This window comes from Pezoporus occidentalis, unplaced genomic scaffold (genome assembly GCF_034315485.1).
Source record: "Pezoporus occidentalis ecotype Australia unplaced genomic scaffold, CSIRO_AGI_Poc_V1 ctg77, whole genome shotgun sequence".
Lineage (NCBI taxonomy): Eukaryota > Metazoa > Chordata > Aves > Psittaciformes > Psittacidae > Pezoporus > Pezoporus occidentalis.
Genome location: NW_026916126.1, coordinates 2,892,806 through 3,005,218, shown reverse-complemented (window position 1 = coordinate 3,005,218; position 112,413 = coordinate 2,892,806). Strand labels below are relative to the sequence as shown.

Here is a 112,413-nt window from a genome sequence, read left to right as displayed (position 1 = left end):
TCCAGCCCTGTGCTCCTCTGCCCCTCCAGATGGGAGATTGGTAAGATCCTAAATAAGGATCTTGAGATCTTAAATGAGATGCTAAGATTATAAGTGAGAATGAAGCAATCCTTTCTTATGCTTTGAGGGAAGACAAAAGGGCAAAGGGCATTCTGGCACCAAAAGGAAGAGAAAAAAGAAACTTGCTTCCAAGGATTCAATGCTTAAGCACGGTGACGTAGAAAGAAGGAGATTCTGTTTATAGAGGAAGTGAGAAAGGAAATTAAGGGACAGGGGAAGAAGCAGCTGACCAATGAAAGCTTGTCCTTTGGGACAGAGCAGAGAGGTAGGTCTGTTCCTTGGGGAGCTTGCCTCTCAGGAGCAGAAACCACCGTCTGTGGCTTCATTGTCTGTGGCACTGGTGCACTGCTGTTCATGGGCCAGGCTCTGAGGATGCCCATGTGAGCACTCATTCGTGCTGCAGCACAGCCATACTTGGCTGCCTTCCCTCCCCTGGTGGGGTCAGGGCAGGATTTGGAATACCGAATCTTTCATTCCTGAAGAATTCAACTTCCTTGGAAAGTAAAAGATGTGGTCGGAGTGGGCAACCTAAGACTTTAAGCGTGTGTCCTGTGTGCTTTGTTCCTGCTGCTAGCAGCGGTCTAGAGAAGGTGTTTGGGTCTATGGCATCATTCTGACTGTGGATCAGCCCATTTCCCAGACTTTCAGCCAAGTGCAGCATGTGTCTGTGCTGCCCCTGCAGCCTTCATTTCCCTGTCAGGTCTCAAAAAGTTCTTTCCTTCATTTCACAACCTGCCCTTACTGCTGAGCCTGCTGGTAGCTTTGGACGATGTATCCAATAAGCTGACAGCAGGGTAGCTGCAGTGATGCTGTCCCTGAGGGGCTGCAGATCCTGTCTTAACCAAGCAGGCTGATATTTCAGCTTCTCTGCATCAGTGATGAGCATGGGATTGCTGCAGGGGATAAAGTGGAACTGAAAAGGGAAAACAGCAACAGCAGTGACCAGAGTGCTGTGTAAAGTTAACTGGCATGTCTTGAGCAGCAAAGCCAGGGCACCAGGAGCAGCCCTGCTGCAGCAGGTTGCCTTCTTCTGTCTGCTCCATGGCCACAGCCTGCAGAGAGAGGAAGGGAGGCAGAGAGTTAGGTGCTGCAACTTTCTGTTTATCCTGACCCTCTCCCAAGGGCTTGCTGTGGTTCCCTTCCTTCCTCTGCTCCGCAGGGGATGCTTTGTTTTTTTACTTTGAATCTCTCACTGTCCCTGAATTCAGAATAGCAGCCAAGGCCAAGGGTGCAACAACAGGGGTAGGGCAGAAGGTCTCCTAGGTGTCTGTGGCTGATGATAGGAATCTCTTTCCCATTTCTGGCCCTTTCCACTCCTTTCCACAAAGACAGGGATCTTCTCTTCTGTCCTTTTTCTTCTCCTGGGCATTTAGCACTAGGAAATGCATATGGGCCTGTGTATTGAAAAAGGCTGAAAACTGCAGTAGCAGGTGGGGTGTAGCTGTTTCTTGTCAGCAGTACTAGACCTGATGCTTGTCTGGTTTGGACTTATGTGAACAGGCGTGCAGGAAGCATCTTCAGTAACACGCAAATAATGCTATCAACCACAGGGCTCCAGGTGCCTGCACCACGGTGGCAGGGGACAAGGACAACATCAGCAACAACAGAGCGTTACATGAGCAGCACTTATTATGTGTTGTTTAACACATTTTCTTGCACAAGGCCAGAACTAATTTGCAGTTGAGCAGCAGAGGAGTTGTCTGCAGGCAGCTGGCTGAATTCAGGGTGACTCAGCTTGCCAAGCATGTGTTCTCTCACATCTAGTCATTTCCCGCCTCCCGCTTGACTTTTCTATCTTACAAAAATATTTGAAGAACTAACTGAAAGTATGTGCTCAACAGTATGATACAGGGCATGGGCTTCCATGGACATCCTGGGCTTCCTCTTGGGAAAAGCAGTACGGACAGTTAAACAAAAAAACAAACTTGGATTAGTTTTTATTCTTTCTGTCTATTTTCCTGTGTGGGGTAAGACATACTGTACAGAGCAAAAGCAACAGTACAGAGGGCCAGAAATGAGTTTGCCAGTAGAGAACTGAAGCAAAATGTAACCTCAGCATTGATGATGTTGTTTTTTTTCAGATGAGAAGCGCTGAAAGGCATTCCCAAGCCATTACAAATGTTCTGCTCTTTACCTACCATGTCTGCAGTGTCAACCCCATGTGTGAGCACTGCCAGGCAAATCTCTGCCTCCATTCTTGCAGTACCAATGTTTCTGCATTTGCCTCTGCATGCCTTAAGCATATCTCATGGCACTTTGGGCTGAGATGCTCTAGAGCTGCTTCCCAGGCGGTCAGAAGGAAGCTTGTCTGTCCTTCTAGGAAAAGATCAGGGGAAACAGCGGGAGATTTTGCGCACTGATCTCTTTCCACACCTTCTTTGTGCAGACAGGCAGCCGAGGACATACCCTTTGCCCTAGGCCACATCAGCTAGCAAAAGTTGCCTGGGCCAGAGTCCTTCCATGTGGAAAGGTAGTGGGGTAAGAATGAAACTTCTGTGACTTCATAGAATAGTTACCTATCATAAAACTACCTGCTGATGGCCAATGTAATATTTCACAAAAGCTGGCTCCTTCGAGTTTTTCATAGTAGGTAAAAATAGGTTCCTGTCCAATGAGTGCAGATGTGCTTCTTGCACCTGTCAGATGCCCTCTTCCTGCAGGTAAGGAAGAATTTGAGGGCTTCCATAGTATATATCAACATCTCAGTAGGGATGTTCTACTGATCTTTGATCCAGCAGAATTAATATTTGCTTCATCTGTGTTGAGATGAATAGGAAATTCCAGCAGCTGCTATCTCGAAGGAGTACTGCAGAAGGGTATGGTTAAAATCCAGCATTACATTGAACCCTTGGGACTGCCAGGCAAAGCATCTCTCTACTAATGATGACATTTTTAAAAACACTGTGAAGGTTTGATCTTAGTCCCATTGGGCATTTTGCCATGGATCTTAATGGCTCTGTGGCTGATCTCTTTAATGCACCTGCGCAAACTTGACAGTTTATTGCAATTTCATGCTATTTGGTAATCGTCTCACACTAATGCCATCAGAGACAGCAATTTTTAAGGTCATTAGCTCAGGACATAACAAATAAATAGTGAGAGAAAACAATCTGTAAATGTCATATTTGTTTAACATACAAAATAGCTCCTGAAGAGCAGTTATCCTTGTGTCTAGAGACAGCATGAAAATTACATTCTGTGGCTTGAAAATGCGGATCTGTTGGAAGTGAGAAGAGTATAATATGGTTGTTTGTCTTCTCTCCTCTGTTCCCTATTTCCCCGTTGTTCCCCATGCATCTGTTATTTAACTCACCAATATCCTTAAATTCTTGGATTACAGACTAGGACTCAAGGCATAACTAAAGAACTTAAGGTTCTGCTGCTGAGATCTGATAAAAGTGGGTTTTGCTGTAAGGATAAATAATATTTTTTAGCTCCTATTTCAAATAAAAGGAATTGGGGTGAGTGGAAAGTGTTATCCCTTCTCCACATCAGTAGAAAAGACACAGGGCCACTAATGTAACCTGATGTAAATGTTTTCTCAACAAAGAAAGGCAGAAAAAGGTGAAACCTTTATCACTTGAATCAAGTCTGTTCCATCAGTAATTACACTGAGAACTGACTTCCAAGTTTGACAGTGTTTTGTTCATGGGGGCAAGCCTGGATCCATGGCCACAAACAGGGCATAAAGATGGGAAAATCAATAAAAAGGCACATAGATACTCACTTTGCTAAGGATTAGACTGGGGGAACAAGAGAAGTGTGGGCAAGGGGACTGTAAGGCGCCTGCCCTCCTGTGTCACCACAGCAGCTCTGCCTCTTGAGATACATTTGCCATGCAGTATGATGGGGAGAGTCCACACAGCCCAAGTGCAGCTGGAACATCAGCATCTGGCTGGCTCTTTGCCCTGGGTATTTTGTGGTCACTGGTACATTTTAATTTGGTCTAGGAAAAGGTTTCCCTTTAGGTGTCTGTCCAGCTGCCCTAAAGAGGATCTCTGAAGGTCAGAGTAATTGTGTCACCACAACTTCAGTGCACAGCATGATTTCGTAAGTAAAACATTCTCCTATGGCTGTGTCTGCATTAGTCCGTTCCAACAAGGTGGGGTGTCCCTACCATGAAAGCAGCTGGGGGCACTGGCACACTTTTAATGGTCCATGGAGGTGGTCTTAAGACAAGATCTCTTCTGCTTTTCCCTGGGTGCATGGAAGCAGGGCATGGTATTGTGTTACAATTCCCCAAATAAGAGGCTTTGTCCTCTCTGTCATCATCTACCCTTTCACTCCCACATCCTCTGCTCAGAATGCACTTTCCATCAGTACTGGAACATCTGCCTGTGGGACAGCACAGATTCACAGATTTAGAAGAAAACCTGACTTCTTTCTGGGTAATTTTGGGAAGATTAGTGGGAAGTCACTGAGGGTGGCTTTCCCATTGGTGAAACCGTAAGTGAGGGACGAAGCCCTCAGCTCCTCAGATGGATATTTAGTAAAGACTCAGCCTGCCCTACCTTAGGCATCTGAGTTTATATATTTGTCAGATCTCCAAAGACTGACTGTAGCCCCAAGTGACTCATTCCAAGCACCCAAGTGCTTCTTGGTTTACACTGAGCATTCAGGCAGTATGGCCTTCTAAGGCAGTGGGTGGATTAAATACTCTTGGTGTCCAAGATAAATGAAGTGAAATACACATTTCTTTATGTGCTGCAGCAACACCAGGCTATCAGCAAGCCCAGATAAGCTTCAGTAATGGATAATTGCTGCAAGGTGTTGTGCCACACTTGGGATAAGCATGACAAGAATTTCCCCAGTGTAAGAAGATGTCAATATTTGCTGAAAGTATGTGTGTTTTTTGCTTGCTTAAAATATTTATTGGTTCATTCTGGAGAAAGTTAACATGGCAAATTTACATTTTACAATGTAAACAGCAGTCTGCTAGCTAGCTTTTATTTTTGGCCAGGATTCTTTAAATACTAGCAGCATGTTTAATAGTTGCTTCATTCATTACAGTTTTCTACATTCCTTTAATTAATCTTGTAACTCAGCAGGGCAGTAGAGGCTTGAAGCGGGGCTTCACTCCCATTACAATGACGTCTGTTTGCTTTTATCAAGCCTAGTGACTCAGTTTCAATTGATTTGTACATCCAGAGTTTCAGGCACGCGAGGGTGTAGATGCCATTTCAAATAGAGACAAACTACAGTGAATATAGAAATGCTGTCAGTGTTGTCAAGCTGGAGGATTTGGTGTCTTTGAAAATTCAGCTCCTGTAAAGGGCTTAAAGTTGTGTCTGGTGGAACTGTGAAATGCCAGGATTTGCTGTCCAAGTGGCAGGTGCAAGATGTCGAAACCTTCTGGATGCTTAAAGACCTGACACTGTGCCATAAGTCACATCAGCAGTAATCCAGACATTCCTACCCAAAACGTGCAGTTGATCAGCACTAAAGAAACAGCAAGAACTGTGTCTTCTGCAGGCAGGTTGTTTCCACTGTGGTGGGGAATGTGCAAAGACAGCAGCAACTGTACCAGGCAAAATCACAACCCTAAGCCAGTATCCTGTCTCCAGCAGGGAACACCACCAGGTGCTCTCAAAAAAAAATGCTTGAAGTCTGGGAATAGGTGCATTTCTTCGGAGGAGGATGGGGACAGGACACTGTCCTGAGCCCCATTGTTTGCTCTGATCTGTACTCTGAAGCATGAGCTGGTGCCCTGGCCTTCACCAAACATTGCTTGGCAACTACCTTGTGCTCTAGCAGGAGAAGGCACTGCGGTATCTCTCCTGCCCCATAGCAACCAATACCACTGTGCCCAGTGCAAGGGGTCAGCCTGACCCATGGTCTGTGCTGCATTGTCCTCAGCAGGGCTTTGCTGAGTCCTTCTAGGAGTCACACACTCCCTGCCTGGACTCTCCTCCATCACATGGCAGGCTGGTCCCATCTCATGATTTGGTGGTGGAGCAGCTTTTTTCCTTATGGGGATATTACAGATGCTAAGGAAGCTTGTGTGGATCCAGGAGGAAGTTTGAGAAGTTTGTGGAGGAAAATCCACTGAGCATCACCAGAAGGGTTATAGGCACTGCAGCTGGCTCAGGAAATCACAGGGGTCATAGGCTGGAAAGGCATTCAGGAAAGGCACCATGTGCAGTTACCCTGTTCATGGAAAGTCAGGAGACTCAGACAGGCTCTGCTTTTGCACTGCTGCACCTTTGACTGCACTACTGTCTTCAGTGGTGGGTGCCCTCAGCTCTTCGCCTTGCCTTACAGTGCCTGCCTTCTGTTGTGCTGCCCACCTGCTTTTTGCCCTTGCTGCCAAGCAGGTGGGACACCTGAGTTGGGTGAAAACCCAAAGATTCCAGGATTCCTTGTTCTGGGCTTTGTTGGGTTTTTAAAATTGCTTTTCTTCTGGATCCTTTCCCTAAGCCAGTTCAAAATACGGCCCACAGACAGCGGTGCTAGGTAGTGTGGGGGAATGACACGGGGGACAAGAAGGGAGGACAATGTTAATTGCCTGAGCCCTGTTGCTGCTGATGGCTTTGTATTGTGAAACCGTAGCCTGTTAGAGCTGGTGTTCCTGTGTCCACCGGAATCTTTGCAGCTGAAACCTCAGCTGATGGCAATAGCTTTCTGTTGAAGTAAGGAGAAGTGTGCTAATTTGCAGCAGCTAGTAATTTTAGGGAATATCCTGTGGCTCCAAATACTCCACATCAATCCTCCCAGCCTGTGAGCGTGTTGCTGTCCTGTGACAATGAGTTCTGCAGGCTGCTGGAGCTGTGCTACAGTCTTTGTAGCCTTACAGGTACAGATCTGAGAAAATATTTTCTCTTCTCACAGTTCATGTTAATAAAGTTAACAAAATTCTCCCCAGTGTATCCCACTGCTGGAATTCTTCCAGGTTTGAATCCAAGGTTTTTAAAATCCCTGTAGGGTTGTAATTTTTTTATATTACTCTGTTAGGAAAGAAGGAAAATACATACTTATGTGTGTATATGCATATAAGCATATGTGTATATATGTATAACTACTAAGAATAATAAGTCCCACTATCGTAACAATTTTAAGCAAAGAAAGGTTCCGTGGGAAGTGGGGAACACATCTGTCAAAGACACATTGGCATAAAATAATGGCACAGATTCCTCTGTGCTCTGATTGCTGTGTAGAATTCAGTGCAGCCATAAACCCAGTTTATGGATGGCAGCTTGTGGCTCAGAGCAGGGCCTCCAAGTCTGTAGTTGGATCAGTAAATTTGTCCCTGTGTAAAGCAGAGATTTTTCAAATGCAGAGTGCAGCCCTTGCTGCTTGTGAAGCCTTCCCCTCTGTCCTGTGAGGGCACAGCAATCAGTACCTGACACACGACTGCAATCATACATTGATTGTGTATCTATCTATTTTGTCTATTGTATATTGCATATATTGTCTATTGTAGATGTCCCCTTTTGCAGCCTGACATCCCACAATTCATTGACCCTAGGGGGCAAAATTTCCCTTTGGAAATGGAGCAGCCCCTTCCATGTCTCCAGAATCACCGGTCACTCTGGCACCTGAGAAGTATTGCACTGAAGAAAATATGAATGTAGGTCTGACGTATTTTTTACACCTGAAGACCTCAAACCAAGCTGCCACTTGCTGGCTTGCTGTAACATGGATGGGCCCAGCACTGAGGGACAGGGTGGAACTTACTTCCTGGCTGTACATTCCTTGCTGAATTACGGGCCGGCGGCAGGGACCTCATTTTCTCCAGATGACTCTCAGGAAATACCCTCCCCATCAGCTATTATTGCCTAAATAATAGGGAGGGAAGTGCAGCAGTCTTGAGCAATTTCTGAGGTACTTCATAGGGCACATCCCAAATCTGGTGTAGGGCAAGGCTGCTAAGACAACTGATTACAATGTCACTTGGTGGGTGTATACAGTTCTTTTTTTGCTTCAGAGTTATGAGATCATGTGGAAAAATATAGATACTTGTTTAGAAATAGGTAACCTGCTGAAAAGAAATACTACAAAACCTTTTCCTAAGCACGGGCCTGTCCTGTCAGCATTCGTGCATAGATCTGACTTCAGTAATGGGGCCTCTAGGTAGGAAAACATGTGTACGAATGTTTGCAGGATTAGAATCTTAAATGTTAAGTTTCCAGAAAGTCCAGTCCAGGAAGGGAAAAGCCTGTTGAGGGAGAGGTCTGCTGGGATTTGATTTATGAACAGGACATCCTGCCTAGTTCCGAGATCTCTCAGATAGGATTCTAGTGAGACTGCTGGGTTATTGTGATGGCAAAGAAAAGGAGCTCACCCTCTCCCTTGTCTGCCAAAGGCACTCAAACCTGTCTGGGCATCATATCAGTGCTAAACATTTGGCATTCTTTGTCACATTTCATCACCACTATTTATTAAGTGATGTTAAAAATGCATGGTATGTGTGCAGCTCCGTGCAAGCAGACTGACCTGTCTGTCATTAATTAGTGAGTTGCATGCTGTCATTTGTGCAGTTAAGCTCAGGGTTGATTCCATGACCTAGCCACAGAAGAAGACTGTCCGGAAGGTTGGGACAAAAGGCAGTGGAGAGGTAGAGCTCTTGGGGAGATATTTCCCAGTTCTAGATCACTGCAGCTGCATCTACACTTTATACAAAGCTGTGGCATGGGTCTAGCTCAGCTGGTGCACTCAAGTTCCCTTTGTGTGGGAGCTAGGGCACAATGGGGATGAGAGAAGGGATGTCTCACTCCCACATCATTCTCCAGTAGGAGATAAGAGGCACCCAAGACATGCTCTGGGGCAGTGATGTTGACACATCTGTTACTTGTGTGAGGCAGTCACAACAAGCTTTAGAAAGCTGCTTTGTTCTTTAGGCTTTAGAAAGCCTCGGAAGCTGGTGCTGAGTGCAGACTACTGAAGGAGTGGCTGCCACTGGCTGTCTGAAACTGTCCCCTCGTTTTGGCTGGAGTTGAAGTACTTCAGCACCTCAAGCTACTTCTCTGCTACCTAATTAAATGGTGCCAGGGTACATTCCCACACATTTAGTCCGAGTCATCTATGCTGTTAAATTGATAGGGTGTTTGAGCACATCTGTGGTACTTCAGATGTTTCCCAGGCATGGCTTGGAAGCCAGCAGGGCCTGGAGACCATTCTCAGGCGACATTTGAGATGAGACTACCTTGTTTTGGCAGATAAGAAAGTTCAATAGTCTGGAAGTGGAGTATCTCATGCTGGCTGGCACTAGTGCCAGAGGACAGGCTTGGATATGTGTGATACATACCCATTACGGACATAGCCTGGGTGTCTCCAGCTGCCTATCCTTAGGATAGAAGGCTCTTTTATTTACAGGGAGGGTTAGAAAGAGTTGTATAGTGCTTTAAAGGTCAGTGCTGGAGCTGGCTTTTCAACTAAATATAATACAGTGTAGCTTGGTGGGAGTTGGTAAGGAAGGAGGTAGGTAAACTCACTTGTCTGGCTGCTTCCTCATACGTGAAGGAAGGAAGTGTCTGAATTAGAAATGGTTAAACTGTGTTTACCTGTGTTTCCTTCTGGCTACACCACTGACAAAGCTAACCTTTTAAAGCTAACTGTCACGTCATTCCTTTACTTGGACCCATTTCCCCACCAACTAGTGCTGAATCTTTTACTTTCTTGGACATTGCAGAGAATCTCAAGCCCACCCTGTTGTCAGTGAACAATGTGTGCCTGTTATCAGGAGGAGTAATTTATCCAGCTGTGGATTAACAGAAGAGTCCTCCAGGCAATTTCCTCCCTACCTCATTCATTACTTTGTCACTGGCTGAATCCCTGCAGTTCATCTTGTCATTGTGCTTTCGCTTTGTCATTTTACTGGGAGTCGCAGCACTTCACTTCTACCTCCAGACAAAGGGAAAACAAACCAGAAGCCCCAGGCAGCAACTTGCAGCCACCTCATGAAGCTGTCTGTTTTCTGATGGCCAGTTGGGTTCGTCAGCTCAGAATGGAGCAGCTCTGGGTGGGTCTGGCTACCCATGGCTTTCACTTGGAAACCCCCATTTCTAACCTTGTAAGTAGCTCCAGAGGTATGTGGGGCTGCTAAAATTAAAGCAGTGTGACCCCAGGAATGGGATGGGTGATATGACAGCTGCGTGGCCTTTGAATCGGTTGTTAATCTAACAAGGGGTGACTTAGCTCTGCCAGTCACATGTATACATCGCAGCTGCAGCAGCACCTATGGGAGATGTGACCAGAGAGCCACCCTGCTGCACAGGGATCCCTTCTCCAGGGCTGACTCCAGCATGGGCACAGCTTCAGCTGCAGGGCCGTGCATCCTGGAGGTGGCAAATCTGGGTTTAGAGTGCTTTGTCCTGGGCAAAAGAGCTTTGTCCTGGGCAAAAGAATGCTTGCAGCCATGTGACCCAAAGTGTTTATGAGGAATGTTTCTTAGCTACACGAGAGGTGTGAAAATTTCAAGCCAGTGTGCTGCGCTGCTCTGTGCCTACATGGCTCTTGACTCCTCCCCAGGATTTTGCCCAGTTGTTCTATCTCCTTTCCCTTCGCAGTTCTCCAGAGCCATAGCCCCATGTGTGGCTTTAAGAAAGTTCGTGCTCTTACACACACCTTCCTTCACTCAGATGCTCCCAACTTAGATAATTCCTTGCTGCCAGCTGTCTTGTGCCAACCTCCTCCACAGCCAGCAACTCGATTTGTCAGAACGGAGTGGAGTCCCAGCACCCAGCCTGCTCTCCTGCCACTTGGCCTCATTGTACCCAAACTCTGGAATAGCATCTTGGTCTGAGGAAGTGAATGCAGGTGCAGATATGCAACCCACCTTTACTTTTTAAGCTCTGAATGGAGTTTCATATAGTGAAGTGGGATGTGGTGGGATGTACCGAGGGGGGCACATAGAAATCCTCTGTCCCCAAAAGCTGATGCACGAGACAGAGTGGTGTCTGTCCCTGTCCCATCCCTTTCTGATGGGATGGGATGCTGACAAGCTGTGGTGTCAGCATCGGAGGCAGGCCAGCTGAGAAACACAGGACTCAACCGCCTTCCCTAATCCCATGCAGGGAGTCTGTAGCAAATTCAAACAGTGACTTAAGACTTCCTGTGTCTGGGCCCCAGCCACATTAGAGCAGCTTTTGGTATGCTGAAAGAGGAGAAAACCCCAGCCCATGTGCCTTATCAGCTGTCTGGCTGGGACTGGGTGGTGAGGCCGGATCTGGCCCCGCACATGGTATCCCAGAGGAGTGTGGTTGGGGCTGGTATGGGCTGGGTGGGAGGCAGTGAGCAGTGGGAGGGATGCATGTGACTGGCAACAAGCAGAGAAGCTGCCCCGTTTTTGCTCACAAGCAATTTCAAGGTGACTTTGAAGTGGTCTGTAAGATTCCGGGCAGTTTTGGCCAGCTTTGGAGGGGAAACTCCGTGTCTGACAGTGGAGACTCCACAAGTGAAGTAACATGCCTGATAGCAAACCTCACAAGGCAGATACCCTTTGGGTGTAAATCAGCACCGCTCCCTTGGTCCCATTTAGAGCTGTGCTGGTTTACAGCCCATGCTCCCAGCCCTGCTCCCAGGTGGCAAGAGGCACTGCAACAAATGCAGGTGTAATTGCTTCTCACAGATAAAACTGCAAGGAAAGGCAGCTCGCATAGTGAGGGTAAATCTAGGTCTCATTGTTTTCTTTTCCTTGAAGTAAAGCAGAGTTGTGAAGCTGCAAAGGCAGAAAGACACGAATGCCATAAAACAAGCAAACAAGGGTGGGAAGGTTTGCCGTCTCATGGCCATTTTTTCCTACACCCTCCTGCCCCACGGCAGCTAGCAAAATGGACTTGAAGAAAACCTGAGGGAATGGCTGCATAAACAGCCCTTTTAAAGAGCCTGGGCTAGCTTTTGTCGTCATTGCATTATTTTTTTTTCACCAGTGCCACTCCATTGCTTTTCACTGCATTGACACAGGGGTAGAACAGGCTTAATGTAGTGGAGAATCAGACATTATGTGTCTAAATTTGTTTTTCAGAACTGTGCTGTTATTGCAGGGAAAAAGAAGTGCCTGGAGTTTAAAGGTAAGCTCTGAATCTTCACCACACCGTGAAGATTTGCAGATACGAATCCCATTTAGATGCCTTTATAAAACACTGAAGTACTCCAGAGCAGCAGGATTTAACCTTGGGATGTTCGCTGGCTGTAATGTGCTTAATGAGCCTTTCCCCATGCATAGCAGATATCTAAGCAATTTTTTTTTGTATAGAAGTGGAGCAATTGTCCGGCTTTACGCAAATGAGGAGCTACTTCAGTGTTTGCCCTGTGAAGAGACTTCAGTTTCAATGGGCTTTAAGATTGCACTTTTGTGTTAAGTGGAGCTGTGATCTTTTTCCAACGAGTGTTGCTATGCAGGGCCAATTTGTGACGTCCATTATTCTAAAATAAGCAACTTCTGCACAGCAGAAATGTGCTCCACTTGCACTGCTAATCTCTCACACAAAGGCGTTTGGAAGAAAAGTTATTTATTGCAAGTAATAAATGCAGGTTCTCAAAAACATTTATAACTTAATTTCCAGAGTCAGAGCACTCCGGTTTGAAATAATTTCCTTTCAATTTCCTATATTTCCAGTCCCTTTCCTGGCTGTTTTAGACCATATATTGCATACTTAATTATTCTCTGAAGGAGAATCTCAGCCACTGAAAATGGGATATACTTAGCAAAGTTCTTCATGCAAGAATCTGTTCTTCAGGTATCAGCTATTGCCTGTGACAGGAGTGGAAACCTGGCTGTCTGTTAAATAAGCATGTTATGTTGAAGTCTTCTGCCTCACCTGTGCAAACAGTTATAGATCTCTTCTGTGTAGTTCATGAGCTCGTCTCAGTCATTGGCAGAACAGTCCTTTGAATGTCCTCTGGTGGAAAATGGAAACTGTAGTTAATGCTTTCCCGGTTTCTCTGAAATGACAGAGGTGGGTCAGGGTGCAGTGGGATTTTAAACCAGCATATCTGTGTTTTTATTCGGTGTCTTTTCCTTTAGATAAGCTGCATCACTGTAAGAGCAGAGCAGTTTAAATTCTTCCCAAAAGGACCCAGAAACCTTAACTTCATTAGAAGCCACGTTAGTTACTAGCTACTGAGGACTCCGCTTACTTAAGGAGTTTGTATGGTTTTTTTGAGACTGTTCTCAAGAATGAAACATGCAAATATATCAATATTTGGAAGTATTTGTGGGATCAATTTGGCATTTTTTTTCTGTGGCTGGGAAGTTCAACTGAATAACTCCATGGCAGCAAAGGAATCTGTGGTTTGCACTCTTGCTTTACTCCTGTGTAAGTCTGGCTAAGAGATCTTGACCCTTTTTCCTCCCCAAGCAGCAGCTGGCTGTGGCTGTGCAGCTGCAGAGCTCTTGCAGCAGGACAAGGGCTGGTTCCATCCTTGTTGTGAGAAGAGTTTGCATACAGGAATACAGGATGAAGCACAGATGCATCCTTCTCTTGCTTAATAATCATGACCAAATTTATAGCTGGCCAAGTAGGTATGTGGATAATTAGCAAAGTGGAAAAGTATTTTTATAGCAAATAATTCATCTGCTTAAAATCCCTACCTGTCCAGTGTGCTAGACTTTCTGATACCCCCATAGACTGGGAGGAACCGCAGGTGTTCCTTTCATCTCTCTGCCTTTGGAGGAAGGGAGAAGTTATGGTTCAAAGGAGGGGTTAAACCACTGTTCCAAGGTCACACAAAATCTCTGTGGCAGTACTGGAAACACCCACATTTCCCTCTCATTTTCAAAAGTCCTCAAGGATTTGATCTTTTCTGGCAAAAGAGGTTTCTCCTGTTCTCTGACAGACCTTTTGCTTGACAGCTGTGTCCTCTGAGGAAGCATTTCTTCATAACAAGTTTGCCTTGAAGTGATTTGGCTTGATTTACATTTTTTCTTACAGCCCACAGCAAAACTTGTACCCCTGTGTAACCAGTTTCCACAAACTTCCCTATAAAATGCAGGGCAAGCTGTGTTGACTGCTCGCTCTGGGAGTGGGAAATGAAGGACAGTCAGTCCCGTAGAAAGGTGTAAAGCCTTGTAAGATTTACTAGTGACAACCGAGTTCACTGAGTGTAAAGAACACACACGCATCAGGTGCGGGGCTCTGTCAGTGCCTGGAACTATAGGTGGCAGATTGTGGAGTATGAATTTGCATGTGCTGCCATTTCTGAGGCATTGGCACATTGCTGTTTCAGCCCACTTTGACTGTGTGACATGTTGCATGGCTGGCACGTGTTATCACCAACAGTTATACATACAGTTATACACACATTGCTTATGGAGGCTGCTAAGTTCCTCTGAGCTTTCTGGAGATCTTTCCCACTTCAGCTGCTCTAATCACTGTTTAAAGGGAGACTGTAAAAAAGGTGTGAGATAATCTGTAAAGTCATGGCTTGCTTCTCTTTCACTTCCCTCCTCGGGACATGTTTCCAGTAAGAAGCTGATATTTATGTATATGTAATGCCTGTGCCCTGGGGGAGGCACTCCTCAGTGAGCCAGGAATTTGTTGTGCGCCCAATTAGCTCACTGCAGCCATGCCTGCTCAGCCCTGTCACCCTCAATTTCCATCTGTGCCACTGGGAAGAGAGAAGAAAGCTTTTCCCCTCGTGCTGTCACAACTAATACGCTGGCCAGATTGGCTGCATCCAAGAAGACAGGGGATACCACCGCTCCTCAGGGCTCGTGCCATCTCCTGGGGTGCCGGTCACTGCCTGTGCTGACGTGGACAGCTGGGAATGACACGGAGGACAAACCTCACTGGGATAACTGAAATAAACCCCAGCCACTTCAGGCATTATGCTGTGGTCACTGATTGTCCCAGGAGTGGTTTGAACCCAGTGGGAGGAGGCTCCATACTCCCCCAGGAATATCTGCAGAGCCGTTGAATTCTCTTACGCTTACAAAGTTTGTAGATAACTCACCGGAACTTTCTGGGGCTGGCAATCCAGCTATGCTTCCAGAAAGCTTGAGCTCTTGCTTTGGGATTGAGCTACCAAGTGTGAGTGAGGGTTCAAGTTAGTTTACAGATCCGTAGAAGAACTGCTTTTTTTTTTTTTACAGCTATATATGTATGTGTGTCTGTGCGTGCATGTGCACATATATATAAAAGAAGAAATATGGTCTGTTCCCTTGGCCTTATCCCACTTTCCACGAAGAGCAGTGTTCCCCTGGAAGCTGTAGCCATTCACATCTCGCAGTCTGCCTCCTGTCAAAGCAATTTAAGATTTACTAGTGACAACTGAGTGCTAACGTCTGCCATCCTTGCCCTGCAAATAACCAATGCATTCCAAGTCCCACGGCCCTTGGCCCTTATGTCAGCTCTCCTCCCCAAGATTAGTTCAAACTCAGCCAGTCACCCAGTGGCCATTTGGAGTGAATCACTCTTAGAAGTACATATCTTTGACACTCACTAAAACTTCAGGGGGAAAATGAGTCATTTCACATTATAGAAAGTCATATCTTGCCCTTGGTATTTCTATGTATAAGTGAGTGATAGGCATTTATTTTTAGGTAAGTTTCTCAGTATAAATGCTGCTTCTTTTGATAAAGGTTGTCTTGAGAGGCACATGCTAATATTCTCCTTATTGCACAAACACTATAGGAGATTATTTATTTATTCATGTGTTTGCAGCAGTGTAGTTGAATGACAGGGAGCTACAGCAGTATCTGATTGTTGGGAGTCAGCCTGCAGACAAGGATCCCTGTTGCTAGGCTTATCTGTCAAATATGTATTAAAAAATGCAGTGAAATCATCCCCTTTCTGGCATTTTCTTGCTGTTTGAATTACTCAGGTCGGCCTCCTAGACCATTCAGTGATGACTGTTTTCAGGATGCAGAAAATCCTGGCTTTTCAAGGGGAGCCATTAGACAAGGTGTTTATCATGGTGTCCTGGAAGAGATCTTGGCAGTGGCTAACCAAGACCAAGCAGATGGATAAAGCAAAGCCTCATTAAGTCTTTGTCACCATCCCAACAAACCAAACCATTCAACATGGCAGTTGTGGATGGATGTGGTTTTGGTCCAGGCATACTTCTGTGCCTGTGCTACCCACAGCAGGTCTCTGTTGGGACCTGTGGCAGGTCTGCAGTGTGCCAACCCTGATATTGCATGCAAGTACTTCAGCTGCAGCACCCTATGGATAACAGCCTCACTTTTTCTGTGCAGAATGTCTGGCCTGGCCTCACCCAGTTTCACTGGTGGCAGGTCCATTCCCTACTGAGCGTGTGTGGGGTGGGCAGCACAGGTCCCTCAGCAGTTCTTGAGGGGTTCTGGCTCTCCAGGAAGCACAAACCTCCACCACCACAAACCTACACCACCACCTTGAGACATCTGTGGAGAAAGGCAGGGAATATCATCTGGCCATGAGAGGCATTTCAGGGCCGGCCTGAAGGGAAGTGGGACAATTTTCTACTGCATTTAAATGTCTTTTTAAAAGTCTCTTGAATTTTATATACATACATATATATAAATATATATATTATAGATAACATGAAAATTCATATTTAAAAATCTAAATGCATATGCATATGAAAATCCAAGTGCAATCCCCTATGTGTGCCAGAGGGGAAGTTTGCAAATTGTTAAGATTTTGTTTGATGACCCCCCAAACAGAAGGTGATTTGGATCTGAACCAGATTTCAGTCCAGTCATTAGTGAATCCAAAATAACAACAACTTTTACATTAGGGTCTGTGTGTGGCTCAGTAAACAGATGCTGGACCCTTATGGGTGTCCAGTGCCCTCCATTCCCAGCTGGTCCCTCAGCAGCCTCTGTGGAAGCAGGGGTCAGTCCTGCCAGCTGCAGTGGCATGACCCTATTTCACAGCCTGCAGAAAGGGACATGTTCTCAGTTTCAAAGCTTGGCCCCAGGTTTTGGGCTGTATCCTTTGCAGAGGAGATGTGCAGTGTCCTTCGCTACAGAGTGAGGGAACAGGAGAGGACGCTGAGCAGTGCAGTGCAGCCTATGAAGCCATTCCCATATGGTTCTGGGGCAGCCACAGCAGTCAGACTGTCTCCTGTGCCAAGCTCGGTGTGTGCCTTTCTCATTTCAGCCTCCTGCCCTGTAGCATACATTTTTGGGGGAAATAAAAAGTGCCTTTGCCCTTCTGTATGGACATGTTTTTCCCTCCCCACTTCTCTTCTGCTTCTCCTCTGTCCTCTAAGGCCAGAGTTCACCCCCAGTCTGGAGCTGCTCTCCAGGTCTTGTTCCTCAGAGCAGGCGTCCAAGAGGCAGTTCCCAATTCACCCAATAAAACCTGGTCCAAACTGCGACTCTCCCTCCTTCCCATCCTCCAATAGTGAAATGTAGTTCTGGATATAAACTATCTAGATTAAAGAGATGTCTGAGATATTTTACTATTGTGCTGGCTCCTAAATTAATAAACACTATAAATCATGGGGCCAGATTCAGCCCTGACTGAACTTTCACATCAAGCTTTAGTTTGATGTTGAAATAAGGTGACATGCTGATTTCAAGAGTACTGACTTATCCCCTATTGGTGTTTATACAAAGAGAGTTCAGCTCATGGGCTTCTCCTTGTATTGTTGAGATACTGCCATTGTTACTCAAAGCAATATTTACCTGCTCTGTCTTGCATTGTTCACCAAAAGTTCAGAGAGAAAACAGGTCTCAGGCTGCATCAGTGTAGGTACTGTTTGCATATGGATGTTGTATCATTTTAGCTCAGGGTGACAGAACATAATTAGCAGAAAACATTTCTACATAACAGGATCATTGTCTGCTCTATTTAAAATCATCCCTGGCAAATGATTATATCACAGGCAAAAGACCAGCCATCTTCTTGTGGCAAAGCAGATCTAATAAATGTGCATGCTAAGAGGACCTGAGTGAGTATCAAGTCTGCAAGATGTCTGCCTATTTAGAATGAAGCTTTCTTGCTACCTCACAGAGAAAAGAAGGAAAACCAGCAGAAAAAACAGACAATATGTCATGAAAGATGTATGCCCCAAATTTCACATTCAGCAGTTGGACTGTTTTAACTGCAACAACAAAATATATTCTCAGCTGACTTAGCAGAGGAAGTAAGGCAAGTACTTTGCATGCCTCTATTAGGACATAGTTATGTGCTGTGTGACTGGATGACAGAAAACACTGGTTCTCATCTCTTTCTGTGGCTGTGAAAGCTGGCCACATTCATGCTTCTCTAGGCCTGCTGTGGTCAACACATCAGTGAAGATCTCTGTTGTTTGGCAACCATAGCCATAGAAATCACCAAACAGAGCAGGGGAGTGCTTCTTGGTATTTCCCTGCCTGCAGTCCAGCTGCGGAGCATACTCTCCCATTCTGCTTCTCTGCCATTTTTGTCAGAAACAAAAGCTTTTCAGACCTTTTAAATGGTTGCATTCACAGTCTTCAGTGGTTTTAAATCCTTTGTGGTCACCCTGCTTGACCTTTGTATGATGGAGGACTTCTTTGAATTTTATCCTTCAGTTCCTACAGTCAAGCACAACAGCTTTTGGTTGAGCAAAGTCTTTAATGAAACTTTCGCCAGGCATCAGGTAACAGGGATTTTGCAGCGTGCCTTGGAAATGAGTCCTTTGAATGATTGCTCTTAGTATTAGATGTCTGCTAGCATAATGTTTTCCTGAATTCATTTTCCAGCTGCTCATTTTACCTCTCCCTTGCCTGCTTTTGTAAGGAACCATCTCCATTTTATACTGCTTCCTTGGCAAGGTACCTAGGCACTTCCCTTTGGTGAACTGCATACAGATCCCAACCGAGCTCTCAGTTGATGATAACCTTTGATAGGGACCTATCCGTGATCAAGGGGTGCATCTGCAAGCTGGAAGTACACATAAGGCCCCATGGCCATGTGTAAGGCTTGTGCTTGCCCCTCTGAGGTGCTTACCATGTCTGTGTGAGGCTGAACACACTCACCTCACATCAAACTGTTTGCTGGTGGAGGATATTTGGCAGCTCTCAGGCAACCAGGACACCTTGTGTAAATGGAGTTTGCTGACACCTGGACTTCCCTGTCCCTGCCAAGCAAAGGGCTGTTGGAACAGCCGCACCAGGGGTTGCCTCTTAGTCAGCCAGCAGCCTGTTTGAAGGTAACTAGGGAATCCTGGTCATATTGCAGATGATTTGTTGGGGCTGTTGTAATGAAGTTATATGAGGAAATGGACGGAGGGTAAGAGGACAGTATGTACTTTGAAATTATTTGTGTTATTTATTTATTTATGGTTTGTTTGTTGGTTTGTTGTTCTGATTTTTCTTTTTTCCTTGAAGCAATCCCTGAGTCTTTCCTTTGCAAAGAAACATGCTGTACTTACCAAGAGTAGGAACACAGAACTGTTTGTTGAGCTGTAACATTTTTAGCTTCTGCTCCTTTGAGCTGCTGCTGAGACATTGAGAAATACTTATTTAGTGCCCTTAGAGTTGTGTAAATCATTTTAGTCAACAAACTTGGCTGTGCTTTCAAGTTAATGTGCCCTTAAAATGTAACATTAGACTATTTGTTTTTGCAATATTAATTTAAGTACTTTTGCTTATAAACAAAAAGCATCTGTAAAAAGGACTCCGCAAAATGATAGCCAGTTCAGAGTGTGCAATAGTGCCAGCCCTTTCCAGAGAATGAGCTAAATCACCATCCTGCTGAAGTGTTTCCATTCACTTCAACCTAATCAAGATTTGGCACAGTAAGAAAACAAACTCTGGGTGTCAACATACTCTACCTCTCCCGGATGCACAGGCCAGACGTGTATTTTGGCCCTCTGACAGTGTACGCTTTATAGTTAGGCACCAGTTTATTGATGTAAATCCCAAAGCATTCCTCAAGTCCATAAAGAGAAAACAAAGATGCAAACCCTAAAGCTCTCCCATTAGGTCAGAATCACCCTTTTCCCATCAATGGCGGTTGCCCGTGCTGTGGAATTATGTTGACAGCTTTCCTGCTGTATGGATTATATTCTGTATTTTGCGGTTTAAACTTCAGTCTTTTTTCCTATTAAAGCCCTGCTGGGAGTATTCAGTTGTATAGTCTTTTAAGTCAGTGGCAAGGATTCTGACTGACTTCAGTGGAGTTTGGATCAAGGCCATATAATTAAGCCACAGAAAAGGCTGTTTTGCTGTAGTATCTTTTTCTGGTTTAACAATGTTACCTGGATAGGATCATATAATCTCTGTTCCATATGGCTAATAAAAAGTGAACCAAAAGCTACTGAATAGCCAACAAGTTGCTGAAAGGTTGTTGCTGTTATTGGGTGAATTATTTGTTGCCACTTGAACCTATTTTTTCCTCCTTTTTATTTTTCTTGTTGGCAAAACCTCCTGTAACTTTCCCTTTTACTTGGGTGACTGAGCTTTGCCAGCCGATGTCCTGGCTATGCAGACTGTATTCATATACCTCTGAAAGAAAGGTCTCTGGATGAGCTGGAAGGGGAGCTCCCTGTCTGTCTTCTACCTCCATGTTGGACATTGGACTTCCTGAGTGACAAACACGAGGATGCTGGTATGGCACACTTTGTGGTGTGACAGCCTGTTTTGATGTGCTAATACACAGGGAGTCTCCCACTCCAGAGGCTTTGCCTGTACTGGAGGGCAGAGCTGCTGCTTGGATGAGAAGGGGTATGGTCTAGATAATCTCAGTCTTTCCCTGAGGACGTGGTCTGGAAGCTCCTGACCCTGGTGCAGCCTGCTGTGTTGTAGCTGTCAGCTGTCAGTCAGTGTCCCTGGCTGCATCCCACTCCTCTGAAGTGCATTTCATCTGTGATAATGACCTGCTTCTGATCTGGGGACTCAAACTCTTCAAAGGAGCCTCAGCTCCTTTCTGAAAGACACTTGGTATGACTCCCTCCTCCTGCGATGCTCACCCAGGTATTTCTGAGCTCCCAGACACCTGAGCAGAGGCAGCGTGAGGAACAAACCCTCTGGGTCCCCAGATCTACAGATGGGCTCCCAAGAAGAGAAAGAGGAGCAGGTGGGGAAGGACCTGGAGAACTGAAGGACTGTGATGTCATAGAATCATAGAATCATAGAATAGTTAGGGTTGGAAAGGACCTTAAGATCATCAAGTTCCAACCCCCCTGCCATGGGCAGGGACACCTCACACTAAACCATATCACCCAAGGCCTCGTCCAACCTGGTCTTGAACACTGCCAGGGATGGAGCATTCACAACCTCCCTGGGCAACCCATTCCAGTGCCTCACCACCCTAACAGGAAAGAATTTCCTCCTTATATCCAATCTAAACTTCCCCTGTTTAAGTTTTAACCCGTTACCCCTTGTCCTGTCACTACAGTCCCTAATGAACAGTCCCTCCCCAGCATCCCTATAGCCCCCTTCAGATACTGGAAGGCTGCTATGAGGTCTCCACGCAGCCTTCTCTTCTCCAGGCTGAACAGCCCCAACTTCCTCAGCCTGTCTTCATACGGGAAGCGCTCCAGTCCCCTGATCATGTCCTTTCCTTTCTTGGAGGGGTGGGAAAACCGAGGTTTTTGATTCAGTACAAGCAACCTGCCCATAGACTTGTGGCTAAATAGTGTGTGTAGTGTTACAAATAATGATTCTTTTGGTTACACTCTGGTGTGGGGAGCAGCAGTTTTTGTCCTACCCCAGGTGCCTTGTTGGAGAGAAGGGAAGCAGCTGCCCACAGACCCGAGCAGTGTGTCTGGGAGCACCAGGGAGGGAATGGTCTTCTCCTTTTGCCCTTCCTGCACCACAAACAGGAGCTTACAGCTTTCTTCTGAATCAGGCTCAACAGCACAAGGAGCAGAGAGGTTTTTGGAGAAGCTTTGACTTGGCATCACCAGCCTTCAAGAGTGGCCAGGCCTCCTTCCTCAGAGCTGCCTCTGAAGGAGGAGGGCAAGAACTAGGAGGAGGTCTCAGGACTGCAGTGGCTCGAGCAGAGAAACAAAAGCAAAAACAACCAGGGGAACCTATTTGCCATGGAAAATGATCAAAACGAAAGGTTGCCAAGCCCATCCTTGCTGCGTCCGCAGTGACTGTAAAGATGAGGATGAGGTAGATACTTCTGTAGCGGGAGGGGGGGGAAGAGAAGATGACTGGAAGCTTGGGAGGCTATCTGAGAAAGGCATTCAAATAAACAGCAGGGAGGCAAAAGGGGCAGGCACCACCTTCAATGATGCAGACTCCAGAGAAAGAAGAGAAAATTCAGAGGGGAGGAAACAGGAGTGACTGAAGGTGGAAATGCCCAAACCAGAGACCACTGGGGATGGATGTGAGGATGAAGAAGTGAATAACTCTTGTGAAGGAAACAGCAAGAGGTGGGTTAGCAAGAAGATGAGTGCAACAGGATGACTCAGTAGTGATGACTCCATTACGAGAGCAGCTTGAGGGGGAGTCTTCAAATGATAGTGCAGGGAAGAAGAGGCCAGTGCAAGAAAAGGAGGAGGAGAGAATAAGTGCAATAAGACCTTCCGATGAAAAAATAAATAATCTCCCTACACAAAGCTGTAACCAAATGAATTCAGAGCTATTCATGGCACTGACATCAATTCTTTGCTCCTGAAACAATAATGGGAATAAGGGGAGAAAGTGGGAGGAAAAAGAAGAAATGTAGGAAATTAATATTTGGCAGTAAAAATTATCAGGAGTACTTAATGTACTTCTGGAAATGTTACTCAAATTTCCCATCTAGTAGAGGCTGTAGCTCAATGAGGTAGTAAACCAACTTTTAGGGCACTTAGTGCTGACCCAAATCTACCACAACCATATATCACAAAACAGTGAGCTGCTATTTTGAATCTCCTTGATGCTTCTTATTCACCAGAAAACATGGTTTTGGAAGGGTTAATGTTATTACAGCAGCTTTCATGCTGGGTCAGGTGCTGCATGTCCTGCTGAAGCTGGCACAAGGCAAGGGTGACGGAGTAAGGCTGCACAGACCTTGGGCCATGTTTTGTGGCTAATTCAACAAACGTGAAACCTTGTGAGTGTGACTGCTCAGGCTCTGCTTTGTCCTGCCAAGGGACCAGCTAGTACGGAAAGCTGATGCTTTCCGTGGTGCAGAGCCGCAGCCTTCAGGACCGAAAGCCTGCTGGGTGAATGATACCAATGGCCCTTGAAGGCCAGACATGCAATGATCTCCGTGTGGCACAGGGAGCAGCAGGGCCTTGGTCCCCAGCTTCCATTGAGGTAAATTCACTGGGAGATGGGGATCTATTGAAAACCATGCTGGGGGGTGCCTCTAGCTGCCTAATTCCAACCAGAAGCCATTCACATTGTTAAGGTTCTCCGTCACTTCCGTAGGCTCGAACATCACCCTACCCTGTGGCCATGCTTCCCTGGGCTGGTCTGACCTGTGGTCCTCACCTCCCAGGGATGCCTTTGGCTAGCAGTTTGGAAGATGCCATCAAGAAAAATTATGACTTACCTAATTCACAAGGGCTCCCAGTGACCCTTCTCCTCTGAGGGTTTTCCTTGTGGAAGAGATGAGGAACCCAGGGAGGCTGCAGCAGCCACACAGTCTGAGCACCAGCCTCTCTGGCCTGGGGCCAGGGCTGTGATGTACAGGAAGGGCCTCATTGACAGAGGCTGAAATCAGATGTGACCCTTCAGCCCCAGAGAAGCACTTCAGGGCCTGATGGCTGCTGACAAAGGTAAAGGAATGCCTCTTTAATACCTAGCACGACATGGCAGCTTAAAGTTTTCCTTTGGCAATCCATAGATCTTGGAAACTGACAGTATGTTATTTGGGGTGCTCTGCAGAGCAATGGTATGATCAAAAGCACCTCAGAGTAGGAACTTGGTTGCCACAAGAATCTCCAAGGATAGTGCAGCATGGAGAGAAAGTACCTCCTTTTGAAGAACTTCCTATTATGAAGTGGAAACATTTTACGCTTCAACAAGCCAAGGACCTTGAAAGAAGAGTTTCAAGGCAGGGAGAGAAGGCCCCCGAAGGTGAGCTTAGGTCCATGAGAGACATAACTAGTGCTATGTCAACATGATAGTGATAAAAGGTCAGGTGAGGTTAGCTCTAATGTCACACAGCTAATAGGATGCCTGGGGATCCGACATGAAAAGTGCTCTCCAGGTTGCTAATGCCTTCATCTGGGTCAGCAAGTAATAGTCAGACACTGATTCACAGAACTTCCCTTCCCCGAGAGGTCCTGTAAACATATATTTTTTAAAGCAGTGAGGAAATGAATGGCCATGCTGAGGATTAAGTGCTCCTCATGTCTGACCTCAGCCATGCTGGCATTACCCCAGCCCGAGCTGCCTGCTGCTGAGGCGCTCCCGTCAGGCTTTCCCACATTTTCCCCTCACCCTTTACCCTGGTCCCTTCTTCTCCCTCCTCTCTCTGTGTTGGGACCATCCAAAATTGAGTTCCTTCTCTGGCATGGAGCAGGGAACAAGTGTTGAAATCGTTTTTTTTTTTGTTTGGTTTTGTTTTTTTTCCTTTTTCTGTGAAATGCAGTTCTTGCTCACTGATATCTTATTCTCAGTATATCCCCTGCTGGACCCCTTGCCCCTTTTCCCGACCCCAGCTCTGCACAGATGCACAAAAATGTCAGTGGTATTGCAAAACCTGCCTCCCCCAGGGTCTTGGTCTGGCCCTGGAGACACCTCACTGGTGCCAGCTCCTGTGCTCAGAGGATCTCTGCTTGCCACAACTCAAAGTGGCTGGCACAGAGGCTGGCTAGAGCCCACTCATGTCTGCCATTGAGGGCTGTAGCCAGCTCGTGCCCTGGAGTACACGTGTGCCCATTATAAATCTTCACAGGGCTTCTGGTAGAACCTTTCAATTGAAGAATTGCTATTACTCACTTCTGGGGGTTCCAGCTCAGACTTTTAAATACTGAAACAGATACCTCAACAATTTTTAGCAGGATCCTTTAATCAAAATCACAAATGGCTGAGTTTTTGATTCTTGGAGAAGTAAGGATGGGGTCAGCAGAACTGCTGCCTTGGATTTTTGGAGGGCAGTCTTTGGCCTGTTTAGGAGCCTGGTTGATGGAGTCCCTTGGGAGCCAGTACTGAAAGGAGTCCAGGAAGGCTGGACATGCTTCAAGTAGAAAACCTTAAAGGCACAGGAGCAGGCTGTCCTCATGTGCTGAAAAATGAGCTGAGTTGGTGGGGAAGAAGACCTAGGTTCTACAGGGGGATCTGGACAGGCTGGATCGATGGGCTGAAACCAATTGTATGAGGTTCACCAAGACTCTGTGCCAGGTTCTGCACTTGGATCACAATAACACCATGCAACCTTATGGGCTTGGGGAATAGCAGCTGGAAAGCTGCCTGGCAGAAAAGGACCTGGGGGTGTTGGTCAGCAGTGAGGTGAACATGAGACAGCAGTGGCCAAAAGCATCCTGGCTTGTAACAGAAATAATGTGGCCAGCAGGACAAGGGAAGTGATCATCCCCCTGTACTCGGCACTGGTGAGGCTTTGTTGAAGCGCCTCACTACAAGAAAGACATTGACATGCTAGAGCGGGTCCAGAGAAGGGCAACGAAGCTGATGCAGGGTGTAGAGCACAAGTCTTACGAGAAGCGGCTGAAAGGACTGGGGTTGTTAAAGAAAAGGAGACCCAGGGTGACCTTATCACTCTCTACAGCTACCTAAAAGGAAGCTCTAGCGATATGGACATTGGTTTGTTCTCCCATGTAACAAGGAATAGGATGACAGGAAATGGCCTCAAGATGTGCCAGGGGAGGTTTAGATTGGATATTTGGAAGAATTTCTTCAGTTGAAGTGTTGTCAAGCATTGGAACAGGCTGCCCAGGGAAGTGGTGGAGTCACCATCCCTAGAGGCATTTAAAAAGACATGTAGAGAGCCGCTTAAGGATGTGGTTTAGTGGTGGATTTGGCAGTGCTAGATTAAAGGTTGGACTCGATGATCTCAAGTCCAATCTAAACAATTCTGTGATTCTATGATCTAGGTCTCTCAGCTTCCTTCTCCTCTCCAATTCCTCTGCCCTCCAGAGCCTGGCCATTTCTTACAAAGATGTGTCCTTCAGGGCAACATTTTATGCCTTTCTTGATGTGTTTTGTTTGTCAGCTAATGTAAACTCTTTTTGTGACAGGCTTTCAGCATTACTCTTTCTGCGATATGCTGTTTAGCTCTTTTTCCTTTGTTTTTTGTCTGTAACAAAATATGGTTTACCACTGGGAAACATTTCCTTGCCTGTTTTTTATCCCAAACTTCCTGCTTCTTGTCATCTTTACATTTCATTTCTCCTAGGCAGCCCTCTTTATGTGTGTTTGCTGCTGCATCGGTCTCCTCAGTCAAGCTGGTGTTCTGAAGTTTTTATGGAGAAAAGAGATTATTTCCCAAACCAGGTTAGGTAGATTAGGAAAACCTGTCAAGTAAGCAGCAGAGCACGAATTATTTTATTCAGGAATGCCATTAAGATAAATCTTCCAAGTCACCCCCTTCCAAATACAAGCTTAGTCTGCTTTAGGAGATACTGCTGACATAAATCAGCCAGTTTAGCTGCTGGTAAAGGCTTTGTAGTGTAGACAAGTGCTCCTAAGTGAAGCTATCTGAAGTGCCAGTGGTTTGACTCAGTTGTCATGCAACACTTGGGTAAGGTCACCGCTTTATTCATGCAGCGTTTCTGCAGATTCATGTTAGACCCCGAGAGAGGGACACTCTGCAGCGAACGTTTTTACATTTGTTATTTTCACATCCTGGGTGTCTGGCAGTCATTGTATGCCTCACCGCTCCATTCCAGCCTCTTGTGCTCTCAAGTCTCCTTTACAAGCAGGGTGGGATCTGGCTTGTGGAGCTTGAGGTTGTCTGGGCTTGAGTGAAGTGAATCATCCTCACAGAGTAATCTCCCTTCTCCACCGATCCTGAACTGCAGCAGGCTGTTCCTATTCAGCAAAGCACGTACACCAATTTTTGGCTCCATTTCTATTCAGCACAGTGTTTAACCATGAGTTTAGTATTAAACACATGCTCAAATCCCATGTCTTATTATTGAGTTTTGGTGAATGTGCACACTACATCACTGAATGAGAAGGGGAGTAATTACAAGGAGAGGGGAGCTTTGCTGCCCCAAGGCTTCCCCCTCCACCAGCTGTGTATAGAATCATAGAATCAACTAGGTCGGAAAAGACCTTTAAGATCATCAAGTCCAGCCATTACCCCAGGGGACGGGTGCTGCTGGCTTCTTATAACACCTCCTTAGTGCCAGGTGTTCCCACTGTGTTCCCACTGTGACAGTTCTAACTCTGCTCAGCTTTCCACTGCCCCAGGAGAAGCTCCTGGGGTGAGGGCTCCATCCTGAGCTGCTAGCACATGGGGGATGTTGATCTCCGGAGATGCGGGGACTGCATGAGAATGCTGTCCTGTTTGCTATGCTCGTTACATTCCTTCCATGCTCCCTGCACCATTATAGCCACCCCTCCCAAAGTGGTCCCCAGCCAAAACCATCTGCATGGTTGCAAGAAGGCAGACACCCCCCATGAGAAACAAGTCCTTCTGTCATGCTGGTTACATACCTCTCGGGACCAACAGCACCAGCATAATTAAGAAGTTCTTCCCTGTGAGGGTGGTAAGGTGTTGGCACAGGTTACCCAGAGAAGCTGTGGCTGCCCCATCCCTGGCAGTATCCAAGGCCAGGTTGGACGGGGCTTGGAGCAACCTGGTCCAGTGGAAAGTGTCCTTGCCCATGGCAGGGGCTTGGAACTGGAGGAGCTTTAAAGTCCCTCTAACCCAAACCAGTCTGAGATTCTGTGATTCTATGATTCTATGAATTACACAACCAGGAGATTTACTCAATGCATCCACATGCCCCAAGCAGACTTGCTCATAGAGCCGACAGAATCCACCAAGAGAGCTGTGAGGGGGAAAATAGGGTGATGTGTGACATTGCTTGGAATGAAGGAGCATTAGTTTCTGGGGACAGGGTGCACTGATGGGGCTGGAGAGGCCACTTGGGTGCTCTGGGGCATGGTGCATGGCATTGCAGGGGAAGATGCAGGGAGAAAAGGGATACTCTAGGGGATGCTCCCCAGCTCGGGGCAGGTGTTGTGCAGACCTGCCCAACCCAGGGTGGTCAAGTGATACAGAAGTTGACCAGTGTTGCTTTCACCCCCAAGATCAACCCTTCAGCCTACCTGCCACCCACCCCCTCCCACTGCTCACAGCCAGGTTAATGGGGACGGCTCTGACAGGTCAGTACCTCCCCTTGACAGCTGCCAGCCACTCGTCCAGTGCTCAGCAATGAACCAGCCTCCTCTCACCGCCGCTGGACCCAAAAGTTGCAGCAGAAGCATCACTAATTAGAGAGCCAGGAGGACGTTCATGTATCATCTGGCTATTTATACAGTGCAGCTTTACATAAACTGTTCTGCAGAAGAAGTAATGAATCATACCTGCTGTGCTGTGGCTGCATGGAGGCAAACACAGCCTGGCACCAGCAGCCTGCTCTGCCCCACTCCCCTTGCCCCACCGAGACGCTGCTTGTGGGTCAGCTTCCCCCAGCTGCTCGTGCCAGAGCTACTCCACCCCACAGGATTGGGATGCTCCCAGGGCCAGGATGCTCTCACAGCTGAGCACTGAGCCTGTACTCAGTGGGTGGCAGCAGTGATTAGACACTAACATGGGTAGGGGGATGCTGTTGGGACCCTACTTTCACTGCCCAAGTGCTTTCCAAATGCATGTAGATGTTCCTGTCCCTTGAGAAAGAGCAACATTAGGGGTCATAAGGCAGAGACAGGGAAACTGAGGCACAGAGCGGCTGTGTGAGTCAGGCAGGTTCCCTATGGCTGTCAGCATCCATCCTCTTGTGCACTTCACTGGTGTGCGAGATTTTCATGCCTTCTCCCATCAGTACAAGCCCACTCAGCACCACAAGTGCCAATCTGGGGAGCAGGCAGCCCCAGAGAGCCACTGCCACCTTGACCCAGCTTCATCCCAGCCACAGGATGAGACAAGGCCAGCACAGCTCCCCAGTTCCAGCAGTTTACTCCCAGGACGCAGTGTTGATGTTTTTGTCTTGCTCATCAAGGGGCATTACTGTAGTGTCAGATTTGTCAGGTGAAGTGGTCTATGGGATTGCTCAAGGCCTTGCTGAGCATCTCAGCTTTGCTGCATGGGAAGTTGGTGGCAGCTGGATAATCCCATACAGTGTGCAGAGGACATCCCTCTACACACCCAGTTCTCATCACCACTTCAGATGGTGGAGATGGAGGAGGCACATGAAGCACAGCAGGCTGATCTGACTGCTTTTCCATAGCAGGTTTCACACAGCTCAAAAGGGTAGAAATTGAAGTATTCAGTTGCTGCAGCATGTTTTTAGAAGAGAGGAGGTAACAATTCTATTTGTATGCTGCACAAGAGCAATTTAGGCATGGTACCACACACCTGGTGGCCTCATGAAGGTCATGCTGTTTGGATCTGATCAGTTCAAACTGGAACCAAGGTAAAGCATCTCTTCTGTAAACTGTCTTGAACCCTGAGCAAAAGCTGGACACTGCATGAAGATTGATGCTGTCAATCCTTGAGTGCTGATGAAGAGCCCAACTCAATGGGTACAGGACAAGCGCTTTATTTTTGCACCTCATCTCAGCCTTCGCAATGCTAGTAATAACAGTTACTAGCCTCCCAGCAGTGTGGTATTGGCTGTGTTTGAACAGTGCTCTAAACAGAAAGTCTGAGCACGCTTGGTGAAGCTCCGTTTAATTGCTTATGAACTAAAATTTAGCAACTGTTTTTTACAGTGTTCTCATTGTATCCATTAGCCTGAGAAATCTGCACCCCCTATGACATGCAGTGGCAGCAGGGACTGATTTGTGACTTCCAAGTGAGGAGCCTTTCCTTCAGCTGAGCGGAGGTATGCCATTGCCGGGCTGTGATAAGCGAGAGGACGTTCACCGCAGACTGTTATGATTTGTAGAGAAAAAACATAGAGCTTAGTCATCAAAAAGAGGGGTTAGTCATCAAAAACAATCTACCTTCCTCTTAAAATATAGTAAGTCTTAAAAGTTTGGTAAGGTTTACAGGGCATTAAAAAAAACACTGCTATTACAATTGCCGGCATGAATTCTCATCAGGTAGTCTTCCTTCCCCATTCAATGCAGAGACTTACAGCTTCATGTCTGTTGCCAAATGCTTTGGCCCTGGTGCCCATAAAAGGTTTCTGCTGTAACTGTCTTGTTATCAGACCATCAATGTCCTGACACTTCCTAGTGATTAATCCTGTGTTGAAATGAAATTAAGTTTCCATATATTTGGCAGAATGACCCCAGGACTTCCTATTTGGGGAATACAAAGAATAAAGCATCTGCAGCCTACAGGAAGCCAGAGTCTCTGATTTCCTGCAGAGGCAGAACAAGAACAAACAGGGAACACATATTTCACAGTGGCAGTCGAAAGCGCACGTAAGAGCCCTGGCGGTCCCCATGATGAAAACAATTAGAAGGGGTAACATCCCTGGTCCCAAAATTGTTTGTGGGTGTTTTGTTACATGCACAATATGCCATTAGAAAGTGCATGTAACTCAGGTTAATGTTTTTTCCAGGTGACTATTAAACTTTCCCTTGGCATGTCTTTAGGTTTACATCAGCAAGATTGTACTTGTAAAACAAGTGAGTTTTACATTGCCATTTTCTATGCTAGGCTCTCTAAATCCATCTGTGCTTAGGAAAGCACAGTGATATTTTGTTTGGTGGCTTTATTTAAATGAACCAGGCCAGATTCAGACTGATATTAACTCCAGTGAAAGGGGCAAGAAGAGGCGATAAGGCAGCAAATCCTACTTGTGGACTAGCTCTGACTTTCATTGTAAGTAGATGGGCAGATGGGGAAGTGGAGGCATCAGCCTGCCTTCTAGGGCTGTGCAGCAGCCTAAGAGAAAGACACCGCTGACTCTACAATGCAATTTAGCAGCTCTACACCCACAAAAGGAAATGCTTCCAAGTGCTTCCAAATTGCTGGTTACTCCTTGCTCTAATGGGTATCATCAGCTTAAAATTAGATGTCTGGCTGAATAATGCTTCTACCTGAATATATATGCTTGCATGTGTGCATGTGTATATATAGATGCACATGTATATATGAATAGACAGAGAAAAACCTGTTCTGTTTACCTGCCACATTGCTGAGATTATCTTGGTTGTTGTAGTGTGTTTACTTAGCTTTGCCAGGTGTCTCTCACTCCTTCACCATGTCTGGTTTGGCCGGTGTCAGTGGTTCTGTTGCTGCTGGTTCTTGTCAAGAGAAGTTGCCTTATTTCTGTCCCGCAAAGGTACTACATTTCCATAACCACTCTGTCTAAGAATACCTTGTTTCCTACAGTTTTGTATCAGTAAAACCTCTTTCATTGCTTCCTAAATCAAACTGGAGTGAGGAGATGCTGCAGGTGTGCAGTGTTAGGCTTGGTGTGCTTCCATAGGGAAAAGTCTGACTGGTGACTGTTTTAGACAGCTGTCCTTCAGCAAGCAGAAATGGGGCTAGTGTGCTTCCCTGGAAAGCTGCTTGTCTTGGCATTTTTAACAAATGGGTGTCTAGAAACAAGATGCAGACTGTTTCTTCCCTTTAAACCATGACTCCATACAGGGAACTGTTTTTGAAGTTCCAGACCTGAGAGAAGACTCCAAGCATCCAACCACGATATTTTTCTGAAAGGGCATCTTTAACTTTTTCTTTGATATGTTAGCCTTAGAGTGGTATTTCTGTAGCTCTGAAAGGATCAAATGCATGAGGAACACAGGATGTGGCTCACAGGTCCTTACTGTGGTGGCATTGAGAAGATCATGTTATATCAAGCAAGTCCCAAGGGAACCACAGAGGACTGTGAGTAAGCTAAGGACATGTTTACACTGCAAAAAGCTGCTTGCCACTGAAATGCCAGCGGTAGTGGGAATCAGAGCTGGTCTGCCCACGAGGCACAGGGAGCATTTATTGGATGCAGCCTGGACACATCAACTTCGCAACTGCCTGGAGTTAATAAGCTCTTTTTCTTAATTCATGCTCTTGTCATATGGACTTTGCTTTCCCTGCAGTTTGGTTAAAGGCTCAAGGAGTACCTGCTTGTTCTGGAACCTGCAGGGATTTGGGAATGCAGCAGGGAACAAGGGCATTCATGCAGAGACTACATCCACAAGCCTCCTAATGCTGCAATTCTGTGTCTGCAGAGAGTTGGGCTGCGCTACCTTTTCACTTTGTTCTCTGCTCTGGATTTTACAAGGCACCATGTGTCCCTGTCTCTGCCAGTGAGCTGGTTAAGTTTCTCCCAGTTATTGTAGAATGAGTAACATACAGACCAATCTATGCAGTGCTGCCAGCTCTTGCGATTTTGTAAGTCGTGAAATACTTGCTTTTTGTTCTCTTGGCTTTTGCTCCCAGATTAATGCAATGGAATTCCTCTTCCCATCAGCAAGCAAGAGGAGGGGGTTTAAAAAAGCACTCTAGGTGTCTTGTCTGTCTGGCAGGAAAGGAAAGCTAGGTCCTGTGACACAGGAACCCCCTGGGTGTTAGAACTGGGCTCAAACACGTCACTCCCATGAAAGCTGCAGCTCCATCACTGTGTTGTGGATGTTGTTGTAAATAACCTCTGCTCAGTAAATCAGACTATCAAATGACTGCTTTCCTCTGTCACTGCCACCCACCCCTGTCCATGCATTAAATAATGAGATCATAGTTCTTTTCTCCCACAACAATTGCACTTTCCTGCCAAGAGCTGCTGATGGTTTTCCACTTTCCCAGGTGAAAGCCTTCAGGGACAGTACTCCCTTCCCTGGAGCCAGATGCAGCAGGGCCCAGGCTGAGCTTCCACAGCCAGGGGAGGAGACCAGCCAAGGCAGACCTCTTAAAACAGGTCGCTGATCTCCCTGGCAGGTCTGGCCTGAAGAAATCCCAGGGATACTCTGCAGCATCTTTCCTCAGCAAACGTGGGGTGCTGCCTGGGTGGTGGACAGGTTCTCCAGGGTGCTGTGGGTGGGAGCTGCTGCTGCATGGCCCATCCTGCACAGAACCACACACCTCTGCTGTTTTTAGCAAGGGGCACCCCTTGCCCAGCAGTCAGGGCTAAGCCTCACAGCCACCCCTTCCAACACAGCTCTCCTGTGTTATACTGTATGAGAAGCACATGAGACATAGCTTTTCTTGTATGCTTTTGCCATCTGGCCATTGCTTGCAGTGGAGGCTCTATCCACACATGTGATTTAGCAGTCCAGATGTCTCTTGTTCGCAAACCCTTCAGGCAGCCCCATGGCTGAGCATGCCGCCCTGGACTATGCTGAGCATGGTGCACTTTCTTCCACAGCCCCCAGGGTAATCCTTATCACAGCAACAGTTCAGTTCTGATCAAAGGGATCATTAAATCTCCTTGGGGCACCTTGATCTAAAGGCCTTGATCTAAAGATCTAAAGAAAGACCTTTCTTTAAGGAAAGGATAGCTGGATTGCAAAGGTTGTATTTCAGATTATCTTGTTCAGCAAGTTTGTATTTTTATTCTTCTACTTCCTGTTAAAGCCCACTCTCATGAGCGAATCAGTGAATTGTAGGAGTGATGCATATCTAGAGATGAATAAGTCATTCTGCTGCTGTGTCTGTTGGTCAAACCCTGTTCCTTCTGTGAGCACATCAGGTATGGGTATAAGCATCACCTTCCCTTTCTCACTGACACCAAAGTGTCCTGGCTGTGGCTCTGAGGCTTTACATGATGAGAAGTAGTAGTTACCTGTGGCACTCTGTGATTACCACTGTGCTTTGTAAGCTGTAATGTAGTAAAGCACCTCAAGATGCTGTTTCTGTGTGAGTGGAAGTAACTGTAAAGCTATGCGTTGCCCTGACAAAAATGCAGGCTTCTGAGCTCTACTGCTTCACTTCTACACAGGGATAACCCCATGGAAGTCATCACCACTGATATTTAATGTGCACTGCAGGCAGAAAATGCTGTAGTTTTTTTTCAGTGGTGTAACTCTCCTCATGTCATCGTTACCTAAGGATTTCATCAAAATCACAGTTGTGTTACAAAGGTGCCAGTTGTACAAGGAAGAACACAGGCTGCCAAAAGTTGTGATTTCTCCATCTCTGGCAATGTTCAAGGTCAGGTTGGACTGGGCTTTGAGCAACCTGGTCTAATGGAAGGTGTCCCTGCCTATGGCAGGGGTTTGAAAGTAGATGAAGGTCCTTTCCAACCCAAACCATTCTATGATTCTGTTCTGTGTCACAAGTGGTAATGTTTTCCTGATACAGCACATAAATTGCCAAGCAAGTGTTCTCTTCATTTACATCACTTTTACCCAAATGTAACTCCATTAATTTGACAGTTACAGGAGGGGTGTGGATCTCCTGGGAGGAAGCTCACCTTTATGGTTCTTGAAATTGATGACGTGTTGTTTTCCATCACCTTAGCTGCGATTGCTCAGCAAAAACAAGTTCTGCACAGAGCTGATGAAACTGCATGCACCGGGATCATTAACAGGCAACAGCCAACCAAGTCCTGTTTGCACCGTTTTGGATACTGTTTAGAGTTGGAAACCCAAATATGAATGATAAGATCCTTTGAGGAAAAAGAGTGTTAAACTTTCCATCTTTAGCCAGTCCCTGGCCTGAGTAGGGACTGCCATGGCAAGAAACCTTCTCCGGTCTGTCTTTGCTCGGTAGCAGAGAGGAGAGGAAGGTCTGACCCTGACCTCTCATCCTACACACCCTTGCAACACCATGCAAGGGACAATTTCGCCTTGCCTTTTGATGGTGTGACCCTATCTTGTGTATTCATTTTCATATCCCTTGAGTCTGAAAAGAAGTTGGGATTTTCTGCTTACAGCTAGAAATTTGTAGATATTTTTTTAATTCTAGATTTTATGCTAGAAAAACACTCTCAGAACAAAACCGTTGCTGGATCTTGTGTGAGGTTACATGTAGTTCATACAATGCCTGATGTACACTGAAAAACTTGGAAGTAAGAAGAGGGAAACTTCTGACCTGCACTGGAGGTTTGGCTGATAGAAAGCTTTTCTAAGATATCAAACATTTTGAGTTAATTAGGGTTAGGAGCTGTTTCACTGTTAGAAATGGTGACAACAGAGAGTTAAATAAAGCTTTGCTTACAAAGTCTCTCACTTGGAAATCCACACAAAGCTGTTCAGTGTTAATTCCCAAGTTTGCCTTCAGGTTTTTGGGTAAATATTTTCTGCCCTCTCAGTCTCTGTGAAGGATCTCTTGCAGATCTTTATTTGCCTTCCTTTCACAGCAGTTTTTCTAGGCTTGGTGGGGATTGTGCTAACTTTGCCATCAAGTCTTCAGGAAGACAATTAAAACACTTCCTACTTGTGCACCAGCTCTTCAGGATAATTGCTAACAAAGGGCTGGAGATTCAAATATAATAGCAGTACTGATATGATGAGTTAAGGGTTTATAGACGATTTCTGACAGAACATTCAGAGAGAGTATTAAGGGAGGTTCACAGCTTTCAAGTTGAATAAAGCATCCAAGACTGTCACCCAAGATAGATGATGGTGTTTTGGTTAAGTTTATTCCTGACATTCTCACTAGCCCTATAAGAACTTTACAGGAAAAACTGTGGTCTTTATTACTGAGGGGAAGACACTAAAACACAAAAAGGAAAATGGGATGATCTGAGCAAGCCCACTTCTTTATGCCATCCAAAGGTTTAATCAGAATATCTTGGGACTCTGAGCCACACACGATACCCTTTGTCTTCTCAAGGCCTGCCATTTCAGGCTGTAGAAAGGCAGGTCTCATCCCCACCTTATGAGATGATACTGAAGGAAAACAAGTTCCTGGCAAGTTCCAGGAATCTGTGGGACTGCAGCCCAATGCCGTTTGGGAAAGCTCGAGGTAGTCCCCAGCCGCTCTGGCAGATGCCCCTTTCTCCCCTGACCATGTGGCAGCACATGTTTTACACAAGTGGTTGCCACTCCTCTGTGCCTGGAGAAGGTGCTCCCCAGTCCCAGCACCCTGCGGGGATTGCCAGAGTGTAGAGTTTCCACCAGGCAGGGCATGCTTCCAGCGGCTAGAGGCTGCAGTCCAAGTTTTCCTGGTGGTTGAGAGGCCAGATTCCTCCTGCAGCTCCCAAACCTTCCCAAGCCATATCCCCAGTGCTGCTAATGGCTTACCTACTAGTTGCAACTGCTTAGGACATGCAAGTGAATCTGTATGTCTTGTATGAGATGTCTTGCCCCAAGGCACTCACTTGGGTGGACTGGAGCCCCTGGCTGCAACCTAGCATCTCCCACTGACTGACTGGAGGTGTCTGTCCTGCCCCACCACGAGATGCTATTCCCCGTTGTGTTTTTATCAGATGTGCCAGAGGCACTGTGGGTGAATAGGTGGTGAGACAGAACTGGGGACCACACCAGCCGAGAGTCATGCCGGGGATATTTGAGCTCCCCTCAACTGTGTGGGGAGCACGCTCAGCTCTTTACAAAGCATTTGTTCCACAGTCAGGCAGGGGAATAAGCTATGGGCAGCCTGCCTTATCAGCCTTAGCCTTTTCATTAAGGATGGAATAGCTAAATGTCATTTTCTAAGCCACAGCTGATTTGGGAAAAACATTACTGGAAGCCTGGCCCAGAAATGAGAGTCAATTTCAAAGATGTGTCAAAGTGAAAGAGTTGTCCACAAATGAAAACCATTCATAGTTGTAATATCCACTACTAGTTCTTAGGATACTTGAATGGCATTTTGAAGCTAGAGCATAGGCTTTTGTGAGGATGTAGAACATTCCTCCTCTATTTGCCTTCTTATTTAAATAATCACTGAATGAGATATTAAGGTCTTGTCTCTACTGGAAAAAAATGCAGAAAGCTGGTTTATATCAGAAAAACAAAGCAGGCAGCTTCATACTGACACTATTGTGCGACATTAGACACTTATTGATTTCACTTATGCCTCTTGGGAACAGCTCACATTTAAAGTTAATTTATACTGGAATAGGGGTATTTACATAGGGAAGAGATAATGGTGTAACCACGCCACTTATGTTATAGGTCACTGCTACAACACTTTGATGAGTAGACAAGGTCTTTGAGATGGTGTGAGGGAATAATTCCAAATCAAAATCTTGCCCCCCCCCCAAACAGGCTTGAAGCTTATTTGTATACATCAGGGTTGAGGCCCTCAGCTGGGGTAAGATGATGCCACTCTTGATTTCTGGAAAGCTAAACCAATTTAGAGCAGATGAGAATCTGCTCCAGATTTCCCAGCTGCCCTATCAAAAATCTTCTCAGTGCATTGACTGTGGGAAAAAAAAAGGTCTCCGCCTGATTTTGAAGAACATAATAGACCTTTAATTTAATCGACTTAATTTTATTGGCAACTATTGTATGATGAAATGAAAACAGATGATCTGGATGAACAAGAAAAGGTTAGATGGGAGTAGCCCATTAGCAAATATCAGGGCATCATCCTATTGTCCTCATTTAATAAAGGAACGGGTCAGTAAGTATAATCATAAACATTTTTACATTTTAGTGAAGATTTATTTGACATCATTACTAGCAGACAGATAGATTCTTGGAAAAGCAAATGATGAAATAGTCCAGCAGATGAGAAGCTAGCTCCTTTATCTGGCAAAAAATGGCAGAGCTTTACAGATTGACTTGTTTAATTTCACCTTTTATAGCAGCTCAGCTAGTACTTCAGGCTGCTGGGGGTTAGATGATATTTAACTTTTCTCTGACAAATTTTCTTTACTTACAGCTTCTCTTGCTTGTCTCTAATGGCCTAAGCAATCTCTTCGTAGATATAACTTGATATGCAGTATACATGAGAGAGAAAGTCTCAGAGAGGGAGTTCAGTTTAGTCGTAGGGCATGATCCAGGGTAAAGCTTCAGGTCCAACATTTATGAACATTTAGCATCCAACTGCTTTGGCGCTCAGGACAGCACAGGACAAAGCCCATCTTGCCGACCAGCATGGCCATCCTCTGTCCTGCTAGCGAGTGTGGCTGCTGCCAGGATCTCCATAGGAATGTCATCTAACTGCATTGTCAGGACCACCATCCCTTCCTCCGCCCCAGGTCTTCCACCTTCTTCCCAGCCATGGGCATTGCCTCTAGGTGCTGCAACCGCTCCTGATTCAGCATTGTCCTGCTGGCTCAGCAGGGCCTACCTGGACACACTGCGATGGCTGGGCCATCCAGATGGCTGATGTGGCTGGACACAGGGCCCTGTGGAGTGGGCCAACAAAGCAGGTTACCTGCAGAACCCCAGGACCAGGAGAAAAGGGAAAGGGTGACTGCTTCAGAAACCTGCCCTCCACACGTCTGAAGAAGCAGCTTCTCTGCATGCCTACTCCATGAGCCATGAAACAGATGATCTCATCTCACATGCTGTGCAAGCAAGCTTTCATCTGTCTGGGGCTTGCTGGAAGCCCATCCAAGCAGGATTTAAGAGCAACACTAAATTCTCATCCAAGGACAAGAGTACCCTGAGGGACAGAACAAATATCATACAATGTGAAAGAGAGAAAAATTCGAATTATTTGCAGGAAAACAGACATGATTCCTCACTTAATTCATTGCTCATATAACTTGCTAGCGATGGGTACCGCTTGTGCAGGGGAAAAGTAAGTTTTAACAAAAGGCTGTCCAGACCAACTTTGAAAAAAGGCTTTTCTGAATCACTACCTGCAAAGAAATAACGAACCAACTAAAAACTTCGAGTTGTCTTCATTTTAGCTGGACGTGGTTAGTACTACCTATTCCAGGAGCCCAGCTTCTTGTGTGTTTGTGTGTGCTGGAGTTTGATTTGGCTCTGCAGATGCAAAACCTGCAGACTCAGCCCTCTTGCAAAGATGGGACCAGCTGCCCTGAACTGGATCTCCTTGCTGAGGAACACCAGCCTTGCTCTGTCCTCACAGCTGCCTGAGGGCTGCTCTGCTCCCCTCATTTAAGAGACATGGCCAAAACCTATATGAGTACCCTGGGCACTCAGGAAATCACCACCTTACACCACCACCCCCTGCAGTGGTGGCCTTATTCCCACCCAGGGGATCTGCACACTGCTGCAGACCTGCTGTGTGTGCACCCCTTCTTCCGTGTTTCCAAGAGATGGATCAGTCCTACCTCAGGGTTGGGCTTTGCCGTGCTCCCAAACAGCTCCATCTTTTCGTGACACTTTCTGTCCCCATGTGCTTACCCCAGCTTTTCGCTCAAGATTTCTGCTTCATGGCAGAGGCAGTGGGAAGAGCTGCTTGTTCTCATCCATTGGGATGATGGATGCTGCTGTTGTTTCAGTGGGACTCCTTGTCCCTGTCAAAGCACCCTACAGGTGTGCCACAAGGAGTGCTTAGACTCTGGTGGTTTCTGCTCTCATTTTCTTCTCCCCCCTCTCCCCAGCTCCACTAAACTGCCCACACCTGGCTCTGTGCTTTCAAGGCACCATCCCCAGCCAAACCTGAGGTCAGTGTTAGCTAAAAGCTGTTAGTGATAATACCAAGTATTTACCAACACTGCAGTCTGGTGACACTGTACAAGTTGGGCTGGACCATCATGGAGCTGATCACACAGCAGCAATTTACAGTGCTTTTGCCCTTTCTCCCAGTATGCTTCCCATGGGTTTACTGAGCAGAGCCCTCGCGAGATTCACTGTGTGCTTGCTCACACAGAGCTCACTCAAAAATCAGCATTCGTCCTCTGGTGCCATGACCAGGTGCAGGGAGAGGATGCTGGGGACTGCTTTAGGGGAGAGATGCTGGCAGCTCCCCTTGTCCCAGAGCAGAAGGCAGTGACAGGCATGTCTTCTTCTCCTAGGGGTGCAAGACTCCCTAGAGCACAGTTATGTGATGCTGCGTGGCTCCTCTAATATCATGTTCCTGCAGGACAAAGCCCTCACTACTGCAGAACATGCCTGCTGCTGTGAGACTAGGTGTCAGAGCTGGCAGATATATGTTGGTATTCCCCATGGGATAGCTGCCTTTCTGTTGGAAAGCTGAAAACTAGCCATTTTCATCTGAAAAGCTAAATGCTTTCTCCAGAGAAAATCCCAAATACGACGCTTTTCTACCCCATTTCAGATATTTTAGCTTTCAGGTCTGCTCTTTTCAACAATAAAAAAAAAAAAAAGAAAAAAGAGGTGAGGAAAAAAAAATCCAGATTTTCCTGGGAAACCAATTCTTGATGACATCTTTTGGTCTGGTCTGTAACAGAATATCTTGCAGCTGATCTCCCTGTTTGAATCCCAGCAGTAGCTGGAGCCTGTAGCTCAGGATCAGGCCTGCTTTACCTGGCTCCAGGGCTCTCACTGTCCAGCTATGCACCACAAACTCTGCCTGGTGCAGGGTGGGCTCTGCAGAGGAGGGCTGTTCCCTGCACTGCACCCTCTTACAGAGGAAAAGTAGCCTGTATCTTAACATGTTTCACCTGGCAGGCATTTCAAAAGCTTTTCCTCTGAATTAGGGATGCAGTCACTGCCTGCGTTTCCTTTCTACAGAAGCTGGCAGGTTAAGCTATGCAAAATTCCCTAATCCTGTTTATCTGCTGTCTCCTTCCCAAGAGGCACAAGGCTTCTGTGGCTTCTCTGAGCTTTCCTCTGTGCTGATACTGATGTTCTATTTGCCTTTTTGAAGGCCAGACACAGGCAGGGTGAGAGGAAGGCAACCTGAAGTCATCAGCACACCAGAATTTGGGATTTCAGTGTGCAGCAGGGCAGACAAGTGCAATGGCACTGTGCCCCTTTAGCCTTTCCTGGAATAATAAACTGGGTCCTGATGGGGCAGGAGAAGGATGGGTTGAGGATGCAGGCACGGGAGCCTGGGTTACCTGCCTTCTGGGCCAAAATCTCAATGCCCTGAGCCTCTTAGTGTGGGGATGCTGCTCTGTGCAGGTGAACTTTGTAGCCCCAAGGGTAAGGGGAAAATAAATCAGCTCTAGCCTTAACCTTTGCACAGGGAAATTCACTTCTGCACTTGCCAGGGAGGAGTGGTGTGGTCCTCAGGGTTTTTGCTCGAGGCTAGGTGTGCTGGCTGGGCTAGGGCCAAGGTGCCCATGGGGGATAGAGGATGAACTGGGGAGCTGACCCAAGGTGGTGGCAATGGGTCAGGTTCAAAGGCATGAAGTGGGGTGCTACGAGGGTGGAGGAAGAGGAATAGCCGGGGCAAGGGCAGTATGAAGAAGGTGGAGAGAGAAAGACTCTCACTTTTGGGAAATGGCCCAAGCCCTGTGCTACTGGGAGTGATGCTCACCTCAGCTGGGACTGCTGACCACTGAACCTCCATGCAGCTGCTGTGGGCAAAAGCATGTGAAAGTCCTTGGGGCATTTGTATCTCATGGCTCTCCAGTCCTGGCCTACAGACAGGCTATGCAGGCATCCCTTACTCCACAAGGTCCATGACGGGGGTTCGGGTGGTGAACTTCGAGGTCCAAATCCCACTGATGAGTGACATGAAGGCTGGCACACCACTGTGGGGTGCTTCTGAGACAGGGCTGATGGGACACACACACACACACACACAGTGCACTCAGTGAACGTTAGTGCCGAAATCTTGACTTTGCAACACTTTAGTGCTGTTTTCACAAAGTTTGTGTGTGGGTATTGACTGAGCGGGGATCCTGCCTGGATATGATTCACCTTCCTTCCCCCTCAAGGGAGGTACATTTGGGAGCCTATCACCAGGCTGGCAGCAGCTCTGTGAAACACTGACTGCCTTCTTGTGGGGTTATGTGGGGAGGACACCTCAAGTACATTTCTAAAATCAGCTGCTTTCTGTTATTTATGACATTATTTTGCGTAATGAGCATTGCTTGTGAGCCTGTTCCCTCGGATGGCATACTGGAGAACCATATGTCATGGTTTGGACTGCCAACACACCAACATTGCAATCGTTTGCAGACTGTTTTGTATTTCTTTGATTTGGGAATCTGTGTAACTAGCTCCCCAGAACAGCCGGGTAGAGGAAACGCAGTCTGTTATTTAGGCAGAATTAACATCCTTGTTCTCTGTATTGTGATCCTTAGTTTCCAAGCCCTTCTGCCAGAGCAGTGGAGAGATCAGTGCTGAGACATTCATTCCCTGAACCTGCCTTCATTGCAAAACTATTTCTGCTCCTTTGGTAGGCTATCCCGAGGACACACATGCTGGTACAAGACGTGCTGATGCTGTAATTAGTAAATACCCACTGCAAGTGGCAGCAAAAGATTTATAACCACCATTGGAGGCTATAAATCAGCAAGAGGAGACGTACAAAAGCACTTATGCTCACCACCAGCACAACAGTTTGCTGCTGTTTATTATTTTTCTCCAACCTCCCAGCAGAATCCAAGTAGCATTGCCTACCCTTTGTGCCACAGACCTGGTAAATAAATCCTTGCTGACCTGTTGTAGCAGAAGTCATGTATGAATGTGCTGGTGGAGAAAGAGTTATGATATTTTAGTAGGTTAACAAGCCCGTATAGGCTTTTTCGCTGTCAGCATTTGGCCTCCTACCAGGCATATGATCATTCAGTTACGTTTTCCGTTCCTATTCTGGTGCTTTATGCAGGCTGTTTTTTAGTACTGCCTATATACAGCCAAAAAGCAGGAGGAGAGCACCCATGTCAAATGGCCTGAAGGTGGGAGCTTCATATTTGTTCTTCAGCAGCAGGAAAGTGCTCTGCCCCCAGGGAGAAAGGGCAGGCAGGTTCCTGCAGGTGAGTGTTAGGGGTTAGGGCAGCACTCCCCCAACCTCAGCACAAGCGCTGACCCTACCTGAGGGCATAATTGAAACTTGCGATGCACAAGCAAGCAAAAGGAGAGCTTGTCTTGTGCCATTGCAAGTAGCATGTCTCCCAAACACATTACCAGCAAGACAGCATGTCTAGTGTTTGACTGGCCTCAATGTTTAAGATCATATGAGCTTGGCCAGAGCTGTTACTGGTGTTTGGACACCACTCTCATCCTCTTTTTTCCTCACCCCTGCAGAGGCATGTACACACCTGAGGTCTCTGTTGCTTGGCAAACAGTGAGTTTATACTGGTCTCTCAAATAAGACAAATCCTTTTCTCTGCCTGGGAATGAACTCTTATGGGAATGAAATATCTTTGATATCATTGCCTCTCAGTAAATTTAATAAAAATTGTCCAGTAAGTTCAAACGTTATTGAAGTTGGAGGAAAGGGGATCGGAGTGCTTTGTTTCTGTAGGAAAACAGGCAGAAAGTTGTGTGTGTGAGGAGGTATGTTATAAAGGGAAAGTGGAAATTACTGTTTTCAATCTTAGCATGCTATAATTTATCCCCTTTCTATTTTCTTCTATTCCACATGTATTACAAATACTTTAACTGATCATTATTTCTTCCCATTTACCCTTTCTGCTCCCCTAGCCAACTCCACTGGCAGCATGGACAGCCTTGTCAGGTCGATTTGAATGCCTTCCTCTTCTCAGCTGCTCCTTTTCCTTGAGAGCCCTGTCTTTGCTGTGCTGGGAGGGACATGCTTGGCTCCTTGGCTACAAATGCAGCAGAGTTAGAGCAGGGGTAGTTTGCCAGGTACTAACTCATGTCCCCTGGCTCATGCTGCACAAGCCATGCTCTTCCAGTGACGCTGCTGTCCCACAGAAAAGCGCTGTGGACCCATTGGGTGGTTTGACAAAAGCACTGGGTGTAATAATAGGAAGCGTAGCCAAAGTTAGATCTGCTGGATGTGCTGGAACATGGAACATGTGTCCCTGGAGCCGCCTGACTCGGTTGCAGTATCTGGCCTATAGCTGACCCTCAGATTCATGGCATTTCAGACAGGGGAATGCTGTTTTGACAGCACTTCTGCAGTTTTAATGGCATTTTGGCCTCACTCCCACTGACACTGTGGCCATAGCTCTGGACATCAGCTGGCCCCAGCCTCTCCTTTTGCTCATCTTCTTTCTGCTGCATTTTGCCTCGCTGTCCTCAGTCCTGGGTTATGGGCTTTGTTTTTCTCTGGGGAAGGGCTCAACAAACTGCTTCTGCCATCACCTAGCTCCCTTCCTCTCCCTCATGTTGCCCACTTTGGTTCACAGTCTTGAGGTGCTTCAGACTTCAAGGTACTTTTTTATTATTTAATCCTGTTTCCAGAGGTGTTTTGGGGAGCATGAGGCAGTCATTCCTTCTGCTTAGTATTATTCTCTCCCTCAATCACCATCCTGGTTTGAGTCCATTTCTTTTCCATTTGGCTGCCACTTGACCATGCAAAAGTTTTGGGTAGCTATAGTGGTATAACCAGGCAGGACTTTGACTTCTAAGAAGGCTTCAGGAAGAATTAGACTCTGGGCTCATTGGGAGCTTGATTGATCATTGTAATCGAAACAGGAATTATTTGCTGTGACACAGAAGATGGCATTGTGCTTGTAAATTGGGTGAAAGTCAAAAAGGGCTCATGATGCATTAATTTATTTGCTCAGAATCTGCTTGGAAAGTAAGCAGGGTTTGATAAGATTTTTGTGAATGAGGCTACCATTAATACCTATTTATGGGTCACTGTGACCCTGAAGGCTTCTGGTAAGTCATTTGCAAAATTATCGTGGATCTGTGAACATATATGTAAGCAGATTGATATTTTCCCCCAATGATAAAAGGCCAGCCCCAACACATTGCAGAATATTTGCAAATGAATACAGAAAATAGATATTTGGGGTCATAAAAGGACATGCTTGAGAAATTGTTTCTGGGTCTTTTCCCAGGGTGATACTCTTGGTCTGCCAAGCAAAGGATGTTGTGAGCATGGACCAGATATCAACTTGCAATTCAGGTTTGTTTTGTAAAAAAGGACCCTTTGAGTTAGTGGTTAAAATGCTCTCCCTTCCCTTGACTTCTGCTGGAGTAAGTCTCTAACTTTCTGTCATAATTTTTATCTTTGTGTTGAGAATTTAACCTAGATAATACGACTGAACTGCATTATTTTAGCTTTATCTAATCTCTAGCTAAACCAACAGTCAGAAAACAATCATTTTTCTCGGGACTGGTATGCCTTGTGCTTACATGATCCACAGGAGTTTCACCTCCTCAGCAGAAAGGTGTCCCCCAGTCATTTTGTCGTGCTCTTTCTGGAAGGAATGAATCCCCTCCTTACAGCTTATTTGTGTCAACCATAAAATCATAGAATCGTTTAGGTTGAAAAAAGCCTAAACTCTAAGCCTCTTCTCCCAGGAAATGTGGGTGCCATAAGATGTCTGTTGGGACAGCACAGCATCCTCCAAATATCTGCAGGGCGTGATACCCAAAATAAAGTACTTCTTTTGTAAGATCTAGTCTTATTTTGCATTTTTATTTTCCTTCCTGCATCCACTTGCCCAGCCTAATGACTCTTTGAGGAGGGTATGGATTTTCATTTCTGTAATATCCAAGCTAGAAAATGCTACTAACCCCATGTGTTCCCCAGCACTGTTCATACAGAGTTGTGAGTACATCCCTAGGACTGATGACTAAGACCAAGACTGGAGTTGCTTTGCTGTGTTGCCGGCAGTGTATGCAGATGGACATTTTGAAATGGAATTGAATGAAAGACAAGAAATGATGTAGTGACAGAATAAATATATAATGTACATACAGTGGGAGCCTGTGCATGTGTTTTCAAGGGACATCAAACTGTTACCACTAAACCCACCAGGACATTATGTTTTCATAATAGGATTCTTAGGGTACTTTTTCTCTTTGAAGCAATCTCACTGTTGTTTGGATGCACATCTGAACATGAATATCACATTCCAGCCTGATTTTAGTTCAGAGGGAGAGTTATGAAAGATCTGGTTAACTCAGATCTTCTCATTGTCTCTGAGTTTCAGTGAGGCAAAAGCATCTGGTCTTCCCCTGGCTCTAGCGCTGGAACTAAGCAGTCCTGCTCCAAGAAGAGGGATGGAGAGAAAATAAAAGGAAATGTGCAATAGTAAGGCCCTTGGATGCTAAGTGAGCCATGAGAGAACCTGAAAACATAAATGAACAATTAACACCAGGCTCAGCAGAAGGTGCATCACCTCCTTTCAATGCATTTTCATCCTTGAAACCTTCCATGGGAAGAAATGCAGAGGGAAAAACCTTTTTACTTCTACATGACAGGATGCCAGCAAGTGGCAGCAGCTCCCTGCCTGACACGGAGACTGTCCACATCCCACATCAGCTGCCTGCTCCGTTGTTTATCTGAAAACCAAACAGAAAAAAAAGCACACATCACAAGCTTTCTTAACACTACTGGGATAGCTTAGCCCAGGACTGACTTGAGGGGCTGCAAGAGGTGAACTGGAAGATGGGGGAAGAGCCCTGCTCTGATCCCCTTGTGGTGAAGCGCAAGGGGACCTAGCAGCAAGGAGGAAAGGAGAAATGTGCGGTTTAGGAAATATGGAATTCCTTTCTTGCAAGAGGAATTCCTTTTTTGTTGCTTTTCTGGTCTCTGTGTCTTTAATCATCAAATGCAGCTTTTGTCTTTTGATAGGGCAAGGAGGAAAGTATTGTACAATAGCTGTCCTGACAGCCTGGCACACCCCACTTCAGTGGTTTAAAGCTTTCTTTGTGTTGAATTTGTTCTTATAGTGCTAATGACCAGGTTGCCATAAATAGGCATTAAATAGGTCTGGACACAGTAAAGGAAAGTGAAGGTCAGTGTTAGCTCTTATGTTGTATTTTAGATCTCTGTATCAAAGAACTTCGTAAGGAAGGGGAAGGTACATTTTCAACTTGGGCTTCCTTTGAGATACAGAGGGGGAAACTGAGGAATGAAAAAGTTGCTTCTCAGAGCAGGATGGGGATGAGAATGGATGTAGGCTCTTCCTGATGTCCTGCAGGGTTGCTGCCAAGCAGCAAGTCATCACTGTATAGGGAAAAATGAGCTCCCTGTTGAAACCAAAGTTAAATGCCCATTGGCTTCAGCAGAGGCAGGACCTCATCTGCAGCCCAGTTCAAGCAGCCTAGGCTTTGAACCAAGTATCCTAGTCTAAATGCCCAGTACAGGGAAGGCAGATGCACTTGGGATACTGGGGTGCAGATGCTGTGCTTGCCACAGCAGTTGTATGAAGAAAGACAAAAGGGGATGTGGAAGGTGCTAGTGTGTGAAAGCAGAGGCTAGGTTGTGTGGCACGTAGAGAGCCAATATCTCATTTTAGGGTCAGACCACATGACAATGTGTCTCCTTGATGGCTTAGTCACTCTGTCAGGGCATCACCCTTTGCACAGGTGCCAAATGGGTGAGAAACATGCCCTTGTGAGACGCTCAGGTGGCCTCCCTCTGCCTCACTAACAGATGCAAATGACTGTGTTGCACCTTGTCTGAAAGACAAGCCATGCGGCAGTTTTAGACAGGCAGCGTGAGGGGTTTAGTGACTACATTTCCTTTATCTGCCTTAAGCCAGGTTTTATGTGTTACAGGTTGAGCACTGAACCACACCACTCCTTAGATGTACTAGACCTCATTGCTAGCCATACGAGCCCTGTTGTACATCCCAAAAAGTAGGGGAATTCAGGATGTGCTTCCCTTTCCAACCTGCTGCATCAGCAAGACCAGCAGGTCTGCAAGTATTCAAACTGGTAATCATTTTAATAGATGGGGATAAGCCAAAGCTTATCCCTTAGTAAGACTCTGGTGGTACAAAGCTAACAAATTAGGCAGGGCAGAGGGAGTGCACTGCTTTGGGTACTAATGGTTGAGTGAACCGAAGAGCTTTGGGGGCCACATTGCTCACCATTCCCCAGGGGTTATGGAACTGGGCAGAAACCAGCCTCACTGCTGTTGCAAGGGGTTAATGGACGGGCAAGGGACACAGAGCCATGTCAGAGAGAGTTGGTGCCTGCAAGGGCACAGCTTTGCTGGTTTATAACACAATGACACACAGCAATGTGTAGCAGGTGGGGAGGACACAGACAGGACTGGTTATATCCATGGGGGCACTGCCAGGCACTGCTGATGTCTGCCATCCCCTGTGCATCTACCTTTAGCTTGCAGCAGCTCAGGAAATACCCCAAAAGGAAGAAAGAGAAGGAGAAGTTGTGCTGCAAGGGAGGCTGTTAGCTGTGGTTGTCCTAGGAGAGTTACGCTCATTTCTGGACAGGTCTTGGCACCCACTTTAGTTCACATAGGTCTGGTGGTTGTGAAACACCCTGTATCAGCTGGCCAGACCCACAGTGACCTGTTCCCCTTTTCTTTCTAAGAAACGAGTCCTCCCTCTCAATTCCTTTATTTTTTCCTTTCTGCCTATGCTTACTCAGAGTTTTCCTGCTGGAGATCAGCTGCTGCCGGGGGCTCAGGTGGCATTTGCCTGCAGCCCGGAGCCTGAGCTGAGCTTAAGCAGGCATTTTCCAGAGTAAGGCAGCCAGCCCTGGGTGTAGAAATGCGCTTTCCAAGTGGGGCAGGCTGGGTCGGAGCCCAGGGTATGACCTTTTCTGCGTGGCATGCTCCCATGTAATGTGACCTGATGTCATTCCGCTGCCACGCGGTGTTGCAACAGGGCTTGCTGGCCTTTGCATTGTGCAGGCAAACACTGCATTCCTCCTGCTAACCCAGGCACCGCTGGTAAACCACACGGGATGCCAACCAAACTTTGTTATTCTTCATTTTATGTTGCTTAGGATTGAAAGTATTTGACCTTAATTCACTCTTCTTTTTGGAAAAGGAGCTTGTCTCTTAGGAAAGATGGATCTGATTCTTAGGGTTTGGAATAAATCTGGTATGAATCTGCTCATTGTTTGATGCTGCCTGTCCTTCCCACCCAAACAGGGAGACTACTGTGGTGGCTGGCATTAGGTGTCTGTCATTCTGGTAGGGAGTCTGAAACACATTCTCTGCTCCCCACTTGTGTTTCAGGCTGCAACCTGGGAGTGGGGACACTGCTGGTTGCAATGCAATGCAAGCTGTGTACCCAGAGTAGATTAAGTTACACAGAGGTAAACAACCTCTGTTCTTTAACACATCAGCTCAACTGGGAGACAACCCAGTGTGTGAAATGCTTGCACTGAGATGAAATCGCTTCTTTTCTGCTATCGCATTTCATCATAACCATAATTATCTTGGCTTGATCCTGTGCTAATCTGTGGGGAGGGTGACAAAAGGCAGAAAATCAGCTCTGAATCTGATGCAATCTGATGCAAAAATCAACTCCATGACTTCTCATCTGTAGCAGGTGTCTTGCTACCCCTGCAAAATGTAACACATCTTCCTCCTAATTCTCCTACTAGCACTGCAGACTGTAACACAACAGGTTTCTTTTGCTTTGGGCATTAGAGAAACGAGATGGAAATGGCAGAGATCTTTGATAGAAGTGTAAAGATGGGAACACCCAGGAAAGGGTTGGAGTAAGTCAGAAGTCAAAACTGCCTTCTAGAGAATCACACTTCAGAATTTAAGACTTGTGGTTGCTCCAGTCAAAGATAAGGCTGTGGGCTCAATTTAAAAAAATAAAATAAGATCCAGCTGAATAAAGTAACATTACTTTTGGAATCTGGTTGCTCAAATGATAGCATTCAGTGTTAGTATTTTGATCGAAAAGAAACCAGTGAATATGTTCACTTTATTTAAATGGCAAGTTTCTACTATTTACAACTTTTACTTTCCAAAGTCGGCGCAAGTACTGGGAAAAGAATTTTCTTTAATTTTTATTTTTGCTTCACATTGTGTGAATTCTATCTGCAGCTTCTTAGTTACTGGTGATGGATCTGTAAGCAACCTGGCTTGACTCTGGGAATGCAGGCAGGGTTTGCAACAGAGCTCTTCAGAAGACCTTCCTTTTGACCTCTTGGTGCAATTAGTCATGGTTTCACTAAGAGACTTACTGCGCACAGAGCATCCCCTCTGAGTACAGCTGCAATGAACAGGCAGAAATTTCTGAGACAGCACAAACTTGTAAACCCTTCCACAAGATTATCAAATGACAGCAGGTTGAAAGCATGCAATGAGAAGCACGGGTTCACTGACTAAGCATCCCTAATGGGGCTGATGCTTAATCCTTTCATAGATGGTGCCCTCTAACCCTGCTTTGAAGGAGGAGGAGGCAAGTGCACTCTGGAGAAATGGCGTAATTGAGAGTAAGGTTGATCTACTGCTAAATGTGAGTAATATGGAATTTGCCTCCTTACTGACCGGTCTAGAGCAGACCAGTCTATCAGTCTACACTACTCTACATACTCCTTGATTTGTCCCTGCCTCCTTGTCTCTGCTCCTCTCTTTTGAGAGGCCAGCAAGGGCCCCTGATCCACACATAGTAGTAAAGGCTCGCGGTCTCAAGGCAGTTGAGGCTGATAATCTCAGGTGTTGCTTTGGGTCCCATGCCAGTTCTGCATTCCTCTACTTTTACACACGCCAAAGAATTCTTAGGAGATGCCTCCACTTCCATATAGCTACAATACTGAAGTCTTAGCTCTAAAACAAAGCTGGAGTAAGGAGTTAGAAGATAAGTTTGTTGTAAATTGCTTGAAAGAGTCCAGTGCAGAGCCACAAAGATGATTAAGGGAGTGGAACATGTCCCTTATGAGGAGAGGCTGAGGGAGCTGGGTCTCTTTAGCTTGGAGAAGAGGAGACTGAGGGGTGACCTCATCAATGTTTACAAATATGTAAAGGGTGAGTGTCAGGATGATGGAGCTAGGTTTTTGTCAGTGATGTCCAGTGATAGGACAAGGGGCAGTGGGTGTAAACTGGAGCATAGGAGGTTCCATGTGAACATCAGGAAAAATTTCTTTACTGTGATAGAGCACTGGTTGCCCAGGGGGGTTGTGGAGTCTCCTACATTGGAGATATTCAAGGCCCGCCTGGACAAGTTCCTGTGTGATGTACTCTAGGTTACCCTGCTCTTGCAGGAGGGTTGGACTAGATGAGCTTTTGAGGTCCCTTCCAACCCTTAGGATTCTGTGATTCTCTGTGATTCTGTAAATCACTGCATGAACTACTGTCCACTTGGGTGCAACAACTAATTCCCAGGGAACAGCCCAGGCTGAAAGGGGTACAGGATAGCCAGCTAAAGACATCATTAGCCATCTTTGCAAGTCCTTCCCTGGAAGAAATCGTGGTAGTGAGAACTAGGTTCCTGTGCCTATGCAAGCTCATTTTCCTTGTGGTTAGCAGCTCTGGCTATCACAACTCCATAGTCAGACATGCAAATGAGCGCATTAAGGTAACCCTGAGGACTTGCCATCTAGACAGCACATGCACAGCTAGTGGGAAGAGGGGATAGTTTAGGTACCAAAGTCCTGCACAGGTTTGCACAATCCATGCTAACAACCTTTTGCTAGTGTTTGACTGACATTTTTATCCAGGCTAGGTCTTATGACACCAGCTCGTGTGTATGTACCTGCATACCATCATACTTCCTGACTGCACCTGCAGGCATCACCCCAACATCAACCTGGAATCTACCTGCAGTCTCCCTGGCATCACCCTGGCATCACCTCTGCATCACCCCTGTATTGTCCGGCCATCCCAGTGAGTGCATTATCTCCCTGAATACTGATGATGTCCTGAGAGCTGAGCAATCGCCAGCTGGTTTGGGATACTGCAAATTCCTCGTGCTCATGTTCTCTTCTGCCTCCCTTTTGCCCTGTCTCACCCCTGTCTCTGCCCTCTGCACTCTTGCTCTGCGGCAAGGGGGCTACATAGCAGAGGAGGCATCACACAGATTTGTCTGGCAGGTTTGCAGTGACAGGGGTGTGATGACCCTGCACAGGGTGCTTGTTTCCACCCTGAACCCATCTGTGATGTTTTTTGGTTTTTTTTTTTCATCCCTCTACTCAGCTCAGGCTGCTCCGGGAGAAGTGGCACGTAGGCACATACATCCTTGTGCACACTATACTTGTATAAACTCCATCAGGAAGTCATCTGGCCAAACTTTCCAGAGCTCTGCTTTTAACTCTTCCCGAAGCAGGCTGTACTGGCAGCCTGGGGATTTCCAGGGAGCGTGGACATGTGCATTCATCCTCCTGTTCTGTTTATTGATTCCCACCACTGTCGTTCCTACAAGCCCTGTGCACGTGGCTGTGCAGCTTTTTCACCCATCCTACTCCCAGTTCCCATCAGAAAGAAGTCCCCATCAGCTGCCCACGGGCACACTTAGGGCTCTGCAGTAAAATGTTGCCTTGGCTTTCCTGGGGGATGAAGTAGCAAAAGCCAGTTGCCAACAAGTGCTATAGCAGAGACTATGCAGGAGAACGGAGCACTGGTGGGGCAAGGCTGTTGGTGACAGCGATTCTCCCTTGTGGTTGCTATTCAGAACTGTCCTTACCAGGCACACGAGTAGCAAAGGAAGTTCTCACAGGCCTGAAATGTTTGCTGTGGTCAGTGAAAGATTAGAAAGAAAACTCAATCCCTTTATAAGTGACCCTGTCTTCAATGAAGACGTGTCTCACTGTATGTCCCACTCTGCACAGAGGCACGATTACACACCCACATAGGCACATCAGTGTGCACATAAACATTTCAAAGGGCTGAGAAAAACTCTGTGAGACTGCTCACGTAGGAGAAAGGCTGCTATTCCTCCCCATGACATATGTGGATTAATAGTTCTCCTAATTGTTAAATGCAGTCATCTCATTTTGTTGGTGCCCATTAAATGCCCCTTGACAGATTTTAATGGCTCATACAAGATTTTGGTGCCTACTGCACAGGAGTGAATAAATGGAATTGCTGGCAATGTTATCCTTTGCAAGTGGCTATGGAACAGGGATGTCTCAGCTCATTTGCCATTTGCTTGATTGTGCTGTCCATATTTTGCTCCAGCTTACCTTGGTGTAAGTATGAAATTTGTCAGACCAGCAAATCTCTGCTGGAGAGGTGCCACCAGTGGTCATGCTGTCTATAAGACTTACAGCACTGTAAAACAGACAAGAATTTAACCATTTATCCATGAAGTTGTTCACATACATTTGTTCCTTGTTTAGTGCATATTCATTGATCTTCTTTAGTGCTACAAAACCAAGACATGGTGAAATAGAGTTTAGAGATCTTGATTCTTCTCCTGGGCACACAGGCATATATCAAAAGAAGTAACTTCACTGAAGTTAATTCAGTCAGCGTGGTGTTAATTTTGCCTTCTCTATCAGATTTACAGGCATCTGAGATAGAGGGTGTATGTTTGCTCTCAGCCTGGCTCAGACAGCTGTGGTATAGAAGGGATTTCTATAGGGATACCACCAGAAATTCCTGAAAATCTAGGGATGACTTTTATGACAGACTCATATGTTGCAGAGATGTTTCTCCTCTTGAGCAGCTGTTTGTGCACCATAAACAGCTAGAGAGCTTTCTGTTTCTGTCAGACTCCTACTGAAATTCATGAGATGCAAACCATGACTGCTCACCTATTGGAGTCAGAGGTATTAAAGCTGTTCCCCCCTCACCTCCTCTCCTGCAGCCAGAGGAATCAATCAAGCTCTCACGGTCCCTCAGGGAGATGGAGAAGTTTGGATAGCTGAGGAACATGCAGGCTTTCAACCATCCACGGTGTTTTCCTTTTCTCTTGATTTGTTTCTGCAGGTCTTTTGTCAACATGGGTTATTCATCTGCCTCCTCAGATGGGGGATCATAAGTAAACTTTTGCCCCCAAATCTAGACTCAGTTCCCCTATTCTGACAGTTCATTGTAGCCTGAGGTTTTGCATGGTGAGTGGGGCACGCATGGAGGTATCTTTACAGAAGGGGTTCTCCATGCATCTGTGTATCAGATGGTTAAGAAGCCTGGGACAGCATTCAACTTTGAATGGCTTTTCTTTGTGCAACTGATTCCCTGCTCAGTTCTTCAGTTTTCTGCCTCTCAGTGGCAGAGGACAAGGAGTTCCTGAGGATGAACTGACCACAGAGACTCGGCTCCCTGTGTGCTGGCATAAAGGGTAGGCTTGCTCCATCTTTGCCAAGTGCTTTCCCAGGCTGGCTGTGGGTCTGCATACTGAGACTGTCCCTCTCAAACAGCAGTGGCAGACGATGGCTTGTCTTCTAAAGCAACTTACTGCTACTACTGTGACACCGCATAGCACTTGGGCTTTCCTCCTAGGGGCACTGGAGAGAAGGGAGGCACAGCCTCCTTGGCACACCAATACATTCCTGTAATGCACTAGGAATGGTTGATGTTGTTCATCAAGGTCCTAATTTTTGTCTGTTGGGCCAGAGACAAGAAACTATCGAACACCTAAATGATAACACGTCTCTCTGCCACCATAGGTAGGCCAAAACTTGTCCACTGACAAACCAATGGCAGCAGGATTTGCCTTCTAGTTTTAACGGGCTGCAAATTAATTATGTGTAAGTACTGTGTGGTCATTCTCAAAATGGCCAGCAAAAGAGACAACCCTGTACATCCTGGGGAAATGGAGCAGGGCTGTGAGTTGACAAGGACACCTTGTGCAGCCCTGGCCAGAGGTAGGATAACCATCCAGGTCACTCCAGTGCTTTGTCTGTCTCAGAAATCCAGGATAGGTCAGCACAAGGATAAATCCCTTCTTGATGCTCTTTAAACATAAACCTAAAGCAGGAAGAAAGTGGCTCATTTCTGCCTGAAATCCCACATAAACTCATCCTTATGCTGCAGACCTCAGGGCAGTCTTCCAGAGAAGGCTTCCCATGTGTCTGCCAGGTTTTGTCTGCAGAGGTAACCTTATGGGCAGACTGGAGAGAAGGTATCCTTGTAGTGCATTTCCACCTCCATGACGGTGCCTTTGGGATTAAAGGCCTGATATTTAGGAAGCGAAAGGATGTACGGTGCTCAGTCCTGACCTTGTCATAACCTGTGGAGAGTTAACAAAGATTCCCTTTAACCATGTACGGCGTAAAGAGCAAGAAGTATGCATGTAACAAAATTAGAAAGGAATCTGATAGATAGCCCCAAAGATAAATGCCACTTTAGGCAATGCTGCTTTCAGCTGTTGACAGTAGCACCATTCAGAGAGCGACTGGGAGGATTTAAGTGCTTCTTTGCTTCTGGGTGGGATAAGGTGTCACATAAAATGAGTTTTGTGGTTTTGTTTCATATTCCTCCCTGCACTCTTCTCCAATGAGAGCATACACGCCAAAAGCATTGAAAACAGACTGCAGTGAGTTTGTTTCACTAACACATCTCCCCATCAGCAACATTGCTGGAATCTATTGATTCTGGCAGGATTACAGAAGACGGTGATGTTTGCAACGAGAAATCATGCACTTCTCAGTTGATTTTGGGAAAGGGAAAAAAAAAGAAAAAAGCTCCACCATGTGCAAATATTAACCCTACAGACAGGCTGGTAAACTGCAAAATGTTTCATCTGTCTCCCTCACAGCCAGTAAACACTCAAGGATGCTTTATTGGCAGAAAGCAGAGCTTTAGCTTACATTATGTTACAAAAAAAGAGGCTTATTTAAGTTTTCTTTTCTCTGTGAATAACATGTGACGGTTCTTATCTGACCTATTGTTTACTTTCTATTTCTGAAGTGAATGCACCCCATGCCAGTGAACGGCATTGGCACACAGCCCCGTGACCCATATCAAACAGCCCAGAGATTATCAATGACACCAGGTCAGAACCACAGGGCAGATGGCTGCTAGGCTTTGAAAGTGGTCCAGGCAGATTCACCTCCCATGTAGGTGTACCTTAATTGCATTGAAAAATCTATCAAAATCAGGTATTTTGACCAAAACCACATTTCCTTTTAATTTTGCCTCATAGATATGAAGCTTCTGTGTTTGTACATCACTTTAACTGAAACTACTCAGTTCCTACTGAAAACGTCTCTGTGCTATGAGACCTATATTAACCTTGTGATTCAGAGCAAAATCTGAAAAGGGCATAGATCAAACCACATAGCGGGAGGAACTGTTTTGCCCTCCTCTGTTTTGGAGGCTTTAGTATTTGTAGGACTCTTTAACTCCACTTTGTATGCATTCTCCACATGAAGGGCTTCCAAAATGTAGAAGCATTAAGGTGTTTTCAAAAGGCACGCAGGTAGAGGATGTGATTCGTGAAGACCATGTCTATCCTACAGACCTGCTGGGTAAAGCTAGGGTATAAAGAGGTGCAATCTTCACCAAGACAGCTACAAACTCCCTAAGCAAAAGCACAGTGACCAACTCACTGGAACAGTTTGCTCCGCTTTGCCCAGAGAGATGTGTGTGGCTGTACTATGTTGACCCAAAGTGCAGAACAAACCATGTGCCTTGCCAGTATTGTTGAATCCAGGCTGGTAAAATACTCCCACTGTAGATATGGCCTCATATAATGGCTTCATAAACACTGTTGAAAAGTCACACCCAGAGTCACAGTGCCAGAGGAGCCTTTTCCTTAGAAACATCCTACTTGTGATCTTCCCAGTCCCAACCAGTGATCTCCCATGCACAGTAACCCTCTCAGAGGATCTCCTCCCCCTTGCACTCACTGTGCTCTTCAAATGCAGCCTCTAAACACAACCCAGCACCTTGCTGCCAGTGCTTCTTGTCCTGGGCAGTGTTCTCCCTCTGTTTACTAACACAATTGTGCTTTCTGCTACTGCCTTGCCCAGCAGCCTGAGTCTTGACCCCAGCAGCCTGAGTCAAGACAGCCTTGCTTCCTCAGTGGGAAGAGTATCCGCCTGGGCATCTAATTATAGCGAGATGGAAAAACGTCCACTAAAGGATGAGGGTAAGTTTTCCAATATGTAACACAACAGTAATCAATACTTGCATCAATACTTAATTTATCTATGTCAAGCGGAACAGCTTCAGCAGGAGGGAATGAGATCATCTCTTCTGACCCCAGCGTGCTATGCAGTATCACATGGGATGGGAAATGTGGGTTTAAATCCTTTTATTCAGAGGTCTTTAATTTTCAAACCCTTGGATACAAGAGCTCTGCTGCCAGGAAGACTTTGACAGAACTGACCCACCCTTAGCTCATGAACAGAGCTAACATTTTAACCCCAGACCCTTAACCCCCAAATAAAAACCCACTGGGATCGGTGTGAGTCTCCTTTGATCTTAGAGAACTTTTCATCTGGCCTCTGATGAAAGGCATTTACCTCATGGCCAGTGAGTCAAGCCCCTGGAGGACCCTTACTGATTCTCATAAAGAGCTGCAGTTTCAGTAAAAAAAAAGCAGCGTTAACCAGATACCAGCTCCTCATGAATATGTACTCACTCGCTCTGCAGTGGCTGTTCAGCCAAGGTATTTGCAATGCGCCCTGTGAGATACCAGTTTTTGGGCACCTCCCCGCAGGGACATCAGTGGTGTTATTCAATGACATGGAAAGCTTGCTGGGAAGTGGGGGAGAGTTGTCTGCCATGCACAAGTGGTGACATAAGTGGTGGACAAGAAAAAAACAACAGCTCCTCTGTTGCAACAGGAGGTAAAGGTTTCAGCTCCCTGTGAATGGTTCCCTTAACTGTGACTAAGATGTTCCCTCCATCCAGCTAACGGAGAGTGAGCAACTGTGTTATGCACTGTGCTCTCCTGCAAACCAGCCGGCTTTGGGTCATCCTACTTCACGACTTCTCAGAAGGGATCTCTCAGTGTGCTGGTTTCATGAAATATGCTCAATACAGACTCAGATATCAGTCACACTTTCCTTTCTCATTAAGCACTTCCCATAGGAGTTGCAGCCCCTTGGTTTAGCCAACAGGAAGGAAAGCATGTCTCACTTTTAACTTCTGTCTGTACCTATGTTCATACCTTGGGTCTTGTTCCTGAACTGAGGTGTGTCTTATTACCTCTTCGTGACACTATGAGCTGACTATGAACATTTCCAGGGTGCTCTTGGTTTTTGCCTGTCCACACAGAAAATTCATCTGGTATTAGTGCCAGCTGTGAATTTAAAGCACAATATTCTACTCCTGGGCACTTCAACCGAGATGCATGAACTAGTCATACGTTCTCTGGGACGGGGGTGCTGCACACAGGCTTGTCCAGGAAAAGCTACCGTAGAACAGTTCCAGGAATCACTGTGGAAAGCTGAAGAGCCTAAATCAGTCCCAGTGATCTATGTGGGTTCAGCAAATACGCCAGATTGCAGGGAGAGCTACCAAACTGATTGACAATCCTTCTCCAAGGGTTTGTGTTTCTAAGCTCTCAAAGGGCCATGGGTGGTTCCTGTTCATGATTACCTTGGGTTGTTAGATCCTACTCTGAATACCTATAATAGGACTATCTTGTACCTGATAAACCATGACCAGCACTTGAGCGAGTGCCTGCCATTCTCCAAGCAATTGGGCAGGCTGATGCTTTTCTTTCTGGGGAGAGGGCAAGAGAACAAACATGCCAAACGTGCACCAGATAGCTGAGTGCATTACCGGAAGGGGCTCAGACATTATCGTGATAAGTAAATATGAGACTCTACTCAGAACACAATAGAGACTTTATCTTTTTCCCTAAATTATTAATCTTCCCTGAGGAGTGGCTTTATAGTGCTGACTTGGGCACTGTGGAAACACGACCTCTTCCCAGTGAGCTCCTCCCAGCATTATCTCGTGGTAGGATCACAGCAGAGCTCAGCCTGTCCCAGGTGCATTATCTGAGGGGGCACGACATGACTTTCAGTGCTGGCTGGGAGAGGATGCCTCCAGCATGAAGTGGCAGCCATGCTTTTTACCATGGGTGGTAACTGTCCTCTGCCCTGGTTAGTGGGCTGGGAGTACCTTTCCCAAAGGAGAATAATGTACTTCGTTGCCTTTGGGTTTGTGAGTGGGCTTTTCATAATCAGTTTTTCAACTCTGTTGTCTGCTACCTATATGGGGGTAGGTAACAGACAACATGGGGGCGGGGGGGTGACAAGTCAAGACTTGGTCTCCTTGGCCCCCCAGACAATTTCTGCTGCAGGCTGTAGAGTGATACCCCTTAAAGGCTTATAAAGGCATTTCAGTTCAGTGTCACTGTGGCCTGGTGAACATCAGTGAGCAGTATAAGTGAGGCATAAGTATCAGTGCGTGCATAAGTGAGGAGGCAAGCTGTGGGATGCTGTACACAGTTCAGACTATGGAGGACACAGGAGGTGTGGGGGAGCTCCTACATGTCTGAGGCTAAGAGAGGAGTGAGGGAAGCCCTGTGGAGACAGGATGAAGGGTAAAGGGTGTGGGGTGAACTGTAGGAGAAAGCACGCTGTGGGAGAAGTGAGCTTACAGCCAAAAGGGTAGCTGCAATCACGACTGTCTTATTCACATATGCATGGCATGTGTGTGTTTGTGCTTGTGGCGTATCCCCAAAAGCAAAATTATTCTTCCAGAAGAAGAATCCCCCAAATCCTCTCTCTCTCCACTGAGGCAGCCAGCAATCCTTCAGGAGGAAACAGAAAAGGTGGGATGATTTTCTTGCCCAGAGCTGTAAGAAGGGTTGAGAAATGAAGACCTGCAGTCACACAGGGACATTTTTGTCAGAGGTACTTATAGCAGTCACTGCTGCCTGTCACTGAACTATTTTCCCCTTTGCTCTCTGGATCATATTAAATATGCTTGGGCTGCATCATCTGCCTTGACAGACAGCATTGGAAACACTTTGGAGCATGCAGGGATTGCCTGGAGCTCTCAGAAGTCAGCCCTTTGATAAAGTTCAACCCCCCCGCTGTTTTCCAGGCGACCCAGCTACCTCCACCCTCACACAGGAGCTGTGTCTCTCCCCAAGGCAGCACAGCAAAGCCACCCCCTGGGTACCCCAGGCCACTGAGGCACATGTCTGCTGAGGGAATGACACAAACGGGTCACAGCAGGGGGATGCCCTCTGATGGATCCTGGCAGTAATCATGGCTGTAAAGGGGTCCTGGCTCAGCCGCTGGAAAAAAGGGTGTTACCAGGGAAAGTTCCTCTGTACCTTGGGGAATAATTGCTAAAGCTAACAGGGAGTAAATGGCATCTTAAAATGTACCTCTTCCACCATGAGAAACAGTGGCAGTCACAGCCTGGTCAGAGGGAGAAATAAGTGAATCCCAGCATCCCTGGGATGAACTAGAGAGAGTGAGGGGAGAGGAGAAATGGGGAGAAGGTAATCAGACAGCCTCTACGCTGTTCCACTCTCCTTTTTGCAGCTATGTGGCAGTGCCATTCACTAGAAAACATGGATTGATGGCATTTCCCTGCTGCATGCTCCCCAGGGAGTCAGTGCAGTTCTCTGTGAGACCTCGTATTTCTCAACTGGCTTCTCCCCGCTCCTGCACTCGCACACACCAAGGGCTGAGGCAATGGAGCGACCAAACGCTCGCTCTGCCGGTGTTTTCTACCCTGGCCGCAGGCTGACCCCTGAGGTTATCTGACAAGCCTGTCGTCAGACATCAGCAGGAGCAAGGACTGGCACGAAAGCAGCTCTGCAATACGGGAAGTCATTGTGTCTGTGCATCTTGCCCAGCAAAGGTGCAGAAGGTAGCCCTGGCACATATGGTGTTTCAAAGGCATGTGCAGTTTTGGTGCTGCCTCACAGCCTAAGAGTCATCACTGCCATAAAACCACCGACAGCAGCAGGGTGTTTGCTTCACCTGAGCTCTGCCACATCACCTCACCTCGCCTGTGAAGAGCAGCTTTATTCTGCTCTTGGGAGGCACAATTTTCTTCTGGATCAGCAGTTTCCTGGGCAAGGTTGATTTATGCTGACCCTGGCCATGCATGGTGGAGCGTGGATGCTATCAGGTCTGGAGAGCTCTGTCACTATTTTGACATCCTCGCTTTGATGCAGAGCACAGCAAGAGCTTTGGCCGCAGTGATTTTGCATCAAGGCTGAGTCACTAGCTATGGACCCAGCCATGTGATCTGGACACAGCAAGCCATGGCAAAATGTCACATAGGACATTTCATAGTAGGTAGAAGGGTCGTCCTCCTTGGGCACTTGCCAAACTGAGGCTGCCCCAGGCAGAATGAGCACTTGGGTGCTAGTTTTGAAGGTGGGCAACGGTCCCACAGAAGGGAAACCATATCCAAGGGCATTGACTGCAGCAGCAAACAGCACAAATACAGCAGGGAAAAAGGTTCGAGCCATCAGCTCCCTTCTAACACACTTGAGGGTGAACAGCCCCTAGAGGAAGAGGAGGGTGCCCTTCATAGCACTCCCGATCCCCACAGCTCCCGCCACTTTGTGAGTAGGTAGAGATGCTATTCCACTTGGTGCCACCTCCAGGAGCCGCTGGGTCCCAGTAGAGCCCAGCAGTGGCTGCAGCCACCAGCCCTGTGGTGCAGCATGACCACCCCCATGGGTAACAACCTCGGCACTAGGGTCCCACATGGTTTGGTGTGGCCACTGAGGCTGCTGGAACATGAAATCTCAGTCCTGATGGCAGGCTTCCCATTTCAACATTTTTTCTTTCTTCCTTGAAAAAAGGCAAATGGGGAAGCGAGGCTGGGGGAGGAGGCAGGAGGAGCTTGAACCAGTGGGTTCTGGTTTTGCTCAGGCTTCTGAGAAATGCTTGTTTGGGAATGGTGCATTTTAAAATGTCCTACTTGGATGGAAAACGCCTTATCAGTAATAATAGTTCACCTTCTTCTCACCTGAGACGCCTAAGAAATTTCACTTGGCTTCCTTTCATGAAGCTGATGGACGGCCCCATTCCAGCCCTGTGGCAGCGTGCTGGCTGCACTGTCTGCTGTCACAGGCACTGCCTGGGGGGCACGGGCTCACTCCTCAGCACCCTGGGACAGCAGCTGGGGTCCCTGCAGGTGGTGCTGCTTCCTCGCTGGGCAGCACAGGACATGGGTGCTGCCAGAGGCACAGGACAGCATAGAGATCACTGCTGCCACCAGCTTGCCATCTGGCTGGAGCACAGAGGGGTTTAAAGGCCAGTGACATTTCCGTTGATCATAGTCACCACAGTCTGCTCCATCTCTGTCTCCATCTTCATCTCCATCATCTCCATCTTCATCTCCATGGCAAGTCCCTTCCTTCCTCCAAGGAACACAGCCATGCCCCCTGCTTCCTTTCAGTGCCATCCCGGGGGCATGTGCTTGTAAACTGAATGCCCTCTCTCATCAGTGCAAAACAACCACAGTCTTGTGGTTGTCTGTCCTCAGCTTGCCTGTGGTCCCTCTCTCACAGCTCTGTCTGGAAGGTCTCAAAGAAAGCTCCAGCTCGTGGTGGGCAGCACAGCCATGTCTTCTAGCTGTGAACCATCACATCAGCAGGTCACCCAGATGGGGAGCAGGACCAGCCAGGCTTGGGAAAGGTCTTATTCATGTGTGAAACTGTGGCACGGACCCTGCTGATGGGAATAATAAAGGACTTTCTACAATTACCCCACATGTTTCAGAAGCCAGGATTTCAAAGCAGCAGTTGAGCCCTAATTGATTAAATGCTCACCGCATTCCCGGGACTGAGCCTCTGCCCCTCGTATAAATGGGAATAAATCACAGGCAATTAGAGATTTGCCTGACGTGTCTCTGTACACTAGCAGTGTCTGGACTCAGACTCCTCTGGCCTTGTTGGTCATTAGACCAACACATCCTCTGTCCTCTCTGGGTGGCATCCCAACAGCCCTGCCAGGATGGAAAAAGCAAAATAATCTGACTTCACATTTATCTAGGAACAGGTTTCCCACAGTTCCTTCACTCTTTTTGTTTTGATTCTGAGATTTTGCTTTCCTGAAAAGTTAAAATAAATCTCAAACTGCAACTGTGGAGATTTTTGTGCTTGTTGCTGGATGATCATAGAATCATAGAATCATAGAATAGTTAGGGTTGGAAAGGACCTTAAGATCATCTAGTTCTAACCCTCCTGCCATGGGCAGGGACACCTTACACTAAACCATATCACCCAAGGCCTTGTCCACCCTGGTCTTGAACGCTGCCAGAGAGAGGGCAACCTATTCTAGTGCCTCACCACCCTTACAGTAAAGAATTTCCTCCTTATATCCAATCTAAACTTCCCCTGTTTAACCCATTACCCCTTGAGTCACACATCCTTTAGGCCACCTTCAGATGCAGCCCTCCAAGCAGCCTTCTCTTCTCCAGGACACAGTTGGCTTTCATCCTGGACTTGCTTCCATGTCCTTTTTATGTTGAGGACACACACACACAATAAGGTGAGGTCTCACAAGAGCAGAGCAGAGGGGCAGGATCATCCTTTGCTGGTCACGCTTTTCAGCCCAGGATACAGTTGGCTTATCTGGGCTGCAAGCGCACACTGAAGCCGGCTCATGTTCATTTTCTCATCAACCAACACTCCCAAGTCCTTCTCCACAGGGCTGCTCTGAATCTCTCCTCTGCCCAACCTGTAGCTGTGCCTGGGATTGCTCCCACCCAGGTGTAGGACCTTGCACTTGGCATGGTTAAACTTCATGAGGTTGGCATCAGCCCACCTCACAAGCGTGTCAAGGTCCCTCTGGATGGCATTCCTTCCCTCCAGCGTATCAACAGAACCACACAGCTTGGTGTCATCGGCAAACTTGCTGAGGGCGCACTCAATCCCACTGTCCATGTCAGCGACGAAGATGTTGAACAAGACCGGTCCCAACACCAATCCCTGAGGGACACCACTCGTTACTGGTCTCCAGCTGGACATTGAGCCATTGACCACAACTCTTTGTGTGCGGCCATCCAGCCAGTTCTTTATCCACCAAGTGGTCCATCAATCAAATTGATGTCTCTCCAATTTAGAGACAAGGATGTTGTGTGGGACAGTGTCAAATGCTTTGCACAAGTCCAGGTAGATGACATCAACTGCTCTACCCCTGTCCATCAGTTCCATAGCCCCATGATAGAAGGCCACCAAATTGGTCAGGCAGGATTTCCCCTTAGTGAAGCCATGCTGGCTGTCACCAAGCACCTTGTTGTTTTTCATGTGCCTTAGCATGCCTTCCAGGAGAATCTGTTCCAGGATTTTGCCAGGCACAGAGGTGAGACTGACTGGGCTGTAATTCCCTGGGTCATCCATTTTCCCCTTCTTGAAAATGGGGGTTATATTTCCCTTTTTCCAGTCATCGGGAACTTCACCTGACTGCCATGATTTCTCAAATATGATGGCCAGTGGCTTCGCAACTTCATTTCCCAGCTCCTTTGGGACCCGCAGATTGATCTCATCAGGACCCATGGACTTGTGCATGTTCAGATTTTTAAGATGGTCTCGAACCAGTTCGTCTCCTACAGTGGGTCCAAGGTCTTCATTCTCACAGTCCCTGTGTCTGCCTTCCAAGACTTGGGTGGTGTGGTCAGAGCCTTTGGCAGTGAAGACTGAGGCAAAGAAGTCATTCAGAACCTCAGCCTTCTCCAAATCCTGTGTAGCCAGTTCTCCTGAGAGCTTCCTGAGGGGGCCTACATTTTCCCTTGTCTGTTTTTTATTTGCTATGTACCTGTAGAATCCCTTCCTGTTATCCTTAACATCCCCAGCCGAGTTTAATTCTAGCTGGGCCTTAGCTTTCCTATTGTTTGAGGGAAACACATTAAAAGTAGTGCAGAGCATTTATTGCAGAGCCAGGCTGACTGAACGAGGCTGATCAAATATTTTAAACTCAGTGTGACATTTATGCATTGCAGAAAGCAGTTGTGGTGTCTCTGAGCTTGTGACCACTGTTTCTTTTCCTTCTGGACAGGAACCCTTACAGCCTTTCTCACCAGCCCTTTTCTTTGCTATGACTTCCATCCTGTTTACTCTGCTCTCCCGAGGTGCAGGAGGACCTGGGGCATTTCCCACCCCACGCTCCCCACTGGTATCTGACCATCTTTTTTTCCCATATCAGCAGTACTAAAGGCGACTCTCAGTCAGTCTCAGTGTCTAACAAGTACTGAATCACATCTCAGTTGTCCCTGTGTCCAGCCCATAATTTGGGAACAGTGAAGAAACTTTTGTTCTTTCACACTTTCTTTCCCTTTAAAGTCACTCTAAAGCAAATGCCACTTTCTTGAAGAACGTGGTGTTTTTTAAAAGCTTAAAATTGTTTTCTCTTTATCTTTCTTCCCTTTGCTGTTCAGTACAATCACAAGTGACTGGAGTGACATTAATGGAATTTAAACAGGGTCCTGACTTTCTCCAGAAGGTCTAAACCAGCACTTAGTGTCTATCTCACCATGTGTTAGTGTGGTTTGAAAAATCCTTCCCATTTGATGGTTGGGATGGTCCCATTTGGAAGGCTCTTTCCAAGAAAGCCCAGAAAAAGCACTCTCTTTGCAGGAAAATGGATGTTTCCAGGTAAATGCAGCCCTTCCCTCCAGACTGGCTATTTTAAAGTTATGCCGTAACCACCCAGAGAATTCCTTCAGCTTCACACAAACTGTTGGTTTATAAAACCCTGAACTTTGCTTTTACTTGCTGTCTATTTGTTTGAGAATATCTTGATCTGCTACTCTGATGGTGTGGGATGGAAGTGCTTGACATGTGGAAAAGCTGGGAGGTAGGGACTGCACTCTGAAATCTGTGCAGTGACTGACATTACCCCATGTGGTCAGCTCCAGGAAAGGCAAAGCACCATCGTGTACAAAACCTCATGGTGGGATCATGGCCATCTAGCACTGAAGCCCAACTTTAAATGCTTTTCATGGACAAAAGGATTCAATTAAGCCCATAGTGAGCTAAACATACGCCAGGTTAGCACTTCGTTTTGCAGTACTACAAACCTTTCAGACAGAGAGAACTGTTCCCACTTGTTTCATGTGAACATGTAGCCTTTAAATTGTATTGAGCTGTATTTCCACTCTAATCAAAGTTATCTTATAACCAAATGGTATCCTAAAAGCTGATAAAGCAGCATTCCTGACCACTGCACACATTTTTTGAATGTCTCAGTGCTAGGATTTCATTCCTTACAGTCAGCAGAAAAACCTCCAGTGACTCATAAGGGCTAGGAATCCTTAGGAAAATAATCCATGCTGGAAAACCAGCACTTCCCCCCATTATCTTTGCTGGCTGACAGTGGGGGTGAGAGCAGTATGGCAGACAAGGCTGCATGGGGACTTCTCCTAGCCCAGCGGGTCAGGATACTTTTCAGAGTAAGGAGGGTACCCACAGCCCCTTCTGCCCTGCCAGTGCTGCCCAGCACAGACATGCTGACAGCAGCCATCACTATCAGTGTCAGAGAAAAAATCTGGACAAGAGCTCAAAGAAAGCCCATGTGTGACAGTTCTTCTTCAAAACCATTAACAGGTGGCTTCCCTGGGTCATGTAGCACAATTTACCACACCTTGCATAGCACTGATGTAGAGGCAGTAGCAGAGAGGGTCAGAGATGTGACCCAATGGAGATGTGCTCCCTGGGACCAGGTATTTGCACCCCCAATCTGTTGATGGGTTCATGGTTGATCTTCAGTCTGTGTTTTCCTGCAACTCCTTTGCATTGCTGCCTCCTCAGAACAGCCAGCTCTTCCCATGGCTGCTGCTTCATTCCTGAGGATGGGATAAGAGGAAGTGGGATGGGATGGGGTTGGACAGGAGTTGACCATGCAGAGGGAGACAGCCCAAGGTGTGAGTGGCACTGCTGTCTTGCAAGGCTGAGTGACCACATCTGGATGGCAGCTCCCCAGAGGAGCCCATCACAGGGAAACCTTCTCCTCTGGTGCTGGGATGTATGAAGCTGAACTCAAAATGCTGAGGGGGGTCCTCTTCCTGGGGGAAAAAGATCAGGGAAGCTTGTGGCAGTAGGACCTGAGCACTGAGAAGATGCCAGCATGGCAGATGGAATGAAGCTGTCATTAGAGGGGGGAGCTGCACCCAGATCACTCTACTGTGTTGCTTCCCAGTGTGGGCCTACCTGCAAGGGGTCAGTGGGGCTCTCCTCTCCATCCATAGGCTGCATTTCCCTCAGGTCTAGCCATTTAGCTGCAAGCATGCCTTGGTCTTTCTAAGACGGAGGAAATCTCCCTCGAAACCAAGTGGCTTCTCTGGCTGCAGCTTTATCTCCTTCCTGTTTGCTGCTGAAGTCCCTGAAAGGGCTGTTTGTTCCCACCGTCACAGCACCCAGTGCCTCTCAGGGATGTTAGGTCACCTTCCGCCACCCTGGGACTCTGGCACTGCTGCCTCTCCTCCCCTCTTGCTCTGCACTCACTCTGTGCTGAGCACAGCAGGTCCCCTCAACACCCAGCAGTGTCAGTGCCCTACCCAGCTGCACGGCTGCCCCTTCCCTCCACTGCCATCCCATTCCCTTTCCCTTCTACATTTTATCAAGCTCCTTATCCTGACATTTAGAACTCTGGGCTGAGCAGCCTCTGCCCACAACTCAGCTCAGCCTTCCTCCTTCTCTTCCCCACCTCATGGGATCAACGCAGGCTCATCTCTTTTTTCACTCTCCCACCTCTGGCTCTTGTTCCCACCTCCCACTTTTCCACCTCTCCAGGCTGCTCACCCACAGTGCAACCTGCCCATCTTCATCACCACGCTGCCCCGGAGCTGGCTTCCTTCGGCTTGCATTTCACCTATGCTCTCTGCTCAATATTGCTTGTTCCTCTTTTGGGCCTTAAGACACAAATATCTCCCCACCCAGGCAGCCTGTGCTGCTGGTCAGATTTCCTTGTGAGCTGTGTGAGCAATGTTATTTATGTGCTGGGCAAATACACTGACCCAAAGGGAAAGAGCAGACAGTTCCTGTGAAAATGCTTTCTGTGCTCAGTTCTTGTATTATTGCTTTTCTATGACTTTTTTTTTTTTTGTCTATTATTCTCACCAGTTTAATGCTTGATTTTTACTTTGAAATGCACAGGCACAGCACACCCTCCCCTCTGAGTGCGAGGTGGTTATGGTGTTGCAATACAATCACAGAAAACTACCCCTATATAGAGTAAGATGTGCTGAAAGCTTCAAGGGTCACAGTCACAAATCCTGCTCACCTCCTTCTCTCTTGTTTGCTCTCTAGCTAAGGTGTGTTGAGCACTGACATGCCCCACTCACTTCCTGCTGGGGGTACTGTTTGTTTTGTCCTTCTGGCAGCAATATAGAGCTGTAAGTTTTGTAAGGTATGGAGCCCCTTGTCTGACCCACAGCAAACACCCTCAGAGGCCTGTTCCCCTCCTGCTGTGGTTGCTCTCGCAGAAGTGGCAGGATGCATGTGGATGCTGGTGCCTCCATGCCCGGGGCTGAGGGCTGTCGCACAGGATGTGGGCAATGCAAAGCCAACTTTTTCACCCCTTGAGGGAAACCCATGTCTCCAGCCTCCTCCACAGCATCCTGACCGTGTCTCTGTGCTCTCTGGGGGTGAGTTGCTCTCAGTCCCTTGTGCTGGAGTTGTTCTGCTTTCCACAGGCTCCCACTTTCCACAGGCTCTTTACATAGCTTGGAGACAAAGAGAGGATGACCTGGGAGTTAAGAAACTTCCTTGTCTGGTGGGACATCCCACTCCCACCATTTGGTCTGAAAGAGGCAGATGGGTTTCCCACAGCTCAGCTTCATGCCCTGACCACAGAATGCTGCTGCAGGGTCCCAATGGCACTGAGATCCCTGCTTAAATGTCATCTGCTGAGCAGGAACAGTGTGCTCCACGGCTGATTGGAACCATGCGTCTTGCAAATAAGCTATAAGCCAGATGAGAAATCCTGCTTTAATAAAGTTGTAGCTTAGAGACAAGCAATAGCAGATATACAATCTTGTAAGTCCCTGATGTAGAGTAGCTCCCCACAGTCCCCGGGTGAGCAAGAGGATTCTCGCACCTTCTCATTTAACAGTTATAAAGCAGAGGAGAATTTAGCTTAATCTCCATCCTTGGGGTGCCTCCTTGAATCACTGTGACTTGGCCAGCACTGACCATAGAGTCATTAAACCACTGACTTGTGCAGGTCAGGCAGGAGCTTGGATGACATATGGTCCCAGCCCCTGCTCAAAGCACAGCCAACATAGAACAAGTGACTCAGGGACTCATCCAGCTGAGCTCTAAGTATCCCCAAGGCTGCAGATTACACAGCGTCTCTGGTCAGCCTGGTACAGTGCTTGACCACCCTCACAGGGAAAGACATTTTTCTAGTACCCAACCCGAATTTCCCTCTTGCAACCCATTTCTGTTGCCTCTTGTCCTGTCCCTGTGCATCCCCCAGCACACCCCCAGCTCACGCCCAGAGAACTCCAGTTCCTTGGCTTGTGCTTTTTAAATTCTGGCCACTGAAAATGCTAGCTGTTAATGTGGTATTTGCAAAGAGCCAAGGATGTGCTTAACTCTTTGCCTAGGAGACACAATCCATGGCACGGGAAGTTTCTGGTCTGAAGGGCAGATTAAATGCATGAGGGACTGAATGCCCAACCCACCTGTCTGACGTGTCCAACTCATTAGCAAAGCTTGCATGCTATAGACAGCTGGCCATTTCATGTGCCAACTCCCCAGACAGGGCTACACAGTCCTCTAGAAGCATTGCATTAGCCCTGCTGCATTTTATTGCTCAGCAGTGTTTGGATGTTATTAACACATATGTACAAGAATATTTTGGGCTGCAGCTGGGTCACTGGATTCCTGAGGACCTATTGAAAACATTGCAGTGCTGTTCAGTGCAGCGGTGAAAGGACTGAGCCCTGCAGAGTGGTGTCAAAAAGAAAGATATTGGGCTTTTGGCACGGAGGAAATGGGAGCAGAAGGATCAAAGGCTGTGACTAATGATGCAAGCCACATATCCAAAGGGTACTTCTACCCCTGCAAACACAGGCAATGCAATAAGCCTGGCGTGGTGTTCAGAACAGACACATCTTCACAGAAAAAGGGAAAATAAAGGATGACAGACTCAAAATTACAGTCCTACTAGGATCTCTGTTTGCTCTGTTTGCTCAGAGCTGCGCAAAATCTTCATAGCTTGGACCCCAGCTAACAGCAAGATTGTCTTGGAATTACCTCTCCTGTGACTCATAGTGTTTCTGAAGGATGCCTTGACTATAATGCCACTTCTGCCTGAGAACAATTATTAGGAAAGCATTCATTTTCACTGTTCAACACAATGTAGACATTAAAAATGCCTCATATGCAGGAGCGGGGACGTCAGAATTGTTTGTCCTGGGCCTGTTGAATTAGTGTGTATGCTCACTGGGCTGTGCATCAGATCCCAAGGGCCAGATCCTGAAAACTCACATCCTGCTAGTCAAAATATCCCCAGCCTACAGACCAGCCCTGTGCAGCACTTGTTCACTCATTTTTCCACTGTGCAGGGTTAGGCCCCTTCTGAGCAAACTTGTGTTGGAGACAGCTGGTTGGAGCAGCTCAAACAGACCCACAGAATGAGCTAGCAGTTAGGCAGCATAGACAAGCAGGTCTGTGTGCCCTCCTTCACTTACTAATGCAGGTTACCATAAGTAACTATCTGTGGCTCATTTACTGCATCGGGCTCCTCCACGCAACCTAGGACTGAGGGGCTTGTTCCTTCTGCAAAGACAGTATGTCAGAGAAATCTTCATCGTGAATCAGTCTCCTTCATGACTTACTCCTTCATGGTGTGGAGGAAAAAGGATGTTCCTACTCACAGATCTCTTGTTGATTTCTTGATAGGTTGGTCTCTTGAGTCAACAGGACCCTTGATCTTGGGGTTGATGGTAGGAGCCGAGAGTCAAATACCTTCCTTTACTTGCATTTGCTCAAACTCTCTAGTCATTGAAACAGAAGTTCAGCCTGTTTGCAGCTTCATATGTCACTGCTGTTTACTGATCTGGCAAATGCATCTTTGTGCTGACACAACTGTTTGATAAAAAGGGTCTTTCCCCAGGAGCGAGTAGAGGAGGAAGGTGAATGCTGGATCACAGCCGTTAGAGAGAAGAAAATGCCTATGATGCAAAGGCTTCCTTTTTTTTTTTCCCCCTTTTCTTGTTAATTAAAGTCAAACCTTAATGCTGGTCACTGAGCAGAAAATCTAACCTAGTGGGTGGGCAGTCAACCCTGCCAGACTCACCATGTCCACTCTGTGGGGTACCTGGAGCGCTACCAGAGCTCGTCCAAATCCTTTGTACACACTCATCCAAATTTTGCAGAGGCTTCATTTTTTTTTGCAGGGTGAATAATGAGGATGCACCGATCTACTGACTGTGTGGGGTTGCTTACGCAGAAAAGCACTGCAGCTTTGGAAACGGAAGACCACACCACCACAATCTGTCTTGTATTGGCAGCGTGCACCTTCTTCCATTACCTCTCAACATCAGGTGGTGCTGCAGCCAAAAGCTGATCTGCCTCAAAGCAGGCAGAATATCCTGCCTCTGTGCCAGGTGGTTACAGAGCAGGTAGGGGATTTCTTTTTCTTGCACTTGCGAATTCAAGACAGAGACATCAGAAGCATCTCACAGGAGGTTGTTAGGAAAAGAAGCAGCACTGCTATTATCCCCTATAAAAAACAGCTCTCAGCCCAGAAGAACAAGGAAGATGAGGTAATTATGGTTTTGGCACAGTTAACACTGGCTGAGGGCATTTTCAGTCAAGCCGGGACAGACAGTGTGCTGTTTCTTTCCAAGGCAGTTGAGACAACTGCACACGTTACAGGAATCCCTTCTCCCTTTCCAAAATACAGCTGTTAAACAGTGTGCATAAACACTAAGCAGCTGCTGGGGGCTGTCTGCAAGAACCTGCAGGGTGACTTTTAGATGGACAGGATGCAGTTGTCTTAGACTATTTTGGACCTGGAGCACACCAGTTATCCTGGCTCCAGAGCAAATGAAAGATTCGACAGCTGTGAGGGCTTTCAAGGATAATCAACTGCCACTGGGAACCACTGGGAGATGAAACAGAGCCATTTGGGAACCCTGGGAGCAACCCTTCCCCTTGGGCTGCCCCCAGGGCCAGGAAGGATGGAGGACAGGACACAAAGCAAGCCTGGCTTCTGTCTGGACATCCGGAGCTGGCTTTAAAAGCTGTGAAGGAGAGTGTGGAGTCCCTCCTGCCTCAGGCATGCACCTTGTATACTGCCCAAAGACCTCTAGTGTCAAGAGATCCAATAGTGGAAGGCAAGAGACCAGGGCTTTTCCTGGGAGAAGGAGGTGGCAAGGTATATAAACCTTCCCACACTTGACCTTGGCAGCAAGTAAATGGAGCCTGCAGAAGCAGCATGCAGCAAGGGAAGGGTCAAGGCTTGCGTGCCTGATTCTGTCCCTCCTCAGACTTTCCCATCTGGCAGGGGGATGGTTGGTACCCATGGTCTGAGAAGCAGTGGGTTTGAAGTGCCTGTTCAGTATTGCTGTTTCCTATCACTATGTTTCCACTGTCCTTTTTTCCCCAGGAGTGCTTGGCTGCTCCCTGCTCTGGCATATTCTTTGCTGTGTATTCAGCAGGAGTCCCCAGCTTTTTCATACTACTCTAGTGACAAAAAGTTGCTGTCATTACTCCAGGCCTTTTTTGCCTTGGGTTTATAAGGACAACTGTTTTATGACTCACTGAGCTTCTACTGTGTCCACTAATGGCTTTTATGTAAAACGATTCACCAACGAGACCGTAAAGGCCAGCAGCCTACGCAAGTGGTATTTCCGCAAAGTTTCCCTGTCCTTTCCAGTGACATTTGCCAGGGCAGCACAAAACTGCTGGTCCCTCTGTGTCAGGACGTGATGATGTGACCATGCAGTTGGCAAGAACATATCCTCTGAGAGCTCATTCCAAATGGAAATGTGAACCATCAAAATGTGGACATCCACCATACAAAGGGCATCTGCACCTGTCTCCTCATGGTTCACCCTCTGTCCTGGGTCACAGCAGTTTGCTAGGGGTAGGTAATGCCAAGCGTTGGGCGCGTTGCCTCCATGCATGCAGCTCAAGGTGATTTAGAGGAGATTCCTCCTCCAGATGCACACACACATTATACACACAATGGCAGGCCTCAGAGTGAAGCCCTGGGTAAAGAGAGCTGCTGGTGATTCCAGATGCAGCTTCCAGGTGGAGCAGTCTGTCTTACAGAATTCTTGTGGGTCCCTGACTCATTTGTCAGGAAAAGGCACACTTCCATCACCAGAAATAGTCCCTCTCCTTGCTAATTGTCTCTCTGATGGCTGGCATCAAATTTTTGCAGGTATCACTCTGCTCAGGAGCCTGTGACACCCCCCAGTCTGCAGTGCCAGTTCAGTATTGCTGTTTCCTATCACTATGTTTCCACCATCCAAGCTCCAGTGATAACCTCCTTCAATTCACCTTCAGGCATTCCCACATTTTCCTCATGATGTAGTGAGCAGTCAGACCCCAAGTCCCAGGTTCTTCATGGGTGATGAGCCACATATCCCCACTCTGCTATCCAATGCTGGGCAAACAGTTTGCCATTAGCAATGTGTTCAACAGAAACTGTCTTTCTGTCTGTTTTTGAGACTGGACATAGAGTCTTGGGAGTTCATTATCACTGGAAATTCCTCAGTGAATTGTTCCAGTGACTGGCATTGGATGTCCTGGTGAACTGTACTGCCGTTCATGCTTTTAATACTCCTTGAGCATTCTGTGGGTTTGGTCTTGGCATTTTTTTCTAACCCTTGATTCCCAAACCAATATTTCCTTTTCATAAAGGCTGCTGCATTAGTACACTCTCTCTAAATGCTCATGTGGCTGCTGTGTTATTTAACAAGTCTCCTGTTTATGAAAAAGAGAGAGAGAGAAAAAGAGAGATTCTGAAAACAGAGGAGTCTGTTGTAGGCTTCTTCATAATACCTTTCTGTCTTGCAACGATGTGGTAATAGATGTTCTCACCACAGCCCCATCCTACTTGTGATGATGAGTGTTGCTCTCTCCCGTTCATTGTCCATACTACACTGCAAGCTTGTGTTTATCCATTTCAATGTGCGTTCTGTAAGACAGCTTATTTCGCTTCCCAAAAGCATCAGAAGCACCTTCTAAGACTACCAGAGAAGGCACATATTCCTTTAAGGCTCAGCACTTTGATTTCAAAGGTGAGAAATTTACTTTTTGACCAAGGAAAGTATTATCAATATCACTAATAGGTTAAAGCCTCAAATCCCAGGTCAGATTGCATTTGATAGGACAAACCACCAGAATAATTCCATGCTGTCAAGGCAACGAAGATGAAAATATATTGACTTTCTTATCTAGTATCTCTTATTGTCAATAATGAATGAGTCTGTGGAAAGGTTTGCCCATCACATTGTTTTTTATTGACACACAGTGAAGCAAGAAAATACCTCCAGAGGCCTTCCAGACTACATGCAATTACCACAGTCCCAGACCATTACCCTTGGCAGGATGCACCATTTGCAGCTACAGAGCAGTGCATAGGCACTTCCACACACTGACCAGCCAGAAGGGGTTTTGTACTGGAACCCAGTGCAAATCAATACCCATTTTGTTCTCCTTCTTCATGCTCTTCCTCTTTCTATTATGAATGACAGAATTTAGAGGCTTTCAGCTCTAAAACCCATGCTGACATAAGTGACTTACCAAAGTAGGATCACGCTGACTGGAAGAATCCATACCACAAAGCTCAGCTCCTATTCAGGCATCTAGGTGACCAGAAGCTTCAGTTGAGTTCAGCTCCCAACTTTCTCACCCTTGCTTGCAGTAAGAATTGCTGTCTAGATCTCTTCCCAGTCTGACCTCTATGTTTTATGCATCTAGTAGTGTTGTTCTTTAAAATACCTATAGAATATGATCTTGCTATATTCACATAATGATCAAACCTTCTACAAGGGCATGCCTTTAAACAAAGACACTGTCTATCTTAACCAGCAAGATTAGTAGTTGCAGATCTAATTGTAAAGTTTTTCTCCCAGTATGTACTACAAGACCAGGGAACCATTTGCCAAACAGAAAAGCATAAACTGTGCAGAGAAAGAAAAGCTAGATCACTGAACTTCTGAGAGGTGATCTCTATTGACAGAAAATAAACAGTTTGAGCCAACCCAGAAACTGATCTAGAACATGCAACATCAAGACTTTGAAGATAACACATCCTGCTGAATGCGAGCACAAAGCTTTGGGCTCTCTGGTTATATCAGCTGCATAACAAGAGGAGTAGTTCTAGCTGAATTACAAACATCTGGTTTCCTGTTTGAGGCATCACAATCAATCTTCTCCAGTAGCACAAACTGCTTACTTCACCCCAAACTCAAAGCTCTTCTGAAATATCATAGAAAAACCATCTGGGTTTGAGTTGTCTTGTCAGTATCTATCTATCTTGTGAAAGATTTTTCCAGGATGGTAACTAACAACTCCATCCAAAAAAATTCTTCCATGTTTCTTGTCATCCGTGATCACATATATTTAGATAACATATGCCCTGTACTTGCTTCTCTGGAAACTCAGGTTTGGTTTGTGCCAAGAATTGAAGGTAAGAAATTTGCCTTGCATGTATTATTGCTCATAGGCTCTTGCTCAGCCGCTGGGACTGAAGCATAACATGCATGTACACATTTGAAAATAGATTGCCTTGGTGTCCCACTCACAAACTGTGAGCCAACCCACCTCCACGATTCCTTCTTCATTGGAGTAATTTCATCAGTTGGGGCTTATGAAGCAAGAATTTTGCTAACCCTTGGAGCTCTGAAATATTATTTCTTGTTTTCCCCTTTACCACAGCTTACATGCAGAACCAGTGTGTAAGAATGCATGATGCATTGTTCAATGCCATGCAGAAATTCTGTTGAGCTTCTTCTGTTTGGCACCGATAGTAACCTTTGTCTGGTCTGTGACTGGAGAAAGCCATCTCCTGAGTGTGTAAAGTGCATTTGACCTTACTTTCAAGCACCCACGTGCATGCCCAAAAAGCCATAGAACTCATTAAATTCATGTTTCAGAAACTAGTGTTTTGTTCTCTGCCCCTGCTCTGTCTGACTCTGGGTGAATGCAATTGAATGTCAGAGATGCAGCTCCTCTGTAACGCAAGAGGAGGATTACAGTTTTCCTGACATCGGAGGGGGGGTTACAACAATGCAGCTGACGTAGGAGGGGACGGGTTACAGTGCATCTGACATAATAGCAATTGTAGGAAATGTATTTACAGGAATGGATGGAAAACAAATTTAATATGATGTTCCAGAGGAGGACAATAAAGGTGTGTTGCAACAGTCCTTCCCCCCATGTGGAAAGCCATATTTCTCAGTTGTCCATCGGCACAAACAATCTGTGCTGTAGAGCAGGAAATATCAGACGCAAATAATCACATTAATCTCTAAGGAAGGATACCTGTTTTCGTAACTTGCCAATTCACGAAGGTCTCTTAGTAGTGGCTCAGACAATAGGTGGATATATGAGGTTTTCCCCATAGAATAACAGTAACAGTGGCACTGTGCTGCAAACGCGACTTTTATTTTGTTTCTGTTTTCTTTCAGAGTGAGCAAAAGGGGGAGGGGAGAAGCTCCTGATTTTTCAGTATGCAGTAGATAAACACCATTAATACCCTCTTCAAAGGAGCCTGTGCATATTGCCTTGCCTAGCAGAGGTACAGGCAGGCATAAGCAGATGAAGCAATTACTTGGGACACTGGGAAAGCAATAGCCTTTCCATTTTAAGCTGCAGTGAGAGCACAGTGGATCTCAGGCACTAATGCACTGATACAGAAGAAAGGTGAGTGAGGCCGTTATTCATTTTGTCCCTGGGGAAGAATGTGTAGCTTTCTGCATGAGTCACTCACAATTGAGGGGAGGGGAGCAGAGGCTGGAGTGAGGGGACATCAGAACTGCCACATGTGGGTCACTGTTTCTAGCACAGCCATCAACAAAGAACATACGTGTGCAATGAATTCCATTGTCTCAGGCTACTTCCTGTTGGGCACGTGTCCATGTCGCCCACAGCTGCACTGCTGGGGCACCTCTGCTTCCTTTGGCACATCTGTAAAAAGCAATAGGACGCTGGTGAAGGTCAGGCCAAAAGGAATAAGGCTGAATTACCTTCCCACCCTCACAGCTTGTCCCCCTGGCCAGGCATGGAGGCAGACATCCAGTCGCCAGTGAGGGCCTCTGCACTGGCTGGAGAATAACCGACAGATCTTGCCCAGGTGGGAACACCTCATGGCAACCCCAGCAGACATAAAGCCAAGGGCAACAGCCTTCTGTCTTTTGGCCTGACCACGGGAAGGTTCCTGAACCTGTGGAATGGGGGCTGATTTCCCACTACTCCCATCAGGCTGGAAGATGGGATCGCAAAGAGAAAAGGTCCCATGCAAGTCAAGGGAAAAGGAGTGCAGGAGAGTTTAGCCTTGAGTTTTAGCTTATTTAGAGCTTGAACGTGGAGCTCCCACCAAGAGCCCTGCCTCAGCCTGGGGGTACCCTGGGGCTGTGAAGCCGCTGGACATGGACAGTGGGTCGACTGAGTGTCCCAGCTCTTGTTTGACAGCTCAGCACCCATGCAGGACCCAGCCTCCACAGCTCCTCCCTGCCCCAGCACACCTCTTCCACACAGCCAGTCTTCCAGAAGCAGTGTCAGAGGGTTTCCTTCTTTCACCACTGCAAGGGGTTTCCAGTGCTGCTTCCCTGCTGCTGCCTGCTGCTTGTTGTTTCCATCTTATCCTGTCTGTAGCCTCTTCTGTCTTGGACCCTTTGCAGCCTTCTCAGCTTCCAGCTCTGTCTGGGACCCTGGGAGGACCCAGAGCCTCAAATTACAGCTATGCATACAGCAGTGAGCAGGGAGGATGCTGAGCCAGACAAGGGGAAGGATCATTTCATAGGAACAAAGCCCCCTGTCACATGGACTGTGGACACATCCTTCTTCCACCTCTGCTCTCATATCTGAAGTCTACTTAGCATTTATTTTTTGCTTTGGAGCTGGCAGCTTGACTGAGCTTGCACTTAATACTTCCCTGTCAGGTGTGGCCTAAAAACCCCAAACAACAAAATCGCACATGAGCTGCTACTGTGTGTAGGATGTTTCAGGGAGCAGTGAGGAGTCATACACAGTTTCAGCAGCAACTGCTGGCAATGAGTTGCAAAGCCTTGGAGCACCAGAAAGCTAGCTCCTGCTGTTTGACCTGCATCTCTGTCCACACTCCAGCTGGAAGCAGGGGGCTAACATTAAAGTACAAGTGTTAATCTTACAGATAGTCCAGCCTGATGTGAAAAAATCACATATATGAGCTGCCTAAATTGTACTAAACCCAGTATGTATGTAGCTCTATTTATACCAGCTACAAGATTAAAATTAATCACTTAATTGCAGTATGAAGGTTGCTCTTGCAGTTAAAGCACTTTGCCTGGGTTCAGGACACAGAGATGTGTTTCACTGCTCTGCCACAGACTTGCCACATCACCACCATGGGCAAAACACTTTATCTTGCAGTCTTTTGCCCTTCCAGTAGTAAAGTAGCTATAGAAAGTGGGGGAAATTACATCTTTTCCTTACGTGCTATCCATTTTGCTTGAGAAGATCACACACACTCAGTGGGAAAGTACCATTTCAAAGTGTTGGTCTATAAGCAACTGAACTCCACGTGGCTCTGCCCCAGGCATGTGCCTACCTGGTTAATCCTGATGCCAGTAGCAACAGTAGCTTAACACAGATATACTGAAACCCAGAGACTCTTGGAGTCCTCTTTAGTCAAAACCTTTCAGCAGAATACGTGCTTTACCTTGCAGGACACCTTGCAGATGGATGTGTTAAGAGATGTTGAGCAATTGCAGCCTCCAAGTAAACTCAGCAGAAACTGTGAATGCTTACTCTCTGACAATCAGCCCACATACTATAAAATTACTTTTAGCTAAATTTAAGTGGGCACGGCTAGATTATAGGTGTGTGTTTGCTTTTACTACTATCACCACCTTTGGCCATTAAACTTAAGCAACTGAAAAAAAACCCCTACCTCAAAAGCCATTATTCAGTGTTAGTTGTTTAGCTTCTGCCTTTTATCTATCCTGGGCAATAGAAATAACCTGGCCCACTTATCTTTTTACATAATCTTTTCATGTGTTTGTTGCCAGTTGTCAGTCAGGTTCACATGCCCCAGCACAGTGGAGCCCTATCAGAGTGACAAACACGGAAGGGAAATGATTACAATAAAAGAAAGACACTCTCAAGGGCATAGACCACCTTGTTTGTTCTGTGTTTGTACTTCCCTTAATACAAACAAAACCAGTCAGAGGCTTGGTATCAATGGCAGCTTTTGCAGCACATTGTATTTAGGAAAGTAAAGAACCCTAACATGCCTGGTGGTGACCCTTCCTAAAGCTACTTTATAGCCCTAAATGAATGCTGAAGAGGTCTTTGTACCTTACTCTGCAAGACAAGCTCAATGTATTATGTCAGTGAAATGTCATCGCCACATCAATTATGAAATGTCATAAATGTTAACAACAAAAGATCATTGTTGCGATCATAATTATGTAACTCTGATGCAATGTTATGACCAAAGACATTCCAGTGGTCTGAAATGTATTTCTGGATACCATTGTGGTGCCTCAGTAAGGGTATGCTAACCTTTAAGTATTCTTGCCAAGATTGCAGTGGCAGCCTGGATTTTTTCAAATTCAAAGACACTTTGAAGTCATATTAGAAATAGTCATGCACGATTTTTTTTCCAAGATAATGTTTTTGTCTTTAAAATAAGCGTACAAGTATTTTAGTTGGTTATCTCATCTTCTTTAAATGTCACTCTACTTTTCGGAACATGGCATCTTCCTTTTTACTTTTTTCTAGGCCAGGGTCTGACTTGGACCAGGAACATCTCTATTCGCTTCAGCAAGGTTTTAGTCAACTAAACTGTGTGAATGACGGGACACTGAAAATACTCCAACAAATCTAATTTTCAAAATAATTACACTGGTGTTTCCTGGGGAAAAATAAACCCAAACTACAGCTATGCTGCAAGTAATACCACAGGAAACCTATCATAGCAAACCAGGCTGACTACAGCTGTGGAGGGTGAAATGGGTAGAAAGGAATGCTGCTGTTTCTCTGGTTTGTGTTCTTTTTGCCAAGTGAAGAAAGTTGCTATTGTTGTTAGTTTGTTTTGAAACTGATCAAAAATGCTGAGTGAAATGACTAAAGATTGAATTGCTGGAAATATCTGCAAGAGGAATTCTGTAAGGCAGCAGTCTTCATGCATATTCCCATCCGTTGACCATGCCACCCTCAGGGAGGGAGCACAGGACTGCTGCAATGGGAAAACTTAGCTGTTGTGTCCTCCCAGTTTCTCCCTCTTCCTAGAGAAATCAAGGAACTTCCTTGTGGAGGTGCTCTGGAAAGTATTTCTCTGCTTTCCTCTCTTTTCTACTCTCGTCAGGTACAAGCCTGCTCTGTAATTGTTTCTCTCCTAACCATGGGTGTTTCTCTGAGGAGATTCCTCGTTCAGGATATCCAAGACACCAGAGGGCAGTAGAAGTGTTAAAGCAGAAATTGCAAAAGCATCAACCTTCCCAACAGAAGGACCTCTTTTGATGATAAACCGTGATTGTGTAAGAGGTTTGTAATGCCCTGACAGTATCAATTCATAATGAAACTGGTAGAAAAACGATGTAATTATGACACTACCAAAACTGTGCAATAGCTACTTCTGAGCAGCACTGCTGGAAACTGTTATGACCCACATGTACAAAAGTGGAAGAGAAATACCAAAATGTTGCTGAGAGTAATAGACACATGAAGTCTTTAATTTAACTCTCATATATCATATAATAGCGTTATAACTCTTAAAATCTCTTGAAAACTATGCAGTGCATGAGCTCCCTCCTCCACTGCGGAAGTGGTACATACCCCACCCTCTGGACTAGAGATTTCAGGTAAGTATGCAAGTAACTTCCACACATAGCTACACTTGCCAGTTCTTCTTGCCTCTTCCATCTAATGCACGTAATTGAAATCAGCATGATGGATTCCCCTTAGTGTAGCCCTCTGGTGAGGTATTACACTCTTCAGACTGTGCCATGGCACAGGCATCCACCTCTCCTTATGATTAAAAAGTCATGAGGTGATAGGGAGAGCACCAAATCCAGTCCTTTTCCTCCCATTTGGGAAGAAAGAGACTCCAAGTCCCTTTAAAAGAAAGAAAAATGCTATGCTCCTAGCTGGGGCTGGCTCTCTTGAGTGTTCTTTTGAAAAGGACCAGTTCTGTTTGACATTCTAAAACACTTAATCAATTTCAAATGAAAACAGCAACTATAATTAAAGAGAGGAAAATCCCACCACAGCAGAGGAACCATTATTAAGGTAATTTTTTCCTTTATAACTCCTGGGGCACTGTTCACATGCAGTTGCTACTGTATGTGCTGTTTGTGCGTCAGCTCCTCTTCATGGGCTCCACAGAGAATATACTGTTAGCTTAATAATAACAATAATAATAATAATGTCAACTTTTCATGTGAATTATTCAAGGCACTGTGTAAGCGAGCACTAATTGAACATCACAATAGCCTGGGCTACCTGCGTGCTGTTACCCCGCTTCCAGCAGTACATAAGCAGGTTTTTTGTGTGATGGTCAAGATAAACGAAGTTTGGGGGTTAGTTTTAGGAGTTATTTCCCCATGTTTCTATGACAAAGAACCTGCAGAGTAAGTGGCCTCCTGAAGGGCTGGCACCCATGCTGTGGCGGGTAACACAAGCGATATAGTTTGTTAGGTAAGAGACGCACAGGAAGTCCTGCTTGCTTCACTGGAATGTCCCGACAGATCTGAGGCGTGCTGATGACACACAGCTCATGTACCATATAATTCGATTTATAGAGAGCTTTCCTCATCCCTTCCTTAGAATAAATCCTTAAAAACTGACAAAAATCTCCCCCTCCTCCCACTGTGTGTCCCTCCTGAGCCCTTCAGAAGCCATTCAGGCACCACTGAATGACCACCAAGGAGACCACCAACTGCAGGTGAAAACAAGCATACCAATTGCTTTGAAGTCTTCAGTGTGAATCAGAGCTCTGCCTCTTCCACCCAAGGCATTACCTTATTCCAAGCAGTCTGGAAAACCCCATCCACATGGTGCCTGTAGACGGAAGAGGAGGGTCACTGCCTTGGTGTGCCATTGGCTATGATGGCCAGGTGAGGGGTTCAGACTCAGATAGACGGTCTTCCAGCCAGAAGCCCAACCACTGGCTGGAGAATTACTTGTCCGAAAAAAGCCTAGGCTGACTCTCATTAAGTTGAGTAACAGATGTGGCAGGCATCATTCAAGGCTTATTTTCGAGGATAAACTGGGATTTGAGACCAAACGTATACACATTCTGGTCATTTGCTGTGTGAAAGCTAAAGACCTGTGTGTTAGAATTCAGTGCATCTGCCACTCCACATTTGACCTTGAGAGGAACCTCATGGGCACTTTCAAGGTGCTGAGGTTCAATTCCAAACAGCCTCCTCTGTCAGGAGTCACCTTGACAAGAAGGTGACTTCTCAAACCTCACTGCCAGGCTAACCAGAGATAATAGCACTGCCGGTGTATTCAGAACATGTGAGTAAGTTGCACAAGTATCATGGGACTGGATATATATACATACTATATATTACTTCCGTTCCAGCCTGTGACCAACTGATGGACCTAGAGTTTACTGTCTGCAGGCCAGGTCAGCCCCATCTTGCGTGCCAGAGGGGACGTTCTAGAGAAGTCCCCGTCCATCACGCCTGGAACAACTCTGGCAGCTGGTCCTGCGCAGGGGAACGGGGGTCAGTACCCGCCGCAGACATTGGTGCAAAGGGGCCGAGGGGGGAGGTGGGGGCACGGCACTGCCTGCGTTTTGGGATTAGGAAAGCACGTTCCCCGCAGGGCTGCAGCCACGCTTTCCGTACTGCCAGCGCGACAGCCGCTGTCGGTGGCCCCGCACCCGGCGGACTCCGCCGCAGGGCGAGGGCTGCCTCGGTAGCCGGGACGGGGCTGGCAGGGACCCGGCACACCCGCCGGCAAGGCTGGGGAGAGGGGGGGGTCACCATGGGCGGTGTGCCCCCTCATGTAGGGTCAGCGCGGCGCCCGGCGGGCCCTCACGCCGTGCACCACAGCGGCCCGCGAGCCCCGAGCGGCCACCACCCGGTTAACGGCTGACGGCGGCTGCGGCGCGCCAGCAGGGGGCGACCCCGCCGGGAGACGGGGCGCGTCACGTGACCGCGCAGGGGCGCTCTCGCCCCCCCCTATCCGCGCTGACGTCACGGCCCCTCCGTCTCCCGAGCGACGGCTCCATCAGCGCGCGCGTCAGTCCGCGCCGTTCCCTGGCAACGGCCCGGTGCCTCGCTCCCCTTCAGCCTCGCGCCCGGGCGCGCGTCTCTCTGGCGTCAAAGTGACGTCAATGGGCTCCGTCTCGGCGTTCGGGCGGGGGGCGGGGGGTAAGGAGGCGGGCGGGAGGGAGGGAGGGGCGGGGTGTGCGTGCAGGGGGGCGGCCGGGACATCCCGCGTGCTCCCGCCTGCCCCCGCCTGCCCCCCGGCGCACGCACGCAGACACACACACACACACGCAGACGCACACACACACACGCAGAGTCGCACACACACACACATAGTCACTCACTCACTCAGTCACGCACACGCTCCTCCGCGGTAGCGGCGGCACCGGCACAGACTGGAGACAGCAGCCGCGGGCAGCGCCCGCCCGGCAGGTACGGCGGATCAACGGCCGCTCCGACGGTGTGAGGGAGCGCGCGGGACCAGCGCTCCCGCGAAGCTCGGACGGGGCAGCCGCGGGGGTACGCGGGGAGGAGCCCGCCGGGTTGGGAGGGGAGGGGACGGTGAGGGGAGGCGGGGGGTGTTTCTCCTCCCGGAGCCAGTCGGATCTGACGGCGGTGCGCGCTGTGCCCGTGTCCCCGTGCAGGTGCGAGCGCCCGCGTGCAGCGCGGATGGTGCCCCGCTAAGCGCGGCGCGCGCGCTGCCCGCCACCCCGAGCCATGGTGATCATGTCGGAGTACACCTCGGTGCCCGCCGCCGGGCAGGGCCAGCAGCGGCCTCTGCGAGTCGGCTTCTACGACATCGAGAGGACCTTGGGGAAAGGCAACTTCGCTGTGGTAAAACTGGCTAGGCACCGAGTCACCAAAACGCAGGTGGGTGCGGAGCACACGGCGGGATGTCTCTGTGTGTGCGTGTGGCTGCGGGGGTTTGCGGCGCGCCCGGCGGAGCTGCCTCCGACAGCACCGCCAAAGGAAAGCTGGAGCTCTGGGGGTGAGGGGAGCGGCGTTGAGCTCTGCGAAGTCCGGCGGGCTGAGCGTGCCTCAGGACTGCGCGCCCGTGGGATGGGGCTCTTCGAAAGAGCTTCCCGGTGTGTCCAGTAGAGCCCACCTCAAATTAAATCTGAGCAAGGATATATGAAATCCAGAATTCCATAGAATCACAGAATGGGTTAGGTTGGAAGGGACCTTAAAGATCATCCAGCTACAGCCGTGCTGCCATGGGCAGGGACGCCTTCCACTACGCCAGGTTGCTGAAAGCCCCGTCCAACCTGGCCTTGAATTTGTGAGTGTTTTGATAGTTTTGTTGAATTACTCCGTCCTTGTTTGCTAAAAAGTCCCGGCAAATGTAAGACCTTCTGAAGACTTTAGACGGGTTGATTTTTTTCATTCGATGTGTGTGCTTCAAGAACAAAGAACTTGCAGAAATAATTTATTAGCGCGCATGCAACCATGTATATATTTCTGGTGTATGTCAAAATCCTATCAGTCACTCCGGTAGAAAATAGTCTGTTGTGGGAATCTGCTTTTCACTGGCATGGGGTGGATTAAAAGATTTACGGAATCCTGTCCAGTGCTAATTTCAGCAGTTCTGTTCACTACCTTATGTATAATCTTTTGATGTAGAAAAGAAAAATGAAAACACTCTGTGTCGTGAATTCTGGGCAGTTCTGAAAAACAAAATCAGCTTTGTCAAGTCCGTACTTTAAAAGCTACTTTGCTTGGATTTTGTGAGTTGTGTGTGCGTGCAGGGTTTTGGTTTGGGGTTTTATTTTTATTTTAAGAGATCTTAACTTTAAGAGTAGCTATTTTGTAATACCTGGGGTTGTTTTATTTTATTATTTTTTTAATCTGCAGGTTGCAATAAAAATAATAGACAAAACAAGGTTAGACCCAAGCAATCTGGAGAAGATTTATAGAGAAGTTCAGATAATGAAGCTTTTGAATCATCCCCACATTATCAAGCTTTATCAGGTAAGAGGGCAGCTTTGAAGTTAAACATGCAGATGAGATATGCCTCTGCTCTTCTATTGCATGTGATTTGAGATTGAATGTTTGCAGAGAGGATGCCTATCGAAATACTTTTTAAAAAAAATGAATTGATTTTTAAGTCATTCATCGTTCTTTGAACAAGATTCTGATGCGTTAGGCAGCTTTTGACAAAATCCTGTGTAAAATTTATAATTAAAACTAGGCTGAAGTGTGTTTCAGATTGAGGAGCTGATTGTCTGAACTCCTGTGATTATAATTTGCTTTTTGAAACTCCTGCTTTTCCAGTTTAGAGGGCTCGAACTTCTTACGTGCTTTTGATAAGAGGAAGACTTAAATTCCTGTAGGACAGCAGAAAAGAAAGCACAAAAGTTGAGTTTGCATAAGTGGAAGGGGTTTAAAATCGGCAACAATGAAACTGAATCAATCTAAGTAGAAATCTACACTAAGAATTAGAATTCTAATCTAAGTAGAAAAGTCAGTGAATGTTGGTATCTTAGAAGACATCAAAAAATGACCTGTTCGGTTATTCTGTTCCAGTCTGTGTAGCTTTGAAAATTAATTTTAAGTACCTTTCCCCTTGTAGAGTGTCACAGCAGGAATTCTGAATTAGATTTGTTCAGTTTTTGTTCTGATGGGCATATTTAACAGTAAGAAGAAATTCACGTGTGGTGCCCACATTGTCCTGTGAGCGAGGACTACTTTGCAAATTCAGAATATTCAATCTAATTAGCATTTGTTGTAAATTCCTCTTAATCCCCTTAAATAAACAGTGCCATGTGGATTTAAGAAGATCATAGAATCATAATATGGTTTGGGTTGGAAGGGACCTTTAAAGGTCATCTAGTCCACCCTCCCTGCAATGAGCAGGGAAGAAGTATTGCAGTCAGTCTGGACCTGTCTAGAAGGGCAGGGGGCAGAGAGGAATAGATGGGTGAAGCAGCAGGTCTGAAAGTCCATGTGTGGTAGCAAACACTATTATCAGCTGCAATCTTACCATTGGGTTTGTTAGCTTCAAAAAAAAAGGAAAGAAATTGAAAAAAAATGTAATTACGGTGTAAGGCTGAAGATCCAATAAGGCAGGTGCTTAGGCAAGGCATTATTTTTAAAGACTTTGACACACATGAAGTGCTTGATATTTATAGTATTAACCATCATAACAAAAATTATTCTGTGTTGGCACCTGACGTCATTGTTGCTCATAGGGCAGCACAGGATATACAGAAGCATTCTAACAGTTTGGTTGATTTCATTTCAGTGGAACGATGTGGTGAAAATACTATTTCGAAGCTTTTAGAAAAGCAGGTTAAATTCCAACTAGTTGAACCACGTCACTTGATGGAGCAAATGACGTTGGTAGTGGACCACAACTTCTTTTCAGTGAAGTTTTCTTTTCTTTGTTGTTGTAACTGATGCTTTACCTGTTTGGTGGAGACTGAGAAGCAGGGTTGGAATTAGATGACATACCAACGCAGGGTGTGTGTTCTTGTATTATTTCATCATTGTTTTAGTTTCAGCACCGCGTCTTAATTTCATCCAGCTGGCAACTTTCCCAGAACACTTTCCTTCATTTTTTTAAACTGGGAACCTCTTTTCCTTTGCTTTGTTTATTTTCATTTTGTATCTGTGTGTACTTGTAGTGAGGGGAGGACAAGAGTCTTAGAAAAAGGTTACATGCTAGGAGCCTGGAAATTACAGCCTTTGAAGTAGTATTGATGCTTTTTTGATTGTTAACCTGTTGTGAGCCTTCTTCTTCCAAAGCAAAATACCTGCTCCTTGAGAGCCCAGTTCTAGAGAAATGTTGTTATTTTAAAATCTGAAATGCAGCATTTGAAAGATGTGCCATAGTAACTGAAGATGAATTTGGAAACGCTCAGCATTTCTCATTCATGGTTTGGTTTTTAGTTCTTTTTTTTTTCCTCCAAAGGAAAAAAATATCAAAGGAAATCGCTGCTAGATTGATAGGTATAGGCTGAGCTAGATATTGACAGTTGTCGATGTGCATCAGCGACTGCTGGTACACAAACAGCAACCTATTGTCACTTGCATGGGAGGCTTGCCATGTCTCTGCCAACACCAAATGGTAGCAGGGTATTTGATACTACTTCTTGATCTGTCCAAGTTGCAGCAATCTCCCCTGATCTGAGTAGCTGCAAGCCTTGAAACAAGGATGACTTTATATAAATTTTAAGTGGTTTTGCATGTTTAAAATATATCAAAGGAATTGTAAAACTGTATATGCATATTTTAACAAAAAGAAAAGGCATTCAAGGAAGTGTATGAAATTATTGAAATGCTCATCAGTTACCTTACGGAAATTAGGTGGCAGGATAATGGTGAGAAGAACAATGGCATGGGAAGCCATTGTGTATTGTAGGCACATAAACATTGATTTGTTATCTTTTTCATTACCAGTTTGCTTGGAAAGAACACTGTGGTGCAAAATTAGATGCTTTTATTGCCAGCTGCTGTGGCAGATGATAAATAATTGAAGTCAGGTTTGAGAATACACTTGGAAAAAAGAATGAAACTACAGAGGTCTGTGTTTTTTTAAGCATGTCTTCTTGCGTCTTCACAGGTTATGGAGACAAAGGATATGCTTTACATTGTTACTGAGTTTGCAAAGAATGGAGAAATGTTTGGTAAGTCGTCACTGCCAGAGCTAAGGGTTTTTTAGATTTAGAAACCGTGGCTTTATTGTTGTCATTTGTGAGTAATACATGTATTCTGGTTAAAAATCCGGGGTTGGTGTTTTCAGCTGTCAAACAGCAAGGGCAGCACCTGCAGCATTGTGGAAAGTTTCCTCCAGGTGTTTCTAAATCCTGTGCCTCTTACGTTTTGTCTTGCAGATCATCTAACCTCCAATGGGCACTTAAGTGAAAGTGAAGCACGGAAGAAGTTCTGGCAGATTCTTTCAGCAGTGGAATATTGTCACAGCCACCACATAGTTCACAGGGATCTCAAAACAGAAAACCTTCTGCTAGACGCTAACATGAATATCAAGTTAGCAGGTAATAAATAATACGTGGTTCCTCTATAAATATTAGGCATGTAGTCAAATTCAGTCTCCCTAAGATGATCCTATAAATGTGTTTATGGTAACTGAAAATAAAACAAAAGTTACTAGTATTTCTCTGAATGTAGCCTCTGGACAAAAGAGAACAGCTTAAAAGAATAGGCAGAAAAGAAAACAATACAGCTACTCCCATCTCTCCATTTTCTGGTACTTCTGAAATAACTAGCATGTGATTGAATGATGTCTTACCTTCATTTCAGACTTTGGCTTTGGAAACTTCTACAAGTCAGGAGAGCCCCTCTCCACGTGGTGTGGAAGCCCACCTTATGCAGCTCCAGAAGTTTTTGAAGGCAAAGAATATGAAGGACCTCACCTTGATATATGGGTAAGCTTGATATTCCTTAGAAATAACACTTTACAGTTTGTGAGGTCTGTGGGCTTCAAAAGCATTGCATCTGCTGGAGTCACTCACATGCTGTGCTGTTTCCTGTTGACAGAGCCTTGGAGTGGTGCTCTATGTCCTTGTCTGTGGTTCTCTGCCTTTTGATGGACCCAATTTACCAACTCTGAGGCAAAGAGTGCTGGAGGGGCGGTTCCGCATCCCTTACTTCATGTCTGAAGGTGCTTTTTTCATATCCTTCATGTTAGAAAAGGGGCTACAAATAAAGAAATAGCTGTCCTGTTCCTTCCTGAGGCAGTGACAGGTGGGACTGGTTTTGCAGCTGGCAATCACTTTGTCTTTACACGACTGATAATTTCTGTAGGGCAGCCCATATAGTCAGGGGGCTGGTTGCACACTTTTTCTGGGATCTGCTTTATGGTGCATCTAAAATGCTGTAGTTTCCTTTCTTAGAGTGTCTCTATGATTATAAAAATACTTGACACTCTAGCTGGAGAAATAATCACAAATCAGCGAAAACAGGATTTTAATGTGACTAGTGTGCAATGCTGAGATGGGTGTAGTTCTCCTAAGATATTTTAACTATGCAGTAAAGGGCATATTTCAGTGTGGCTATGCTGTCAAGGAGAGCAGAAACAATGGGGCTTAGTACTGTTTCTTGAGCACTCCAATAGTCTGGTGAGAAAAAAGAAGTGTATTATCACCTCTCTCTGATTTGGATTTGAAAACAAGTGAATGTGCCTCTGTCTTCAAGTGACGGGTATCTCTTGAAGTCTGATCTTTATCAGTCTTAGTCACGAATGGCTTTGACTTCCTGGTTATAAACCGATAAGCTGTATATAGGGTCCAGAAAGTTGTATGTGATGGTGTTCTGCACTAAATTCTGACACATTTTAAGTGGATGTAACATTGTAAAACCTGCATCCACTCAAAACTACCCCTCCTACAAGGTGCAAGGTCACCTGAAACCTGCTGGTATCTAGTACAGCTTCACTTCGGTAGTGACGTGTTGCTTTTGTGAAATGTATGTGGACGCCTCTAATGCTGTTTTGAATATCTGGTAGTCAGGTCAGGCATCAGCTGCTCAGAATCCTTTAATTCTCATTTTCATAGACATCATACACTGTTGTTGGGAAGGTTACTTAGCAGTGACCTTGGGCTGGGCTGTTTTTTTTACTCCTTGCTCAGGAGTTTCTCTTTGTCACCCAGACTGTGAAACACTAATCCGAAGGATGTTGGTTGTGGACCCAACCAAGCGAATAACCATTTCCCAAATAAAGCAGCACAAATGGATGCAAGCTGACCCATCTCTTCAACAGCAGCAGTCTTTGTCCTTCTCCATGCAAAACTACAACTCTAACCTGGGTGACTACAACGAGCAGGTGCTTGGGATCATGCAAACGCTTGGCATTGACAGACAGAGGACTGTTGAGGTGAGAAGTGCTTGCCCTTTAGATATGTCTTCATTGACTATCAAAATGCCAGTGGTGCAGTTGTATATATGTACGTCATTCAGTGACTGGCCTGGGTTTAGTGTCACAGTGCAGTAGAATCTTCACTGCCCTTCTGGCTTTTTACTTACTTTTGGAGTCAGCTATTATGAGACCTTAGTGATGAGTTTTGGCTGCTTATATCCTGAGTTACCTGTAACTCAAGGCTCCTTTCAATGTCATTCTAGTCTCTGCAAAACAGCAGCTACAATCATTTTGCTGCAATTTATTACCTGCTCTTGGAGCGCCTGAAGGAGTATAGAAGCAGCCAGCTATCAAGTCGTCCAGCAACTGGCCGTCAGCAAAGGCCAAGGAGCTCTGAAATCAGCAATGTTGAGGTAAGGAAGGACATTACATACTGGGAAGCTCTGTGTGTTGGCTCTTTTTTTCTTTCCTGGCCCCTCACTATGGGAAAACACAAAATGGTAACTCTCAGGCTTCTGAAAACCAATTCTGATATTGCTACCCTCTCATACGACACATCCTACTATTCTTTAGCAGGAGGTTGGTGGAATACTAAGCCTGTTTCCTAAAAAGTGGCTGTGGGTCATGGTCCAAGGAGTAGTCTGCCTCTAGTGCAGGTCAGTGTGAGCCAGAAGATTAGGCTTCTCATGGAAATTTTCCCCTTTCGGCATGGGTCAGTTACAATTCTTTGTTACATGCCCCATAGGATCCTCAGAAGTACTTCATGAGTCAGTTTGTGTATTTTTTTCAGATATTCCCACCCCCTTTAAAGTGTGCTCTGGGTGCCTTTTCAAATTAAATTTGAATTCCAGTTAAGTTGCCTAAACTAGGAGAAGTTTTGTGTCTATTTTGGCATGGAAAGACTAGCTTTGTTCATTTTCACAGAAAGTATATGGAGAAATCTTGCACAGAACATGGCTCTGGAATTCCTTGAGCCTCCAGTATCTGAAAAGCCATTTGGAACTGTGGTGTATGTAATGGCTTTTGTACATCGCTCTTTCTCCAGATGGCACAGGAGAGTCTCACTAGTGAAACCCTACGATCATCTTTGCTTTACCAGCAGCCCCAGAGCCTGATTCAGCCATCCTTGCAGACAGAAATGGACTGTGACATGAGCAATCCATTACAGGTTTGTGTTCTCAGCTAAACTGTGTGTTAGGTTTTTTTCCATTGTTCTGCCAATCCGAAACAACAGGGGTTGTGACTCTGTTCTCTCCCTCCAATCTTTTGTTTGACATTTGGTCATGGTGTTGTGGTAGCCTTTCAAACAGTATGCCTACGGAAGGCACGCCACAGGGCTGTGAAGAGTATTAAAAGGTAGTGCAGAAATAAGCGAAACGCCCTTCAGACTGTGATGTAACATGTTTTGCAGCCTGTGTTCTTCCCTGTGGATCCCAACTTCAATGGGCTCTTCCGGAACCGCTCCATCTCGCCCAATAGCCTGCTGGAGACCACTATTAGTGAAGAAGTAAGGCAAGAGAAGGAGCTGGAAGATGAAATTAAGGCATATGAGCATCCCATCCACATCCCCAGCAACACCAGCAGAAGGCATACGCTGGCTGAAGTGACCACTCATTTCTATCAGCATGCCCCTCCATGTAAGTAAGTCTGGGAGAGGTGGAGGGTGTCTGTATTTAGAGGAGAAAGACAGAGAAGGAGTGCCTCAGTGGGCAAATGCCTGGGGAGTTTGTGCTGATTTTACCTTGACTGGGATAGGAAGGCCCAGAAAAGAGGTCTGTGCTCTGTCCTCCCCAGTTCTGACATCTTATAAATAAGCATGGCCGTGAAGGAAGAGAAGTTGCACTGTTGTATTTCAAGTAGATCACTTGAGGGGGAAGCATTCTCACAAGCAGGACGTAACCCTTCTCTTCCTGCTTCTGCTGTTGTACCAGAGAAAAGTGGGGGCAGCTGAATTAACAAAAAATGCCATCACTGTCTGTATTTGGTACATCCAGACCCCGTGAACTAAGTAAACAAGCAAAACATTACAAAACAGTAATCCTTTGTCAGAGCTGCTGTGCTAAGGGAAAATTCTAGGCCTAGCCTGGTGGTTACTGGCAGAGTCCTGCCAACTGGATGGGAGCCCAAACTGAGGTTATTTGTTGATGACCCCTTGCTGGAGTCGAGCACTGTGACAACATGAGTTGCTGGACACCTTTCCAGCTCTCGGTTGCTTATTAGTGCCAGTGTAGGTGGGCAGAAGTCTCTGAAGTTATGTTTGTTCCTTCCCATACTCATCTTGTGAATGCTCTTTCTCTCTTTCCTTCTCCTCTGTAGGTATAGTCATTTCCTCTTCTGCAAGCCCCACAGAGGGAACTAGTTCAGACAGCTGCCTTACTTCATCTTCAAATGACAGCTCAGTGGCCCTGAGCAGCTGTTTGGCAGGTCAAGCAATGACGGGGAGTCCCGCCACAGCTAGGATGATGTCACCCTTCCTAGCTTCCCAGTCTGATGCTCCGGTGTTACAAGGCCAGGGCTGCATGGGAGGTGCTTCTCTCCTGCCTATCAGCTTCCAAGAAGGAAGGCGAGCATCTGATACCTCATTAACTCAAGGTAATGTCTTCCTTGTTTTATTGCTGGGGAATTTTACCCTTCCAACAGCCCCTAGAAGAGGGTAGGTAGCATGCAGGGATGCTTGCTTGCCTGTGTTAGTGGTACACTGAAGACAGTCACCTGGATATTCTGCCTCTTGTATTCAGGGTCCCCAAGGGAGAATTGGATGCCCTGAGGAAGGTGCCTAGATGAGAAGTTCTTAGACAAACGATTCAGCATGCCCATTGAAGTATTTCTGCTGCCATGAGTGGGATGGTAGGCTCTACCTTCCTCCTAAAACACAGGGTGCAAACATCATGATTTCTGTCAGGTTTCTCCTTTGCTGTGCATGTGCCCATCTACACAAGGGTGCAGCTGTCCCAGACCCAGTTCCATTACATAATTCTTGCTTTGACTGTCAGGCAGAGGGGTGAACGTGATCTGAAGAGTTAGTCTCTTGTAGTGCGCTTTGCACGCAAACGAAGGCAGCTTCCCAGAAAGGCTTATCTGTAAAGTAGGCTCCTAGGCAAATGCTAAGGAGGATTAAAGTGCATTTCTTTTCCTCATGTCCCACAGGCTTGAAGGCTTTTAGGCAGCAGCTGCGGAAGAACGCTCGAGCCAAGGGGTTTCTCGGCTTGAATAAAATCAAAGGCTTTGCTCGGCAGGTGTGTCAGTCCTCCTCATCTCGGGCAGCAAGGAGTGCCATGAGCCCTTTCCAACACACACAGCCGAACACCTGCATGTACGGCAGCAGTGGGAGCAGCAGAGAGGGAAGAAGCCTTCTGGAGGAGGTGCTACAGCAGCAGAGGTGAGAAGCTGGCCAGGGGAGTTTAGCTGTTTTCATTGGGTTTACTTTGGTTAGGGGCAAGCAAGGAGGAGTAAACACAGCAAAAGAGACTGGGGGGTTTGGTCACTGGGGATTCCTATCCTCCATCTTTGCTGTGTGGCAGCAGATAAACTGCTTGGCTTCCTTTGTGGCTTCCTGCACTGGCATACATAACACAGGACGTGCAGCTCCACTTAAAAATGTCAATGTCCAAGTATTTGGAGGTCGCTGAATTGAGAAGCAGTTTGGTACTGTGAGGGAAAACATGACTTCTCCCCATTGCAAGCTGTGTTTTTCTTTGTTAGTTTTGGGAATGATTTCTTTCCTTCTCTGCCTCCTCCTGTAATTTTCCCATGGCAAGGAAGTGAGGCCTTGTAATTTGGGAAATGTTACAGCCCACAAAGGAGACACAATTCCAGTGGCCTCAAACGTCATGTGTGGTAGCACCTCTTCATTCCCATAGAAGCAAGATGGAAAATTGAGTTTCCGGTTTATCTGCACACGTTGTCTCTAGGACATCTATTATTAGCAGGCCATGTGGTGACTAGATAACTTTCTGGTGATAGTTGACCTCTCCAGTGTGGGGAAAAGCCAAGTGAAAACATGTTGCCCTGGCATGGTCAGCTTGCTTTAATTGTGCTGTAAGGAGAGGTTTGATAGAGAGAAGGAAACAAAGGGGAAAGTTGTGGTCAGGGTTAGGGGAGAGGAAGTAGGAAGGAAAACATTAAACCATGCTAGCAGTGCAAATTAACCTTTTCCACCCTTGGATTTTGTTCAGAATGCTTCAGCTCCAGCATCACCAGCTACTCCAGACAGCTTGTCCCCAGACTTCTCAGACAGCTGCAACAAATGGCATCCCCTCCTCTGATAGCTTAGGTACCTGCAAAGCATCCAATTCTCTTCTGTTGTCAGAGTTGCAAAGAGAAAACTCATTTGAGCTGGCCTTTGGCAACAGCCAGCTGCTCCAACCTCATTTCTTCGGTGTCAGCGTGTCACCGGTGTCCTCAGCAGCTCACCTTTTAGACACACACCTGTACATCAGCAGCAATGTTTCTCCAGTTGGCACCACCTTCTCTCAGCAGCAGAGTTTCTCTGCACAGTCTCCAAGCTATGACGCTGTCACTCTGCGGCACGGGGATTGCGAGATGGAGGACCTGACTTCCAACCAGCTAGGGAAGTTCGTCCTGGTGAAATGAGAGACCTGGCAGCTGCAGCTCCTGCTGCTCTTGTTGTGAAGAGCTTCCACCACCATTCCATGGTGCGTGTGGCTCCATGGCTGGCTGACGTCGTGTGGACGAGTGACTCTCAGAAGCAATAAATTTTGAAGTATGTGAAGAGGCTGTCTGGCTCAGAAAGCTGGCAACTTTATAGAACTGAAACAAGCAATATGTATGTCTTTTTGCTTCTTCTACTCTTGCACTGAACAAATATGAATAGAAACTGATTTTTTTTAAAGGAAGAATAATGGTGGGGAGGTTGGGTGGGGCATTTGTGGGGACAGGGAGGGATGTGGTTTGGGAAGAACTCTTCGGTACTGTACTCAAGTCAGACCAATACAGCTCTGCTGTTATGCAAGATTAGCAGCTGTCGGTGGTGACACAGCAGGGAGAGGCTTTTCAAAGAAGGGACCAGAGCCTCCCTTTTTCACAATATTCATTTATGGGTTTGTGAAGATGATTACCTCTTTTAAAGAAAATAAACAGAAAACCAGTGGCATGCAGCATTATGAATTCATAGAAGACAAAAATGGAAGCATTGCCATTTGTTGGGTGTTTTTTCCCCTCCTGTTAACACTCATTTTATTTAAAGGAACCAACATCCCCATTCCACACCTCCCAGATACACATACTGAAAATGAAAACTGTGAAGTTCTTGCTTGATGCATCAGCTGGAAAAGCTTAAAAAGCCCTTCTGGTTAGTACAGAGGCAAGTAATCTGCTGAAAATGTATCCCTTGATAACAGGATCCAAATTGCATAATGTCTGGTCTCTTGCAGGGATGTTTGTTTGGGGGTTGGGGGATGCGTGTGTATATGCATACACAAACACGCATATATTTTATCAGTCTGAATGATCTCTAGGAATCTTTTTATAAATGCTAAGTTTATTCATATTCTTGCAGAGCACTGAGGAGGAAGCCTTAGTACCAGTGGGGTGATAGGAAGGGCTTTCTTTCTGATAAGCCCTCCTGAAGGTTGCCTACCAAGTTGCCTGAGGGGTATTTCTTAGTGCTGCACATGGTTATTTCCGCTGCTAATTGTGTTTTTATGCATTTCATTATCAGGGTCCAAACAGAACTGACTCTTGGGGAAATGTGCAATATTGAGGTTATAATTATACACTGACAAAAACAAAAGGAATAGGCTAGAACAGAATTCCACTCTAACGGAGTACAGCTATTTCTGAACAAAACTGTATTAAAAGTGAGTAATACAGCACAATCTTTGGGTATTTGGTTTTGGTTGGTTTGTTTTTGGCATATTAGCAAACTAAGGTTTTGGATTAGATAGGTGTGTTTTTTTTTTCCTATGGTTTTTAATGCTGTATATGTATATAAATAGGAAGCAGAAAACTATATAACACTAGTTATTTTTTATATTTTGTAATATGCTTACATTGTGTTTCTGGTATAAACCCCACTCCCCTTCCAAGGCAGGGTGCTTCGGTATAATGGGGAGAAGAGCCTGTGCTCCTACAGAAATGAGGTGGGTAGGGCATGCGAACTTGGGAAGCAGGTGAGCGAACAGCCACCCAGCTTGGCTGGAAGCTGCCAGCTGAATGTCAGGAGATAGGCACATTCTGTCTGAATGCTTAAAGGACCCATCTTCCTAAGTGTGACACGGGGTGCCTTCAAGTTACCTTGGCTTCATGCAACCTGTAGTATTACGCATTTGCAAGTCATACAATACCTGTTTTTTGTTTGGTTTGTTATGATTTTTGTTTGTTTTTTTTTGTTTGTTTTTTTTTTTAAGAAGAAAAAAGCCAAAGATCGACCAGGTTAATTGGTGGGAGTAGGAAGGCTTGAAGATGTCATGTGGCTCTGTCTGTGGCTCTCCATAAACAACCTCTTTATCTGTGTGTTGTACCTGTGTGTCTTTGCTGGTGCATCTCCAGCTTGCTGCTGCTGCTGCATGGTCTGGAAGCTTCAAAGTGCGAGAAAATTGCTTGATTTGGATTTCTGTTAATGAGTGGTGCCTTGCAGCAGAGAAAACACCAAAGTCTCATGCTCATTTTTAGTGTGGTTTAAAAAACAAAAATATAACCCAACCCAAAAAACAGATTGCATGGAGATGGCTGGAGAGGAGGGCAAGAAGGAGCCAGCTCATCACAAAGCAGCCACTTTGCCTTCAGTTTTGTAAGGGGTAGCACACATACTTCAAACGCAGAATTTCCTCTTCACTATCTGTTTTGCTTAACGCCATGGATCAAAAGGCCACAGATTCTTTTGTTTCCTGTCCTGAGCAATGACAAGCACTTTACTTTCATAGTATTTTTTTTCGTTTTTCTTTTCCAATTGCTGTAGAACCTCTTTGGAATTATTGCTGGAGCAGAAAGAGGTCATTTTTAAAAGTTTGGGTTTTTTTTTGTAGATACCTTGACAGTGCTGTTCTGCAGACTGCAATGCAATAGGGTATTTAAAGACACTACATGATTGGTTTAATTGAGATGTATAGTTTATTTTTTATCATGACTGAACAATCATTTTATTTCTTATGTTAAAATGAGAGGTGTACACCAAAATGATTAGTTGATGTGTTTTATTTAATATTTAAATAAAAAAGGTTTTAAAATTGTTGTCCTGCATATCATTCCATGGAGTATTTTTACCTGATACATGTGTATATTACCTGCATAGTTAAGACTTGTTGTAAAGCTGAATTCCATAGGACACTACTGACACTTTCTATTACGCACTAAATGAAGAGGAATGGCAGGCTCACAAATCTGATAATGGGATATTGAGCCTTTCTCTGGTAGGCAATCTGTCTGAATCTAACCCAAGTCAGTAGTAATCAGGTTATAAAATCTGACGGTAAGAGAGGTCTGTGGAGTGAAAATGGTCAAGGGTGAGTTAGTCTGTACCAGCTGAGCACTCCATCCCCATCACCTTCATCTGAAAGAGGCCCCAGCCAGATTAAGGCAGCGATGTGTGCACAGTGCCTTGCCTGGCTTTAAACATGCTTGGGTTCTGCTGCGACCATGGCAGGGATGCACCTCTGTTCAAGAGCACCCATTGTGGCTGCCTGTGACCTGAGGTGGTGGCACTGAACCTGGAGAAGATGTTAGTGAGCGAGTGTGGGCTGGGGAGGGAATGGCCAAGAGGAGGGGAAGGGATTGGGTGGCAGGAGACTGCAAGGGGAAGGGTCCTGTGGGCCATGCCATGGGAGAGTACTGGACTGAGACTGTAGAACCAATCCTTGGCTTCATCCCCAGTTCTGCTTCACTGCATTTGTGTTTCCTTTGCACCTTTGAGGGACATGCATAGCCATGGACTGTCGTCTGCAGAAAGAACACAGGACATGAGCGGCTGAGAGCACATGCGCTCAGAATGAGGGTGACGAGAGGTTTCACATGCAGGAGAGCCCCTAAATATTTGCAACCTCTAGTTTATCCTGGCAAGCACTCAGAAGAAAAAGCAAAGCAAAACAAAAAACCACCCCATTTTTGTTTCCCAACAAACAATGGTTAAAAAAATTAGATTCTTATTCTGAAGTTATTTTCAAATCCGTCTATCCCATTTTGAAGGCAGGGGAGAGTGGTGGGAAGGTAAATCAAAAAGTTAAAGGAAAGCCTGGGGGCAACAGAGATAATGTTTACTTTGCCTTTTTCTAAAGGCTCTGCTGAGCTGAAATTTGTAGAGCTCTGTATGCATTTGCCATGGCTCTCAAACTGGTACAAATGTGTCATGCACATGTTTTCCTAGGGTTTTGTTTTCACTGTGGCCATCCAAAGTTAGGAATTTTGCAACTGGTAAAAAAATAATGGAGGTATTTTTAATTATTTTTAATCTAGATTTTATATGACCTGGTTTAAGAATAATCCCAACTGCTGTTTTCAGTTGGGTTCTCAGGGCATTATTTTAAACCCCAGCAATTCTGGGAAATATCAGAAAGTTGCTCCTTAATGGATATAAATCAGTGCAGCTCCACCAACTTTCATTGACATCATTGACCCTTGGGTATAGAGGGATCTTGACAGCATCATGATTTCTGTGAAATGGTAGGAAAAACAAGAACAAAGAAACCCTGGGACTCTGGATTCAGTTTCCATGTGCACACTGGCTCACTCCTGGTGCTTTAGTCACTGTCTTCCTGCCTTTCCTCTCAAATCTGTCTCTGCTCCTGTTTACCACGTTTGTTTTTGTCTTTAGTATCTGTTAAGATGCTGTTTTTCTTGGCTTCGTTTCCCACATTACAACTTGGTACCTAGTTCCTTTTCCTTTCTTTACCAGTCCTGGATCAGTGTTTCCACCCCCACCCCCCCCACCTCCCCAGATGGAACAGATGCTGGCAAGTTTAGATAGCCCCAAAAGTGAATGATCAAACCTTGTTTTCTTAAAGAAAGGAAATGCCTTGAGCTGGCAGGAGATGCTAGACTGGTAGAAATGAAAAACACAGGCTGTTTTTGTACGGAGCAAGCCGAGTGCAGACACCAAGCCGAGCACTCTGGTGCCAGTGTGGTCCAGCCGTGGTAGCGAGGGACTCTCACCCATCCCTCTCCTCCTGCCCTCCACCTGATGATGGATAACTTATCCCCAGACCCATGACCTTCTCCTTCACTGTGTCCAGAGCATAAGTCACACCTCAGAGATGAAAGGGCTTCCTCATGGCGATAGGCAACGTTGTGTAATCTTGGCCTGTGACTGCTGGAAAGGAGAAGCGGCAGAAGGGAGAGCAGTTGAGCGTACAAAATGATGGTGCATGCGAAAGAAAGTGATCAGTGTTTCCGTTTTACTCATCCTGCAAAGTGAGAATAAGGCACCCATCACGTAATGAAGGAGAATTAATTTAAGAACTGATAAAAGGAAATATGTGCCCCAGGAGGACGTTGCTTCAAATACAGTTGCTGGCTTATTTCATGACTGCTAACTACTTTTAGTGGTGACAGTTAAGTCAATGATAAAGGTAATCCACTGTCATGGTTTATGGATTTCGCAGAGCATCTGTGGGAGATCAGGAAAGAGCTGGTCTTAGGTACAGACTGCCGGGGGCATGATAGAGAGATTTTTAGCGTAGAAATGCTTTTTCAGATATCAGGCATCAGATATTAGCAACCTGCCAAAGGCAAAACATTCATGTGAGGTGAAGAAATTTGATCATCACCTGCAATAAACTCCAGCTTCTTAATATACATCTTGTATCATCTGTAATGCCTTATGCAGTGATAGCAGCTCAGACCAAAGGTCCAGCTAATCAGGTAGCTCATTTCAGAAACAGGCTCTTAGGGACAGGGTGTAAGGACAGGGCAAGCATAGCACAATCCCTCTGTGGTATTACCAGCTCAGTAAAAAACAGACTACAGTTAAGGGAATTTTTGACTGGCATCTGGGTCATTGTGTTTGACAGCTGCGGATGGGTTGAGCCTCTAAGAATTTGGCTAACCCCTTCTGGAATTCTTTTATAATTGTGGCCTTCACAGCATCCCATGACAACGACTGCCATAATGCAATTTTGTGTCATGTGAAAGTATTGCTTCCTTTCCTTTGCGTTAAACCTCCAGCCCAATAGATTGGGTTGTGCTGCTTTCCTCTTGTGATAGCGGATGTGATGAGTAGTGCTTTCCTGTTCACACCTCCTGCAGACCATGAGTTTTTGGGACCTCTTTCACATCCCTTCTCTGTTGAGGTGCCCAAGCAGAAGAACGCTACTGTAGTTAGCCTGACTGCCTATGGAAACCATTGCATGTTTCTTGTGCCACCTCTCTGTATCTTCACCCATTCTTCTACTTCCTTCTTGGCCTGTGTTTGAGGCAGGGGTACCCTAGAAGTGCTCACTTTTTCATTCTCTCTTAATTCTGTAGTCATTCCTAAATCTCTTTTTTTTTTTTTTCCTTGTTGACAACTGTTGAGAATTAAGCTGGAATTTTCAGTGACTTTGAGGTTTCCTTCCTGACTGATGTTAATTCAGAGAGCCTGATGATCTTTGTGTGGCTAGGGCTGGTGCTCCTCATGCTTCTTGCTTTGTATTTGCTGCTGGCAAGTTTCATATGTCATTTTATCAACCTGTCATTTGGTTTTCTGAGATCACTCTCCACTTGGTTGGAGTTCAATCTTTTATGAATATGTCAAGTTGCCCAGGTCTTGACGTGAATGGATTTGCCCTGCTCCAGCTTTCACGCCACAAACTTTGCTCTTTCCCGTTCTATTGCATTGCTGGCTATTCTGCTCTTGTTACACTTTCTGTCAATTTGCCTTGCCCAGCTTTCCAGCCCACAGGTCTCTGGATGGCCTCTAAAAGCCCTTTTTAAAAATGAATGTAACATTTGCCACCTTCCAGTCCTGTGGTGCCTCACCATTTCAACAGCTGCTGTGGCATTGTACTGAATAGGTCAGCAGTTTCGAGTCTGAGCTCCCTCAGAGCTCTTGAGTGAAATTGCCTGGTCGCAGCAATCTGCTAATATTACTTTTATTGTTTTACCCTAAAATCTCTTCTCCTGACACTTGAATTTCAGAGAGATTCTGAGGCTCACTCCCTGCGCAGCCAGCCGCTGGAGTGGGACATGAAATTGAGCAGAACTACCACACGTGGATGGATGGGGCTGTATAACCAGTGTCTGAGCCACACAAGCGGCATGCTGTCCCTTTTGCATCTCACAGGTGGGTAACAGAGCAGTGACAGCAAGGGTGGGCACCAGGGAGTGGCCAGGTCAGCCCAGCAAGTCCCTCAATTCCAGGGATGAGCAAGCCTTTCTCCATTCACTGTGCTTACAGAGATGCAGAGTTGGATTTATGGATCACTTCCTCAGCTGAAGTAAACTGGCGTTGCTAAATCAAAGCTAATGTAGCAATGCTGCTTTATGATATAAACACTATTAACAGCACATGAAGGCTATGACCTCCAGAGCCAGACAATCTCATCCTTTGTTTCTTCAGCCACCGAGGCAGGGAATTTAGGTTCATTATTTTTGATGGAGCTTTTCCTGTACCATGCCGGGGTGCTTTTTTAGTTCTCTTCTGTCTTACGTCCCTTTCTGCTACCCTGAGCAACTGTTTTTTTACCGTTCCTTGGTTTATTCTGTGACAACAAAAATATCTTAGTCAAGAGCTGGAAAGGATTTCAGAAATTACAGTTAAGTGGTTTTTTTTGCCTATTCTTTCTGATAATTCCTCTCCCATTTCCTGGTAAAGTAACATTATTATCATTTGGTGAGCTCATCTACACACTCAATGGGTAGATGGGTATTTAGGGCCTCTCATACCTATTATCCCCAGCCGCCTGCTGGATATCCAAACAGATCTCCTTCTGCAAGCATCATCTTACAACAAAAATGAGCTTTAAACTCAACCCCTCTGTTCATGCCACAAGAACAAAATAACTGCATTTTAGCTGCCTTGTCCTGCTTGCTTAACAATATCACTCTTGTATTTGCTGGGATATGGTCCCATTTTCTCCTCTTTGGGTGAGAAGCGAAGGTAGCTGTGCAGTGGTCAGCTAAATGTCCTATTGTTTTTTTCCTTCTCAACCCTTGTATGGTAGCAGATGCTTTTACTGAAAACATAAAATTAGATTTCCAGGAATACTTATGCACATGCCTTTGAAATCCATTTTCCATGAACATTTTTGCTTTCTGTTCATGGAAAGTGAGCACAACAGGAACAGGAACAAAGAGCCACCAAATTAACTGCAAAGCTGGACAGATCAGGCAGTTATTTATGAGACCCATGCTGCTTTCCCTTTATTGGTATGTCTGAGAAAAACTGGGGTACTGATCTTAATTTTGGGGTGTGGGGAGGTTAATACCTCTCTGCAAAAGGAGGTCTGTACACTTTGAATTCAATTAAATAGGCAAGCAAAAGGGTAGCTCTCTGCCCTGGTGGGAAGAAAGGCTTTTTGGTAGCCTATTTGAGGTAAGATGATTATAAAAGGCTACAGCGATGTCTTCATAATGGCTCTGGCACAGAAATGTAGCTTTACTTCTTAGTTACTCAGATCTTTATTGTAAATCACCAAACAAGAGACCTGATGAGTCCCAGGCATCCAAATGAAGTGGCCCAGTGCGTTGTGTTCCCATGAGAGCAGTGAGAAGCAGAAAGGGACAGGAGAGCTGACAGGACTAAGTGACTTCAGGACAACCAGCCCACTCTGCACACTGGAAGGAGATCTGATGTGTGGTGGGATGTGTTCTCCCACACAGGGAAGAGGGGAGAAGATGCATTTCAGCCTGGGAAGATGAACATCAGCTGCAGGGGGAAATGGAAATCCCAGTCTCCCTCTTGCTCCACTTACTGATGTAAGCAGCTCTCTGGACAGCTCTGGTGAATTTAATGCTGGTGTCTCTTCTACACCCTGTCATGAATGGCACAGGTGGTGGGAGATGCTGGGATGGTCTCAGGCAGCAGGAGGGAGGAGGAACCATGGGTCCTGTGATTGAGGTGTTAGTGCAAGTGAGCTATGAAGTGGTACTTGCTGCTAAACCTCTGGAAGCAAGGGGAAATTGCCTGGGACTGCTGGACTTTTGTCATAGTCTTACTATTTATCCTCAAAGGGAAGTGAACAATTTTTCTGTGCAGAGGCTCACCTCAGAACATTTTGTGGTTAGTCACAAGCTGTGAAATCTACTTTCTCCCAGCTCCAGCCCACTGTTAGGTAGCAGACACAGGGTTTGTGGGGTGTAGCAATGCTCAGTCGCTCTTCAGCACAGATACTGTTTTACAAGCCCGTAAGCACCATTCTAGTCTCAGTGTGGATCCATTTCTCTGCATGCAGGACCACACAAGAGCTGACAGTCACTAATTGGATTCAACAACTGGCTTAACATTGTAAATGCAATCATTCATCCCTCCAGCGATGAGGATTAACCCGTTCCCCATGGCAGGATGTGCCCTTAAACATCGATTCTCTGTGCAACAGAATGAGCAAGAGCCAGGCACCCCAGCAGCACCTCTCCCACTGGTTTTGCTAGCTGCTGAATTTGAGGTGCCATGGATGCCTGCTCTGGGTTCCACAGACACATGGGCAGGACATGGATTTTGTGTTGGTATTTGTCTTTTTTCCTGTTTTCCAGCACATGTGGCATGGACACAGGCTGCTTTGGAGATCACTGCAGAGAGGTTGATGTGCCAGCACATGGCTTCTAACACCACTGCCAAGCCTTGCCTGTGAACTGAGCTGGCTTTGTGATCTCTGAGATCATACTTTCAGGTGTGTATTGTTTGTCAGAGGAATGAAATCTCACTAAAAGAATAAAGGCTTCCAGTGTTACTAATTTTCTCCCCTGTCATGCGAGCCATTACCAAAGTTGATGAGGAAATCACAGCATCTCCTAATTGCACTCTGCAGAAGACCTTGCGTGTTGAGACGGTCCTAGTCACTCCCCTGCCTGCTCAAACCCAGTTACATCACTGAAACAGGAGTTGGCTGGAGTGTTAAAGAGAAACCTTCCCTCTCTTTACAGAGATGAGCCGTGTTCTTCCTACTGTCCTCATGTGCCAGCACTGGAGGCTGTGCTGGAGCAGGAGCCAGGGAGAGCTCCCTATCCTTGTCTTCCTGCATCTTGCCCCTGAGGACAAGCTGGTGGCTGGTCTAGAGGGGACCACCCTTTGAAAGGACTGGAGCTCTTCAGACTACAGTTAGGTGGGATGTTTGGAGCAGGTTAACCCAGGCAGGTGAGGGGTGCAATTCTGAAGGACTCCAGACATTGCTAAATGTCCACTTCTATTTTTTAAACACTTGCAGAGAACTTGGCTATTTTCTCAGGCCCAAAGGGAAGGTCTGAGTTTTGAGATGCCTGGGCAAAGTGATGTTTGTGTTCTGGTGGCAGGAGGTGGCTGCTGCATGGGGAAACCAGAGCTGCCACTGCAGTACGCTGATCAGCTCTGGCATCCGGCAGGGCAAGACAAGGGATCAGATGTGATTATAGCTGTAGACTTGCCCAGTCAAACCGGAGCAGTGCAGACTAGCTCACCTCCTTTCTCCTGCCTGATAGGCATCAGGAGAGGGAACGCACATGCGCCCCTGCTCCTGTATGTGTAAATACACACGTACATGGTGTGCTTTGAACTCGTTGTGTTGCATTCAGAGCCTGAATCAGTGTAATTTCTCAGTACCACACAAAATTATATTCCCCGAATTGATAATGACACTCTCAGGAGCTTTTTCTTTGCCTCAGTGGCTTGATGATTGTTAACTATTATCAGTCTTGCCTGGTAATGAGGGGCTAATAAGGCTTATCAAGGCTTACTAACAGCAACTTTTCGTGGTGGACTCCATGAGCAATGGGATGGGGGAGCAGGATAAGCTGGCTGCCCTTTGCTGGAGCATGATGGGCAGCAGTTGGCACCCAGTGGGTGCTGGTGCTCTTGGATGGATGGAGGGTAGGGTGCTGAGTTTTGGGGACACAGAGCAGAGAAAGGCTTGAAATGGAGCACTCCATCTTTTTTCTGGGATAGACAAAGGAGAGCAAGAATGGGAGCTTCGGAAAGCTACCAGTGGGTTTGAACCCTCATTTTTGTCTAGAGGATCGAGTTTTGGCTGAGCCATCAGAACTGATATGCAGGCATGTACATGCATGGGTATGAAAGAGAGATTTATTTTTAAGGCGATAAGGAAGGGAATGTCTAATGCTAACTCTTTCATACACTGGAAAACAGGTCCCTGCTTCCTTATGTTAATACTGTATTCATGTGAGAAGATGGTTTCTTTGAGAATTAAACTCCTTGAGGGGATGATGTTGGTCCTAAAGGTATTAAAATCTAGCAAGTGGTTTGTGTGTATTATTATAAATCAAGATGGTCACTGTTTTTTAAATAATTTAATCTTTGTTGTTGGCTTTAATACTTCTGTACCATGATTTTTTCCTTTGTGGTGCAGGGAGAAATGCATACGTTCTGCTGTTCCTGGATTAAGATCAATAGACCTGTGGGCATTTCTTTCCCACAAAAATTCCCAGATGGAGTCCCTCAGAAGTCAATCACTAGAAGAAAACAGCAGGGAAGCTGGAAGGCCTCAGAAGCCAGTGAGCTGGGTCTGGACCAAGTGCTTTAACTATGAAGAATAACTAACATGCACAGATGTCCCCCTCTCTTTCCTCACCCTGTAAATAGGACGTGGACTGGGTGGTGAGGTGCACACAAGTCAGATCCATAATCTATGGCTGATGGAAAGCAGTTTACATACTAAAATGTTCCAAAAATATGAGCTGCCATTCATGTAACATGCAAGTCACCGTGGTCACTCTGAGCTTCAATGTTCATAATATAGGTGTATCCATTTGTGATGTTGCCGGGGCCGCCTTCTGGCTAAGGTCTTGTCACAGAATCACAGATTTATGGGTGGAAACAACCTATTATGTCATCTGAGACATCCCTCTGCTAATGCAGATTTAGTCCCTCCTGTATATTTTCCAGCACTTGGTCCAGTCTATTGTTCAGATGACTCAAGCGTCCGCTGCTTCCCTGGAGGGACCATTTTGGAGCCTAACAGACCTTGCTGTCAGGATTTCATTTCCCGTCATATTCCTCCTAAAAGTTCTGCTTAATTTAGTTACTTACTCTCTGCAGAACAGGACTGTAGAAATAGGACATTTATTTCTTACTTATTCAGCTAATTCCTGTTATCCCATTTTTTTATGGCCCTGTCCAGTCTTGTTCTCACTGGTGTTTATCACCTCACACTCCTCTCTCTGGAGTGTGGTCCAACTTCAGCTGGTATAGTCTGGTAGATGCCTATAGACTTTGGAGGGGCATTGCGGAGGCATTAGCTGCACAGATATATTTTTTCCACCTGATTTTCATTCTGAACAAATCCCTTAAGCTTTGGCATGAGTGTGGTGCATCTGCAAGTATATTTGAGGGTGTTAATTTGACAGGGTGTTAATTTGTTAATTTGACAAATTTGTGAGGAAACTGGAAAATAGCAACCATTGGTAAGGAATTTCGATGGTCCATTTAAATTTTCTTTAATATTTATCCCCTCCCCATTTAATTAGTTATAACTAAGTGATGGGAAAGAGAGAAAATAATGCAAAGTTCAGGTTGGAAGATGAGCCACCAGGAAGTAAGGAAAGTAGTGTAATAATAATGGGGTTTCCCAAACAACATGAACTTGGCATTACTCCACAGCCTAAGCACTTCATGTTATAACGAGAACTATCTGATCCTCGTTTGTGCAGAGCTAAATCCCTCTGGAACCAAGGCATTCAGTTTAAAGGGAGCAAGAATGTCACTTATCCTCTGGAGGACATTTTACATTGTCAAAGTGGTGGAAAAGGCCTCCAAGTAGAGGACGATCACATCCCAGATGTGTAGAGGTTTAAATTTACTCCGTGACAGATGAATAGGAATTTACTATGATAGATTGCTGATACATTTGTCCTATGTTGTCCATGTTCTCTCTTTCCCAGCAGTGTTGCTCCCAAAAGTAGCTTCCACAGCTCTCTAGGGTGCCAGCCCAATACTTTTGGTGAGCATGCTTGAAGCAAGAGCCCTAAATTATTTGAGCTTGCAAAAAACAACCCCAAAATAAAAGTATTTTAAAAAACAAAACAAAACAAAACAAACATTTTTAAACCAGGTAATTTTGCAAAGTTAGTTTAAAACAGAGCTTGTCAAACACTGAGATGGTCACATCTGGGTGGAGGATACAGAAGCATAGAGGAAAGCAGGAGGGCACATTTTGAGGTAAATCTGCTTCCCAAGGAATTGTAATATGGAAATATATCTAGAGGTAAGCTTGCCAGGTCGGTTTTAGCTTCAGGGATTTGCGTGGATTGTAGGTATTTGCTATAACTGGGCATATTAACATTAGTCATTTTGGCATATTGAGCATGCTGATATAGCTCAGTTTCTGTCCTTGACTTATTTTCCAGGCTTCAGGGTTGGAGAATGAAGGATGCTATTGTAAAGGTTTCAGGGAACTTGGTGAGGAGTGGGGATGTGGTTATACGGTGCTGGATCTGTCACGACTGAGCGAACAGTCACAGCATTACGTTCTTGATTACGCCAGTGGTGCTAAATACAGTAATTAAGGAAGAAGGCTGTGTGAAAAGCTTTGGTTATTGGCTTCATACACCACTGGCCTTTTTCTACATTTTCTTTTGTTTCTTTTCTCTGCATGCACTGCAAGCTTTCTGTGTTTCTTCACCCGTGCTCCATAACTCTGCCATCTCATAACTAAAGGGCCTGAGAAAGGTGAATAGAAAAAGCAAGCTATTGTGGGGAGGGGGGCTTGCGGGAGCAGAGGGATTTGCACCACAGATTTCCACCATCTTAGACCTGCAATGCAGCAGGGTTTTGTGCAGCTGGTCCTGCTTTATGGGACTGCAACCTAATTATTTCTCTTCCAGCCTCATTTTTACGTGGCCATGCAGTCCTGCATTTGCATGCTTTCCTGCTTACATGTCCTAGCAAATTTTTGTTGTCTCTTTTTTATCTTATTCTCACACCTTGCCTTTCTTCCCTTTTCCTTTCATCTAAGGGGGAAAAAAAAGTTTAGCAAAAAGGTAAAAAAGAACAAAGTCTGAAAAAAATTCCTCTGGGGTTTTCTGCTAAATATATCCTAGCACAGATTTGTCCCTGGAGGTTTCAACAAGAAAAACTTACATGTACATGTGTACATGCTCACAAAGAAACTAATCCTTCCCAACACACCACACCAAAGTCATCAGCTAACTCGCTTCAGTGGCACAGCCTGATAAACAGAACTTGTAACCACTGGTCTCCAGCACAGACTTGAACAAGAAGAAAAAGATTATGCATGACCTGTCTTGGATCAGGCTACAAGGAATGAAGTGGATCTGATTGATGCAACTTCCACATGAGCAGTGGTGAATATGTATTAGTTCAGCGCATTACCCTGTTCATGGTTTTGAGCTTCCCCTTGTCATTACAGCATACTTGAAGGTGGCTCACAATTAGAGTTTTCGTTAGGCTCCTTGGAGATATTTACTAAAGTACACATGCAAACAGCTCTCTCTCCCAGCTTTTCAAGGTCACCTGCACCAGCCTTCACCTCACCTTCCCTAACCCATTCCTGTCAGCTTTGTGTGGCAGCCCTTTGGGCAGCAGGGAGGTGTGACACCGACTGGCTGGAGCCATGGGTGCATAGGTGCAGTGGCTGGACCCAGCTTAGCAGCTCTGCCCAGAACCCTCAAACACCCAGGGTGGTGGCATCTCATGTATCCTACTGAGCACACCGGAGCTGCCACCCCTCACCTGTCAAAACCGACTGCCACAATGAAATGGTGAGCAGTGCTGCAGGCATCAACCCACCATCACCCATCACCCACCAACCCATCAGGCATCAACCCATCATCCCCTCCTCCTCTCACCAGCACCAAAACAGCCTCTTGCTTTCAGCAAGCTTGCCCTGAGGCTATTGGCACTTGGCTGAGATGGAGCAGTGCCCCTGTGGCTCCTGCCCACTGACTCAGCTCATGCCGGACATAGAAACATGGTGGGATGGGGCTGCCCAGAGCCAGCCAGCAGCGTGTCTCCCTGCTCCTCAGGGCTCCCAGGGAAGGCAGCAGGGAGTGCAGGTGCCTGCAACAAGAAGAGGGAAAGCTGACTGCTGGGGAAGAGGGGGCTGGCTTGGTTGCCATCCCTGCACATGCCACAGCCTGAAGTCAGGCTGGCTGCTACCAATGGGGACAGCACCGGGGGAAAGTCCTAGCAACAAACTGCCTCCATGCAAGGAAAAACAAAGACATCCTCCTCCATAACCCCAAACCAGAACAGTGAATCTGGTGGAGGATCCTCTCTAGGAGATGTTTTGTGGGGATGAAATACATAGGCTCATGCACAAGCTGGCTTCTTTGCAGTTGCCATCAGGCTCGGAAGGCCCAGACCCATCACTGTGCCCTGGAGTGGGCAGAGCAGTGCTCCCTGGGGGCTGCCTGCTCTCAGGCAGTGTGCAGGAGAGGGTACGTGCTGTGCCATTCCTGCCCCGGAGCTCCTTTCTCAGGCAGGCTGCCCGCTGCGGTCAGGGGGTGATTAGTCTGGCTTAGCAGTAACAGTACTCTGTTGAAGGAATGAACTTCTTTTCCATTTCATTTGTCGCTGCACTCGCAGTGACAAAAATCAGTGTACCGAGCACCTCAAATAACACAACGATTCTCCAGAACATGCTGTCGTCTCTGGGAAAAGAATGATAAAAAGACCCATCTGTGCTGGTCTCCTGGTGGCTGTTGGTCTCTGACATTGCAAAGGGGGGCACAAGTGACTGCAGAGACCCATGTGCAGTAAGGCTGTGCCCTGCAAGGCCACATCTGCAGCAGAGTGACTGCAGTAAAGGAGCAGCTTTCTTCCCTGCTTGACTCCAGATCTCGGTAGTATTACCTTGTTGCTTGTGATCTCTAAAGGATCTCGTGTTATCTAAAGGATCTCTAAAGGATCTCTCTCCCAAGTTAATACAGTTACTTAAGGACTTTTCTACTGGTTTGGTCTAGCCAAAAGCTCAGGAGGTTTTTCTGTTTATTTTCCCAGGCTTCACCCTGGGACCACTGAGCATGTATTATCCATCTCCTCTCCCTCATTGGGATGTTTTTATTACTGAGGAATTTGCACAAATATTTTGTGGTGCATTAGTGCCAGACTAGTGGTCCTTTCTGAGGAAAGTCAGTTTGATTTTATGCACAGATTTAACTGGACGACTCAGACAAGCAAGGTGAACAGGCTCTCGGTCAGTGTGTTTCTCATATTGCTTTGGTTCAGCTCAAAGTCCTGAATACAATGACTCACAGAAAAAGAGGAAACAAACCCAACTTTGCAACTGACTACCATCTCAGCTTGGGGACTGTCTGGAGATAAGCTGAAGGCAAGAATACTCTTTATTTTATCTTCACTTGCTCGTTACACCGTCATAAAAGCAGGATCAGAGCAAAAAACAGATCGACTGTTTTTTTCTTCCGTCACTGCTTATTTCCTTCCTGAAGCGATAATCCTCGGAGCCATCACAACTGGTTGCTATGGGAGTGACTGTAAGCACAAAGAGAGGATTATGGTTTCAGGTGAGAAAACAGTGATGGGCACGGACAAGCTCCCAAAATCCAGTTCTGCTCTGAGGAGCAACACTGCAGAGAGGCATTAGAAGACTCTCCCTGTTTTATTTGCCTTATTTACGTGTTGGCTTCAGATCCACAACAGCAAAATGGCATGTTAGATCTAAAGAAGTCACACATAAATAAATGGGGAGAGGGCTAGAAGGGCTGAGGGGAGGGCTCTGTATGGTTGCCCTCAGAAATGCAAAAGACCCTGGAAATCTGGGCTCCTTTCTTCCGCGCTCAGATCTCCCCAGAATGGGATCAGTCAGAAAGTCCTTCAGTCTGGGGCCAAAGCTGTATTTGGGTTGCTCTGCAGAACTCCTGCAATGACACAATGACAGACATCCAGTGACATGTCCTTTTGTCACCAAAAGAAGGATCTAAAATATAATGAGATAAGCCAAATGGCGGTGGCTTTATTGAAGCAGGACATTTTATGCCACCAAGAGATGTATCTGAAGATAGATCTGCAAAGGATGTTTATGGAAAGGCAGGGGGATGTCCTTACCGAAGCCAAAAGCAAAGCAGCAACCCCAGAGCGCAGGGCTGTGGCAGCTGGGGTGTTGTGCACAGAAACAGCAGGCAATAAAGGCAAGCCTGGCCAAATACAGACCTCCATTTCTTTCCTTTTAGCTCAGCCTCCTCAAGCCCCACCAGCATACTGCTGCGAGTTAGGGTAGTTTGATGGAGGGAGGGCAGGCTTGACAAGCATTTGTGCATAGTCCTGCCCAGCAAACATCTCCGTCCACCACAGCTTTTGCTCCCATTGCTCCAGTACCTGAAAATCAAAGTGGCACTTTGCCCAAGGAGGAGTGTGGGTGGCAGGGCCAAGGTGGATGAAACTCTTGCCATGTGCAGCTAAGCCCAGGTCTGGGGGTTAAAGCCCCAGAGATTATGGTAAAGGTGCCTTACAGGAACTCATGTCATCCTTCCTCCTCCTTACAGCTTTGGCCAGGGTCGGTAACAGTATACTTGTGTCTAGGTGCAGAATAGAGCATGCTTTGGCTAGATAGGGTCTGAAAATATATTAAAGAAAAAAAAAAGCCTCTTCGCTGGCACAGCTCTGGGAAACTGTGCTAGAAATAACTGTGCTTATGCATAGCTGTCAAAAACAGGCTGTTGCTGGTGCCACTTGAATGGGAGTGCAGCCAGAACCTTGCTGCCCGTCGGGAGGAGCGGGCCATGTTGAAGGTTCGCTTTTGTCTCTAGACTGAGTTTATGTAGATCAAAGGCCAAGGAGGTGGTTTTGCTCTGCACAGGGGTATTTCCCCACATGGCGTGTCAGAAGGATCACATCCCCACCAGCTCTGGCCTTGGCTGTGTGAGGGGCCAAGGCAGGATAAGGACACCAAACCCCCACTGCCTTGAACTAGAGAAGAAGATGTAACTCCAGATGAGCCCTGGGGGGACATTTGGCAGAAAACTCCTGAGTGGATTTTTCCACTTAGACAAACTGCTCTTAATTAAACTGGACAATTTTAGGAACTCTCAGAGGCTGGCTGGCAGTTTTCTTTGGCCAGGAGCTATAGGGCTATCTAGTGAAATACCTGGGCAGAAAAAGCAGCTACAGGGTCCTATGGGATCGTTCAAAAAGAAAAAAAAAACAATCCAAAGCAGCATTGCAGATATTTGAGTCACAACATGGTTAATTGCACAGACCCAATAAAATAGTTAATTAACACCACAGCTGTGAAATATATAATAAAATAAAATAAAAAAGAATGTATGACATCAATGTAATTGCAGGAGAGAAAAGGCTGCTAGCCAATAACTGTTCATACATCAAGTTTTAGGCTAAAAGGCAGACCTGTTGCATCTTCTGGGCATTGTAAAAAACCCTGTTTTCTCCCCAGAGAGAGCAAAGATGTCTGTGATTGAATCCAAGGGTACTGGCTGTTCCCTGTTTTCCAGTGCTGACACAGTCGTGACAAGGAATTATATATTGCATTCATCACGCCTGCTCTCCAGGCATGATCCCCAAATAATTAATCCCTTTAGCTAGCAGGAGCTGCCATCTGGCCAGTTTCCAATCAACCTGACTGGTTTTACTACAGAGCTGCCAGTTGCCCGCACTCATGCGGGCATGTACGGTAGCTGCTTGCCTCAGGTGCTTGGGATTTCTTTGTATTTTAAAAATGGTGAGCTTTGGATATGCCATGTGCTGCTCAAACACAGATAAAATACCAGCCTTTGTCTCAAAGAGCTTACTGTCCAGCAGGAAAAGGAGTGGGAGCTGTACATCATACGTAGAGAAAGACTCAAACGGACTTTTCCTGTTTGCTTGTTTTGTGTTTAAAAACTTACTCTCAATAAAAGCCCCATATTAAAATCCAGTGTTTTTTTCTTAGTCCTCTTGGTCCTGCAGAACAAACATGGCAACGAAATTACAAAAGGGGGGAAAAGTGT

At 46.2% G+C, this 112,413-nt stretch overlaps 1 protein-coding gene and 3 long non-coding RNA genes across 7 annotated transcripts; 2 read left to right on the top strand and 2 right to left on the bottom strand.

Moving 5' to 3' along the window:
• The first annotated feature begins 12,053 nt into the window (after nt 1-12,053).
• LOC134155380 (uncharacterized) lies at nt 12,054-79,359 on the top strand. Of its 2 annotated transcripts, none has more exons than XR_009961527.1 (3): nt 12,054-12,068; nt 75,864-76,098; nt 79,159-79,359. It is a non-coding gene; the product is annotated as an uncharacterized LOC134155380 (long non-coding RNA). The 2 variants fall into 2 exon arrangements; XR_009961528.1 differs by lacking the exon at nt 12,054-12,068 and adding an exon at nt 58,176-58,276.
• On the bottom strand, nt 49,435-57,029 carry LOC134155352 (uncharacterized). 2 transcript variants are annotated; one of them, XR_009961515.1, is made up of 3 exons: nt 56,913-57,029; nt 52,568-52,655; nt 49,435-49,659 (listed from the first exon to the last, which is right to left on the bottom strand). It is a non-coding gene; the product is annotated as an uncharacterized LOC134155352 (long non-coding RNA). The 2 variants fall into 2 exon arrangements; XR_009961514.1 differs by having other exon boundaries at nt 56,917-57,023.
• Nucleotides 79,360-80,084: 725 nt separating the features above from the next.
• On the bottom strand, nt 80,085-83,128 carry LOC134155379 (uncharacterized). The gene is made up of 2 exons (XR_009961526.1): nt 82,962-83,128; nt 80,085-81,438 (listed from the first exon to the last, which is right to left on the bottom strand). It is a non-coding gene; the product is annotated as an uncharacterized LOC134155379 (long non-coding RNA).
• Nucleotides 83,129-83,227: 99 nt separating this feature from the next.
• Nucleotides 83,228-96,607, top strand: SIK1 (salt inducible kinase 1). 2 transcript variants are annotated; one of them, XM_062602498.1, is made up of 13 exons: nt 83,234-83,471; nt 84,453-84,569; nt 87,163-87,226; nt 87,434-87,595; nt 87,861-87,985; nt 88,098-88,221; nt 89,210-89,433; nt 89,679-89,828; nt 90,461-90,583; nt 90,827-91,052; nt 91,732-92,007; nt 92,563-92,794; nt 93,591-96,607. In XM_062602498.1, the coding sequence occupies exons 1-13, from the start codon at nt 83,319-83,321 to the stop codon at nt 94,006-94,008; spliced, it is 2,394 nt and encodes a 797-aa protein (XP_062458482.1). In that variant the 5' UTR covers nt 83,234-83,318; the 3' UTR covers nt 94,009-96,607. The 2 variants fall into 2 exon arrangements, with proteins under 2 accessions (XP_062458483.1, XP_062458482.1); XM_062602499.1 differs by lacking the exons at nt 92,563-92,794; nt 93,591-96,607 and having other exon boundaries at nt 83,228-83,471; nt 90,827-91,056; nt 91,732-91,913.
• Nucleotides 96,608-112,413: the final 15,806 nt, after the last annotated feature.

Coding starts and splice junctions, on each gene's coding strand:
- SIK1 (XM_062602498.1), top strand. CDS start 83,319: ATGGTGATCATGTCGGAGTACACCTCGGTGCCCGCCGCCGGGCAGGGC. Junction 87,986..88,097: donor GACCTCACCTTGATATATGG/GTAAGCTTGATA, acceptor TCCTGTTGACAG/AGCCTTGGAGTGGTGCTCTA. Junction 88,222..89,209: donor CCCTTACTTCATGTCTGAAG/GTGCTTTTTTCA, acceptor TTTGTCACCCAG/ACTGTGAAACACTAATCCGA.